Source organism: Oryzias latipes, chromosome 24 (genome assembly GCF_002234675.1).
Source record: "Oryzias latipes chromosome 24, ASM223467v1".
NCBI lineage: Eukaryota > Metazoa > Chordata > Actinopteri > Beloniformes > Adrianichthyidae > Oryzias > Oryzias latipes.
Window position 1 is genome coordinate 21879921 of NC_019882.2, and position 135756 is coordinate 22015676.

The 135756-nt window shown below is 44.3% G+C and overlaps 10 protein-coding genes and 1 long non-coding RNA gene across 20 annotated transcripts; 6 read left to right on the forward strand and 5 right to left on the reverse strand.

The window, feature by feature from the left end:
• The first annotated feature begins 5687 nt into the window (after positions 1–5687).
• Positions 5688–14821, forward strand: LOC101163294 (delta-like protein 4). The gene is made up of 11 exons (XM_004083989.4): positions 5688–6131; positions 6282–6542; positions 6841–6901; positions 7496–7759; positions 8272–8332; positions 8994–9124; positions 9319–9488; positions 9574–9793; positions 10240–10954; positions 11123–11231; positions 13897–14821. Exons 1-11 carry the CDS (start codon positions 6078–6080, stop codon positions 13900–13902), a joined length of 2052 nt encoding a protein of 683 aa, XP_004084037.2. The 5' UTR covers positions 5688–6077; the 3' UTR covers positions 13903–14821.
• Positions 14822–24770: 9949 nt separating this feature from the next.
• chac1 (ChaC glutathione specific gamma-glutamylcyclotransferase 1) lies at positions 24771–26094 on the forward strand. The gene is made up of 3 exons (XM_023953069.1): positions 24771–25377; positions 25459–25494; positions 25578–26094. The coding sequence occupies exons 1-3, from the start codon at positions 25210–25212 to the stop codon at positions 25971–25973; spliced, it is 600 nt and encodes a 199-aa protein (XP_023808837.1). The 5' UTR covers positions 24771–25209; the 3' UTR covers positions 25974–26094.
• A 64-nt stretch (positions 26095–26158) lies between these two features.
• ino80 (INO80 complex subunit) lies at positions 26159–57145 on the reverse strand. Of its 2 annotated transcripts, none has more exons than XM_023953068.1 (37): positions 57004–57145; positions 53846–53907; positions 53507–53697; positions 53165–53313; positions 53020–53087; positions 52798–52944; positions 52600–52720; positions 51082–51287; positions 50944–50997; positions 50660–50863; positions 50362–50566; positions 50220–50287; positions 49931–50146; positions 49571–49651; positions 49272–49367; positions 49100–49159; positions 48873–49015; positions 48440–48524; positions 48243–48360; positions 48090–48175; positions 46616–46783; positions 46324–46457; positions 46025–46092; positions 45837–45930; positions 45531–45732; positions 44264–44404; positions 43708–43933; positions 36470–36597; positions 35419–35513; positions 29456–29528; positions 29166–29324; positions 28941–29043; positions 28776–28864; positions 28353–28508; positions 27945–28110; positions 27128–27343; positions 26159–27051 (listed from the first exon to the last, which is right to left on the reverse strand). In XM_023953068.1, exons 3-37 carry the CDS (start codon positions 53656–53658, stop codon positions 26879–26881), a joined length of 4650 nt encoding a protein of 1549 aa, XP_023808836.1. In that variant the 5' UTR covers positions 53659–53697; positions 53846–53907; positions 57004–57145; the 3' UTR covers positions 26159–26878. The 2 variants fall into 2 exon arrangements, with proteins under 2 accessions (XP_023808836.1, XP_011490367.1); XM_011492065.3 differs by having other exon boundaries at positions 53171–53313; positions 57004–57144.
• LOC111947081 lies at positions 28976–29575 on the forward strand. The gene is made up of 3 exons (XR_002872881.1): positions 28976–29067; positions 29193–29362; positions 29467–29575. It is a non-coding gene; the product is annotated as an uncharacterized LOC111947081 (long non-coding RNA).
• A 1043-nt stretch (positions 57146–58188) lies between the features above and the next one.
• Positions 58189–66398, reverse strand: vps18 (VPS18, CORVET/HOPS core subunit). Its single transcript, XM_004083924.4, has 9 exons — positions 65996–66398; positions 65781–65922; positions 65093–65184; positions 64321–64571; positions 63313–63666; positions 61971–63233; positions 61689–61898; positions 58877–59113; positions 58189–58755 (listed from the first exon to the last, which is right to left on the reverse strand). The coding sequence occupies exons 1-9, from the start codon at positions 66096–66098 to the stop codon at positions 58459–58461; spliced, it is 2949 nt and encodes a 982-aa protein (XP_004083972.1). The 5' UTR covers positions 66099–66398; the 3' UTR covers positions 58189–58458.
• Positions 66399–67509: 1111 nt separating this feature from the next.
• rhov (ras homolog family member V) lies at positions 67510–70097 on the forward strand. Its single transcript, XM_004083925.4, has 3 exons — positions 67510–68195; positions 68713–68771; positions 68906–70097. Exons 1-3 carry the CDS (start codon positions 67991–67993, stop codon positions 69350–69352), a joined length of 711 nt encoding a protein of 236 aa, XP_004083973.1. The 5' UTR covers positions 67510–67990; the 3' UTR covers positions 69353–70097.
• An 8403-nt stretch (positions 70098–78500) lies between these two features.
• On the reverse strand, positions 78501–82729 carry pigh (phosphatidylinositol glycan anchor biosynthesis class H). The gene is made up of 5 exons (XM_004083926.3): positions 82297–82729; positions 80077–80286; positions 79912–79995; positions 79729–79843; positions 78501–78798 (listed from the first exon to the last, which is right to left on the reverse strand). The coding sequence occupies exons 1-4, from the start codon at positions 82471–82473 to the stop codon at positions 79769–79771; spliced, it is 546 nt and encodes a 181-aa protein (XP_004083974.1). The 5' UTR covers positions 82474–82729; the 3' UTR covers positions 78501–78798; positions 79729–79768.
• Positions 82730–82974: 245 nt separating this feature from the next.
• Positions 82975–91834, forward strand: LOC101168591 (zinc finger FYVE domain-containing protein 1). 4 transcript variants are annotated; one of them, XM_011492068.3, is made up of 14 exons: positions 83063–83300; positions 83633–83679; positions 83787–84264; positions 84349–84592; positions 84666–84920; positions 85008–85222; positions 85300–85406; positions 87806–87914; positions 87987–88084; positions 88720–88837; positions 90089–90259; positions 90341–90521; positions 90741–90854; positions 90929–91834. In XM_011492068.3, the coding sequence occupies exons 2-14, from the start codon at positions 83660–83662 to the stop codon at positions 91159–91161; spliced, it is 2343 nt and encodes a 780-aa protein (XP_011490370.1). In that variant the 5' UTR covers positions 83063–83300; positions 83633–83659; the 3' UTR covers positions 91162–91834. The 4 variants fall into 4 exon arrangements, with proteins under 4 accessions (XP_004083975.1, XP_020570230.1, XP_011490369.1 ...); XM_004083927.3 differs by lacking the exon at positions 83633–83679 and having other exon boundaries at positions 82975–83300; XM_011492067.3 differs by lacking the exon at positions 83633–83679 and having other exon boundaries at positions 83062–83286.
• Positions 91835–92892: 1058 nt separating this feature from the next.
• Positions 92893–102005, reverse strand: dcaf4 (DDB1 and CUL4 associated factor 4). Its single transcript, XM_020714572.1, has 15 exons — positions 100160–102005; positions 99936–100031; positions 99754–99850; positions 99550–99662; positions 98767–98924; positions 98594–98676; positions 98209–98314; positions 95401–95544; positions 95268–95317; positions 95101–95180; positions 94604–94696; positions 94063–94160; positions 93809–93985; positions 93615–93729; positions 92893–93541 (listed from the first exon to the last, which is right to left on the reverse strand). The coding sequence occupies exons 3-15, from the start codon at positions 99840–99842 to the stop codon at positions 93291–93293; spliced, it is 1557 nt and encodes a 518-aa protein (XP_020570231.1). The 5' UTR covers positions 99843–99850; positions 99936–100031; positions 100160–102005; the 3' UTR covers positions 92893–93290.
• Positions 102006–102068: 63 nt separating this feature from the next.
• On the reverse strand, positions 102069–104566 carry c24h6orf58 (chromosome 24 C6orf58 homolog). The gene is made up of 8 exons (XM_004083929.2): positions 104183–104566; positions 103943–104029; positions 103791–103864; positions 103614–103718; positions 103324–103439; positions 102627–102768; positions 102466–102562; positions 102069–102399 (listed from the first exon to the last, which is right to left on the reverse strand). The coding sequence occupies exons 1-8, from the start codon at positions 104478–104480 to the stop codon at positions 102248–102250; spliced, it is 1071 nt and encodes a 356-aa protein (XP_004083977.1). The 5' UTR covers positions 104481–104566; the 3' UTR covers positions 102069–102247.
• A 3505-nt stretch (positions 104567–108071) lies between these two features.
• stx7 (syntaxin 7) lies at positions 108072–113368 on the forward strand. Of its 6 annotated transcripts, none has more exons than XM_020714566.2 (10): positions 108072–108199; positions 109952–110044; positions 110147–110216; positions 110736–110826; positions 110914–111051; positions 111655–111695; positions 111778–111871; positions 111941–112013; positions 112380–112462; positions 112560–113133. In XM_020714566.2, the coding sequence occupies exons 2-10, from the start codon at positions 109960–109962 to the stop codon at positions 112653–112655; spliced, it is 771 nt and encodes a 256-aa protein (XP_020570225.1). In that variant the 5' UTR covers positions 108072–108199; positions 109952–109959; the 3' UTR covers positions 112656–113133. The 6 variants fall into 6 exon arrangements, with proteins under 6 accessions (XP_020570225.1, XP_004083978.1, XP_020570226.1 ...); XM_004083930.4 differs by having other exon boundaries at positions 111781–111871; XM_020714567.2 differs by lacking the exon at positions 108072–108199 and adding an exon at positions 108288–108647.
• Positions 113369–135756: the final 22388 nt, after the last annotated feature.

Below are 135756 nucleotides of genomic sequence, written 5' to 3' on the forward strand. Positions count from 1 at the left end.
AGTCAGCCTTTGGTCAAATGTACTCAGACCTAGAGCCATTCTGCTTATAGTACCGGCACTGTTGGCAGAAGGGATGTATATATATTTATAAGTATACCATTCCACCAGCATCATATGAAAATACCTGTGAAGCCTTGAACTGTTAGCATTTGTGTGCACAGCAATCAGAACGTGCATCCATCCATCCATCCATTTTCTGAACCCCTTTTGGGGTCACAGAGTCCCCGGAGCTGGTCTTAGCTACTGGTGGTACACCCTGGACAGGTCGCCAGTCTGTCGCAGGACACACAACCACTCCCACACACACTCACACGTGCACTAAAGAGACCATTTATTGAGCTCCGGTTCCCAAAGCAGAAACTGCAACGTCTCTGCAGAATGTGGATGTTTAGACTCATGAAGCTGTTTGTTCTCACAGAATCTGCTTCTTCAGCTCTGCCTGATCTTTGTGACAGCCACAGGTATTGTGGGACAGTCAGTGTCCCGGAACAACAGCACACATTCAAAAGGACTCATGTGGACCAAGCATCACCCGTGCTGCGCTTTAAGGGTTTCATGTTTCATACAAACTTAGAAATGCTATAAATGCACAGGGACCCGTGGTCCTTGATATTTTGCACTTCCAAATCAGGAAAAGGGATTACATTTTTACTCTTTCTGCAGTAAAACCTGGTTCAGTATTTCACTGTCAAAATATTTTTTAAATAAACTTAGAATGTTTAAGATTCTTAGATATAACTTTAATTTTTTAGGATTTTTCTTTTGTTGCCTTCAAATAGGAAAGACAAATGATTTTTTTGAAAACTATCTTAGGTTTTGTCATGTGTCAAGTCATTTCAGATGCATATGAGAAAAGTTTCAAATTCAGATTTCGTTATGATTGTGAACATATTCTTGACCCTTAAACATTTTCGCCAGTTAGATTGGAGTAATGAAGTAAGTCATGACATGCAGACCGTCAATAATACTTAGAATCAAATGTTCTGTCATTTTAGGTCCAAAGGAGTGCAGACAGGAAGACAGAACCCTACTGTTCTCTGATGTGTCATCAGCATATGCAAACACTTCTGTCCTTATCTCTGCCTGTCTTGCAGCTTTTTTGTCAACTGTTGTTTTTGTGAGCACGAAGGGTTCTTTTTATCAAATACATTTGTTTTGAAGTAGTAATAATTTTCACAGAAAGGATCCATAAGTAAAGATGAACCAGTGTGTCCAGGTAAAGGACTGATGCTGTAACTGCAGCCTCTGAACTGAAGAGAGTGACACAGTAAATGATGAACTTGGTAATAAAGTTGCAGAACCAGAATCAGGTCAGTGCTTAAACCAATAGCTAATGATAGCTGTTGTTGTTGTTTTATTTATTTTTCCACAATAACAAAACCACAGGATGAGTTTGATTTTTAATTCAACGTTTTTGCAAAGCATAAATGTGACTCAACAACTCACACCCAGACAGCAGCTTTGGCAGATGAAGAAAAACAGACAGTAGAGGGCAGCAGAGAGCAGAAACTGACCACTCATGACACGTGGAGTTGACCAATGCCACTTCACTGAATTGGAAAGAAGCCAGTGGATACAGGTTTGGAAAAGGTAGAAAGCATCTGCTGTTGAGGACAGGAACTAAAAACATCAGTGGAGATCAGGAACGACCTCCAGACTGGAGCAGTACAGGCATCACAGTTGTGCTAAATGACCCCCCCTTCCATTGACGCGTTCTCCCTACCATGACAAAGGTGGATAAAGGTGGAAAGATTTCATGTAATCCATGGACACCAGTGAAGATCACAAATCATTGAAGAAAAAGGTTCAGAGCACTGTCTAGTGGGTCTAGATGACCCAACTCCCAATGGTAAAGTGCCTAGGATAGCACAAGGGTTAATTCTTGTGAGATCAGGTTCTACATACAAAGATGAGCTTTGACCAAAGAAAGGCTGTGAAACACAGAGGAGGGAGTGTCATGATTTTCCTTACATGGCTTCTTCTGGGATGGGCTCATCTATATTTATGGATGATGTCACACATAAAATAAATCAAATAAGGACATTTCTATTTGTCTGCTAATAAAATCAAACTAATTGTGGATCTTTTATCATGCAGCAAAATAATCATCCAAAACACTCTGCCAAAGCAAAAAGAGCTTTTCCGGGCCAAAGAATATGTAGACAGGTCACGTCAATCTGTAGTTTGAAACCATGTAGAGCCAGTCTTTACCTGTTAAAGAGAAAATCTAAGGGGATAGCCCCCCCCCCCCAATGAACTGAAAACAAGACAATTTGCCCCAAAATATCAACCTTGATCCACTTAATCAATTATTTATATCTTTTTCAACAGTTTGTATCCATTAAAAATTGAGCGAGATCAAACAAACAGTGACATCTTTGAAGGGGTTTGTAAGATTTAGATGTAATAACCTGAGAATAGAAAGCAGACAAATACAAAAACTTGGCTTCACTGTTCCAACACTTTTGGAGGCGACTGGATTCCATCAAGTGAAAGTTGAACAGCCGGAAGAATCAGGACCACCTGCATCACAGAAACACTGACGGCTGCGTCATTCATCGTCATTCAGACGTGCTTCCCAAAACATCTGAGCAGTTTTGGTCTATTTTCAGAAACACATTCTATGATGTTGCTGAATCCAAACGTTAAAATTATTTATGCTACAATAATGCCATACTGCAGCAGCGTTTACCAACCTGACGGTTTAAGTCAAGAAAGCCGACCCAGCTGCAGAAACAAATGATGGGGGGGGGGGGTGGCATACATTCAGTGGGTCATTTTTAGCCCCTGTGTTTGCTGCTTCTCCTGGTGTTCCGTTACTGGTGTCTTCCAAGCTAGCATCATTGTTGGGGCTCCAAAAATCAATCTGCCAATCAGCGGGTGAGATGTGTGTGCAGTAAAAGCATCATCATGGGTGGAGGTTTATGAAAAGGAACATCCATCTGTGTCGCAGCCAGGAGAACTGTGTGTAATCAGCTGCAGAAACACACTTTAAACTGCAATGGATACAATTATAGAGCTGTTTCATGGCTGCTCCATAAGACACAAACAGCAATCAAAGCAAATAAGTGAGATGGTGTTCATCATTAGAAGCCATTATGAAGGCTGTTCCCACCTGGAACTGCACCTTAACCCTTGTGCTATCTTAGATGACACCCCCCCCCCCCCCTTTACATTGGGATACAACAGGATTTCAAAAATTTGAATACTCTGGAATATTCTAATTTTATAGAGAATAACAGAGAGGTAGCCATTTACTTCACGATTTTTTAACGAGAACTTTTTTTTATCAGAGCAGGTCTTTAAACAGTGGACCCTGCATCTATTTTATGTAAAAGTTTAATTCCTGTAACCCTTGTGCTATCCTATAGGCACTTTACCATTGGGAGTTGGGTCATCTAGACCCACTAGACAGTGCTCTGAACCTTTTTTCTTCAATGATTTGTGATCTTCACTGGTGTCCATGGATTACATGAAATTTTTCCACCTTTATCCACCTTTGTCATGGTAGGGAGAACACCTCAATGGAAGGGGGGGTCATCTAAGATAGCACAAGGGTTAATGGAATTATAAAAAATAAATACAATTTTCCATGACTTACATTTTTTGAAGGGGTCTGTATATTTACATGAAATAAACAATAAATATGTGTGGTTAAATATTAAAGCTGTTGTATACAGTTAAGTAGAATAGGATGCTGGTTCAGATTTTATGGACTGCCGGGTGAAAAAGTGCAGTCACAAAGGTTTATTATAGAGTCTGACAGGAAGCACAGACCTGCGAAGTCTCTCCTTCACACAGCCAGGGAGGATCAATCTGTGACTGAAGCTGCTCTCCAGGGAAGACACACATGCTCCAACATGGACGTTAGTTTAGCTGGGACCCTTCTGTCTCCTACTTCCTTGAATGATTCCAGGGGGCAGCCTTGGACAGAGCATGACTTCTTGAACCTTTTGTCCCGCTTTTTCCCCTTCTCTGTCTGTGATGCTGCTGCTCCAGCAGGTGGCACCGAACAGACTTGATGAAGCCACAGCGGAGTCATACAAAGTCCTCAGCAATGGCCTCTTACACTCCAAAAGACCACAGTCTCCTCTGCAGATTCAGCCTGCTTTGGGCCTTCCCGCACAGCAGGCATGTCCAAAGTCCAACCCCTGCGCCAAAGTTGGCCGTTAATTTGCTTTTAATGTTATCAAAATAGTTTCAAGAATGTCAGGCTGAGTGGTTGGCCCTCAAATATTTTCACCTCACCAAACCTGACCCTCTTTGCAAAAGGTTGGGACAACACCTGTTGTGCTGTCCGCTGGTGCTGATGGACCGGTCCAGTTTGCTGCTGATATTGTGCTTGTAAGGGTCCACTCATCCCTTCCCTGGATGTTCACCATTGAGGGGGTAGGAGGCTGTGGTAGAGTGTCTGCCCTGAGACTGAAGCCGTTGATTCAAATCCATGGTCAGGTCATACTAAAGACTCTAAAAATGGAAGACAGTGTCTCCCTGCTGGACTCTCAACATTGAGCGGATGGATATGAGAGACCCTGAGAGTAGACGGTGATGGGGTGGGGGTATAATTGCTTCATACACGATATGTAACATTTAAGAGACATTAAGCTCAGCCCAGTTTGACTGGATCTGAAAGCAGGATGGCAAGGCTGGTTCACACACAGCTGAGTATCTGTGTTTATGTTTCACACCCCCATGAGGGAGAGCGTGACACACGCAGCAACAAGAGGAGGCAGCTTCTTTTTAGTCATAACAAAGCATGAACTGAGGAAAAAAGCCAAGCGCCACCAACCAGACTAAACACGTAAGCAGAAAGTCAGCTGTAGGCTGAGCAGCAGCACAAGATGAGGCACGTTTGAAGGCTGGTTGTTACGTTGCCTGTATCTGATGCTGTTGGTGCTTTTAAAACTCACCACCCATGTGGTTTCATGTCCAGAGGTTTTCTTCCTGCTGGAGCCTCATTTTAGAAAAAGTGGGCGCATCGCTCTGCACTGAAAAACCATGAAAACAGTTGGACGTGCTCCTGACACGTTCGATGTCACTGTTTGTGCTCCGTCCGGTGGCGGTGCTGTGGTCTAGTGAGCCACTGTGATGTTACAGCTACTCAGAAATGCTATTATAGTTGTGCAAATACAAAGCAAAACAAAAGAAAACATCCGTTCATGTGCACATTTAGAAATATTTACTGATTAAATGGATCATAAAAACACAAAAGATCGCTTTTCCAAATTATGAAGTGTCACTCCAATCAGTAGATCACCGTTTCACTACAGTACTACAGTAATGCACAATAGTACAGTACTTTACAATACTTAGTACTTCATAGAATAGGCTATAACCATGCAAAATATGAATTGATTTATATTGACTTCAGATAGACTTTGACTCAAAGAAAACTTGTTCTGTCAATTCCTTTATAGTACTAGTTATAGTACCATTTATCATTTCACAAAGTACTTCCACGCAAAGTATTGACTCATATTTCTCTTTAGTTTCTGAGTAATCCATCAGGGAAACGTCATAGGAAGAAGAACACTGACACTTTCCTTCTTGGTGGTGGTCAGTTGTTGGCTGGTTAATCTGGATTCTTTTGGGGATGATGGGACATGTGAAGTGGGCGGGGTCAGCCGAATGATTGACAGTTCGTGTAATGAGCGCAGTGGTGTTGTATATATGTGGGAGGAGACACGCGTCTGTTCATTCAGTTGTAACCAGAAGAAAGATGAGCGTGCGCTGCGCTCTGACGCACCGAGTTTAGCGGCGACACGAGCCTTTAGCCGCGCGCGCTCGGCTGTGGAGTACTGTGCGATGAGAGAGGAGGACGCACGCGGACTGAAGGACGCACAGCTCTGGATCCTGGTCCCCCCGTCTGTAGGTAACTTTGGGGTTCCTCTGAAGTGGTCGCCTGTGACGCACCGCAGCGCAGGGCTGCTGGGGGACCTCAGAGCAGAGGATTTATAGGACCCCCTACCCACTCCCACCCCCCCGGCCAGAGACGTCTCCTGTTTGCTTCCTTCGGTGGAAATCCTCCAGAATCAGAGGGTTTGTGTCTCACTGGCTGCCCTGGAGAAACAAGAAGGATGGCAGCTTGGTTCACCTTCACCATCGCAGTCAGCACTGCGTTGATATCACAGGTATGAAGGAAGGTCTTCATCTCCACGGTGGTCTTCAGAGCTTTGGCTAAAACAAGTCGAAGAGCCAAGGTTCTTTTATTTCTTTTTATTTTCTTTACTCAAGTCCCTTTAAGATACAAGTCTATCTTAAATCCTATGTCCCTGTTTTAGGTCTCTGGATCTGGAATCTTTGAGCTTCATCTCCACGAATTTCAAAACCACCAAGGATTGCTGTCAGATGGACGCGCGTGCGCTCCCAGCTGCAGGACTTATTTTCGGGTTTGCTTGAAGAACTATCAGACTGTCATCTCACCAGGTGACTGCATCTTTGGAAGCACAGTCACGCCCGTGCTCGGGGCAAACTCTTTCCAAGCCAAAGACACCGGGACTTTACCGGGACCCATCCAGATCCCCTTCAAGTTCGGATGGCCGGTAAGGGCGTGGAGCTCCACACGACACGCGCGCTTCTCTGTGTGCTGGCAGCAGCCGCGCGCGGGTGGCTTGCTCTCGGCCAGCACAGCGGTTGTTGTTGTGGTTGAGCTCATCTAATCCCTGTCATTAGGTAATGCTCAGGTGACAAACAGATTTATCACTTCAGATTCCACGCGCCGTGGATGTCCCTGACACTCAAACTGAAGCAGCAATCGATCTAAGTCCATCAAAGGAAACCGTGTTTAGTGCATTGTGGGAAATGTCCCAACATTCATTGTGTGTGATCATCTGTCTGCAGGGATCGTTTTCATTAATCATTGAGGCCTGGCATTCATCCTATGGAAACAAGCGCCCTGCAGGTAAGAGCAACCCTTCCCGCCACAGGAGGGAGCTGTGTGTGTGTGGGGGGGAGGGGGGTGGACACCAGCTCCACTCTTTAACAAAACTCCATTCCATGTCAGCATGTAACCACTGTCTTCGCCTCCTGATAACTGCTCATCGTCTCAGAAACTCTTCCACCTTTCCGTGCCTTTAACACAAACTTGTAACCACATTCTCATTCTTACACTCAGTACAATTGAACTTCCTCTGATTTATTTTCGGCGTGGGAAAGGGCTGTGGGCTTTGGTGAGAATACACAGCGCTTGCCAAAAAAGCCCTCACTGCATCTTCCTGTATTTTACACCTCACTGTGTTCAGCTCACTGGACGGAGCCTGGGAATGTTTTGCTGGCGGAAACCGACAGGAAATTTCAACCTGGGTTTATCTTTCATCTGAGCTGTATGGGATTCAATAAGGGATGTGGTGTGGTTCTGGGCACAGTGATAAACCCAAAGTGGATGCATTCTGGAGCCCTAAACCAAAAGGATGCAGTTCTTCAGATAAAGTTGTTATTTGAAGACATGAACAGGTTTTATGCAATCATTCTAATGCAAAACTGTTTTTCCCCCAAGATTACAAGAGCCAAGACCTTCTGATTAGCTTCTTTGCTGTCCAGAGACATTTGAGCGCAGGAACTGACTGGTCTCAAGATACACAGACGGACAGGCTAACAGAACTGAAATACTCCTACCGCTTCGTCTGCAACCAGAGCTACTATGGAGAAAGCTGCTCCAAGAAATGCACCCCCAGAGACGATCGCTTTGGCCACTACAACTGCACCCAAGATGGGCAGTTAACCTGCTTACCTGGCTGGAAGGGAAAATACTGCGAAGAGCGTAAGTAACCCGTGGGAAAGGGTTGACCCTTGAAAGGCTGCAGGCTTCCTTTTTGTCAGTTTCGTCAAATGTTTGTGTTCTGATTGTGAGAAGGTGGTGGACGCTACAAACTTCACCCAAACACTTGGTTCTTGTTGCTGAAGTTCTCCCCTTCCAAACAGTTCGTGGTTCCTATAACTTATCAGTTTGATGTTTGGTTACAGAAAACGTTCAGATATTGGACATTTGTCATTGTTCAACAACAGAAAACCCTGGAAAACTAAATACCAGGTTTTTGTTTTTAAAAATTTAGCATTTAGTTTTCCAGCAGATTTCCTGCTTCTCGACTAATTGGTTAGCTAAATGTTAAGTTTCTGATTCTGAGTGATTTTGGCCTGCTGGTAGTGGGCGGGGAGATGCTCAGACAGGTGTTCAGCTAGCCAAAACCGAGGCGCATGTGCACGGTCGTCCTTCAGAATGAAGCACAACAGTCTAGCTTTAAGTTACCTTTGTTATTTATCACATGTTCCCAGCTGTCTGTCAGGAGGGCTGCAGTGAGAGGAATGGAAACTGCTCCAGGCCTGGGGAGTGTGTGTGAGTACTATCACCAGTTCTAAAAAGTGGGAATGTGTGCAGACTGTGTGCATGAAGAAAGTGTGGAGGTTTGTGGGAAACTTTGCTTTGTGTTTCTTCAAGCTTCACGTTAACTAGATAGTGTGTCTCCTGTAGAGCGTAGATGTGCAACTACTAGTTTTTATCAGCGACACAAAGTTCATCAAATCCTGCTGCATAGGAGTGCAGGTTTCTGTGATCACCCTCTGCTGTCACTCAACATCCATGCCCTCCCACACCCCCAACACACACACTCAAAGACATTTCTTCTCTGATCCAATTTGCCCATTTTTGTCATTTAAATCCATTATTTACAAAATCCAAATTTGGGACATCAAGCACTGTGCACTTTGTTCCTGCAGCATCATGCTTCCAACATCCTTCACGCATATATTCTGACAAATTTAGCCTGTTGATAGTGAATATCTTTGGAATAACAATCAAATATCTGCTAGTTATAAATACCAGCAACTGTTGATTTTAAGTTTTTGCAGCAGATTATCATCCAACATTATGGAGTTGTGGTTCAAAAATGTCACATTCTTTAATCCGTTTTTGAAGAGCTTCAGATAAATGAGAAAAAGAAGTCATTTTGTGTGCTTTCTTACCATAAAATAACAAGGTTTGTGTGGTCACGTTTCAGATGCAGAAAAGGTTGGACAGGAATGTTCTGTGATGAGTGTGAGACGTACCCTGCCTGTAACCACGGTACCTGCCAGCTGCCATGGCAGTGTAATTGCCAGGAGGGCTGGGGAGGCCTATTATGTGACCAAGGTATGTCTCCTGACTTGCAGCACTGGTGCTTTTCTTTCTCCAAAGACCTTCTCCTGTTACGTGTGCAGGGTTTTGAATTATACGAATGTCAAGGCATTAGTAAATTAAGTTTCCACTGAAGTGCATTCGTGGCTTTACACATCTGTGTCAGAAGGTTTTTGGACCTGACATCAAACTTCTATCTCTTTATCCAGATCTGAACTTCTGCACCCATCATCGTCCCTGTGTGAACGGCGCCACCTGCATGAACACAGGCCAGGGAAGCTATACCTGCACTTGCTTACCTGGATTTACTGGAGCTAACTGTGAGCTTGTGATGAAGGAGTGTGACAGTAACCCTTGCAGGAATTCAGGCAAATGCACAGTAAGAAAATGCTGCATGTGCACTTGTTCTCTCCTTTTTCCTTTAGACATGCTTGATCACATTTTCTTTCCATTTCTCTTGGAAGAGTCTTGAGGGCTCCTACAAGTGCATGTGTCCCCAGGGCTTTGAGGGCTTGCACTGCGAGCAAAGCACGCTGACCTGTGCCGACTCCCCCTGCTTCCATGGTGGCGAATGCAGGGAGAGACGCAACGGCCACGGCTACATGTGCAAGTGTCCCCGAGGATACACCGGGCTCAACTGTGAGAGAAGAGTGGACAAGTGCACACTGCTTCCCTGTGCTAATGGTACAACCTTCCTGCCATGCAGCCACCTCCCAATCCTTCCCAAGCTTCCCCGTCATCCCTCTTTAAATTCCTGCAGCTGGAAGTAGAGTGGAACAACAGGAATTGCTGGGAACCCCATGTCTATTGTCTTCCATGTAAACAGTCAGCAGCTCAATGTAAATGTCACCACAGCTTGTTGCAGTTGTTGAGAAAAGCATAGAAATTTCCAAGTGCAGTTCACATGATGTCTGCTTGTAAACATGGAGGAATCTGGGATTGTTCAGTGGCTGGAGAACAATACTTGGTGCTGCGCTCACACTGCTCTTCATGAAGATGCATGAACTCAAATGCCCTCCTGGGGGGCAGCAAGAGTCTGTGCACCTACTCGTTTAGAAAAAGTCTGTCGGCAAATTGTTCCTTACTTTCCATTTGTGTTCTTGCTGATTGTCCACTCCCTGTCTTTGCAGGTGGTCTGTGTCTGCTCCAGGGGGGCATGAGTGTGTGCAGCTGCCGTGCAGGATTCACCGGCCAGCGCTGCGAAATCAATATTAATGATTGTTCCGGCAGTCCTTGCCTTAACGGAGGTACCTGCAAAGACAGGATCAACGACTACACCTGCAGCTGCCCCACAGGCTTCACTGGGCGCAACTGCCAAAGAGTCCTGGATGAGTGCACCCTCCACCCTTGCCTCAATGGAGGCTTGTGCACTGAAAGTGGTGCATCTGGGGAGCCAGCAGTGGCCTGCATCTGCCCTTCCGGTTTCACTGGACCTCAATGTGAATCTTTTGTGTTATTATCATCTGGGGTGGCCAGCGGCGATGGCTTCCAGTGGGCAGCGGTCTTTCTGGCTGTAGGCCTGGTGGCGCTGCTCATGCTCCTGTGCATGGTGGCCTTGGCTTTGAGGCACATCCACTGGCAAGCGTGCAGGCGGGAAGCTGAAACTGAGACCATAAACAACCTCCCCAGCGTTCCAAAGGACAACCTGATCCCAACGTCGCAGCTGAAGAAAATTAACCAGAAAGTCAGCCTGGAGGTGGACTGTGACTCGGACAAATCAAACTTTTTCTATAAAAATTATCACATGGACTCTTACAAGTTCAAGGATGAAAAGTTACAAGAGGAAAGAAGCTTAATTTATGACAAAAGTTTAGTTGATAAAACACCCTTCAATAGAAAGTACAGGTAACATTTTCACTCTTCTTTCATCTTCATACTTGGAAACACTTCATTTCAATTCTTCCATTCCCAAAACATTGTGTACATTGGCATTTGTTTGTATCCTGTGTATCTTTGTACACTCATTGCATAATCTTGCGATGTGCCTTCAGTTGACTTTTTTTTTTTTTGCAGGGAAAAGCCTGAGCGTTTGCCGCCAGCACCATTGTCTTCACGAGACTCCAGGCATCGGTCGGTGTATGTCATAGGGGAGGAGCCAGAAGAGTGTATTATCGCAACAGAGGTATTCTGAAAAAAATGCAACAACACCTCCATTTCCTGTCAGTAGCTTGATAGCATTACCGTCTTGTGTGCAGTATTAAGGCTGGTTTATCCTGCTTAGCGATCGGCCATCGCATCCGTCATATTTCGTCCCCTACCTCAATCGTGTGGTCTTGGCCAGTTTCACTCCCAACTGTACGCGATAAAATAACGGCAACACACGTCTCAAAACTTTACTTTTCAAACATGATGACGCAATAGTCGACAGCGTTTCAGTGGTTTAGTACACTCTAAAAAGAGTATTTGGGCTGTAGTTGCAAATTTTTACTAATTTAATTATTTAGTTTGGTGAAAAGAAATCATTTTTTTGAGTTAATTCAACTTAAAAATACCACGTAGTTGTCTGACATAGTTATTTTATTTTCAATCGACTTAATTAAATTAAGTTGGTGTAACTTTGGTGTGAAGCTGTCAATGCGTCATAACGTCATAACCTAAGGCAGGGCAAGGAATTATGGGATACCTTTTTCTTTGCCTATCTGAGCAGATTGGGGTTTAAGTGTGAGTTTTTGTCCAGGGGTTTGTTGTCTAGCTGTTTTACTCAGTTTGAAGTAGTCATTTAAACTGTTATGTTTATTTATTTCTGCACCATGAGTTAGAGTTTGGTAGAGGAGGATGATTACCAACCCCCTTGTGCGGCAAAACACTGTATGTTCCAATTTTAAAGACTGAGTTCACGACAAGTGAGCTTCTACCTTGTAATGCAAGACATTGCCGGGTCATTCGTGTCTTTGATATGAAAATTACAAGGCCCATTGGTTAAAACCTTAGAAAAACGTGTCAATTTAAATTATACAAACAAAATTGATTTTTTTTAAGTTAGATTAACTTATCAAATTAAGTTGGATAAACCTAATTCAATTTGGTGATACCAACTGAAGTGATTCAATCCAGTTGGATCAACTTTTTTCTTTTTAGAGTGTTTTTTCATTTCTATTTTATTTATATAAAGTTTGTTTTGTTTGTATGCAAAGATTTTCTGAAGATGTTTCCATCTACATAAATAGATTTGTTGTTAACTAATGCTGCAGACAAGACAAGGTTTTTCTTTTCTTTTAAAAGCCTCAACAAACCAAATAACTATACTCAAAAAATGACATTGGAAATACAGTTGATATCACTGAAGTTATAGTTGCATTAGAAAGTATTTAAGCAGTGAAAATGTTGTGTTTTTTTATCTAGTCAGAATGAAATACTGTTTAACCCTTCTTGTATGTAGTAGATAGTAATACGTGAAAACTGCAATTTTCTGCATCGAGTTTGCTCCGGCATTGCGTCTTCAATCCACTTGGCATAAGTTCCGGTTAAACAGCAAAGTGTGCATGCCATTGTACTACAGGCATAACATTCCAATCATGGATGATGTCATCAGCTGTGTCACATTTCTCAACAATTGGGGCGGTTCCCTTCCAATGGCCTTGCAACCAATGTGACTCTCAAGAATACAAGATCGTGAAAAAGATCAATGTCTATTACATAAGTGAAACTCGTAAAATGTATAAAATCAGTCATGAATGGTTATGCCCTGTAGAAAATGAAAACTTTATCTGTCTCAGAATAGGAGAACTTCTGAAAATTGGTTGACCCTCATTCCTGCAGAAATGACTGCTTGGATTTACCGTTTCCATGTCGGCACGTGTGACTCTGCGCAGGTATCTTAGACAGCCCATAATCATTCTGTCAGTTTCAAGTCATGCCAGTTTGCAGGCCAATCAAGCACAGCAACACCATGGGCATTGTAGCAGCTTTAAGTACCTTTGACAGTTTGGGCAGATACCAAAGAAAATCAGCTCATCGGCAGACGGCTGCATGAAGTGCTCTAGAGTTTCCTGGTAGACGTTTGCTTTGACGGTGGACCAACAGCAGCAGATGGCATGAAACCAAACCATCAGTGACACTTCATGCTTCAAGCAATAGAGATCCAGTGTTTCTCCAATCATCCTGCAGACTCTGGGACCTTGACTTGCAAATGAAATACCAAATTTACCCTTGACTCAAAAGAGGACTTTGGACCAGTGAGCGAGATTACGTTTTTTCTCCTTAGCTCAGGTAAGATGCTTCTGACAGTCTGTGGTTCAGAAGAGGTTTGACATAAAAATGGAACATTTGTGGTCCATGTCTGGAGCTTCTTGATGCTCTGGCTCCAGACTCTGCCCACTACCGGTGATGCTTCTCCATATTCTTCAGTAGATTTCCCTTGTCGACCCTCTGAATGCTGCAGTACTCTCTGTTGCTGTTGCACGGGTTCCCAACACGTTTCCCTTTCACTCAATCTTCTGTGACATTGCAGCTTGTCTTGCAAAAGCTTGGCTCTCTCTTCCTTGTGAGGGTGTCCATGACTGTCCTCTGTTAGGTCTTCCTCGCGATTGGGCCGTCTGCTGAGGAAAAACCAAGAGAACGTTTAAAAGCTCAGGGAACCTCTGCAGGTTTTTTACAGGATTAGGATTCAACACCGCCACTCTCCAAAACTACTCTAATATTTTACAATATTCACATGTTTTGATACATAAATTTTACATGTTAATCACAATGATTCAATGAGAAATATGACTTTTCTGGATTGATTAATAGTCATAACAGGTGTTATTTATTACATTTTACTCCAAATATTCCTGTTTTTTCTTCAGGTTTAAACTGTAAGTGAGCGACAAAAGCAGACAGAGGAAGACAGAGACACAATCAAGGCGGATAATTTTGCTCTGGGATTTTTACAAATGCGCAGAGGCTGGAAACCGTTTTGAAAATCCACTGCTGCTCTGGGACACAGAAGAACTGGAGAACAGAAAGCTCTGCCAAAATGAAAATATCTTCTGAACAAAAGGACCAAGTTTTTGTATCCAAAACGTGTACAGTGAAGGAAAATCCTCAGTTTAGACCAAAGGAAAACAGACTGAGTCCATGAAGTTACAACTGTCAAAGGCTGATTCAGCTGAATCCTCCTCCCTTCATCATGGAACTGGCCTTTTTTTATTACTAATCAGCCAACAAATCCGTACAAAAAGTGCCTAAGATCGGACGACCCCATCACCTTTACTCCAGCACTGATTTTAGCCAGCTATGCAAGACGTATGGGAGAAGTTTCCTGCTGACACAATTCAAGCCCATCATCACAGAAAGCTAACAGCTCGTCTTCCACTGTTCTTCATGCAAAAAGCGAAGCGAATGGTTGTGTCTGTCAGCGCAGGCAGGGACTGTTTATAGAAGCATTATCTTATGTGAGATGGTTCTGTTCTGAGATCATTTGCACTACAGAGGGACAAAGAAAAGCAGCAGAAAACTCTTCTCCACTGAAGTGACGTTTAAAGAATCACAGGAATCAGAGTGAGGCCAGCACAACCCAACAGGAAGCTGCAGAGGAACGACAGCTTCAACACTGACAACAGCAGCTGCCTGTATATTTTACACTCATAGAATGTACTTTTTGAAACACCTTGCAGAGTTAAACCTAAATATAAACCATTGGTCTTTGTATTTTTTGTAATATTTTGTATATGTTGCATATTTATAAAGGACCAAACTTCTGAAGGAAAAAATAAATAAATCTCAAACATTTGACAGCAAATAAAAATAAATTATTTTTTGTTGTTTTATGGTCAATTGTGGTTTAAATCTTAAAGTTTTCTTTCCACACTTTGAATGGTGAGAACCTTCAGATCAAACTGCTTGATAAAGCGCATGGAGACAGATGCGTTCTCTGAATCATTCATTGAAAATAGTTTATTTTAAATGCCTCACTAACCCAGCTCTTATAAACCCTTTGGCCCTAAATTGGCTTGAAACGAATCCATTTCCATGGAAACCCCGCTCTAGCCGAATTTGGTGAAACAAAGCCAGCCCCCCACCCATTTTAATGCTCATACACGCATCCGTGCACACAGTTAGCCAAACAGATGCCTTGGGGGTGCAAACAGCGAGTTGGTGGTGCCATAAAAATAGCAGCATATGCCAGGCCACTCAACCCATGAGCATGACCCACAAAAGTAATCAGACCTCATGTGACATCTCACCCTCCTGCAGGCTCCCCAACTGCCTGCCTTCCCCTCAGGGTGAACAGTCATATTTCAGTTCCTGGTTGTGTTCCCCCACTCTGGCATACAAAGCTGGGGAGAGAAGCTGCCATATATTGATTACAAGAGATCCACTGGATCTGTGGACACCAGAGAATGTAGTTGGAACCAAGAAGGTTCTTTTTATTTGTTCTAGATTTGGTTTCATGAATTCTACATGACCATAATATCCTCCGACTTCATTAGGGAGAATTTCTGCAATCAGAAGCTAGCACAGTTCAGCAGAAAATCTGGATTTCTTTTCCTCAAACATAGCTTGTTACGGCAACAACAAGCAAACCTGCCACAGTGAAGGGGAGATGATCCCAAATGGGCGTAAAGACGAGGATCATAGTTTGGAGAAAGAAAAAGAAAACCGCTGAGTCCTGTAAAGCAAGAACACAAATTAAACTACTGTGCTGGTTCCAACAAAAGACAAAACAGAGGGATTGGAACCTTGGCCAAACATAAAATAAGTCAGGGAGACAGCTGACCCAGCCATGTTGACCATCGGAATCAGCTCCCTGTCTGCCTAACAATGTCTAACCGAAGAATGGAAACAAAAAAAAGCCTGAAAATAAAGACTGCCGAGGTCCAACCCCAAACTAAAATAAAAAAAAACCTAACAATACAAGACTGCTGAGGACCAAGAGGGGACAAAAGAGAACTAAACCAACCAGCACAGCTCCCACTTAAAACCCAAATACTCCTCAGACTCCTGCTTTGCATGCCTTCCTTGGTTGAGGCCCCCCCTGACCTAACCCTTGTGCTATCCAAGGCACTTTAACATTGGGAGTTGGGTCATCTAGACCCACTAGACAGTGCTCTGAACCTTTTTTCTTCAATGATTTGTGATCTTCACTGGTGTCCATGGATTACATGAAATCTTTCCACCTTTATCCACCTTTGTCACGGTAGGGAGAACACCTCAATGTAAGGGGGGGTCATAGGACAGCACAAGGGTTAAATACCTGGTGCTGATCAAGATCATTGGCCACACCTGCCAGGTGAGCAGAGGGACAGGCCGGACAGTAGCAAGACATAACACAACCGATTGACCTTTGGCATCTTCATTATACGGGTGTGATTGGGTGTGGAGCTGCATATCACATGTGTGCTCTCTTGTGATTTATTTTTAATCCTGTTAGGGCTGTTTCTTAGCCTTTTTAGGGACCAGCAGGTTTTGTTGGGACGTTTGACCTCTAATGATCCAGAAGTTCTCGGCTCCTGTGTAGGATTAAAACTTTGGTGGGACTTAAGGTTAGTGTTGAGATCAGAATGAAAGTCAAATCAGTGAGTTTCTGGCTTTTCAGAAACCTTATGGCTGTGATAATCCATCCAGCTCCAAATGATTGGCTCTGTCATCTGGACTGCAGATGAAACCAGGTGAGACATTTATTCAGAAAAACAAGGCTGAAAACAGAACTGAAAAACAGAGCCAACCAAAGCGCACGGTCCAACAAACTCAGCCAGTGCTCTTCAGCCTTTCTGTGTCCAGAACTCAGGCAAGAGTCCTCATGGTGTTACAATCACTGCATCCTGTTTGTGACCTTGTGGCACCACTTCCTGTTTCCTCTGATTAGAAAATGCAGAAGCTGCTGAAGCAAGAATTCTCAGGCATCAGACATTAATGACCATGTGAAATGAATATACAAAACAACCGGAACTCTCCTATAAGTTAAATGTAGAACTGCCTGGTTCTGTTCCTGCTGAGAAACGTCATCATTTTCTGTCAGAGATGATTTTCATGCAGCCTTTCCATCCAGTTTCACACATTTGTACCTTTATCTGGTTCTCTACTTGTGTTTTTGTTTGCTCAAACTTAGTTAAGATTCCTGAAGTGCTTTGAATGCTGAATGCTTTGTGTTCTTATTTCACGTCAGTGAGGTATGGTCTTTAAAAGAAAATAAATAAAAAGTAGCACATGTAAAATAATTAAAACCCTAAATAACATTTGAAATGAGCAGCAACATCCAAGAGAAAAGCATTTCAGAAAATCCCATGCATAATAAAACCCATGAAAAAAATGCAACAAGAAAAGAAAAGCCAAGTTCTGCACTGACAGTCGACTGATTGTCCACTCATGGAGCTTTTAAACTACAAATTGCATACAAGACTACATGACTGATGGCTCAGTTTGAGATTTTGCAAACAACATATAAAGAAATGTGCTGAAACTGACGAGGAGCTGGACGGTGAGCCAATCAGGAGCCAGCATGTGGTGCAGCTGTAAAAGACTCCAAACTGCAGACATTGGTCTCAGAGAAGCTTGTCCTCTGCTCTTTTAAGTCTGTTTGTTGTGGCATGTTGTTATTTCCTGCTTCATTGTTGGAATTTCTGGCATGAAAAAAACCTTTTAACGTTGTGTGTGTTCATGCATGCAAGTGTGTTAAACTACTACAGAGGTAGATAACATCAGCAGCAGCAGTAGACCGTCAGACATTTCACATGTAGTCCTCTCATTAATTAACACTAGGTGTCAGTAAGAAACCTCGAGACAGGAAGTGGGGGAGTTGGCGTCAACATCCATTGGATAAAAGGGGAAAAGTGTGGTCAGAAGGACAGCTGTAGACTGTTCTTACACTGCCAAGACCATGTGTTGAGGTACAAGCTTCATCTGCAGCCATCATCTATGAATGACCAAGATAGATTCAAGATTCAAGATTCAAAGGGTTTATTATCATGTGCACAGTAAAGGAACGGGTTTCCCTGCACAATGAAATTATTTCTTTGCTGTCTGCTCCAAATGCCAAAAGTATAGAGGAAACAAAACAATTTACTCACATCATACACACAAAAACACAAGATGTCGAGTGGCAGTTCTAAAAGTGCAAATGTGCAAAAGTGACAATGACAATAGCAAGAATTAGGACGAGCAAAGGTGCAGTTTGTTTTTCCAGACTCCAGTCAGCTGTTAAGGAGTCTGATGGCAGAGGGAAAGAAAGAGTTCCTAAATCTGGTGGTCCTGCACCAAGATAAGCTGTTACCACAAAGCTAAAAGGGGTTTATTAAGTAATTTGCAGATCTCTGTGGGTCATCCAGCATTGTCCAGTTCTGTCAGGGATACTGGAGCCTGTCCCGGGTACTGTTAGGCAAAGGCGAGGGACACCCAGTCAAGTCATTGGCAATGTCTAAGTCATTGTACAATATTAAAGTACCCACAACAAACTCGTAGCCAATTCATGTCATTCTTAAACAAACATTTATCCTATTGAATCAGAATCCTAAACCCAAATGGTAGGTAGAAAATGAAAGAATAATGAAAAGGAAGAAGGTTGGGCGTTCTGATAGTTATTAAACTTACTTATTCACACTGAGGCTTCATCTCACCATCACTAGATCAGGGTCAACAGTCTAGACTGCAGGGTTGTCAGACTCCAGGCCTTGAAGGAAGGTATCTCTCTGGTTTTCAAGAAACCCTTTCTCATTTGCTGCTGATTACCTGGATCAGGTGTGTTTGAGGAGCTTCAATGGCAGGTTAGTTGGAAAACATGTAGGACACCGGCCCTCGAGGCCTGGAGTTTGAGCCCTGTGGTCTAGAGCAACAGAGTCTGGGAAAGAAGTGAAGAGGCATGTGGTGAGTTTGGGACACACTAATGTGGGACATTCCTAATAATCACAACAGTAAAATAGTCAGTTGTACTGCAGTAGCACGTTTTTATGAGAGCCGGTGCTCCTAGAGGAGAGGTATGGAGCTCTGAAGAACAAGTGTGTCAACAGAATAAAGGAATTGGAGTTGTTGAAACACTTCTTGCTTCAGTACAAATGTTGAGTTGCTTACCAAAACTGCTAGGTCCAGCTATTTATAGATATCTATTGAGCACAGAGGAGCACACTTTACTGCACACACTAAGGACAACTTTAATTTTGGTTTGTTGTCTGTACACCACAGCTGGCCATGGTACAGGAGTAGAGCGGTCAGCATGTGAGTGGAAGATATGTTTCCACCCTTCTCAGCCATGTTTCAAAGACAAGACCCTGAAGCCCACATTGCTCCTGACGGTTAGAGGTTGGTGCCAGTCTACAGCAGTGGAGTGTGTGAGACCTGTAAAGGCCTTCTAAGAAGGCAGAAAAAAAAGTACAATATGTGGTTAAATATTTTTGCATTTCCTATTTCATTCATTTTTTCAAATCAAATTGTTAAAAACTGACACCGGTTTGGTCACAGCTATGTTGTTTGGAGTAAAAAGAAAAGTATAAAGCAGATTGCAGCAATAAAGAAAACGCTTGTATATTAGGAGTGTGTATTGGCAAGAGTCTGGCGATACACGTCGCACGATACAATACGTATCCCAATATTGTACCGGAAAACTTTTCTTTTTTTTAACCCTTGTGCTATCCTAGGCACTTTACCATTGGGAGTTGGGTCATCTAGACCCACTAGACAGTGCTCTGAACCTTTTTTCTTCAATGATTTGTGATCTTCACTGGTGTCCATGGATTACATGAAATCTTTCCACCTTATCCACCTTTGTCATGGTAGGGAGAACACGTCAATGGAAGGGGGGGTCATCTAAGATAGCACAAGGGTTATGAGTATGACTTAGAAAAAAACTCTACCTGAATATTAATACCCCTTTCATTGTAATAAAATGGTTTACTTAATAATCACAATGTTAAGCACTGCAACTGTATCTCATATACATTAGTTGCTTTTACCCAAGCAAAATCATAGTGCTTTTATTTTGGTAACTTAAAATATACAGTGGTGGAAAAAATTGTTGGTACCCCTCAGTTAAAGAAAGAAAGTCCACAATGCTCACTGAAATGACTTGAAACGTTCAAAAGTAACTATAAATTAAAATTTATTGAAAATTAAATATTCAAAATCAGCCATTACTTTTGAGTTGTTGTTTAACAGGATTATTTAAAAAAACAAACTAATGAAATAGGGCTGGACAATAATGATGGTACCTCCATAGAAGACTGAGAACTAATTGTCCAGGGGGTCATGATGAACTCAGGTATGTCCTTTTATTGACATCACAGCTGTTTTCAAACCCATAATCAGTCAGTCTGACTATTTAAAGGGAGACAAATAGTGAAAGGGTGTGAACCACACTGAACATGGACAACAGAAAGCCAAGGAGAGAATTGTCCCAGGACATTAGAAACAAAATTATAGACAAACATCATGGAGGTAAAGGCTATAAAACCATCTCTAAGCAGCTTGACGTTCCCATGACGACAGTGGCACATATTATTCAGAAGTTGAAGACCCACGGGACAGTAGCCAACCTCCCTGGACGAAGAGGAACATTGATGACAAATGGAGGAGAGGGATAGTTGGAACTGCATCCAAAGAGCCCAGAATAACCTCCAAAGACATTAAAGGTGAACTCCTAGATCAAGGTACATCAGTGTCAGATGGCACCATTCGTGGTTGTTTGAGCCAGAGTGGACTTCATGGGAGACGACCAAGGAGGACACCACTGTTGAAAGGAAATCATCAAAAAGCCAGACTGGAATTAGCAAAAATGCATGTTGACAAGCCACAAAGCTTCTGGGAAAATGTCCTTTGGACAGATGAGACCAAACTGGAGCTTTTTGGTAAGGCACATCAGCTCTATGTTGGTAGACTCAAAAATGAAGCATCCAACGAAAAGAACACTGTCCCTACTGTGAAACATGGAGGAGGCTCAGTTCTGTTTTGGGGCTGCTTTGCTGCATCTGGCACAGGGTGTCTGGAAGTTGTGAAGGTAAAATGAAATCTCCAGATTATCAAGGCATTCTGGGTAGAAATGTGCTGCATAGTGTCAGAAAGCTTGGTCTCAGTCGCAGGTCATGGGTCTTCCAACAGGACAACCATCCAAAACACACAGCCAGAAACCCCAAGAATGGCTCAGAGAAAAGCGTTGGACTATTCTGAAGTGGCCTATGAGCCCAGATCTGAATCCCATTGAACATCAGTGGAAGGAGCTGAAACATGCCATTTGGAGAAGACACCTGTCAAACCTGAGACAACTGGAGCAGTTTGCTCATGAGGAGGGGGCCAGAATACCTGTGGACAGGTGCAGAAGGCTCATTGACAAATACAGAAACCATTTCATTGCAGTGATTGCCTCAAAAGGTTGTGCAACAAAATATTAAGTTATGGGTACCATCATTTTTGTCCAGCCCTATTTCATTAGTTTGTTTTTTTAAATAATTCTGTTAATCAACAACTCAAAAGTAATGGCTGATTTTGAATATTTAATTTTCAACCAATTTTAATTTATTGTTACTTTTGAACGTTTCAAGTCATTTCAGTGAGCATTGTGGACTTTCTTTCTTTAACTGGGGGGTACCAACAATTTTGTCCACCACTGTATAAAGGGAACAGTCAACATTGTCAGATTTCCACAACAAAATATTTTTCAGTATAAGAAAAAAAAAATGGAATGAATGTGCCTTAACTAATAAGCTTCTAAAAGTATGATTGAGGAAATAAAGTTCTGTTTATTTTCCACATTGCTTAATTTAGCTTTTCCAGTACTTTTAACCCTTGTGCTATCTTAGATTACCCCCCCCCCCCTTGCATTGACGTGTTCTCCCTACCATGACAAAGGTGGATAAAGGTGGAAAGATTTCATGTAATCCATGGACACCAGTGAAGATCACAAATCATTGAAGAAAAAAGGTTCAGAGCACTGTCTAGTGGGTCTAGATGACCCAACTCCCAATGGCAAAGTGCCTAGGATAGCACAAGGGTTACAGGGTTCAGGGGCCTGTGCTTCCAAAATAAAAGAAAAAAAAATACTAATTCTTTCCAGAAACAATGAAGTGTGATGAGGAAGCAGCATCACAGGATGAAGGACACTTAATGTGGCAAAGATGCTTTATTTAGATGAGTCTGCAGCTGCAGCTCCACTCTCTCACACGTGGAAGTAATCACGGATTTCATCGTCACGACGTTGGCCTTTTTTCAGAGCGTTGTACTCATCACTCTGATCCATCAGGTCTCTGAACTAGAATCTATTGCTGGGAGGTTCTGCAGAATTTTGGCCCGCTTTGCAAACAGCATTTTGGTTGATGCTCCGTGCATTAGCTGCTGTGAAGCTGCAGTGCTTCACTTGTTCTTATCTGAGCTACAAAGCACCGCAATCTGTGTTTTTATACGTTACTGACTGCAACAGGGCACAGTTTCAGTTCAGTACCCATCCCAAGTAAAAACTAAGTACTTCATGTCTCATAACAACCAAAAGGACAGTTCCCAAGCTGCTTCTCGCTGAGATCTATGTTGTTTTTTGCATGTAGAGCTGCTCAAACAGACTCTGTGTTCTCTTCTGCTTACTAGCGGTCAGAGGTTTAAGTGGAAAACAAGAGTCAGACGCTGAAGGATGCCCATAAATAAATATCTTCCTGAGAGCATTTTGAATCGATACAAATATCGGCAAATGAAATATCGCCATATATCAGCAAAACGATTTTTTCCAACACCCCTATTGTATATCGTACTGAAGTGTCCTGCATATATCAGTGTGTTTGGGAGACTTTGGTCAGTGGTTATAACATAGTTCTACATGTAAAGATGATGTCTGTCTCTCTGTCCAGGAGGTCTGATCTAAACATAATGTCCTTTCTGTTGGAACCGTCTGGCTTTATAAAAGCACACAGTAGACTTTCTTCAGACCCTCTTTCCTCCAGCCTGTCCTGACTCGAGTGTGAAAGGCTCAGCCAGCAATGGCGGTTTTGATATGGGCGATGTGGGCGGTCGCCCAGGGCGGCATTTCATAGGGGGCGGCATTGGCCGTGTCCGATGAGTAATGTGCTACATACAATATTCAAAGAGGTAGCTTGAAGTTTTAATTTGAAATTACTTCAGCAGCCGACACTTAATACTTTTATTATGACACATCAGACTCTTAATAATGTCTTCCTCCTGTTTCCTCTTCACACTTATGGTGCAAAAAAAAAAAATAAAAAAAAAAAAAAAAAAAAAAAAGAATAATTTAGAGTGAAACAACGTAAAACAGGCACATGAAAAGGATTTAGGCAGAACAAACATCCGTGCTCAACCCAATTTCGCCAAAAGCAGGCAATGGGGATTATTTCCCACAATTCTTTGCTCCGACACAGCAGACCCGATGCGCACGTGACCACCGCCCTCTGCTGCAAGACGCTTGCGGCCACACCTCTTTGCGGTAGTCTTTGGAACATTAGTAAAAAAAACTCGAGAGGGGAGCGCAACTCGCCGGTGGCTGGCTGAATCACACTAACAGGTGATTGGGAGTCTTTTTCTATCTGAAAATCAACTCTGGGCCGCAGCTGCGCCTCCCGTCATAGAGACGGAGCCGCGTGTGAGAGGGAAGGGGAAGGGGGGGGAGGGGGGGGAGCGCAGACCATTTTATATGGATTGAGGTTTTTTGGAGGATTTCTACTGTTGGTGTTGCACAAATTTAGGGAAATGCCAAATATTTTTGGAGTAATCCCACTGATGAGTTCTATGATTTAGTCTTTAATGTTTTATTAGACCTAAACAGATTAATCACAATAAGTTTTATTTTTTAGATCTAATCCCTCTGATATGTTTCACAAAGACACACACAGGACGTCACACATTAAGAAATTATTGCTAAAAATGAAGCAGGAGTCCAGCTCTAAAAAAAAATGCTCTAAAAAATGATGAAAGAGCAAAAAAATGGAATTATTTGATATGTAATTTCTTATTAATATTTCCAGGCTTTCTTTGTTTTTTGTTCTGCAGCATGTTCATATTTGTATAATGTTGACAGAATATATTTAAATGGAGAACAAAATATTACAAGTTATTTAAGGTTTAACTTGAGTTATTCTGGATTAATGTTCCTGTTTTTATTCATATTGATGTTCAAAAAGTTCAGTGTAAAAGGTTTAAAAGTTTAGCTTTAGTGTGTAGTTCAGTAAATCTTTATCTTCTTCGGCTCAAAACCTTAAGCGTGTTTTTAACTTAAGCCCCTGTGTGACTGAGTTTGACCCCCCTGTAATACGAGTCTAGAAAATTCATGCATTTTTTGAGTAAAATGGCTAAATAGAAGATAGGGAACACAACAGGATGTTGTCAAATTTTGTATGTGTGCGCGGGGGGGCGCTGGGGGGGGGGGCGCTGGTGGGGTTACTCGCCCAGGGAGTAAGTTAGTGTAGAACCGCCACTGGGCTCAGCCAACAATGGCGGCTGACGCAAGTCCTCGGGTCGTTGCTGAAATGGTTGGAGCCTGAAACCCTCCTGTGAGTTGCATCAGCCAGCTTTCGTTCGGGGACTGGCAGCTCGAACAGCCAATCACCATTCAGAGGCTTTTGGACGGACAGTGACCAGACCAACCAGATTTAAGGCGGAGACTGTGTTGGCCAGTCGCGCGACAGCTGGGGTGTCTGGCCCCGCCCTGTTTAGCGCACGAAACTGCATTTGGATAAAATCTGAACCAGACCCGCTGTGATTGGTCAGGGGGTCGGACATGGCCCCGCCCCGCGCTTGGTATAAAGCTGGTTCTGGTCGTCACGTAGCGTACTCGACTGAAGACGGGGGGAGCGGCGTGTTACTGGGGGGAGCGTGAAGCGTTAGACCCATCTTTGGGCTTCGACCTCTCGGTTGCGGGTTTTTGGTCATCTCTCGGCCGGCGCGGGAGCTGGCCTCGGTGGTACCCGGTTTTTTCCGCTCCTTGACGTCATCGCGGCCGCAGCGCCCGCCATGGATTTTTAAGGCAGAATGCGTGGCCTCTAATGCGATGGCGATGCATAGTGCAAGGCGAACCCACGCGCGAGATTCCATCCGTGCCACTGCCAGGCAGTTGGGCTCCGGTACCGTCCGCGGTATCCCTGCGAGCCAGCCGGTACCGTTGCTCCTGTACCGGAGGAGGCAGCCGTTAGCCGCCGCGGCCTCGTAACGAAGAGCCGCAGTCTCATCATCGAGTCCAACCACCGCCAGTCACGGGGATCATGAAGCCGCAGGACGTGCTCGGGAAGGCCAGCCTCTGGATCTTCGGTTACGGGTCGCTGGTGTGGAAGCCTGACTTCAAATACAGGAAGAGCCGCGTGGGCTTCATCCGCGGCTACAAGAGGCGCTTCTGGCACGGAGACGACTTCCACCGGGGCAGCCAGGCGGCGGTGAGGCCTGCACACCTGGGCACACCTGCGGGAGGAGGGGGGACTGTCACCTGACTGACTGTCTGTCTGTGTTTGTTACAGCCCGGAAGAGTGGTGACGCTGATCGAAGACGACGATGTAAGCCATCCTGTTGTTGTTGTGACGTCATAGGTAACGTCACGCGCCTCGTTCTCATCGTGTGTGTCCCCCCCCCCCCACAGGCAGTCACCTGGGGCGTGGCGTTCGAGGTGTCGGGCCCGCAGGTGGAGGAGGCCCTCGCATACCTGAACGTCCGCGAGACCGTGTGCGGCGGCTACGTCACCAAGATGGTGGATTTTTTCCCCGGGGATGAAGGCCCCGCCCCCGTCCAGGCTCTGGTGTACATCGCCACCTCCGACAACCCGCTGTACCTCGGACCGGCCAGTCCGGAGGACATCGGGGCCCAGATCGCCTCCTCCAGCGGGAAGAGCGGCCACAACCTGGAGTACCTGCTGCGCCTGGCGGAGTTCATGCGGAGCAGCTGCCCGCAGGTGGAGGACCAGCACCTGTTCTCCGTGGAGACTGCGGCTCTCACCCTGTTCCTGGCCTGCTCATGCGCGGTCCAGCCTGTGCACTAGCGTCCACGGTTCTGTGGGTCCACGTTTGCATGTGTCCATCATCCCTGCAGCCGTTTCTGAATCCGCCCAGTTCCTCACTGCATCACATGTCTGAAACAATAAAACCACTTCCCAAAAGAGAGCCGTCTGCTGTCCTCACTCGGGTCCTTTTCCTGCTTCAAAGGGGGGGAGGGACTCCAAACCACTCAGATCCAGAGATTTTATTTGAATCGTCCCACATATGAATACATGAAAAACGGACATCCAAAGTGAGAAAACTGTCTATAAACAAACGTTTTGGCTTTACAGCAAAGACCTTCACATGCAAGTCACGCCGTTAACCCCGACTCTGTGAACCTCTGCTCTGACTAAAACATCAAAAACCAGCGGGAACAGAAACCACATTTACACGTTTTCTCTACTTTAACTTCAGTCTCAACTCAAATAAATTATTAGTGGACAAAAATGATCTGAATGGGGAAAACAATAGCAGCTCTACTGTGATGGCAACAACTCCACCTAGAAAATAATTCTGACAAAAATATGCCCAACCTTCATTTTCCATGGAAGCGGAATATATTTATGAACTATTTCTTCTTTTAAAACATTAACTGCCTTGTTTGTTTTTGTACCAAAATCTTCAGTTAGAAAAATAGGAGCTTTAGTAAAAAAGCTATTTCTTTGTTGGATGTTCACCTCCAAATACAGAATCATCTAAGAGGCCCTCAGAATATCTACAGAACATTTCTATGACAATACCAGAACGTGGAAGACGGCGCCCAGAGCAGCTGTGATGACCTCATACCTGTCCAGCTCGGGTTCAAGCCTGCCTGCTCTGCGGCAGACGCTTCCCTCGCTGCACAGGCGTGCTTTCTGACAATCACGTGGAAATACTGGTGGTAAGCTCGCAGACCGCCGTGATGACATCACCAAGTCCCCATGCTGCCGGGTCCTTTGCCTTTGTGGACCAGTTTGTGGGCGGTTGGATGGCTGGGACCCCCTTTAGCCTGAGGACAGCAGCTGCTGCTGGTGTGGAAGGCGGGACCGGCACTGGACCGGGCCGAGGCGGGCTGCATGGGACTGGACACAGAGTGGCCCGCTGGAGGGACGAGAAGCAGAGAGGAGTTGGAGAGCGGCAGGGACTGGGGCGACTCGTTGGCGACGCGTTCACTCACCCTTGGAAACGCTGTAGCCGTACGCAGCATAAGCTGCAGCCGATGCCGCTGCTGCCCCCGCTATTGCCCCGGCCATGGCTGCTGCACTTCCCACCGTTGACTTGCGTCCGCGTCCCTTCCCTCCAGACTTGACCCCCCCTCCAGATCCTTTAGGCCGTCCACGGCTCCGCCCAGACCTGCCTCTGCCAGGACTGATGGTATCCAAAGCTGCCGCACCTGAAGATCCACAAGGAGACCAGAAACCAAGACGAGAACATGCATGAAGGGAGCTGACAGAAACTAAGACCAACTTCCAGTCATGTGACGTGACTTCAAAGAAGGACACAAACACTGGAGCAGTGATAAATGTGGTTTGCAGAGTCTCAAAAACCCCAACAGACGGATCACAGGCCTGCTTCTGCACTGCCACTCCTAAATTACTCATAGATCAGAGTCCAGTAGAGGAAGAGCAAACAGGGAATTCCCGTCTGGTACAAGAAGTGACATCTAAACGTTTCAGTCTTCAGAAAAGTACAGAGTCATTGCCACATAAAACAATTCTTTTGTCATAAATGTCTAACTACAAAACAAGAAACTAACTATCTCCTGATCAGTTATGAAACATGCAGGTACACGGCAACAGAATTTAACAGAAATAAAGGTTGGAAATATTTTAAACCAACTACCAACAGAAAACAATGGAGCTTATGCATGATGTTAAAATATTATTGATCCTTTACTTTTTGGAATAAAATACTCCTGAAGTGAATGAGAGGGGTTTTCCAGAACTTCCAAGACCTCCTCCACGGCGGGGGGAGTGTCTGTTCAGGATTCTCACCGTTCATGCTGTCAGACACCGAGCCCGTCACAGAGGCGGGGGAGTTGGTGGCCCGGGACTGCGGCGCGGAGGACGCCGCGTCGTCCACGATGACCAGCATGTCGCTGCTGCTTTCATCTGCATCTGGAGGCAACGAACCAGGCTGAAGCTCACTGCTCAGAGAGATCTGTGCACAGAGAGGAGCGAGCGCGCACGCACACACACACACACACACACACAGTGGAGTACCACACCATCAGTAACACAGAAAGGATGATCGAACAGGTTCATAGGAAAAAAGGACAGCCAAAGAAAACAAGGTGGGAAAGGATTCCCTACAGTTCAGAGGGAGGATTGAAGAAGGGAAAACAATGTGAAAAACAACGACAGAGATTCAGAGAAATGCAAAGCGTTTGCTGAAGGCCTCACCTCACTGAACGGGCTGGGCATAGCTGAATCCATCTCCACGCTGAAGAACGAGTCATCGCCGTCCGCTGACAGGTTGGAGTTGTCGGCCGAAGGCGTGTGGGAGATGACGAGGTTCACCTCCTTTTTCCTCTTGTTGTCCGACTCCTCGTTCTTTTTCTGCGGGTCACAGAGGGGGGGTGTTGGAGTCAGGGGGCCTCAGGCGGAACCTGAGCCAGAATTTGAGGATGTTCTGCTGATAAATGAGTTGATGCCTGAGGAACGTTTAGCAGGCTTGATGGAAACTTTAAAGGGTGTTTCAGAAACTCTCATCCTCTGTCTGTCAGGACAAAGTGGTCCAAATGTCTCTCTCATCACTCCTTATCAGAGTCTAGTAGTCACACGTTGCTTCCTCTCTTCCTGCCAGCCAGGATGGGTCTGACTTACCTTCTCAGCGTACTTCTCCCTCTTTCTTTTGCGCTCCTTCACCTTGCTGCTCTCCTCTAGCTGCCTCTTCTCCTCTTGTCTTTGACGTACTGCAGGAGGAGACAAAGTGCTCGAGAAACTCTAGTCCTTCTTAGAAGGTCTTGGTGGAGGAGGTCCTGAACTCACGCTTCTTCTCCAGTTCATCATCGTCCAGCAGCAGACTGACCACCTCCTTGGGTTTGAGGGTGTCTGGTTTGAAGCTGCCCCCAGAGATCACCACCCTCTGGATCTGGTCACAAAGGAACAGAAGAAGGTTCTCATCTGGCCTTCATTGAGCTAAAACACGGTTCATTTGAACAATGCAGTCACGTCTTTGGCTGAGAAAAAAGATTGTTGGCTTGTGTTTCTCACCTCGCTCTTCTCCTTGGCCCGCTGCAGGATCCTCTCTTCGATGGTACCCTGGCAGATGAGGCGGTACACAGTGACCTGCTTGGTCTGACCCAGCCTGTGGGCCCGGTCCATGGCCTGCTGGTCTACCGTTGGGTTCCAGTCGCTGTCGTAGAAGATAACCTGCAAACAAAGAGAGGCGCTGGTTCTGCTTGCTTACGGTGCGATTTTAGAGTCAGATTTCTACTGTCTGAAAGAAACGTTGCTGCTAGAGGACTCTGATGGTCACTGATCTTTTTTCCTCCGTCACTCACGGTGTCAGCAGCAGTGAGGTTGATGCCAAGTCCTCCAGCTCTGGTGCTGAGCAGGAACACAAAGATGTCGGTTCTGTGGAGCACAGAGGGAAACAGCCTTTAACACGACTATGGAAACGCTGAAGTCCTCCACGCATGGAGGCATAAGATAAGATACCATCAGCACAAACTAACTCCTCTTCTCCTGGTGGACACCGCAGTAAAGTCACCGCCTGGTGACTTTACCTGAAGAGAGACTTCCACGGAACATTTGTGATTGGGACAAAGCTCATATTTATCCCTGTTGTAAAGACATGTTCATTAATACTTTGTCCTCCGTGAACTTACAATCACTATTTTTAATAGCTTAAAATGTAAGAGAGTTCATGTTAAAGAAAATTTTATTTATATTTATGAAAAAGACTGGAAAATGAAACTGCTTCAAAAAACAAAAATTACAAACTTATTTGCAAATTAAGAACAATTTCTCTACTGAGCCATATGTTCTGCACAACTTAAAACGAGGAAAAGACCCGTATGTGCTCCACTCAGAGCAGGAGTGCTCCCCCTACAGGTGGAGGTAGGGCGCTGTAAAGTATGGAAGCGATTATGTAGCATAAATAAAAAGCAAAGTCAAAACCAGAAATGCTTTTTAATTTTCAAAATGAAGCTGCATTTTTTGACTCAAAATTAAAAAGAAAAAGCAATATTTCAAAATGCTTTTTCATTTCCTTCCTCTATACAGCTTTTTCTGTCACTTAATTAAAATGATAAATAAAATGGTATTTGACATTTCATTTTCAAAAAGGTCCCTGGTAAATGTGTACCAAAATTCATTTAGAAATGTGTCATTTGACAATTAAAATGGATTAACAGAAATGCTTTTTAATTTTCTAAATGTAGCTGCATTTTTTGACTCAAAATTAAAAAGAAAAAGCAATACTTCAAAATGCTTTTTCATTTTATACTTAAAACCGCTTATTCTGTGTCATAATTCAAATGAAAATGCAAAGAGGGGATTGCATTTGCATTTTAACATCCACCCCGCGCAAGTTGTCACAATATTCAATTCGAAAAAGCATTAGCAGAGGGGAGGCGGGGCGATGACGTCACTGCTTTCTCCGTGTGTCCGGCTGCTGACTGACACACAAACACGCACCAAGAGCAGACTGTGTTAGCGGCAGAGACAAGGGTTTCGTGATGGTTGTGAACTTCTGATGAGTTTCCACAGCTTCTCAGGACTACATAGCTGCATGTCCGCCTTCTGGGGTCCTCCTCCTGACGCACCGCGGACAAGCTTTTTCTGCGGACCGCCAGCTGCCTTCGCACAGCGGAGCGCGAAGCTCCCGATGATCGCTGAAGGCGGAAATGCTGCTGCGATCTGAGAAACCATCATATGAATTTGTGTTTCCAGTGGTGTCCAGAACAAAATAAAGACTGATGTAATTCACAGATATTTACACCTTGATCTGCAGCTTCGCGGTGAATTTACTGTTTGATGACAGCTGGAGCTCCATCAACAGACAGCAGATTTCTCCATGCTAAACGTTGCTGGTTGGACCAAAAACACTCACTCAGCGCGAAGCTGCAGGAGACTATCCTCATAATGTGCTTTTATTATAGTTATGCTAATATTTTACGGCCTGCTCTGCTCGATTATATGTTTTTAAATCCGTGCGGTCAGACGACGCTGAAGTTTGGCTTACGATTCACAGCTTCTGATTCGCGAGGGCACTAAAGGAACATTCTGCTGCATTTTTCACATTAAGATCACCTAAAACCGGGTCCTGTTCACAAACCGCTGGACCTGGACTGCTCAAACCTGGATCTCCTGGATCTTAATAAATCAAACAGCAAATTCACCGCGAAGCTGCAAATAAATGTGTAAATATGTGGGAATCAGTCTTTATTTTGTTCTGGACACCACTGGAAACACAAATTCATTTGATGGTTTCTCAGATCGCAGCAGCATTTCCGCCTTCAGCGATCATCGGAGCTTCGCGCTCCGCAGTGCGAAGGCAGCTGGCGGTCCGCAGAAAAAGCTTGTCCGCGGTGGGTCAGGAGGAGGACCGCAGAAGGCGGACATGCAGCTATGTAGTCCTGAGAAGCTGTGGAAACTCATCAGAAGTTCACAACCATCACAAAACCCTCGTCTCTGCCGCTAACACAGTCTGCTCTTGGTGCGTGTGTGTGTGTGTCAGCGGCCGGACACACGGAGAAAGCAGTGACGTCATCGCCCCGCCTCCCCTCTGCTAATGCTTTTTCGAATTGAATATTGTGACAACTTGCGCGGGGTGGATGTTAAAATGCAAATGCAATCCCCTCTTTGCATTTTCATTTGAATTATGACACAGAATGAGCGGTTTTAAGTATAAAATGAAAAGCATTTTGAAATATTGCTTTTTCTTTTTAATTTTGAGTCAAAAAATGCAGCTTCATTTTGAAAATTAAAAAGCATTTCTGTTAATCCATTTTAATTGTCAAATGACACATTTCTAAATGAATTTTGGTACACATTTACCAGGGACCTTTTTGAAAATGAAATGTCAAATACCATTTTATTTATCATTTTAATTAAGTGACAGAAAAAGCTGTGTTGAAGTATAAAATGATAAAGCATTTTGAAATATTGCTTTTTTTTTTAATTTTGAGTAAAAAAATGCAGCTTCATTTTGAAAATTAAAAAGCATTTCTGTTAATCCATTTTAATGGTCAAATTAGACATTTCTAAATGAATTATGCTACACATTTACCAGAGAACGTCTTGAAAATGAAATGTCAAATACCATTTTAATTTTAATTTTAATTAAGTGACAGAATAAGCTGTGTTGAGGAAGGAAATGAAAAAGCATTTTGGTGGATTGCTTTTTCATTATATTTTTGAGTCAAAAAATGCTTTTTCATTTTGAAAATGAAAAAGCATTTCTGGTTTTGAATTTGCTTTTTATTTATGCTACATAATCGCTTCCATAGTAAAGGCCTTCCAGAGAGGAAAGACTTTGGAGGTGGAGGATGAATTTCATTTTCTGATCTATTGTCCTTTGTATGAAAAACACAAACTTTGTTTGTTTGAGGTCATAGAAAAGAAATGTCCTGATTTGTTTTGGTTATCTGAAGATAACATTTTACATCAGCATTTTGAAAATGACATTTTCTGTTTGGCTACTACTTAGGCAAAGGCATGGACAATAGAATGGACTCTGTATTCTGTTAGACTCTGATTGGGTGGATTATTGTTTTTTAGTTATGGCAATTTTCTGTGTTCTGTCTTTCAGTGTCAGATGGGCGCATGAGTGCATGACTCTTTAATCAAATCCAACTCCAACTCTTTAAACCCCAGAGAACCCAGGGCTCGACATAGCCATTTGTCCGCTGGCCCGGTCCTGTTTTTCGAGCAGTACGGACCACAAGACTTTATTTTTTACTTGTCCGCTCGGGCCACTAAAATATCTAACAATTAATACATTTTTCACCTTTTACAATAAAGTATATTTTGCGAAAACGTGTAGATTTACCTCGTCTTTATAATTCACTTTTTCTGCTAGTCCTGTGTTCAGACTTCAAGGGTTTCTATGGGAAACCTTTTATCACTCTTCTCCTCCTCTCCCGCCTGCGCGCGCGGCTGTCACTGCCGAGCACCACGCGGCACGTGCTCACTCAATTTTTTTTTCAAACTTTATTGAATGTAACAATTCAATACTAAACAATGTTAAACAGCAACAACGAAGGAACAAGCCAGTGGGTTATTATTACATTTTAGGCAGATATATTTAAACTGACACACATATCAGCGCGCGCCCCCTGGTGGTTTTTCACCGCGATGATCATAAATCCAACACCGTCACTGAAGAGAGACTGAAGCATGTCAGAGATGTGGAAGACATGACAGGAATAGATAGGAATATGTTAGTAGTTATTAATTAGTAGTATGGACAGCAAGATATTTAATGAATGCATTGAAGATGAAACTGTATCCACTAAGCTTTAAGCTGAATGTCAAAGAATCAAAGGCAACTCAAAATACCTGAATCTCAGACTCAAATGGAGTATAACAGGGGTCGGGAACCTTTTTGGCCAAGAGAGCCATAAATGCCACATATTTTGAAATGTAATTTCGAAAGAGCCATACAATAATGTAGTGTCCCTTCCCCACACTGAGGCACTGAGACTTAACCTCATTTAAAGTTCTTTATTCCGATTACTGCAGACCGCAACAAACGCCCTTCAATTAATTCAGCAACTCCTGAATCTCTCCCGCCGACACGAGAGCGCTTCTCCCAACTTTATATTCCCCTGCTCCCGCTGCAGCCCTCCCATTTCCCTTATTCGGCCCATAGCTGAACCCCATTGGTCCAAACTACCTAACAACAGGCTGAGCGACAGAACTGAGGGCCAATCAGATCTCTGCTTGACGCGTTCAATGAACTCCAGAACTTTTAACGCGACCCAACAGCCACCCAACTCAGTCCGCGACAATTTGTTTAAAACTAAATATACAAATGAATGTGTGCATTTGATTTAATTTCAACATTTTTAAAGTACAATAAGTCTGTGGATTCTTTTTTAATAACATCGTTATGCTGTTGCTAATAAATGATGAGTATTTCTCGTGGTAGTTTTGCTGATGGTCTAGTCTGGTTGATACGTGGTGAGTTTCTGCTTCATGCAGGCGTTGAGACTTTAAACGTCATCGTAGGTCTGAATGTTCTGTAGATGTGACAAAGACTGCTCACATGCAGACGGGGAGCCAAACACACACTCACACGCTGCAGTGAGTGACGGGAAGCGGGTTTTACGTTTTTACAATCCCTGCGCGATTCACCTGCTGCCTGTCCCCAGAACACCCCACCCCCACCCTCTGCTTTCTCCCTCTAACATCCCGTCCCCGCATCTGCGCGCTCTTTCTCAGAGACGGGAGCGCGCAGTTTTAGGCACGTCAATTCACAGGTTTCCAGCTGGTACAAACTCTGTGAAATAATAGATAATAGTAACTGATAGCGCTGGCGCAGATTTCTCTCTCTAAGCACTGCTACTACTGCGCGCGTCTGGCATCGCATCGCGCCCGAGAAGGACTGGTCTAATGAAAAAAAAAAAAACTATAATTAAAGATTTGTCTGCGAGCCACATGTGACCATCAAAAGAGCCATATATGGCTCGCGAGCCATAGGTTCCCGACCCCTGGAGTATAAGGTCAAACTACTTAATTTTGTTTTTCTTTACAACACTGTAAGCAGTAAGTATTTCTAGTTAGCTGAATGGTCTCAGTAATTTAATTGTATTTAATTTTTCAATTATTTAATTTAATTAGGTAACTAAAGTAACTAAAAAGTAAATGTAACTTTGCAACAGTAACAAAAAGCAGAACCTTAAGGCAGTCAGGGCAAAAAAGTCAATAAAACTTCTTAACTATTGATTAGGAACAAATGTGAAATAGCAGTGATTAGAAGCACCATGAAAACTTCTTAACTAGTGTTTCCTACTACACTGCAGCGCTCTCTTCAAAACATCTGAAACAGACTAGAGCAGATTTAAGTTTGATATGCTCTATTTTTAGTCATTGAAAAGTGTATAAATAAGTGCTAGATGTCACCAGAATGCACCAAATTGCACCATATTAAAATTTTCCGGGGGGGCATGCCCCCGGACCCCCCTAAAGTTGCAAGCACCTGCGGAGCGGCGGGTCTCGCTGTGCGCGGTGTCGGGCCAGTAACTTTCAAAAACTACTGGCCCTGTGGACCAGTGCAAATTTCTGGGCTATGTCAACCCCTGGAACCCAACACAAAGCTCATCAGAGCTGTCTGGTCTTTTCTTCTATCCTGCTTGATGGAGACTGCAACCAGATCTGCAGCTGCTCTGGCGCCTGACAGCTTAACCTACCCCACCACATGGGGTGTCTAAGCCCACCCTACACAACAGAATGGGACCCCCAACCTCACCCCACATGTGCAGGAGCAAACACAAACAGACAAACAGACACTACACACCGGCTCTGGAAGTCAGCCACCATGTCTCTGCGTTCCGAAATCTTGGAGGATCCATCCAGGCGAATGTAGGTGTGGTTACGATAAACCATGTATTCCTGTAGGGGGGAGGGGGGGGCAGATAAAATATAACCATGGATAATAATGAAAGACTGGACTATTCCTATTTTCACATGGAATCCCTCCTTTTATTAAACCATAGCCTTACACGTAGAAATGTCTTAGTACTTGTTACAACATTCACTTTAAATTTCCTTTGGAGAAATCCCCCCACCCTGATGAAACCTTTGTGTTTTGTTGAAATCTGCTCCCCAAATCCTAGAACATCAGCTGACAGAACAGCATTTACCAGGATCTTTCTGACACTCTGATGAACGGACGCTTTGGTTGGACAAACGTACGATCCTCTTGGAGCGGCTCTGATCAAACCTCTCAACATGTTTGAAATCTCTTCTAAAGGTGGAACTTTCCTCCCAGATGGTCGGTTATGTTGTCAGGGCTTAAAGTCCCGCTCCCATCGCCCTTTCATCCATTTTCAAAACATTCCCAGTGGTGAGCTGTGGCATGGAGCAACCCCGCCCCCCCTTCCCGTCACCAATAACTGAGAGCTCTCTGTTTACACTCTCTCCTGCTAGATGACAGCTCCTCACAACCCCAACCTAACATTAGGGATGCAACAAAAAAGGTGATTTTAGATCTATCCATCCATCCAGTTTAGATCCAGATCCCAGAAAACAGAGACGTTCATGGATCTGTTTGTCTGATTGGATGATCAGAATGGAGCAGAGCAGGAAGACTGTAGCACCTACGGCACAGCTACAACAGCATTTTTTCATCGAATAAAATACTTTTCCGTTTGTACTTTTGGAGTTATTCGTTGTGTGTTGTGATCATCCTGATCACCGGTTTTTAATGGCAGATATATTTCAATGTCCTTATAAAAGCCATTTAAAACATTAAAGTGGAGCTAAAGAATCTGCAGCTCCCTAAAAGTAAGAGGACGAAGCTGATGGACACTAACAAACATAGGAGGTGAATAGGAATGCTTCTGTACCTCCAGCAGGTCTATCATGCGAGTCATTTGGGAATAGATGAGGACTCTGTGACCCTGGGTCTTCAGTCGACTCAACAACAGGTCCAAGGTATGAAGCTTGCCACTCTCAGTGATGAGGCTTTCCTTATCTGAAAAGAGAAGACGCAGGCATCACTTTCCTTTCACTCCAGAGCTGAATCTGGAGTTTCCTAAACCTATACGGGAGCAAAAAGTATTTTGTTGCAGATTATGGTGGAAAAGAAGTATTTTCTCAATAATGTCAATACTTTGTTATGACAAAGGCCAAATGGTTTGTGAAACTCTTCATAAGGTTTTCACACACAGCTCTGTGGCCATAGGAGTTTGGAGTGTGACTGGGGTTGTGGACAGGTGTCTTTCTATAGATAACCAGTTCAAACATGAGCCATCAATACAGGTAACCAGTAAGAAGTTACAGGCCTGTGAGAACCAGACATCTTGCTTGTTTGTAGGTGACCAAATACTTATTTGACCCAGAAATCTACCAAAAACCTCATTAAAAATTCCCACATTTCTTGATTCTTTCCCTTCATAGTTGAGGTGTTTCTCTGATAAAAGTATCAGGCCTTGCTCATCTTTTTCAGTAGTAATACTTGGCTAATTGGTAGCTGACTGAATACTTTAGTCAGACAAAAGAACCAAAGGCATTAACTAAAGTCATCATGTTACACTTTTCAATTCAAGATTGAAACAAACAGTCTAGAGAAAAGAAACCAGACAGTCCAGAGGGCTTTTGTCCTGTAGCGTGTGTGCATGAGTGAGACTGTGAAGCTTTGGGCCTTAAAGCTAGCAAAGTGCTGTATATGTATTACTAATGCTGAACTCTTTCTCTGTAGACGCTTCGATCAAAGGAGAAGGGGACAGAAAGGCTGCAGGAAACGGGACATTTACCAACCTTTTCACACAAAAGAGGAAAAACCTTCCAAGGAGTTGGTTGTGTTGGTGTCACTGCTGACATCCCGTCAGGTTATGTGGACTCAGATTCCAGAACAACCGCCGTATTGGGGCGTTGCAACTCTGGATCTGAATCCGTCACAGCCAGGAGGAGGACAAAGCCTGGAGGCTATCAACCCAATGACGGGCCCACTGCAGTGTTTGACCTGGGGTCAGCCAGTTCCAGCACAACAAGGCTGCAGCTCGCACACATCTGACCGCAGAGAGGCGGGCAGATGGCGTGATGACTGGCAGGATTCTGCCGCTTTGGCTTAGCAGCAAAAAGGAACATCATGTTCCCTTCAGGCCTCATCTCCACCACACAAAGTCACAGACAGTGTAGCACCCCTCTATTGTTGCTATGGATACACATTTCAACCACCATTTCCTCCCAGTCCTCACTGCCTTCTGGCAGATTAGGCTGCTTCCCTGTCACCCCCCCCCCCCCCCCCCCCACCTCATTATTGCCATATTTCCCCTCCTCCCCCCTTCCTCTCCTCCTTCCTTCACGCAGACTGTCCCCTGACATCGTAATTCAATCCCTGTAGAGCCAGAACCAAGGGCCTGACATGGTCCTGACCCAATTAGAGGCGTGCTGCCAGCTAATTAAGCCGCGTCCAGCCCCCGTGCCTGGTCCCTGATGCTTCCAAACCAAGAGCCGTGCTAATGTCATTAATGCTCCACTCCAGTCCTCTGTGCTGCTTGTGCTGCCAAAAAGGAGGCGCCACGAGCCACGAAGAAGGGCCAGATGCGCCCAGAGGAGACGACACAAAGAGCAGCAGCACGGGGCAAAGTAGATGGATGGACAGTTATGTGAGAAAGAGAGACAGATGGGGGGGCGTTGGTTGGATCTGCAATCGAACCAGGCAGCAGCCTCTCACTGTATAATGATACATCGCACTGCACAATCAATAAGTCAATGGGCGACACTGCTGATGGAAATATTAGCCTGACCCTGGCACATGCTGAAAATCTGATCTAAACCTAATTTCCTCACAGCAACAGCAGGACGGTCAGGAACCAGATGCTAGCCTTTAGAAGAGACAGAAAAAGACCATTCAACTCCTCAGAACGGCGTGATCAGACACGGACACGTCAGGTAAAACAGCTCTCAACCTGGCAGAGAAACAAATGCAGAGATTGACCCCACGTCACTGCTTCTCCTGCTGGAAACCGGACCCATGAGGGTCTGCCGGATCCCTCCGTCTGCCCATGGAGACAGCTTAGATGTACGGTGAGACACAAACCATAAGGCCGGTGTTCACTGATATGAAGGAAGAAGAACGAGGCTAAAGTCACACCTTCAGTCTATGGGCTCAGACATGGCCGGCCCTCCCTATACGCGAATTTACGCAGCCGCGTTGGGCCCCCGTCACCACCAGGGCCCCGAAGTGGCTAAAAAAAATAAAATAAAAAAAGACCCAAATCTGATGATCCCCCCGTCAACACGCCTGAACCAATCTGGCAACCCAAATAATGATGTTATGCCACCCTTAGCAACGGTTGGTCAACATCATTGCATTTGTTTCAATAAAGTTGTGAAAAAGAAAAAAACGAACATTTTGTCACGCTGATCAAAGTGACAACAAGAGAACTTTATGCCAAAGAGACTTTATCCATCAGGAGCTGAAAAAAGATGAAGAACTTCAACATCAATCAGAAGGTAAGTTTGGAGGATGTTGGGGCCGTATTTTTTACATTATCTAGTATTTATGTGCAGCTGCGCAATTTACGTAAATACTAATCAATCCGAGGTGAAGATTGCACATAAACGACCCCGAGGTGTTCTCCCTCCCATGACAAAGGTGGATAAAGGTGGAAAGATTTCATGTAATCCATGGACACCAGTGAAGATCACAAATCATTGAAGAAAAAAGGTTCAGAGCACTGTCTAGTGGGTCTAGATGACCCAACTCCCAACGTTAAAGTGCCTAGGATAGAACAAGGGATAATTTCCTATGGAAAACTCGAAAATGATTCTGATACCCAAGTTTCTAAGATGAGGTCAGACATGACCTTCTAAAACGGAGAGCAAAGAAAAGTAAATAATGATAATGGTATGGTAGCTGATAAATGATTTAAATCACACTATCGTATTGGTTAATTGTTTTGCTAACATATTTAGTGCGTTCTGCATTTTCCGGTTTATGTCAGTATAGAAACTGCTGTTTGTTATAGCAGGTCAGGTATTCCGACTTTTTCAACATTGAATGTGTCTTAAAATCTTGCATTGGCATGAAATATGGAGAATCAAAACTGCCAAATACAAATAGGAAATAAATGTTCTCATTTATAAATGACAAACAAAATAAATGTACTAATTTTAAAATTATGAACATACAAAATTATTGATAAAGAAGTGTATAAATGCTTATATTTCCATTTATACTCAAATTAGTGTTCACATTTATGATTTATAAATGGGTACTTTTATTTCTTATTTGTATTTTGCAGGTTTTTTTGTACATAATGATGATGTTTTGCACAGTTCCTTCTCAGCCGACAGTTTCTTCTGCTCTCAAAAAGTATTGGAGGAGGTGCAGCGTCCACATCCCAAGATGTTCCTGACATCACTGAAGATGTCATCTCAGGTCATTTTAATAGCATGTCATTTTAAAAACAATGTCTGCATAACCCCCTTTTTTTCCATAAACAGCAGCTGAAGAGTATGGAGTCCCAAACTGTTCATAATTAAATAAACAAATAAGACCATGTGCAAATATACAATCAAACAATAAATCTCTCATAAATATATAAAAAGATCATGAAATTGTGAAAAACCTGCACACAGATTTTAAATGAGCCATTATATTACTAGTATTCTGCTATATTTATTTTATTAGCTATATCAGTGATTCTTGTTTTTTTAGCTGCAGAAGAAACTGCTGTCACCACATCTTCTGTTGAAAGGGAAAACGTTGATGCTGCTGCTGGTAAGTTCAAATCCCCCCAATATGGAACCTATATCAAACTTATTGTTTCATTATAACTTGAAAGAAAGTCATACATTTGCACACACACACAAAAGTTAAGGCACTTCTTTCCAACATTCTGCTTCCAGCGTCACTGCAACGGTTATGTAGATTTGATTTGACTGTTTGACTTTTCACTGTTCGCTTCTATTGAAGTTCTGTATCTCATGTTCCAGGGGCTCCAAGAGAGGCGTGTATGGAAGAGGAGCCTACTGGATCCAAAATACCACCTGCTTCAAATCCAATTGGTCCAGCTGAACGGCCAACCACACTCTTTGATCCAGTAAGAATGGATTTGGTGCAAAAAGGTCCTTTTCATACTGATTTCCAGAATCCCCCTCATTGAGCTGTTGTGTTCTTTATTTTGGATTGTTTTATTGATATTTGATTTGCTATTAAATTGCTGTTTTTAATAAGTTGGACTTTTGGGAATGTCATTTGTTGAGTCCCCAATGTTACATTAAAGATATATATATCTATATACATTTGTTATTCATATTGTTTTCTTTTCACTTTTAAAATTGGTTTGGAACCCCTTATTTGCGCATCCAACATGCAGGCAATATACTGTATTCAATTCTTCGGCAGCAACATTAATACATTCACAAAATGTAGTAATAGACAGATCTCATTTATATTACAACAACAGTTGTGTTTTTTTGGTGCTGCTGATCAGTTAGAGGGCCCACAAATTAAATTTCACTTAGGGCCCCCAGAAGACCAGGGCCGGCCCTGGGCTCAGATTTGGATCAACTTAAGGGGAATGAAAAAAAAAAATATGAATTTAAAACAAAAGTCAAAATGTGAAAACAGATTTCAACTTGAAAGGACACATTGTTAACCTGAGGAAATTATTGAAAATGTGAAAAATTGAATTGTAAATTTGAAGAGATAATATTGTAAACCTGAAAGAAATATAGAATTTTGAAAAAAACAATAACTGAATTAAAACTGAAAGCAGAGCTGAAACCAAAGAGGGAGAAACAAACAAAGTTGTTGAGAATACAAATAAATATTGTTGTTATTTGGTAGCAGTCTTAGGTTTACATTTTTCTGATTATAATTAGTTCTTTTTCAAATGTTTAATATTTCTCTCAGGTTTAGTGTGTACTTTTGAGTTTGAAACTGTTTTCAAATTTTCTATTTTGTTTTCCAAATTTACAATCTTGTTTTTTTATTCATTTAAAGCTGATCCTAATTTGACCCCATATCAGTCAGCTTTAAACCTTTTATGTTCAGTAAAAATATTACTCTCCATTTGCAGACCTTACATGATCCGAGGACACCTCACTTAGGTTAAGTAAAGGAGCTGAATTTGTGTTGACACACGTGCCACACAACAAACTCAACACCTTTATCCATCTGTCCCAACCTGCCTTCAGAAACCTCTTCCTTTTTTTCCTACTGTCTGTTGTTTTGGACTGTTGACTAAGAACTTAGTCCTCCACCTCTGCTTCCTGTAACATCACTGTTCCTCTTCAGTTCCTCTCATTCACACACAGATTCTCCGTCTTACTGCAGCTGACCTTCATTCCTCTCTCTTTCATAGCAAACCTCCACCTCTCTAGATGATCCTCCACCTGCTTCCTGCTCTCACTACAGATCACTATGTCATCTGCAAACATCATGATCTACAGAGATTCCTGTCTAACCTCATCTGTCAGTCTGTCCATCAGCACAGCCCCTATGAGAAGCCTACAACTAGATGTGATTACATCCCCCAGATTAACGTAATGGGGGCCCAATCTGGAGCCAACCCTAGGGTTTGGGTTTGCAGGTAAACCTGGTGGCTGGAGCTCTTCTCATAAGCCCCAGTCGGGCCCAGTTTGAAAGGAAGACATGGGATCACTCCTCTGTGGGTCCACCACCCACAGAGTGCCTTTGAAGCCCAATCCCTGGATATGTTTTTGGAACATAGAACACCACCTCTGTGAGAGGAAAGGGGCCTGAGCTTGTGCTCCTGATTAAGAGGTATGGGCTAGATCAGAGGCAGGCACTTCCAGGCCTCCAGGGCCGGTAAATCTGCATGATTTCCACATATCCTTGCCCTACTCATGACTGAATACCTGGATCAGGAGAGTCCAGCCAAGTAGGACATAGCTGAGCATTTTGGATTAGCAGTACTGCAGCCAACAGGGCCAATCCCTGGGCTCACCTCCTGGAGGCCTGGAATCTGAAACTCCATCCTTCAAAATGGGTTGGACTATTCCATTCTGTGATTACTCATGATGAGAGGCGGCAGGCTGGTGTGGCCTTACTCTGGCCTTGTGGTAGAGTGTATGGAAAGTCGTGAGTTCAAATCCAGGCTGAGTCATACCAGAGACTCAATGCCTCCCTGCGTGACCCTCAGTATTAGTAGGTTGGATTGGGGGAATAAGTCACAAAATGGCTCCTGAGCGAGGCTGTGACTGCAGCCCACTGCTCTCCAGGGGATGGGTCGAATGCCGAGAACAAATTTCAAACACCTAGGTGTGTGACAGCTAATAAGACTTTAACTTCACTCATGAGCCCTGAGCTTATCTGCCAAGTGTTGGAGTTCTTGTCAGTGGACGAGAGGGTTGTGTGTAGGCCTTTGAATGTAGTTTTGGCCTACACCCCAGCCTAAGGTGGGGTGTACCTGGGTATCTTTGGTTCTCACAGAGGGCTAATGGACAGCACGCCAGTGTCCTCCTGGGGGACTGTAATGCTTACATGGGAAACAACAGTGGAACCTGGAAAGCTGTAATTGCCAACACAAGGGTCTCCATCAGTGCCAGTGGCACCAGGACAACCTAGGCAGGTGGCTGATGCTCAACTCTGTTGTTGTTTTTAGGTAACCAGTATTTGCTTGATGTGTCCTGGGCGCCATGGAAACCTGGGTGATTGTGCATTTTCTATTGCCAGCCCCCAGTTCATATTCCGAAAGAACTGAAGCAGAAATTCTTACAGATCAGGTTTCTGACACAGTTCTATTCTAGAAAGCCAAAAATGTCTTCATCGTGAATCTGTGATCCGGTGGGCTAAAGTGGTGCATGTCAATGAATGAACCCTGCAGAATGCTGTCTTCAATCAGCTCTTCCCCTTTGTGTGTGTGTGTGTGTGTGTGGGGGGGGGGGGGGTATTGCTGAAGGCACAGAGGCCAGGATGAGCCTGTTTATCTGGCTCTATACCCTTCAGCATCACTTGAAGTGGGGTTGGACCAAAGCGAAACTAACTACAGCTAATTAACGCGCGTAAGAAAAGAACAGGTTTGTTTTCATTTGTCTAATGATCCATTACTTTTCAAATTGACCAATGGCAGCTTAACAGTCCGGGGAGGACGGTGGCGGCTCTTACCAGGAATGCGTATGAAGGACCATCCATGGTGGGGCCGCAGGCCCATCACACCCCCGGGGCTTTCTGAGTGGAAGACGTTGGCTCTGTCGCGCCACTCCATGGCGAGTTCAGGGGAGCCATGGAGGAAACACTGTTTGAAGATGGACCCCCCCCCACTGCGGGTCATCTGCCACTCATACTCAGCACTGCGGTCGGTACAGTATTGCTCCGAGGGAACGGCCATCACCTGCAGAGGAACCAACAAATCCAAAAGCTCTTCAGCTGACATTCCATCAAAGTATTCCAACACAAGCGTAGTAACTGATCATAATAATCAGCTTTTTAGCATCTTAGTCCTTCGACGCTGCAGAAAGGTCTAATGCATCTCTCAAAAACATTTTCAACTGAAAGCTTCTGAAAACTGAAGCTTCCTGCTCTTTTACTGTGTGATAGAAGACAAAGGTGCCCCCCCCACCCGACCACATTGGACTGTTCAAACAAACAGCATCGGTGCACCTCTCCTTCCACGCTAACACAGGACAGCCTTTCTGCCCCGCTGACCGCCTCAGGCTCTCACCTTGGGGGCAGCAGCCAGCAGAAACTTGGGTGTCAGTATGGGCTGGAGGGGCCTGAGGGTGGGGGTGGGGGAGCTCCTGCTGTGGATCTTCACGTCTCGGTGTCCCAGTATGGGGGGTGTGGAGGCCGTGAACACCAACCCCTGGACACATGCAGGTAAACCCCGACAGGTTACATCCCTCCACACAGAAACCTCACAGCTGTCACAATGCCAAGCCCCCACCTCCACCCCCACCCCCTGATCTAAAGGGACAAACGGCAACTTCAGAGTAAAAAGGTGATTGGCTGATGGGAGATTTTAGTAGAGAAAAACAAAAAGGATGCTGGGGGGGTTTCTATTCATGCATGCTGAGTGTCTTTATTGGTGCACAGCGCCACCTAGAGGGAGACTGTTAGAAGAATAACAACAAGTCAATTCATAGACATTTTTTACACCAGCAGCATTGATGGGGGGGGGGGGGGGGGGGCTCAGTGCAAAGACAAAGACGACTGCAAGGCTCATTAGTTAACTTGATGATGAAAGATGGAATTCTATTTAATCATGTTCCTACACACTTCATCTAAAGAGGTTTGCCAGAACAGAGTCTGTGGTTCTGTCTGTCTCTACCCATCATCCTTTCTAGAACGGTTTCTTTGTCCCAGAGTCACCCCAACCATCAGATAGAATTGGATTCTTGGTGCCGCCCATGTTCAGAGGTAAAGCTCAGTTCTTCTGCTATCTGCAGAGCAGACATGAGGCACTGCACTGTGGTCCAATCTCCTCTATGAGCTTTTGGCCTGAAGACGGGTTTGTTTGGGAACTCCCTACAGCCTACAATCAAACAAAACTGAATTAGCCAACCCAGTGGTCGTCCTCTCATCAGATCTGGGTTAACACCCAAGGGAAGAACTTTGGTTCTCCAAGCCAGATGTGATCCTTCTTCACCTAGTTCTGCTGCTTTCTGGCTTCCTGCCTTGTTGAAAACATTTAGGAGGGGGGGGTGGGGGGGCATCCTAATTTTATCTCCCAAAAGAGGCGCAGAGATGGCCTGCTTCACTGGAGGGGAGTCATTACTGGGTCACCCAGCTGCAAACAGATCAGGTTCCCCCCTGCATCCCCAGAGGCGTGGTGTGTGGTCAAAGAATGATGGCGGCTCTGGGGGACATGAGTAGCATATGCCCCCTCCTGGTGTTTCACATTTGCTCCCACGTTAATGCCTCCTGCAGATGGCTCCTGGAGCCTTTCTGGCCCACAGATTGCAGCTCCTCCATGTGCACGTCTTTCTTACCTTGAGAGCGGGACTGCTTTGAGCATTGGGAAAGGCTAGGGGTCTGTTAATCCACAGAATTAGGTCCTTATGAGACAGACACTTAATCCCGGGCTGCAACCTTGACCCGTGCTCATCCTCCTGATCCTTTGCATCATGTTGAAAGAGGCGCTGATAATAGAGCCGGTGTGCAGCTTTCAAAGACAGATAAAAGGCTAACCACCTGCAGAAAAGACCAAAACTTTATTTAACACGACAAATCCTCTCCCTTCAAAGCGGGTTTTCAACCATGTCAACTTTCTTTTCTAGTAGAACTGAAAGCATTACCTCACTAAGGTGCCTTGCAGCATCATGTTGGACATCTCAGCGGGCGAAACATTGATAAAGCGCAAGAAGGAGAAGCAGCTTCCTCTGTCACCATCTGAAATGGTTAAAAGAACCGAATTTAAGAAAACCAAAAAACCCTGAAGAAATAAAAAAGACGGCAAAATGAAAAGAGGGTCAGAAACGCTCACCTGTCCTGTGAAACAGAGACTGCTGGATATGGTTTGGAGAGAAAGGAGACAGCAGTACCTGCAGTAATCTGAGGAGAGAACGGCCAGATTATACTTCAAAAGTAACAACATAGACGTGGCCTGATTATTTAATCCCATTTCAATCCACTAGAGCCCAATGATGAAGGTTTACAGCCTTTTTTGAGCCCTAAAACACGCATGGTCCATAGGGTCCAACCTTTACTGGTGACTAAAAACAACAACGTAAGTAAGCCTGCTCTGAACGCAGCTGGACTTCATGGGCTTGTGGGAGAACATACTTGTTCCTGGCCCGGTTCTGAGACTGCAGGAGGCCGTGACGATACAGGAACTTGGGTAAGACGAAGGGCCTCATGGACATGTGGAAAGGAGAGCGCGTCTCCTGGCGCTCAAACAAGTCGGGGTGGTTGCACACCTGCAAAATAACATTCATTTTCAATAACACATGACAAAGTTTAAATTGGAGAAAAAAAACTACAACTAATAATGTATATCAAGATAAAGAAGGAACAGAAACAAATAGGTCCAGATGCTTCAATCCCACATGGATGTAGCTTCTTGATGAGCTCCTACCTTCCTGAACTGCATGACGAGGTTCATGAGGGAGGAGGTGGTGCTGTGGGCCTGCTGGGCCGTGCCCATGGAGGACTGCAGCAGGTCCTCAATGGAGATCTTGTTCCTCAGCGCCTGGTAGAGCAGCCTCTGTCGGGACGTCAGCTGGCAGTAAGTCAGGATCTCAATCTGCACAGAGGAAGAGGAGGCTAGCTTCTTTCTCAGCCACGTCACACCCACCGACAAAACCAAAGCAACTGGGAGCAAGAGTCGCCCCACATGTCACTTTTGCCATGCTACCACTCGCTGGGTACGCTGGGTCATGGGGAGACAAAGGATCAGGAAGCTTCCTAAAGAGATGTTTTGGACAAAAGCTTTGAACCCTTCCAGGGTCCAGCAGCGTGGTCTACAACCAGCATGGATCTATCACGAGTCATGCCGGGCCTTTGGACGGAGGACGATTGGCGTAACCGTCTGCTGGGTTGTACAGACATGGTCTGTACACGCATACAAAACACACACAACATTAGGAGCATGGTCCTGACTGATCTCGTGTCCTTTCTGGGAGGAACCAGCGGCTAGCAGAGGAGATATTACTGTCATTGGTTATTTGACTCGAAGGGTTCGTGGCCCCCTGTCCATGTCCATCTCCATTATATCCAAGCCGAGGAATTGACCAATTACTTCATAAAAATCCTACAATGTCATTTCTTGGATTCTTTGTCCCGTTCTGTCTCTTCTAGTTGAAGTGGATGAAATCTACAGGCCTTTCTCGTTGTTTTAGTGGGAGGCTGACTGAATACTTCTTGCCCCACTGCATGTGTACTTGTCAGTTGGCGGGATTGTGTTATGTCTGCAGTTATATGCATACATCTGTAAAAAAGTGTGTGTTTGCAGGTTCGTGTTCCCATAGATGATGTGTGTGTGCTGTTTGGATGTGTTTGCTTTCCTTGTTGACATGTGGTTTGTGCAGTAAAAATGCAAGCAGTTGTGTAGACCTGTGAGTTGTGTAGACATTAATAGTTGTAAAGATGTAGGTATGTGCTTGTGCACACGTGGTTTGGTACATGTGACTGTGTGTAGATGTGAGTAATTATATATGCACAGGACGTTGTGTAGACATGTGTTTCCATGAACTTGTGCTTTGTGTAGAAGTGTCTAGTTGCATAAATGTGGGTGATTGTTGAGTAGGGATGACTGTTGTGTAGACCTGTGTTGCTGTGCAAACATGAATGGTTGCTTGAAAGTGCGTGATTGTGCAGTTGAATGTGGTTGTGCAAGTGTGTGTGGATTTGTAAACGTGCGTCATGTAGCCGTGTGAGTTCTATGACGTTGAGTTGTGTAGATGTGTGTTGTTTGTGCATCAATGAGTGTGGGTACACAGGAAGACTTATGACGAACGACATGTTGAATGTCGACAACAGAGTTTGAAAGGGGAAATCAATGCCGTCCTGCTGAACAACGTCCAGAGACTTTCAGGAACTCTGAGTTCTACCTTATCTGAAAGCTCGTTTTCAACGTCCTTCTTGATTCTGCGCAGCATGAAGGGCTTCAGGATCATGTGCAGTCTGGAGAGCTGGTCTGAGAAGAGATCAACAATGTTACACCAGCAAACGCGGAGACCCCTGAAGTCAACCGCTGCACTCACTCTCGTCAATGGCAGACTTGTTTTCCGCGTGGCTCTCGATGTCCTTGGAGAACCACTCGCTAAACTCCTCGTGGGAGTCGAACAGCGTGGGCATGATGAAGTGTAGCAGAGCCCACAGCTGGGAGACAATAAGACACAGTTGTTGACATTTCTGACCGACAGAGCGAGGAAGGCCGGCGTGCGCACACACAGCTAACCTCTGCCATGGTGTTCTGAATGGGCGTTCCGGTCAGCAGCAGCCGGTTCCGACACTGAAACTGCAGCAGGATTTTCCAGCGAACGCTTCAAAAAGCCAGAAACAGACACGGATGTGAGATCCAAACGTATATGAGGAATGCAAAAAGGTTTTCACAGGAGTGTCTGTTGTGCAAACGCTTTCTTAAACCCTCAAAGTCCATTTCCACGCTGACTCAGAGCCTTCCAGATCTCTTTCTTTCATATTTTCTATCATCATTTCTACGTTGGTGTGTCTGTGGACACCAGTCCACGGTCAGAAGTCGTTTTTACCTCAGAGGTCCAGAAAAGCCGTTTGAATTGCCCCACTTGCATGAATGCAACACTCGGCTTTCAGGGCTTTCTGGCAGTGCAGGGCTGCAGATGAAGAGGAGGCTCCGTCTAAAACTGCATTACCTGCTGCTGCTCTTCAGTGCCTGGGCCTCGTCCAGCACCATGTACTGCCACTTGACCCGCTGGAAGTACTTGACATCTTGGACCACCAGCTGGTAGCTTGTGATGACGACATGGAAAGGTGCATTCTGGGTATACAGGGTTTTCTGCTCAGAGAAAGTGCCATCAGATTAGTTATAAGATCCACACAGTCTTCCTGTATTGTTTTTTAAAAAAACCTGTTCATTCACCTGACTCCAAAACTTTCGAATCACTTTGCGATCATGTGGATTCCCCCAGTACGGCAAGACCTGAAGGACATTTCAGAAATCAAAAGTGTTGGACCAACAGAACCCTCAAACGGAGGAGCGGGTTAGATTTCCCATAAGCTCAGAATGAATCCCATCCATCACACATCCTCACCTTGAACTTGGGCACAAAGCGGGTGAACTCCTGATGCCAGTTGTTGAGTGTGGATGCTGGAGAGATGATCAGGAATGGACCCCAGATGTTGTCTCTCTGTGCAGAGCAGCATAAAAAGAAGACAGAAAGCAATCACAGTGTGAGGAAGACGTCCTTCAGCCAACCACAGCTCTGCCACAATGTTTGAAACCAGCTGTTTTTGTCAAACATTTGTCGCATGCAATGCCAGCTGCTGCAAGGGCTGTGGCCTCAGCACAGGACGCTTGTGTGAGTGGTTCTGATCCAGTCCTCATTCTCACCTCTGCAAGGTGGGCCAACAGGGCGATGCTCTGGACCGTCTTTCCCAGGCCCATTTCATCAGCCAAGATCCCATTGATTCCCTGCAGAAAAGCAAACAAAAGAAGAAAATATAAAGCAATGATTCCATATGCACTTCAAACAACTCAGTTGCTTGGAGTCTTGGGAAGATTTTTCAACTGTCCAAGTGGACATGAATCATAGTTTGTTGGAGACACATGGCTTTGATCCAGATTATTTTGTTGGTTAACTTAGTCTCTTAGTTCAAAAACAACTTTCCTTCATGTGTGTCGGATTCTCCAGAACAAATGTACCTTCGTGTTTTCAGGTGAACATGCAAACTTTCAGCCTTCAGACAGTACCTGCTCATAGAGGTTGGCCAGCCAGTTCATGCCCTTGAGTTGATAACCTTTGAGCTTTCCATTGAAGATGGTGGGTTGAGGGATGTCCTCTCCGGCTTGGATGGATGGGTTTGAAAGGCTGTAGCTTTCCCCAAACCCAGAGCCCAAAGAGAGGCCCCCCGCTGCATGAATGGAGGCGCTGCGGCTGTCTTTAGCCTCTTCGTCAAACATTCGTGTCTGAAGATGAAAACGGGGGCGTTAGATGAAGCGCACACACAGAAAGACGACTGGTTTGGGTGCAACGGCTTACTCTATCTTGATGAATCTGGAAGGCCTCTTTGGCATTCCTCAAGGCCTGGGATTTATAGTATTCACTATCTGTAACCACACACAGACAGTCAGTGCCTGGAACCATGTAGATCAAGTCCTCTAGTCCCAACAGACTTGCATACCATAGTCCTCCCGCACCACGTTGACCATCACCCCTCCACCAATCTCTATCTGTCTCTGAGCTGCATTTTCTTCCAGCTTCCGCAGGATTTCCTCCTGCGCCGTGTCACCCCCTGCCCCCCCCATGCTGGCTTTGCCGCTCATGAAGTGAGCGTAGAGCTCGGTCTGAGTGATGAGGAAATTCAGCTTACGCTGCTGACGCTTGGCCTGTGAGAGACGAAGAGAGAACCACGAAGAGGACTGGAGGTCAGATTCTTCATGACAACATCATCTGCATACGATGGCATCTTCATCACACACCTCTCTCATCTCTTCATCAAGTTTACGTTGTTCCAGAGCTTCCTTTTCCGCCCTTTTGCGGTGCTCTTTCTCCACTTTGTCGTACTTCTTCCAGTACAGCATCATTTCCTTGGTGAGGCGTCGAGCTCGTGGAAGTGTCTCCTTGCAGTTCTTCTGAGCCTGAATGGCGGCACGCCGGACCTCTCGCATGCACTGGTGCGCCAGCTGAAAGAGACAAAACCAGAGCTCCACTCATGGCACAGAGCTCTGAAACGGTCTTCTACATGCACAGGAACTCCTCTCACCTTCTTGGCATTGGTCAAAACCAGGTTCTTAGCGGAAGTCTTCTGCTTGACAGACTTGAAGAACCAAGAAAGAATGAATCCTCTGCACAAAGCTCAACTCAAACCACCAATGTCAAGACAGAAAAGCGTTTGGCCAACCTTGGGGATTTCCTTTTTCGCCACAGTGAGCCACAGCTTGCGTCGTCGTGCATTCAGCTGTTCCGTAGTGAGATGCTTTTTCTTCACCGTGGGCAGCGGAGCATCATGGGAAAACTTGGCAAAGATTTTATTGATGAAAGGACTGTCCTCATCCAAGAATTCTCCTTCTCCGCGTTTCTTCTTTTTCTTCATTTTTTTTAGTTTAGCTGAAAAAAGCAAAGATTAGAAAAACCTTGAGGAAACTTCTCTAAAAAAACCTGTTACCTGTTCTTACAGGTAATAATTATTAGGTTTATACATTTGAACAAAGCACCCAAGGAAACTGTATAAGGAAGATGAAACCAATTTAGGAATACATTTGTCAAACAAAAGAAAAAGAAACAAGAAAGAAGGCAACACAGGCTGCTGTCCAACAGACGTCTTCTGTCAACAGGTTTCTGTTGAAAACGACTTCCATGAGGAGGATGAAGGACCAGGATCTGAGGCGGCAGGTGGATGTGGAGGATTAGAGCAGCCTGAGCTCAGCCGTTCTTCCTTATGAACGGTCCATCAAAAACAGACCCGACCGTTTTTAAAGTCTATTATTTGGAAACTGCTTTAGAAGACGGGGCACATCTTCTAATGTCTCTTCTGCCTAGCTTTAGACGCATCAGCGAACTGTAAAACTGTAAAACCACTTTATTTTCCCCCTTCTGTTCTTCTTATATATTTGCCTTTCTCTCCACATCTAAAAAAAGTGTTGTACTTCTACTTGTTGCAGAAACAGAAATTCATTCATTTATTCTGATGTGAAAACCGTTTTGGTCTCTAGTTCGGTTTTCTTTTGTCTTTATGACAACCATGGGGGGGGCAGCTGCTTTGATTTGAAGTAGTTTGTACATAGTTAGGGGCTTGATTTTTAGCAGCATGATAGATTCACTAAACTCTCAGGTCAGTCTGTTTAGAATGAATCTAGTCAATAGCGTCCTGCTGCACGCTCCACATCCTCCTTCAGATCCCCACTGGTGACCTCACCAATGAAGGCTTCTATCAGAGGTGTAGAACGGCACTGCAGTCTTTGAAGGACGTACAGGGACATTTCCTCTGTGTTGGGGCTGTTGCTCTGTTTGCCCTTTAAGATTTGCTCACCCATCTGAGCGTCAGCACTCCTACATCTGGACCAGGAACACAGATCAACTCGGAGGTTTGCCAACTCCACAGCTTTGGGACAATCTGTCTTTTCTCTGTCTGAATTGGAAGTCTTTTCTTCCTACCAAGTGCTGTGAACCGTCCAGGTTTCTCAATCACTTTATACTTTATGATAACATCGTCTTTTAACAGTCATTTTATGCTGTCTGTTCAACAGATTTTACTCTATGATTATTTTATTGCTCTTATAAATTCTCTTCATCCAATAGTTGATTTTAGTTTGACTGATTCACCAATAACCAGCTTCTGTGACTCTTAAGTGTTTATGAATGAAGTTGGATTGATATTAAAATATGATTCCAACATGTTGAGGTGATTTTAGCTTCTTACCCTTAAATTTCTTCTCATCTTTGATTTTCTTTTTCTTTGGGCCCACAGGGAGACGCTGCTGTTCATAGAAAGGGTCGTGGGTGGCCAGCAGCCCTGTGCTGTAGTACTGATACTGGTAAAGCTGCAGGGGGAGATAACGGACCCATAAGCACATGACATCATCACGGGCATGTACGGGGGGCAGGGGGGTGCTCGTACCTCTCGCTCAGAGTAGAACTTGCTCTGATGCTGCCTCATGAACCGGTGCAGCCTCAGCATGTCGTGCAGCTCCTCCCGGGACAGGATGAACCCGGCATCGTCGGAGTCTGTGTCCGAGTCTGTGGTGTCGTCCGTCAGCAGGATGCTCTGCAGCACAAGGACACCGTGGTTACAGGAGGGAGCGGCCGTTTCTCTGTTCAGGGTTCAAAACGCTGAGAGTACCTTCAGCCATTTCCTGTTCTTCTTCATTTTGGAAAAGTTGTAAAGGTTTGTCCTTTCTGCCCTTTGGCCTGTTGAATAAAGAAGGTCAGATGATGCTGAAGGGAGCAGGCTCCAGTCAAGCGGCAGTGGGATGGGGGAGCATCACCTTTACCTGGCAGTACTCCATTGAGGAGCTTACAGTCCGTCTGTCTGTCCTCACACGCCTCGCTCTTGCCCGACACCACTGCACACTGAAACGTGGAATCGGGGGGCATCGCTGTCCCCAGCCCCCCGTCACTGTCATCACTCTCATCACTGAAACAACACAAGAATGAGCTGGAAGAATGAAGGACTGTGAAGAGCCTTCCTGTACTAATAAACAACCCGCTAATATGTGAACAGTTTCTAAATTAGTCGATAAAACATTTCACTGGTTTGCAATCCAAACAAGGAGGAGGAATTCTTATAGAAGAATGTATACATCTCTCCACCTTCAGCTCTTCTGTACCTGGTGATGTCTGTCTTGAAGATAGCAGAGGTTTGATTCAGAAAACTATCCAACTTCAGGGATCTCTCTAAGCGCTGCAGGTAAAGAGGTTTGGCCAGACCAGAGGCTGCTGATGCTGCTGCATCCAGCTGGCTGCCCTGCCTGGAAGCCATGCAGCACCACCTCCTCCACCCGAAAGGCAGGAAAGGTCACTGAGGAAGAGACGGAGCTGGATGAGCAACCATGGCACTCATTCCAAGGATGAAGTTTCTGAATCTGGATCTGTGTCCTGGTACCAAACCCCCCCAGAACCCCCTTCCTTTAGCAGCACTGATCGTGTTTTCATGCTAGATTACTCACCTGGTCAATACCAGATGGCATGGCTGTTTCCACGGTTACGGACTGGCCCGATGGGAAAGAGCCTACAATGGAGCACATTAGGCCACCTCAAGATAAAGTTCAAATACTAAAATACAAACACTTGAAGGAATATTTTGATTTATTTCCTCAGAATGTTAGTGAAATTCTGACGTACTATTAAACACACACTCTGTTCGAAATACATCGTACTTTTTTTTTTTATTTGTACACTAAACAATAACAAAAAGCAATTATTTATTATTACCAAACAAATGCAAAACAAAGAAATGAAATATTTGTATTTCTTGACACTCATCTTCTCCACAGAGAATTTGAGGCTTCAGAATTTAAAGCTAATTTTACCCTTTAATGTCAAAGTATTGTCTTTTACATACATTTTTAGGGTTAAATAGACATTTTTTACACATATCCTCAATGACTTAGGCTGTAAAAATGGACAGCAGGTAACTGATTCTGGCATTAAGCTGCTGTTGAAACATTTTCTTTACCGTCTCCGTGTCTTTCTGCAGCACTTTAAAGGATCTTCATGTCTTGACAGTTCCAATAACAAATGACACAACCTGGTCTGGTTTTTTTCTATTTTTATTAGACTCCGGTTCCGGGTTATAACACGGAACTGTTATAACTCTCTGCAGCCCTCACAACGATCTTCAAGTGACTTAAAAGTCGATTTTCTCTGAAAACAGAGAGCTGACCATGGCCCCGAAGAAAAACCAAGCTACAGGCGACTATGATGACCTTAAAAAAATACTTGATGACATTCAAGCTACGTGATCAATATATGCTATGAAGAGTTTTCAAACAGTGTTGTCTATTTTTTCTGATATTGTGTTATTTTTAATCAGTCATGGTTTTTCCAATGAATATAATCTGCTATGTTGATTTCTAAAAGTTATTTTTTTACATAATAATTTAAGTAATTCATATTTGTCATGTGCTTTATTGATACCTAATGATTCTTAATTCTGCCTGAAAAAAGTTATGAACTGGATAATGATAAATCGTGTAATAAAATGTTTACGGTAGAACAGGGGTGGGATTATTTAAGTTCGCTTCCTTCCACTCCCTTTCTAGTAATTTTTAATTTTATGTTTAATTATCCTAAGTTTGATTCATCAATGAATGAATGTATAACTGATGATTGTATTGTCTTGTGCATTCTTTTTATTTGATTGCTTGAAGTAAACCATTTCAAATCAAATCAAAAAGTTCTGAAGAAAATCTCAAAGCAGGGAGGCAGTACATTTGTTACTGAGACAGACTGGAGAACTGTAACCCAGTGTTTTTCAACCAGTGTGCCGCGGCACGGAGATGGTCAGGTGTGCCGTGGGAAACTGCCCTCATAACTGATCTAAAAACATTTAGCATCTCCAGGATATCAGCTCTGTGTTCATCCAAAAAGGCCCTGATAAAACACTGAGTAGTTAAGAATATGAACGATCGTAAAATACTTTTTTCTTTGTGTTTATTTGATTAAATTAAAGACATTTTGCTAAGAATGACGGTACCGCGATTTAGCCACAACTAAGCCACTGAAAAGGCCCGCCCCTTTTACTGTCTCCACCAATCATTCTTGGAGTCTTAATCACACGTCATCACTCTGACCAATCAGAAGTGGGTAAAGTCTTCACTTCCTTGTTCTGATTCTGCTCATAAAGTCGCTCAGTTCCAAAAAAATACCAGCTAAAGCTCGTCTTTAGCGGTGTAGCTTTCCACAGAATCCGGTGTCAGACCGTGGAACAAGTGAACAAAACCATGAAGCTAAGAGAAAAGAGTCTGTCTGCGTTCGGCGGCTATTCGCACTACATCTCCCATGATGCATTGGGTTGAAGTGACAGCGTCTCAGCGCACAATGAGTCGACCTTGTTAAACGTCTTGAAACCACAACAAACACACATCAACGTTTTTTTAATTTTCTATCGTAACTTTTAATACATCTTTTAGACAAACTTCCAACCTTTTCTGCTAAATTTATCACAAACATGCATGTGAGTTTGCGGAGGGGCTGTAGATCAATACAGACTACGAGTTTCTCCTTTTTTTTATGGGGATGCTGGTGTGCCGCGGGATTTTTGTCAAGGTTAAAGTATGCCGTGGCTCAAAAAAAGGTTGAAAAACACTGCTGTAACCCACCTTCACCCATTAGCAGCTCAGATAGGCTCCAGCAACCGGGTGACCCTGAACAGGGATGGTGGGTGTAGAAAAATGCCACCCATCCACCCACTGTCTGAACCTGCTGACTCCCTGATGCTGGAGCCTGTCCTGTCCTGTCAGGCACAGACAGGTCACTAGTCTATCGCAGGGTCAGACCATTTTTCTGTGTAAACATTTACAGATGGCAGTTGTGTTGTTGGTGTGCGTTAGCCCTCCACACTCTGAAAATGTGACCCAAACTTTGCCAATCACAGGACTTTTTTCATGAGTGAAGCTTGAATCCATGAGACAAAACATGACATGTTTGTGACCCCATGGTGGAAAAACACCAGTGGCATGGGTGAGCTTGTTACTTTAATGTTTTAACAGCAGAATATTGCATTCCTACACATTGAGTGTATTTAATAAGAGATTTTGTAGTTAACATGGGGGGTGGGGGCTAGCCTTCATTAGCCTCCTAGCTAGCAGTGTTGGCTAACGGCTAACAGTTAGCCGTGTCGATTCGGGGTCACGGAGCTTCTTTCACAGCTAGCGCGGCCTCTGCTCCACCGTAACCACCCCAAACACCACAGTCGTGTTGCCGTTAACCTTTATAGTCTCTGCGAGTCACAACGACCCGCAGGTCGATCACTTTTCAGGAGCGCTGTCCTCGTGACTGTATGTATGCTAGCGGGGTCGCTGACTGATCGGCGCCTCACTTCGCTGCTTAATGTAAGGATTCAAATAGGCTCTGTCTCTTTAAGGCCACCACCTCCCGCTAAATGCAATCTTTTAACCTTCATCGCTTTAACAACTATTTATTAGCGGCTCTGCAGCGGGGTCGCGGCAGCGGGGCCTACAGCCCGGGCCTCCCGTACCCCGCGCAGTAGCAGCGGTTGGGCTGGATGCCTGGTGAACGCAATGCTTCCAGTCTTTAAATTATTTCTCCTCTCGGCCATGTTCCCGCCGCCCCTTCGCCATTACAACTACAACGAAGGTCTCACCTCGGCCCCGTGACTCCTTCGGCTCTCTGTCGTCGCTGCAGCCGACTCTCGGTTCTCTCACTCCAAAATGGCGGTTTGAGGCGCCGAGTGAGTCTGTGAGCTTTGAGCCGGCAGCAGCGGCGAAGAGGCGGCCACTTTCTGTCACGGAGAGAGTGGAGACACGACGCCATGGCGAAGTTACAGCAACGACCAGGCGTCTTAATCAATCCTGAGGATCAGGAAACCAACTCGTCGAGATCTCCAAAAGCACTTTAGCATCGAGACACCATACAACCATATGTTTTTCAATGGCACATGAGTATTGTGAGTAATTAAACTGCATTAATATGTGCAACAAAACTAAATAAAACAAATTCAGCGTTCGATTGGTAGCGTCTGCACTCCTCGAAGATTGTCGATTTACGTCGTACGTCAGCAAACCGGAACTCCTAATATGGTCGGGCGTTGTAGCCAAAGCTCAAAAATATATTTGATGTTTAAACAACAAAAGAAAACATTAAATTTTGTTCAAGTCAGTAAAAATGCATATGAAGGGAAGTTGGAACATATTTTCGTTTATTACACCTAATTTATTTTGGCAAAGTCTCACGTTGAGTTTCTTTTCAAATCATAACCAACTAAGAAATTGATATTGGCAGAGGTCGTCTTGAAGTCGAGTCATGGTATCTGGACTGGAGCTTCATCAGCCTGTCAAGAAACACTAAAGTCCAGAAGTCCTCATCATCTCCGAGGTTCTTCCACCTGGATGTAGGATCATCTTCATCAAAACTATAAGACCCCTTCATAGTTTCTACATTTGAACTGTTTGTAATCGTTTGATCTCACTTTTAAAAACAAAACTGTGAATAACTAACATTTTGGATAAAAAGATAACTTCCATTTATGTATAGAGCTACTTTCAGCCATGCAAAAATCTCTTTAATTGAATCTGATAAAATATTTAAACCATTTATTCAAGTCATACTCAACCAATCCTGTAATAACTGTTAGATTTTAATGGCTGCTTGTATTTTTAGGGGGGGCACAGTCAAACTAACTCAGTGCCTTTCTCTCACTCTGTGTTAAAGTGAATCCTTCACTCACAGGAATCCACACAGTACAGTTTATAATCCTTAGAGTAACTTATCGCAATTTATTTTAAAAAGCACCGTCTAGCTAACAGCAACATTCCAAATGTGGAAGAAGTCAGAGTTCTGAGATAGAAATGTATTTTTCCAGTGTGTAGGATGCATGTCATTTACTCAAAGACACTTCAACCACACTGTTTTAGACAATAACAATGATTATATTTGTCTCATTTACAAACACGTTCATTTTCAACCTAATGGGACTAAACACAGATGTATGCAGGCTGCTCTACAAATCCTGTATCTAATCCTTCTTCACGTAGTGCATTTCAGTTCTTGGGTCACTTAAGGTTCTCATAAAAGTGTCTTTGGACAGAAATGTTAGTATTCAGAGCCAGCTGGACTTTTCCTCCTCAAATCTGTGGGAATCAATGAAAGGCTTGTCGATGGTTCGGATCATCAGCTCTCCACAGTATGCACACTCAGAGGCAACAATGTCGTCGATGTCTGAAATGATTTGCTCGCGGGTCGTGGCCGCACCGCCCTTCCCCAGGCTGACGGTGTCTCCTTCCTCTTTGGGCGCGGTTCGGTGGCGAGATCTGCTGGACAGTGTCGTTGCAGAAAGCTTCTTCTGCAGCTCCTCCAGACAGCTGTGTTTGTATGCAGACAGGTGAGGCGTCACCTCCTAGAAAGCAGACAAAACATGTTGGTAGACAGAAGTTAGTTTGAATTGTTTTTACAGTGAAGTTTAAAAAAATATGGCTATTCCTCTTCCTTCAGTATTTACCCTTAAAAGGCCCCTTTACCTGCAACAGGCAGTCATAATGGAACATGTGTCCACACAGGAACAGGTAGAAGGATCTGTTGAGGAGCGGGAAGTCACAGGCAGCACACTTTTCCTGGGAATCCACCACTCCATATTTGTTCCTCATTTCCTGAATATCTCCTCTGATTCGTTTGGCGCTCTCCGTGGCCTCCTCCATCTCCTGCTTCAGCTCTTCGATGTGGTGGTTGTACTCCTCCAGGGAGCTGCAGATGGCCTCCTGAGAAACCACAAGAAACACCTTGGAGAGTACGCTTTTAAACTGTTTGTGCTACTATCTTGGCTCCATGGGTAAGCAGTGCCCGAGCCTGCAGCTGGGACATGTGAACGGAATAGTTCTTCTTTCTTAATCCTGTCTGCATCAGAGACATGGCTGCTCTCACCGCAAACTTCTACACATTTCCTTTCATTCTTTATCACACCTCAAACCTTCCCCCACCCGCTCCAACCTGTTAAATCAAATCAAATCAAACTTTATTTATAAAGCACTTTTCATATAAAAATATAACACAAAGTGCTTTACATTAATACAACAAAATATAAAAACAAGCAAGCATTAATAAATAAATAATAGGGCCCCCCTCCCCGTACCTAGCCCCCCACGCCTTTCACACTTCCCACTCTGTAATTGATGGGAAATGACATTGAAAAATAGGCTGTAAAACATATGCTGAGCACAAAAACGTGATGCGGGAAACACTCGTAATTGGAACCTCCCCCCCTGTGAACAGCCGCAAAGACGGCCAAATGCAACATCACAGGCACGTATCCGTTCACCCCTTTCCACACACTCTGTTGTTCTGAACTGCTGACCCTAAGAACTTAAAGTCCTCCACCTTCTCCACCTCTCATCATTCACATAGAGATGCTGTCTAGCTGCAGCTGACCTTCATTCCTCCCCTTTCCATAGCAAACCTCCACATCTCCAGACGATCCTCCACCTGCTTCCTGCTCTCATCACAGATCACTATGTCATCTGCAAACATCGTGATCTACACAGATTACTGTCTAACCCCATCTGTCAGTCCGTCTACAAATGTCCTCTTCTGGCTTCAGTCTGGCTTCTTTTACTCTTTCCAATGACTTATTGGTGACTCATCAGCTGTTATTCCTCTATAGTTTCTCTGATCGTCTTCTTATTCTGCTTGAAAATGGAACCAGAGAGTTTCTCCTCCGTTCCTCTCCAAGATCTTCTTAAACAGTCAGAAACTTACAAACATCTTCTAGACTCTTCCAGACCTCCACAGGAATGTTCTCAGGACCAACTGTCTTTCTACTCTTCCTCCTCTTATTCTTCCTGATCTTTGGTATTTCCTGCTCTTCTTCTCCTCTTTGCTCTCTGACAAGTTCTTCATTCATTGGGTCTTCAAAGTTCTCCTTCCATCTTTCCATCACACTTGTAGAACCTGTCAACACATTTCCATCTCTGTCCTTGATCATCCTAACTTGATGAACATCCTTCCATCTGTTTCTCTGTCTCACCTGTACAGATCCTCCTCTCCTTCCTTTCTGTCCACCCTGTTCAAGTCCTCATTCGACCTTTATTTAACCTTTACCATCTCCCTGTACACCTGCCTTCTTTCAGAGTTCCACTTCTTCTTAGCAAACGTTTTCTCCTTACCAAACTCCTGAACTTCTTCATTCCACCACCAAGTCTCCTCATTTTCTTTCTTGATTCCAGAGGAAACACCAAGAACCTTCCTCCCAGTCTCTCTGATCACTTTAGCTGTAGTTCTCCAGTCATCTGGAAGAACCTCCTGATCTCCTAAAGTCTGTTTCACCTCCTCTCTCAAAACCATTTTAAAACTTCCACCACTTTGTCCTCTGCTCTGTCCTTGTGCTCTTCATCTTCCAAACCACCAGTCATCCTCATCACCGCCCCCTTAAGCTGTTTGGCTACTCTCCAAAGCCTGAACTTGCGCCTCTCTTTGTTTTTTCAACCTTTTTGGAGTCAAGGTACACTTTTCCCTTGACAGAAATCCAGCGGCACACCAGCAACCAAAAATGTAAGAATAAAAGAGACTCTATATTCTGTATTGATCTACAGTCCCTCCACTATCTCACCGGCATTTTTGTAATAATTGAGGCACAAAAAGTTTGAAGTTACAACTGTTTTCTTTTGTTTAAATCAAAAATGTCACTTTAACAAAAAAAAAAAAATTCTTTTTGGAAGTTTAAATACTTTCATTTGAGTTTAATGTGTCTGTTGGACAATTCACCTCAATGCTGGTTCTTTGATTTTATTTAAACTTAAATTTAAGTATTTTAAAAGTGAATAAAGTCTGAAATAGAATTTGTCCTTTAATCCAGACATTATTATAAAAAACAACTGTTTTTTATAAAGATAATTTGGACCAAACACTGGAATCTCTGACTTTCAATCCTTTGTTCTCAACACAAACCGCGAAGGAGAAATAAACAGCGTGTGGGCGGAGCTACCGCCAGGTTTTTCTCTTCCTCCCTATGAAAGACACTGAAGATGCTGAGAGATCCGGTGTGTTTCTATTGAGGAACTCCTCAAAGCTGTTGACTAACGACTCCGTGTGAAACCTGAGCCTGTTTTGATGAACACAGCCTGGATTTTCTGATAATGATGAATGTTTTTGAATTGAATTTGGATGCTCTTCCTGACCCAAACCTCTGCATTTTGCTGACAAAGCAGCAAAGTGTCCCGTGGTTGCCTTCGAACCTTTTTAATTACCTGAAATTAAATACTGTGTCTGATTTTCTGTCCCATCTGTAAAATGTTTTAGTTTTCTATTTCAGTCAAACCTGAACGGAGTTAGGTTTCCTACCTTGAAGTGGTCGATAGTGACAAAGTCTGGAAAGAAAGGCAGGATGTCTTCAATCTTCAGCAAGTTGCAGCTGGAGAGACAGTTCATGGCTTTCTTCACATCCTTCTCCTCCTGCACCACATGCCGGGCTATCTTCAACCACAGCTTCTTCCTCATCTCCTCATCATCCTCAGGAAGGTCAGCGCACGATTTGGCCAAGTCGACATCCACCTGCGTACAACTACATCTGTTAAGACTTCTGCTGCATGGACTCGAGTGGAACAAACGATGCATTACTCGTACTTGTAGAGCGAGATCCACGGCTTCCTCGTGCAGCTCCATGATCCTGTAAATGAGCACACAGGCCCGGTGGAAGCCGTGCTCTGCACACAGGCGGAGGGCGTACTTCAGGTCATAGTGAATCTCTGAAGTGTGCGTCCCTGCCTGTTCCAGGTACCACAGAAGAGAGTCCGGCTTGTACTTTGCATAGAGTGAGAGTAGATAGTTATGGATGGCCTCTTCCGTCACATTCAGCTCGTACACGCAGAACTCCATGTAGCGGATGGTTTCACCGATCTGCTGTGTGCTGCCCATCTGGCTGTAGTTCATCAGCGCCGGGATGAGCTTCTTTGGGTCCAGCTTCTTGCCCATCTGGATCCACGCGTTCACCACTTTCTTTGGAATGTGCTGCATGAGGACTGGGGAGAACTTGTAGAACAGCTTTTCATCACAGTGCTTGGCGAGCACGTCCAGGGCAGCGCTGTAGTTGTCATGCTGGCAGTGGTGCGATATCACTCTCTCGTAGTCTTGCATGACCACCGAGAAGTAAACCATATCATCCACGTTGCCGTGGCTGGCCAGCAGGTCGTAGATGGTACTGCGGTTGTTAAACAGAGTCTCCTTGTGCTTGGAGTTGTTCAAAAACTGGCGAAATTCTTCACGGGTTTCCTGGAAGACACCACTATTGCCATCACTCTCCAGCTGCCCGAGGCGGTTCAGGTAGAGTTCTGCCAGCCAGGTGACTAGCAGAGTGATCTGTGTCCTCTCACTCAGTTTTAAACTGCTCAGTTTCTTTAGTAAGAACTCCTTCAAGGCCTCCTCCTGTTTGGCTTCGATGAATTTCAATGCTATCTCTTCAAAGTAGTTCTGTGTCATTGCATAGCACTTGGCACTCTCCAAGTATCTCTTGTTCTGGAAGCAGTGCTCGGCCTCCTTGGCCAGCACCATGTCCAAACACTCAGGCCGGTCGCGGCAGTACTCCTTGGCCAAGTCAAACTTGTTCATGTTCATGTACATTTGCCAGACATCTCTGGCCTCCCGCTGGATGTGATAGCGGAAAACTGCCCGCTCGGTGTAGATCCACACCAGTCCTCCTACCGGGTCTTTGATCATCCGTTTGAGAGGGCCAAATTTATCTGGGAACACGTCTTCATGCACCACCTGTCCATTCAGAATGCAGATGGCCTTAACCCGGTCATAAAAAAGAAGCAGGAAATGGAATTGTGTCAGGACGATGGAGATGGGTTTGTTTAGGCTCAGGTCAACATCTGGAGTGTACTCCCAAACCTTCAGAGGAAACACAGGGGCAGTTTGAGAGGCAGGGACAAGAAGAAAGCCAAACGGATGCCCCCAAAGAGGTACTTACCTTTACATCACTCAGAAGGGAATCTGGTCTGACATAATCCAGCTGACCATACAGAACGCCATTCCCCATCATCCATGCAAATGCTTTGGGGGAGGTCCGAAGCTTGGAGGTGTAGAAGGTGATTTCACTGTATCCCATGTTGGCAGGGAACTCCTGAAAACTGGGCAGCAAGTCCTGGTTCTGACTGAAGATGGAGCTGAAGCCGTGCTGCTCAGAACCTTCTGCCACCCTTCCCACAAACTGGAACAGACGTTTGCGTGTGGTGGCTATGATGAAGTACTTATTCTCTAGACCTCGTTCTATCTCCAAGCAGCAGACCGGCACAGGTCTGCCGTCTTCTTCCAGTGCGTGGACCTACATCAGATCACATAAACATGTAACTAGCGAGTTCCTTGAGAGGAATACCAGTCTGCTCAGGTCAGAGCATTTCACTCTGAAGCAGCGTTTCACAGTCCTGGTCCTTAAAGAGCCACCCCAATGAATACAGTGTTCTTGTGTTTTATCGTGTTCTTGTAGCATTTTTCTAACGATTAACAACATATATGAAGAAAATTAAGATTAAAATTGCATTTCTGAGTATTTCTTTATGCAAATGTAACTGAGGAACAAACAAAAATGCAGTTGTAAAAATCTATTATTTGTTATGTCAAAGACACTCTAGGAGGGCCACAAGCTCCCCGCTCTGCTCCACTAATGTCAGGTTGGGGTTGTAAGGGGCTGTAAGCTAGGCTAAGGGGAGAGGGTGTAAACAATGGGATGATGGGAAATCAGCGAAGGCTTACTTCCACGCCAACTCAGGGGAAAACGTCTAATGTACTCCTGCTGCTCTGCAGCAACTATGTCCTCGAATACGACAAAGGGTTTTCAGATTTTGGCCAAAAACGGCCTCATCATAAGTAGAATTGAGGAAATATAGTTGGGAATGAGACTTTAAGGAACATCGTCTGACATTTGTCACACGTCACACTGAGGGAAACACTGCTCTGAAGTGAACAACACATTTCCTACCTGTCTAAAGTACTGATCAGGATTGGTGTTGAACAGGCTGCCCTCGTTCGCAGAAATCTCCCCCTCAAAGATGACACCTTGATTGGTGCCCACTAAAATGGGTCCAGTGCTGGTGTCGTTGCCCAGCAGTTTGTTCCAGCCTACGCTTTCAATGAGGTGGCCCCTCCAGCGGGACAGACTGCGCACCTTCTGGGTGTTTCTGTTGAGGTACAGGCACTCGCTGTTGCTCAGACTGATCAGCAGGTGGGAGCCTCAAGAAAGAACACAACAAGTTGTTTTGAGTGTCATCCACTACACCGATCCAGTATGTGGAAGTGTTGGTGGTCTGGGGCTTGTGGCTCTTTATTTTTTTTTTCATTCAATCATCTCATGGAGCCTATCCCGGCCACTCGTGGGTGAAGGCTAGGGACATCCTGGACAGGTCCCCAGTCTGTCCCAGGGCCACATTCACAGGGACAATTTAGAGTAACCAATGAACCTTTGGATGGTGGGAGGATGCCGGAGAAAACCCACGCATGTACATGCAAACTCCACACAGGTTTGTTTTTCATTGGTTCAGGTCCTGCAGCCAGGACTTGAACCTGGGCTTTCTTGCTGTGAGGCAAGACCACTAACCAGTGCGCCACCGTGTGGCTCTATCAAAAACAAATCTGTAATGGTAGAAACTCCAACAAAATAGAAAGAATAGAGCAGAAATGACATTTCAGATATTACCTACAGCACTTATAGTTTTAAAGGATGTAAAAACCCAGACTTTTCAGGGCTGCTGTACCTGTTGGATCCAAGAACAACCTGTGCACTCTGCTGTCATCTTTCCTTCCCAATTCTGTCTGGTTAGGCTGGTCTGGTTTGGCCAAGTCAATTCTACATGGAGAAGGAAAACATTTCCATCACCAGCTTCAATTAGAATCATGACCAACAGCATATTTCAAAAACATACCAATAAACAGAACCTGCATGTTAACCAGTTAGGATTCAGAAATGTACCATCCGTTCTGAAACAAATTTACCAGCGACTGTTCTGCTGCTCTAATGAGTCTCTACATGCCAACCAGACAACTCTCCCCCAGCAATAAAAACAAAGAAACAATAACAAATAAAGATATATCCAATTCATTGAAGAAATGAATTCATAAATTGATCCTCTCTTCTTGACATTCCTGCTAACCATTAATGGACATGTTCACCCTTCTACATCCAGTTCCCACTCGTGACAATAGAACGTAATAATTGCTTGAAAGGAGTGGGAAGAAGTAAAGTTATATAATTCACGATCAAGCACGTGTTTCCATACAAACCCATGTTATGCACTACCTGGGGTACACCTCCAACTGTTGGATTGAGAGGCCCCTCCCCTTAATCAAACACAGAATGACGTCACCCCCAAACGCCTTCAGAGCTGGTAGATCGAACTGGGATTTTGAAAAGCCTCACAGTCTGGTCATCAGCTGTCCGTTTACCTGAGCAGGGTGTCCTTCCCCAGACTCATGCACAGTTGGTTGTTGCACACGGCCAGGTGGTTGATCTTCTCCGGGGGAGTGAAGTCGATCCTCTGTTTGTTGAAGATCGGCTTCTCCTCCTCGAGTCTTGCATTCACAAAGCCTTCAACACGAAGTTGGATCAGTAAAACGTAGTATCTCTACGACACAACTTGAACCGAACCCCCGGAACCGACCTGAGTGCGTGATCCCGATGTTGATGTTCGGCAGGCGGCCGAGTTGCTGCGAGCTCTGCACGACGTTTTGAGAGTCTTCGTACTCATCCAGGATGGAAGCCATGACGGTGGGATGAAGCTCTGTTCAGCCACTCAGTCTAACAGACCGATGGAGGAAGTCACACAGCAGCTAGCCAGCTAGCTAGCTCTGTTCACCTGCTCTGCTCAATGGCTCGTGGACGCCGTGCGTGCCTGCGTCCACGTGCGCGGAAACAATAACGAATACGGTGAACGGCCGTGTTTCTCATCCAAAACGTTGATGTTTCAGCTCATTCCGGCTAAAAGCTCATCGAACTTAGCCTGCAGCCCCGCGGCGTTGGGTGGGCCTTCGAGTCAGGTGACCGTGGAGTCACGTGATCTGTATTGAACATGCGCACGGGGGCGCACTTCAGTCTGTGAGACGTGACTCAGCGCAAAATCAAAACAGGTCACAAAAAAATAGTGACAAACTAACAAATCCGATATTTTACTTTAACATGGAAAAACATCTTATTTAGTTTCATTACTTATGATAATAAACTTTTGTCTTAATTTTATTTAATAAATCTCCTGATTTTACTAACTGTTATATTCACAAACTAGATTTAGCAATAAAGCTCCCAATTCTGTTGAATTGTGTTGATTTATCAGCACGAATTAAATTTACTTACATTCCATTTCCCCAATACGAACAAAAAAGCAATTAAAACATTTAATTTTGCTCAGCTTTATAATTTAATAAAAGTTTATTTGTGTGTATGCGTGTACTTTGAACAATTGATGTACATGTTAATGTTCTGTGTTCTGAAAAAATAAGTTAGCCCTGCAAGGAGGCAGTTCTACTCCAATGCTATTTTAAGAACCTCAAAAAAAAGTAGAACGTGGAGAAATTTAAGAAAACAATGACATTTTCCGACCACATTGACTGAAGTCGAGTCGTCTTCAGGTTAATTTGTTTGTTCTAAGCATAAACGACTATAACACTACCATTTTAGTTTATAAATAGTCATATTTCATAACAAAATACCAAAATAAACTCAGCGTGTACTTGAATACATCCATGAATCTGACTCGGTGTCTCTGTCTGACGTTTAACATGTTTGGACATATCTGTCCCACATTAATGGAGTCCTGTGGCCTTAGAAACAGTAATGCACGCAGTCTTATTCACATAGTCATTTAATTAGAGATATGTGAAGCTTTTAAAAAGAAATAACATCAAGGAACAATAAAAAACCTAGATAGCATATAGCTTAAACAAATGATAATAAAAATGATAGAAAACAAAGAAACACACACAAAGTTGATGTCATCAACCTGTAGAAATGGGCTTCAGGTAAATGTAGAGCAGGGGTCTCCTGAGACCCATGCAGCTCATTTCTCTTTTCAATGTGGATCTTCGGCTTTGAAAAAAAAAATACACCAACAATTTAAATAAAAATATAGGTTTATCGTTTTGGTTAATTTGTTTTAGTTAATTTGTCATTTTTGTTTTCTGTTTTAACTTGTCAGATTATTGAGTAACATGATGGTAAATTACTTTCACAGTGGTTTGTTGTTTCTTTACATTCTTTAATACATTTTTCAAAGTTGGATTTTGCATCAGTGTTGTCATGTTTATAATCGATAGTAAAAGGGCGTCCTGATAACAGGAAATGCTATGTGTGGCTTGACTTTCTCACATTTTTAGTTCACCAGGAGGATCTTATTTTGACAGGGGGTATTTTACTTTGAAAGGAACACGTCTGTGCAGCTGTCAAAAGTGAAGGGAGTGAAGCTGTCATTTCTGCCACCGGGAGGTAGAACCCTCTGCTCCTCCAGGTGTCTCCTCCTGGTGTCAGGGGGAGTGTCTATGCAAATCCTCACCTGTCTGAGTGACCGTCAGCCTCTGCGCTCACTCCAGCAGTGAGGCGCGCGCCTGGATCCTCGAGCGACATCAGCGGCGGGCAGAACGCGGGAGTAAGAGCTGAGCCCGACATGCCCCCCCACATGGATTACTTTTCCCACGAGTCCCGAGTCCCTTCAGACTGTGTGCTGACCCGGGAGGACGAGCTGGACCCCGGACTCATCAGCTGCATGCTGGTCGGGGACGGAGCCGTGGGGAAGACCAGCATGATCATCAGCTACATCTCCAACGGATACCCGGTGGAGTACCAGCAGACCGGCTTCGACGTCTTCTCTGGTCAGTTTCACGGAGATTTGTAGTAAAAAAAAAACAACAATCATTTGAAGGTAAAGCTGACAGTAAAACTCTCTGGTTACTTTACTGTCTTTTTGTTTTTACCTGATGAATTCAACGGAAAACGTTTTGCTCAACAGTTAAGATGAATTACAATCGACATACAAAGAAAACACATTAAAATAGTCTATATCAAAGGTTAAACTCAAAAACATAGAATAAATCTTTAATTGATCCCATGAGGAAAGAGGCCTAGATACTTCATTGTTTTTCCTTTAACATGTTTGGTCAGAGCCATCTGAACATTATCAGACAGGATTTTGAGTTTGCTTTGACCGTCACTCCAGAGAGGTTCTTGAACCTTTCAGTTCTCCCTGAAGCCAGTGTGAAAGCATGGACACATGGCCATGCAGGCAGCGTCTGGAAGCACACACCTGTGATGACCTCCTGGGTGTATCACTGGAGTGAACCATTTATCTCCAACATCTGACTTCACAATTTTGATCCTTTGTGTCTTCAGGTCAGGTCCAGGTGGATGGTTCTGCGGTTAAAGTTCAGCTTCTGGACACTGCTGGACAGGTACGACCACCGGACCTTTCCTTTTTAATCTTTTCTACTCTTGTGTTTTAGGCTTATTTTTCTTACCAGGTGAACGAGAGTTTGTACGAATGAAAAAATGCAAAAGTGTGATAATTTTCCTGTCTTTCCCTCAGGAAGAGTTTGATGAATTCCGAGCTCTCTCCTACGCCCACACAGACGTCTTCCTCCTGTGCTTCAGCATGGTCAACCCTACCTCATTTCACAACATCACCAAGAAGTGGGTGCCGGAGATCCGAGCCCACAACCCATCCTCTCCCATCATTCTCGTTGGGACTCAGATGGACATGATGCTTGACGTGAACGTCCTCATCAACTTGGACCAATGCCACGTGAAGCCAGTCCCGAGCACTCGGGCGCGGAGCATGGCTGATAAAATACGGGCCACAGACTATATAGAGTGCTCATCCCTCACACAAAAGAATTTGAAGGAGGCGTTTGATGCGGCAATCTTTGCTGCAATTAAGAATAAAGCTCGCAAGAATAAGAAGAGGAGGCTCTCTGACAGGAAAACCAAAGCCTTTTCCAGATGCAGCTGGAAGAAGGTCTTCTGCTTTGTCTGAATTCTCTCTGCCTGGGTTGTAAACTCATCTTTAATTTATTGAAGTGTGTCACGTTTACTGTCACCCCCTTATCTGTAGCATTCGGTTCTTCTTGTGATGCTTGAAGGGGATGCTCGGATGGGATGTGTGCGACTCTTCTCCGAGGCAAAGCCATCACTGTCACTGGGATGAACAGCCACCGTCTTGTTGAGAGGCAGACAGGAGTCCAGGTTCACGGCAGTTTGTCCCTGCACCTAAAACAGCAACTGGGACCCTAAAAAGCTGGATGTGGAGCAGGAGGCGGCTGCACGCTGGTTTCCCTCACAGCAGTTGCTGGTGGTTAAAGAGCAGAAAGATATGTGAGGACTGTGCCCCATGAAGGTGCAGCAGCTGGAAGTGCAGGTTGCTGTGAAAGGTTGCACTTCTACATGCTTGTCTGAGCTTCCTGGTCTGGTTTGGTTCGGGGATTTCTCTTGCAGTCACCTGCCTGTCGCATTGGGACTATTAATACTTTTGAAGACGGATGCTGTGACTCACAACATTACAACATAACTCTAAGGTTTCACGAACATAAAATTATATTCATGATAAAACAAACTTTCTGGCTTTTCTGCTTCAATTTGAGACGTGAACTTTTTGTCATCTTCTTAAGTTGGAAAGTCACAGCAAACTTGGTGAATGTGTTGCTTCTTGTAGAAGTCGTGATTACGGTTCTGTTTGTTCAAACAGGTTTTTTATGAAATAAAAGACATGAGTTTCCAAATCAGTGTTTTACCTCCAGAAACTGTTGTGTGATGTTATGACTTCACTGTCAGAGAGCTTAAAACCGTATTGTGATCGGACTGCTTTATCTGACAAGATCGATTAAAATGCAAATACAGAGGAAGAACCCACAGCCTGTCAGGCCTGGGTCTTCAGCAGAACAACCTGTCATTGGGAAACAATCCTCTGTCTGAGGATCTTCAACACCACCTTCACATAGTTTACCTCAGTCTTTTCTGATTCCCAGACAGGAAATGGCAGAGTCAGATAAAAATCATTCTAAAAAGACCTGTCTGGCAGTAGAAAAAAATTCAGTCCATTTTCTGAACCTGCTAGGTCTCATTTGGGGTCATGGGGTTGCTGGAGCCTATCCCAGCTAGTGTGAGGAGAGAGGCGAGGTTCATCCTGAACAGGCTGCTGGTCTATCAGAGGGTCTAACATAAAAATGTAGTGCTGAGCATGAACTGCAGACAGATTAAAGAGCTATCACGGACTATCACAGAACAGAACTGCTGTTCTGTCCGCTGACTCCAGTCACAGGTTTACCAACCTTAAACCTGGTCGCGTTACTTGGAGTCAGTACGTTTGGCAGCTGTGTATATAAGAAAATCTTGTGTGAATGAAAACGTGTCTGAGGACGTTCATGCATTATGAACATTTCTGTAGAAAGTTGATGTAGTGATCCTGTCCCCTTCCAACCCCGCCCTGCAGTTTAACCTCTTCAGATGGAAAATGGAAATCATTTTAACCCCAACCATACTGGGAGCACTTTCCCCCAAATTCCAAGACAAGCACACTGAGGACCAGTCCAGACCCTCACAGGACATTTGATCCAAAAGTCTATGGTTTGTCTTCTGGGGTCCATGTGTTCCACGTTCAGTCAGGATTAAGTGAACTGTACCTGGCCGGTTTGCAGAGGTGGTTCAGAGAACAGTGGACTCTCACGCATTCGTAGAGTTCAACATATGTAGAATATATTAAGACAGAACACTGGTCACATGGTTTTGTGATGCTGTTGACAGTTGCTGTCATCATCAAAACGGGACTCCACCATCTTCACAGCTCAAATGTAGGTCTTCAGCTTCCTCATACACATCATGACATGACAACGAGTCTCATGTTTGTTAAAACCGCACCAAGAAAGAGTCTGGAAAACGTTTCCTTAACTTTTCTTCTGGCTCAGTCTTTACAGAAGTTTGTCTTGATTACCAAATGTGCGATATTGTTGTGAGTCAAAGTAATGATTGTAAACGGCTGATAAAACGACCCGAAATAGCAAAATGCAGCACAGTAGCCCGCATTTGACCAATGTGTTTCACTCAAACCAAACTTAAACTTGGATTGTTTCTGGTTTTTAATGACAGCTGCAATCTCTTCCAGCCATAGTCACACATTGATTTCTTTCCTCTCCTAACTTGGTCCTTCATTGCACCACTCTTATTGATGTACAAAAACCACGATAAAGCTGTTTTTGGGTCTGAGTGACCCCTTAGATTGGATCCTCCTTCTCTCTTGTTCAGCTGTACTTAAACTCCATCCGGTAACAATTTCCTTTTTAACCTTATGCACAAAGAGTCAGTTTGTAATCCACTAAATCAAAGTATTTGAACAAGTTAGACTGGATGAATGATGAGTTAGTTTGATCCCTGTATCAAAGCTTAAACTCTTATGGCTCCTTTTTGAAGTATTGCATGTACACAAGTTGTAGTTTACTTTTGTGGGTATTTCCCCAACTCTCCAGACATGACTTCCTGGAGTCAGGTACACGTCTCTCTGCCTGTCTCTCCCATGGCTTCTGTCCTGTCTTCCCTCTGTATCGCCTGTATCCCCTACTCTAGTACCCCCTTCTGCATTTATCTATCTGACTTGAAGTACTGAATATTATATTTGTAGTTTTACCCATTTAGAGATAATTTGTTTACATCACACCAGGTTTTTTCCCTCTCTGTTCATTCATTCATTCATTCATTCATTCATTCATCTTCTAAACCCGTTTTGTCCCTTTTGTGGTCACGGGGCTGCTGGAGCCTATCCCGGCCACTTGCAGGCGAGGGTAAGGGACATCCTGGACAGGTTGCCAGTCTGTCTCAGGGCCATTCACTCACATCTAGGGACAATTTAGAGTTGCCAATTAACATATGAAGCAGGTTTTTGGATGGTGGGAGGAAGCTGGAGACCCTGGAGAAAACCCACACATGCACGGGGAGAACATGCAAACTCCCCACAGGTCCCCCAGCCATGACTTGAACCGGGGCCTTCTTGCTATGAGGCAAGAGTGCTAACCGCTGCGCAGCCCCTCTCAGTTTAAAGTCAGGTTAAAGTCTCATGTGTGAAATTTGTTCTCCCCATTTGGCCTGTCCCCTGGCAGAGCGGTGAGAAGCAGACACAACTGTGCTTGGGAACTATTTGGGAGTTTAACCCCCCAATCCAACCCCTCAATGCTGAGCGTCAAACAGGAAGACATTGAAGTCTTTGGTAGGACTTCATGCTTTCTGTTGGATCGAGTTTAAATTCTCAGTTGTTGTGGTTTGCATGATAACAGATGTGAGTGTTTTTTCATTCAAAGTATTTTCAGAAACAGGTAGCACAGCTTTAGCCTCTCCAAAAAACGTACAGAGAAAATTTCCCAAATTTCAACCAAGTCCTTGTGACTAAACTTTCTCACACTGTGCTAAACACACACTGTGCAGTCAGTCATATTCTCATTGAGCAACAGCAAACAGGTTTTTGCTTCCCAGGGTCAATAAACTGCTCTTCCTCCTATTATTTTTCTTTCTCCCCTCTTCAAATGGTTAGTCACTCTCATCTTCCCACCAAAGGCTGGTCCTCCTCTTTGGATCTCCACCCTCCAGCAAAGGAGACAGAAGCAGTCAGCCAGGTCCTCCTCTGGCTCATGGCCAGTATCAGTCTTGGTTTCGCTGTAGTCTTCTGCTGTTGACGAAGCCTGGGAATCAGCAGGTGCCCTGACAGGTCTGCCTGGCTCAGCTCAAAGCTGATTGGCTCACGCTCCTGCTGCTCCTTAACCCTCCAAAGTGGCAGTTTAACTGTTGTGCTTTGAGGAACACTTGGCCCTACTTCCAGTGTCTCTTTCACAGGTCAAGAAGCAGTTGTCATATTGTGTTTGTGCACATGTAGTTGTTTATGTTCAGTTAAAGACTCAGACCCTAGAATTAACTTTATGAAATGAAATGAAATGAAAATACATTATAAGGGAAGGAAAACTCACCAAACGTCATAGGTTAGAAAGACAATAGTCAGGTTAATCAGAGTATCAATGTGTGTACTTCCTGTCCTCTCAAGCTACAGTTACTGAGTTCTCTCTTTAGGATATTAGAACCTGTTTTAATAATCCCTGGATTTCCAGGGAAATCTATTATGTCTATTATGGAAAAAAAGACACAAGTTAGGGACTATGAAGGAAATGAACGTAAAGTCACCAACAATTTGTTAATAGACAAAAAAGTTATGTTAACAGCAAAGGGGACTCAACAAAATGAAGACAAACTCAAAATCTGTGGATCAAGTATTTTGGAACAGAGAAGAGAAGTCACTCATAGAAATGACAGCAGACGATCGGAAGACTAATAGAGATTAGACAAAATAGATATTTGCAAGAATGAGAGAGCAGGTTAGAGACACAAATCTTAAGACATCTGTTAAAAGATATTCATGTCCAGAGTTCTTCAATCTCTCACAGGCAGAACCATCTCCTTGTTTCTGCAGTGACCTGTCTAGTCCTCTGGATCCATTTGTTCATCTGTGAAATGTCCTTTTAAACCAAAATGGCTCCTGCACGTTACAGGACCTGGGTTCTTTCAGAGTAGAGTGTACTCGTGCCCGTCTAGTGCTTGGCATCTCTCTGGTCACCCGGTACTTTTAGAAGTTGTTCTGCAGGTACTTTTAGCACTTGACAGTTTCCACTTCCTGACAACGCATAGAGATGCAGGTCTCCTAAAATCCATGACCAGTTCCTCTGTCCCACCCACATTTCTGTTAAAACCACTAACCAGCTCAGCTCCTGTTTAGGTTTAGTTTGATCTGGAAATGGAAGGTTATTAGGTTAGTGATCATTGCTGGTAATGGATTATGCAATTCTTTGAAATAGCATAATAAGAAAAGCTGTACAAACTAGCAATACAGGCAACAACGTATGGCGGTTTTAAACTTCAAATCTAGCATCTTCCTTCTCAGATTCGCATAAAACTTGTGAGACAATAAAAAAATCAATCTGTTACAACTGAGCCTGTGTGAAATAAAACAAACAGAAAGCTCAGGTTATTTCTGTCACAACAGAAACTGTCAGTTTTGATGTCAAACATAACAAGGACGAAGCCATGTCCCAACTGGCAGTGCCTGGAGGCACCAACAACTGCAGGGGGGGTATTCAGACTGTTATTTCATGGGATCTTGCAATGTTAGCTGGAAAACTGGAGCTGAATTGAGATGGATCCAATGATGAACTCTCTGTTTTCATTTGAGTAATGCAATTGTTTTTAATTTTAAATCAATTTTTGTTATTTATCTAACTTTATCAGCAAATAGTACAACACTTTGAACTGTGTCACTTAAAACATCAGCCAATTTATTGCTGACATGTTCACTGCAGAGGTGAGCGTTTAGGTGTGAAGTCTTCATCATTCATTTCTGTAATCCACTGATTACAGACAGATAGGACCTGAAGGCCTCTTGTGTCAAAAATTGATTTAAAATTAAAAATAAATTGCATTACTACGGAGAGCCATGGAGAGTAAAATCTTTCCAAGCATTTATTTTAGAGAAATAATTTAAGTTATTCTGATTGGATGATGGCTCTTCATGTGTAGAGAGTGGTGCTTTTCTATTCATCCTCTCAAAAACAGAGTTTGTCATTATCTTGGTTAACTACTGTAAAATCAGTTCTTTCTGGTTTAACGGCATCTATTCAGTTCAGATTCATCATTCTCATTATTGAACAGGGCAGTCATCTGGCTGAATGGTTCTACAGAGACACTGGATGGGTTGGTGCAGTCTTGGAGAAGTCCTCTATGTCCTCAAAAATGTCATCTGCACTGAATTCTAGAAGACACCCAAAGGTGTTTCAGTCCTCGTGACGGTCCGTGGTTTTCAGATGTACGGCCGTGTGCTTCTACACAAACGTTTCTGATTGTGTGTTGATGAGCAGAGCAGTGAGGTCTGCGTGTTCGGTGAAAAGCTTTAAGGTGATCATGCTTGGGAGAAACACTGAGCATCAGCAGCACGTGACGGGGTTGGAGTGCGATCGATGGATGGAGGGCGGTTTGCTGGGAGTGTCCTCATCTGGGAATCGAGGCAGTGATGTGTTCTCACAGTGTCTAGCAGACATGGGAGGAGGGGGGGTTGTGACGTTCACACGTAGTGGCGCTGAAGCAAGTGAAAGCATCAACACAACAGTCAGTAGTGTCGCAGTTCAACTTCTGGAAGTGGACACACAAAGATCGTCTGCGTGGCCTTGGGGGGCCTGGACAGAGTTTAGTGGATTCAGTTCACACACTTCCTGTCTCAGGGTTGGACAGACGACCAAACGTGACTGCAGCTCAACGTCCCCACAGCCCATCAGTCTGCCTGTTCATGAAAAATAAAAACCTCAATGTGAGCCAGACAGACGGCTGTGCGTCAGCGTGAGCCGGCAGCAGGTCGTGTCTGGACCCGTCCAGCACAGAATGACCGCTTGCTTCCAGCAGAGAAATGTCTCCATGTGAGTCACTCTTTTTCAGGGGTGGGGGCAGCATGAAAGGTGAGCTACTGAGGAAAATGATGCTGACATCACTGCTGCATTATTTCTCTTCTAATAAATTATAAAACATAAAAATAATTGGCTCTGGAGCCAATCCCGCTTGTCTTCTAGTAACACTTGGAAAATATACTTTGGCCTTTGGATATTTTGGATAATAAGTTATGGCTATACGCTCAGCTTCTTGAAATACTTCAAAAATACTTTGATGCAGGGGTCAGAGAGGAAAGCAGCTCACATCTGCGGGACCATCTGGACGGGACATGAAGTTTGGGCCTTTACAGGCAAAAAGCTGCTGCTGCACAACCAAAGTGTTGTTCTTCTGTCCGATACTTTACGGGTTCTTGATCACAAACCTCAACAGGAAAAATCCTTTTACACTAAACTGCCATTCCCTGATTTAGGAAGAATTATTTTCCTCTTTTACAGGAACAATCAAACGTGACTTGTTGGTAAAACTGACTCAGACGTTCATTTCTAATGACTTCTTTTTCAATCAATAAAGCCTGAAATGAGGACTGCATATCCAGATGTCTGACCAGTGCTGAGGTTTGGAGGATCGTCCAGAAAAAACCCATCTAACACAAAGCCGTCATCAAACCGTGAACCATCAGCAAACGTGAGGCCGTTTTTCATTCCGGTTTCGGCCTGATCGTAGATAAAAGCTCAATCTGTTCTGGTTCTGTGAGGACAAACAGAAGGAAGAGGATATGTATTTGCAGGCTCTCTGATGTCAGCCGCCCCGCAGAACCAGCAGAGCCGGCTTCTGTCTCATCAGGCAGCAGCCAGTCCAACAGGAGGTTTGTCTCACTTCCTTTGTGCAGGGTGTGGCGGCAGCACGGCCTCTCGGCGTGCTTTTGGATTTGCATTTTAACAAAGCGGCTCAGTACAGTGGAGGGCGGGCAGCTCCGCTCTATGCACTGATGTTACAGCAAAAGAAGAGTTTGGAAGTGTGACTGAGGCTTTCATGAAGGTGTTAGATTTGATGAAGACGTCTGTGCTGGGAAGGAACAAGAACAGACTCAGAGGAAAGGCTTGAGTTTCATATTTGATTGAGTCAGAAAATGAAGGTTTGTGCAAAAAAAATATATCAAATGGAATGTGATGACTACTAAAGCTTTGTTTCTCACTGGAAGACACCTTGATGGGATCACAGAGTTTATTGAGAGTTCAGATTTATTTCTGATCAGTTTGAGCAGCATTAAATGCACCAGTGCCTTTGTGCCTATGAGCACTGCAGCATGAAGACACCACCAAGGTTGGACGGATGCTCTAAAACCAAACGGATGTCCTGTTGCTGACAGCTGTTTCTGCAGACCACATGCAGTCGTCCCCAACACTAAAACCCACATCAAACCCACACAGGGAGACAAGACGCCACTCCCAGCAGCCCTTCATCATTATCCTGGGTCGGAGATTGTTTGACCCTGTGAAAATAAAACCCCACATAGGGTTTGGCACGGAACAAAACTGACTACAAACACATGTTCACTTGTACATTTTATTTATGTAAGGGTTAATGGCCGACGAAGTGTGCGATACTTTTTAACGCACGCCGTGGAAGCCTGAAGGTTGCTTCCGCAAAGTGTGTTAAAAAGTATCCCATCATGCGGTGGGGGTCTTGGTGTGGGGATGGCTGGGCACTCTCCTTCCTTCTTTTCACATTCCACCACCCATTTTGGAAGAACATAAACACTCACCTGAGCACAGGTGTTAGCTCACCTTTGCACTAATAGTTTGCATGATTGAATGAAATATTTCACACTAGTTGGCTAGTAGGTATAAGCATGCATTTGTGAACACTATCTGTTTTGTGTACATGTTGACATGTGGACATTTTTGCAGCTAACAGGTGTGTTTATAACATTTGAGTGTGTGTGTGGACAGGCCCCGCCCCTTTGAGATTTGTACTACATCTGAACCTTACTGTAATGATAAACATCCAGTAGCTTTTTGCTTTATGCTGCTTCATGGTTCCCCCCCCCCCCCCCCCCCCCCCTTCTAATCCCTCTCTCTTCTTCCCCTCTTGCCTTTTCCGTCCGGTCCAACACCAAAGATTTTCAGACATGATTGAAATTAATAAAGTTTGGCCTCAATTCCAAAAGGGGTTTATTCAGACATACCTCTGGTTTGTCTGAAGATTAATAACCCCTCTTGTTAAAGTAAAATATGTCCAACACAAGAGGCCCTCAGCTCTCATCTGTCTGCCCAGCTGTTGGACAGGACAAGTTTAAAAAAAATAAATAAAGAAAAGTATCTCATTGTCCGGTTGAATACTCGATTCTGATTGGCTGCTGGCTATGCATTAAAACCTGATAACCGCACGGTGAAAAAAGAAGTTCCGGTCAGCTAGCTTAAATGTTTTGTATCACTTCTTTAAAACAACCTTTTGCTCCATCATTTGGACAAAAACAAGCGGTAAGAGGTGAACTTTCTCTCTGAACTGATGCTATCTATCTAGGTTGAGCGTCTTTACCTCCAAACCAAACTCTTCTGCTCTCAGACATGATATCGCTCCACTGCTGACCTCTACTGGAAAACCATGACAGAGCTCAAATGACTTTAATTAAATCAAATCTCCTCATTAAGGGGGAATATTTCCATTATTTCAATGAAGTCAAACTCTCACCGATTCATTACACACAGACATTTCTCAAGTGTTTTTTTTCCCTTCTTTTTATTGTAATAATTACAACTCTAAAAGTGAGATTCCTACAGAAGAAAGCAGCGCTTCGGTAGAAATGTTGGGATTCTGAAACATTTCCATCCCTCAGTGGTTGGTTCAGTGCAGCCGATGGGCTGTGGTCCTGCAGAGGTGCTACCTTCAGGGTCAACGGGGTCAGAGAGTTCACTGGCAGGGAGCGGAGGCCACGTCCCGCTGGAAACTGACACCAGCACCAGAATCCAACCTGCTCGGCAGAGCAGGGATGAAGAGCTCTAAGAAGCCTCCCTGGACCTGATGAAACAGAGAAGACTGACATCAAACAGACGGAAATAGGGAAAAACCCGACATGGGACCTAAACAAAACCGGGATTCTGCAGCTCTCTTCTGACTGAAGGCGCGTTCACACCGGGACGAATTTCGCCGGCGATTTTCGCCGACGTTTAACGCCTCGTGACTAAACAAAGGGCACCAATGAGAGTGTGCACACCGACGCGAAAAAAACGCCACGCGTCAAAGCGTCAAAAAAAACAAAACACCTCGGGTTCGTTTTTTGTTTGACGCGTCGCGTCGAAATCTACTCGACCAATGAGAATGGCGCTTTTGCACACGTGTCTGGAGCTTCTGAAGTTACAGTAAAACACAACTTGGGGGCGCTCAAACACAAAACTGCCTTGCTGAGCACACATACCAGCGAAGAAGATAGACGCCAAGTAGCGTCTACACTGCCGCGAAGCAATAATGATGGACATTCTAAAATATCCCCGAACCAAGCACCAGTTGGAGCTACTGGTGCTTGAAATATTCATGTTTTCTTTGTTTGATTCTGACAAGCGCGTAAATACTTGCTCTCTTCTTCTGAGTTAAAAGCGACTTTCAGAAGCGTAAAGTTGCGCAGCGCCACCTTGTGTACAGGAGTATTTCTGTTTTACATTAAGCGCCATCTAATGTCAGTGAATGAAATTGCATGTTCACTCCACTCATCGTCAGCGAAAATCGCCTGGGTGTGAACACAAAAAACGTGGCGAAAAACGCTGGCGAATAACGCCTGGCGAATATTCGTCCCGGTGTGTACGGGCCTTGACTCTGAAAGCTGCATTTGATTAGTGAAAGAGGCCTGTGATGCTTTAGAATGACTTTTGAAATATTAGGACAAAACATATTTGGCAGAAACCATTAACAAGTTCCTGTACTCTTGTCCAATTTAAAAGGATTCAAACATACCAGAAGCAAAGTGTGGTCAGACAGACGTCCCCTCCAAGCTTCATGGAACCTTGGACAGGATCTCCTGACAGCTGCGGTAAACCTTTACCAAACAACCGAGTCTAGGCTTTGAGCTCTGAAAGACAAAGTCCTGGTGAAGATCAACCTCTGGCACTGTTCCTCACACCATGAGCCTGCACTGACCTGGAACAAGGGCACCACACCCGCCACGGCGTCTGGCTCTGCCGGCTCCCTCAGCAGCACACACAGGTGGTAGATGATCTGATGCTGGAATGAAGGACACACGGCTTTTACACCTGCGTCCCAGAGGTGACCCATGATTACAATGACATTGGTCCACAGAAGCACCATGTAAACAGCCTCGTTGATGACGATGTCTTTAATCCGGCCCATCTCTATGAAGGACGTGATCTCGCGGCCTGAGGCGTAGCTAGAAGACACCTGGATGCCCAAAGACCCGATGACTAGAAGGGACTCGTGGTCGACCTTCACAAAGTGGATGTGAAGAACCATGCCGACCAAGGTGACGAGGATGGCACTGGACAGAACCGCCGTGTTCTACGGGACAGGAAACATGAGCTTTTATGGTTGGCGGTGGTGGGAGGAGTTTATGTCTCAGAGTTCCTACCTTTGCTTTTTCAAACTTCAGCCTGAACTAGAATAGATACAAATATTTATTCATTTGTTTTGTTTTTCTCCTTCTAGAGCAGGGGTCGGGAACCTTTTTGGCCGAGAGAGCCATGAACACCACATATTTTTCAATGTAATTTAATGATAGTATACAATATTGTAGCGTACCTTTCCCACACTGAGGCATGGAGACTTAACCTCTTTTAAGGTTCTTTATTCTAGTTACTCCAGGCCGTAACCAACGCCACACAACTTGTTCAGCAATACAATATGTTTAAAACTAAAAATACAAGTGAATGTGTGTATTTTGCGTAATTTCAACACGTTTCAAGTACAATAAGTACATGCACGTTCATGTTTGGTGTTACCAAGTGAAGGAGAACAGTAATAAAATCAGGTTTCCCCCAGAAGAACAGTGATTGATTCCTTATTATTTTACGTTATCACTTCATTATTATTATGAACCCGCTGTGGAGTAGAGCTGTGACGGTGTGGGATTTTTGATCACCGTGGTGATGCGGTTATCGTCACACCCTTAGTCTTAATGTTCTATAGATGTGAGAAATGCGAACACTGTCAGTACAGCAGTGCTCACACGCTGCAGTGTGTGGTATGTGACGGACAGCGTGTTCTAAGCTCTGACACTCAGTGTGCGTGTCACCTTGCTACCCCCCCCTCTCAGAGACGGGGGCGTGCAGCTGCAGGGACGGATGGTTCACAGTTTGAGGCTGCTACAAACTCTGTGATGTAACACATAATAGGAAACCAATAGTGGCGCAGATTTTTTTTTGTCCAAGCACCGCTACTACTACTGCGCCCCCCCCCCCCCCCCCCCCGGCATCACATCGCGCCTGAGAAGGACTGGTTTAATGAAAACATTGTTTTTATAATTAAAGATTTGTCTGCGAGCCAGATGTGACCATCAAAAGAGCCAGATATGGTTCGTGATTTAGAGGTTATTTCTGTTTTGCATTTGTGTCACCCGAGCAAATGCACCAAAACAGAACAGTGAATCAAATGAAAAGGTTTGTAAAGTCTCAAAGCAGCCTGTGTGTCAGATTAAGAACTAAATTAAATCATTTCTCTCTGCAGATTACTCCAAAATATACTTGGCTTTCTGAAAATGTAGTGCAACATCAACAACGACAATCCGCCAAAAGCCATTGACATACAGTTGATGCATTGATAAAACAATCCATCTATTGATTCTGTGTTCATATCACAGAAAGCTCAGCTGTTTTGCTGAAAACCAAAGCATAAACCCAACAGCTCTTCGCGTTTGGGTAAACATCACTCATAATTTTGAAATGAATTTCTTGCATTTTGGAGCAATAGTACATTTGAGGAATTTAGATCTTAACTCCATTTCACTTCCTCTTCTGTGTAGTTTTGTAACTTTGCATTATTTATGGGGAATGTTGGACAATTGGGGATCAGTGATGGTTTTACCATCATCATCAACATCATCAGACTGCAGGACATTGGGGACAAAGAAAGGAAAGGAATTGCTTTTATTCTACCATTAAATGGTTTTCTATATTTTAACTTAAACCTAATAAAAGCCTAAACGTTCCTACTTTGATCAATCATTTGTAGCGATGACAAGACACCCTGATCTAACATTTCCCCATGGGAAAGTAAGTTTTGGAGGCTAAAGTTATGCCTGAACAATTATGTAAAGTCAGAGAAGCAAACAGAACCAGCCGGGATGAAGAGCCCATGTGAACGTTATTAAACCAGAGCAGACACAAAACCAGATCCAGAACCAGAAGCGGTTCTGACAATCTACAAGGCAATGTTCCCACAACAATCAAGTCATTTTTCTTTTCCTCCCACCATGACAGACAGACAGACAGACAGACAGACAGACAGACAGACAGACAGACAGACAGACAGACAGACAGACAGACAGACAGACAGACAGACAGAAGGTCTCACCTGTGTGAAGAAGAACAGCAGGTAAGCCAGCAGCCACACCGAGCAGGTGGACGCCAGGACCTTCCCGATGGACACCTTGGGGGAGCTGACAGTGAACTCCGTGCAGAAGCTGGAGTGCCTCTGACATCCCAGAGTAATGGGCTGACCTCTAATGTCAGAGAATGTTTCTTCTTCCATCAGATCAGGAGTGAGGGAAAAAACTCAGAGAGTCCGTTTGGGCTAGCTAGCTAGCTTAAGTTAGCTTGTTGCTTAGCACCTCAACAGCAGACTAATGCCGTTAATTCCACCTGAATACGGGGACTAAAAGATCACACTCAACCCTGTTCATCTGAAAAACAACGTCAACAGTAAAATTTGCAAAGTAAAAACATTTGTGCATAACTACTTCTCATGTAAAAGAAAAAAACTTCTCACGTGACGCAACTTCCGGGTGCTTTTGTTTTTGACACCGGGGCGCTTAAACAAGCACAGGAATCAAAACAGCCGCAGCAAAGATGAATTTAAGTCTATTTGACATTAATTTAATGATCAAAGCCTATTTTATGATATCATATTTCAATTCATCAGAACCCTAAAATAAGCGCAAGTCTCAGTAAGCCACTTTCCGGCAGCCCTCTGTGTACAAAACGAACTTACCCCCAGTAATGACGGCTGTAGCAAAGCATTATGGGTGAGAGTTTTAGGTACAGGGCTTTATGGAGGAACTTCAATGTGGAGATAAAAGCTTTAGATTTATAAATATAAGCAAAAGTAACTTTTACATGTTTGTTTCATGATTCACTTTAAACAAAGAGCTCGACCCTCACTGGAAATGCATTTCCCAAAATGCATTGCGCCGCTGTGACCCTTGACATGGACAACAAAACAAGGCAACCAGCTGATTTTCTCGCGGGGCTGTTGTTTCTTTTTGTAAACATGCATGTTTGACAGCGTGACGCCGCTATCGCTTCCTGCTGAACCTTCGGGGCTAGACTCACTTCCGTGGGACAGGTGAGTCTGTTCAGGTAAGAGCCGATTATGTATTTATTTGGAAAATCAGAGCAAATGTTCTAAACTAAAGCTCCTTACAAATGGGCTGTGTATGTATCTGCTTTCATTCTGGCCCAATTCTTTTTACTGTGCCTCAGCTGTTGGTATTCTTTTAATGCTTTTTTTCTGAATTTTCAGAATGTGTAGTGTGTTATAATGTGTGGTTGGTAACAATTAATCACTGAATGCATTTCTATTCCTACAATCCAACCAGACTGATCTGTCTGAGGCAGAATCTAATGGAATCAACCTTAAAAATTCCCCATTAACCTTTAATTTTTCATACTTTTTTCCATTTCCCCTCCAGGTGTCTGTGTTGTTGGTGGATCTATGAATGGTTGGACCTTCTTTAATGTAAACATTCGTCTACAGGACATCTCATGCACAAACACCTGAGCGACCTGCATGCTCTGGAGTCTTTAACACATCTTTCTTAAAAGTCACTGTTGTTCAAATTTCAGGTCCACAATGAGCGAGCCAGGTTCAGAAATGGAGCAAGGGAGGCCCACGGTCTTGGTCTGTCAAGAGAGCTTTGCCTGTGGGGGCTCAGACGAAGCCACATATGAGTGTGATGAGTGCGGCAGCCTGCAGTGCATCCGCTGTGAACTGGAGCTCCACCGGCAGAAGCGCATGAGAAACCATGACCGGGTTCAGATCAAGGCCGGCCACGTTCCCTTCTGTGACCTCTGTAAGGGGGGCAGGGCCGACGCCACCCGGGTCCGGGCGGCGGTGCGCTGTCAGGGCTGTAAGATCAATCTGTGTTTAGACTGCCAGAAACGCACTCATGCTGGCGTCAACAAGAGGAAGCACCCGCTGACGCTTTATCCTCCGGCCAAGGAAAGCTGCGTGGTGGATGGGGAGATGGAGGTGGAGGCCCTCAGATCCAAGCTGGAGGAGGCGAGCAGCTTCCTGTTAGTCAATGAGAAGGAGGAGGTGCAGGTGGGTGCCAAACAAACCTACTTTGTCCCAAATCCTTCTTCCAGAACATTCCTGATGAGTAAAATCATCTCAATGGGTTTTTAGGTGAAAGATGAAGAGGATTTTGTTAGCAGACTAGGCTGCACACCAGATGAGCTCCTCAAAGTGGTTTCCATCTTTGGAAACACTGGAGAGGGCAAGTCCCACACATTAAACCACACCTTCTTTCTTGGAAGAGAAGTGTTCAAGACCCTGCCCACCCAGGAGTCCTGCACCGTGGGGGTGTGGGCTGCTCTGGATCCTCTGCACAGAGTGGTGGTCATCGATACGGAGGGGCTGCTGGGGGCTGGTATGGAACAAATACCTGAAACTCTTTGTCACTAAGCAAGCAAGCATTCTCAGCTCCCTTCTGTTTTAATTAGGAGCTAATCAGGGTCAACGCCTCCTCCTCAAAGTCTTGGCCATCTCGGATGTGATTATTTACCGAACGCACTCCGACCGTCTCCATGACGACCTCTTCCGGTTCCTCGGCGACGCCTCAGATGCCTACTTGAAACATTTCACCAAGGAGCTGAAGGCGACCTCGAGCCGCTGCGGTCTGGACGTCCCGTTGTCCACACTGGGCCCTGCAGTAATCGTCTTCCACGAAACCGTCCACACCAAGCTGCTGGGATCAGGTTTTCCACCCGTCCTGCAGCCAATCTCCATGTCTGCTGACTTGAATGTTCTTACATGTCTCTCTGTCTTGGTCTGTCAAAATGCAGACAGGCAGTTGGAATCAGCGGAGTGTCTGCTGCAGGAGCGCTTCCAGAAGCTGGGCCTGTTCCCCAAAGCTTTCAGCTCCCTGCAGTACTGCGGGACCCGAACCTACAACCCTCCCACAGACTTCAGCGGGCTGCTGCGCCGCCTGGAGCGCCAGCTGGACAACAACAGCACCCGCTCCCCTCGCAGCGCAGGCGTCATCTACCGCGCTCTGCAGGTGCGTCGCTCAGTCAGTCAGACGGCGTTTGGTGTAAACCAGGTTGCTGCCCTAAGACTGTTCCCCCGTTGGTTCAGGCCCTGAGCGAGCGCTTCAGTGGAGAGATGCCTGATGAACTCAGCAGCACCACCTCCTTCTTTCCAGAAGAGTACTTCACCTGCTGCAGCGTGTGCCTCAGCTGTGGGTATGATCAGCGCCGAACCAGAAAAACTATCAAACTTCCATCAAAAAGGCTTAAAAACGTACATGTTTGTGAAACGGCAAACATTACACCTCAAAGCTTCATTCCATGGACAATGTAGAAACGTGGTTTGGGTAAACATCAACTCCCCCACAGCCGTCCCTCAGTTTGGGCGGGGGATGCTCTCCTCCTCTGCTTTAGTCCTCTTCTTCCTGTTGGAGGTTTCCGGTGGTTTCTGCGTTTGTCCAGCCTCTGTGAGGAAGCTCACCTGCTAATTCAGCCACAGGTGCTCCCTCATGTCAGGATGCTGGACAACAAGCTACCAAAACATTTTTTTTAAAAGTTTGTCCTTTAAGTCTTTTGATGGGAGAAGGAGTGCAGATGGAAAGAAAGAAATCATTAAGATTAAAAATCATCTTCCTGGTTGTCTTTGGGCTGCTTTCTTAAGGGGTAGATACACTGCCTTCTGAAAGTATTCAGCCCTTCTCAACCTTTTACCACATTTCAGGCTGCAAACATAAAAATATAAAACTGTAATTTTTGGTGAAGAATCAACAACAAGTGGAACACAAACATGAAGTGAAACCAAATTTATTGGATATTTCAAACTTTTTTAACAAATAAAAAACTGAAAAATTGTGCGTGCAAAATGATCCACCCCTGACCTAACCCTTGTGTTATCCTAGGCACTTTACCATTGGGAGTGGGGTCATCTAGACCCACTAGACAGTGCGCTGAACCTTTTTTCTTCAATGATTTGTGATCTTCACTGGTGTCCATGGATTAAATGAAATCTTTCCACCTTTATCCACCTTTGTCACGGTAGGGAGAACACGTCAATGGAAGGGGGGGGGTCATCTAGGATAGCACAAGGGTTTAGTTAAGACTCTGTAGCTCCACCTTTTTCTGTGATTCCAGCCGTTAGCCTCTTGGGGATCTTCCCATCAGTTTTAAACATTCCTCCTTGAAAACAGCTGGAGCTCAGCGAGGTTGGATGGATGTTTGTGAACAGTTTTCAGTTCTTTCCACAGATTCTCCATTGGATTCAGGTCTGGACTCTGGCCATTCTAACAATAGATATGTTCATTTGTGAACCATTCATTGTAGGTTTTCTTTATGATTTGGATCATTTTCTTGTTGAAAGACAAATCTCCGTCCCAGTCTCAGGTCTTCTGCAGACTCCATCAGGTTTTCTTCCAGAATGCTCCTGTATTTATCTCCATCCATCTTCCCTGTCTCTGCTGAAGAAGAGCAGGCCCAAACCATGATGCTGCCACCACCATGTGTGACAGTGGGGATGGTGTGTTCAGGAAGAGAAGCTGTGTTGCTTTTACAACAAGCAGAACGTTTTGCCCAAAATGTTGGATTTTGGTTTCATCTGACCAGAGCTCCTTCTTCCACATGTTTGGTGCGTCTCCCAGGGGGCTTGTGGGTAACTTTAAACAACACTTTTTATGGATATCTTTAAGAAATGCCTTTCTTCTTGCTGCTCTTCCACACAGGCCAGATTAGTGCAGTAAAAGACTGATTGTGGTCCTGTGGACAGACTCCCCACCTCAGCTGTAGATCTCTGCAGATCATCCAGAGTCATCATGGGCCTCTTGGCTGCATCTCTGTGCATCTTCTCCTAATTTGAGCTGAAAGTTTAGACAGACGGTCGGGTCTTTGTAGATTTGCAGTGGTCTGATTCTCCTTCCATTTCAATATAATCTCTTGCACAGTGCTCCTCGGGATGTTTTTTCTATCCAAATCCTGCTTTAAACTTCTCCACAACAACATTTCAGACCTGCCTGGTGTTCCTTGTTCTTCATGATGCTCTCTGCACTTTAAACTGACCTCTGAGACAGAGCAGATCACAGAGCAGGATCATTTATACGGAGACGTGATGACATCCAGGTGGATTCTGTTTATCATCTTTGGTCATTTAGGTCAACCTTGGATCATTCAGAGATCCTCACTGAACATCTGGAGAGTTTGCTGCACTGAAAGTAAAGGGACTGAATCATTTTGCACGCCCAATTTTACAGTTTTTTTATTTGTTTAACAAGTTTAAAATATCCAATAAATTTGGTTTCACTTCATGATTGTGTTCCACTTGTTGTTGATTCTTCACCAAAAATTACAGTTTTATATTTTTATGTTTGCAGCCTGAAATGTGGCAAAAGGTTGAGAAGTTCAAGAAGGCTGAATACTTTCACAAGGCAGTGTCCATTCATCCACCTAAGCTCTCCTCTGCATCCTCTCTCCATCAGCCCCCCCAATGCCCTCCTTCACCACATCATGAACCCTCTTTGAAGCCAGCATCATATGCTGATGTTGAAATGGCTTTGCCGTTCTTTCAGCTGAAAATGCAAAGTTCTTTCGGTCATTCTGATAGTTCAATCCTCCATCTATCATTCCAGCTCGGGCTGCAAACAAAGCATGAACCACTTAAACGAAGGACTGGATCATGAAGCCAAGCATCGCTGCTGCTATTCTGCTCAGTTGGACAACCGCATCTACACTTGCAAGGCAAGTAACTAGACCATGCATGTCTGTGAGGAAGCATGTTCAGGTTCTGAGCTCCTGTGCTGAAACCAGCAGACCTGCTACGAGGGGGGCAAGGAGGTGATTGTGGTTCCCAAAACGACAGCCTCGTCGGACTCTCCCTGGTTTGGCTTGGCAGTCTATGCTTGGTCTGGGTGAGTCTAACTGCCACAAAACTGGACTAGAAATTGACTGGATTCATTGAACCTCCACTCAGATCTCACACATTCCTCCAAATGCCGTTTAAAGACCCAAAATGGGTTTTTTAGTCCATTTAACATGTTCTTGTACCATTTTTCTCATGATGGAGGTTATATATATATGAAGAAAATTGAGAACATGCATCAACCTGCATCAGGAACAGACCAATATGTGCTTTTTGAAAAAGACCCTTTTTGTGATGTAAAATAATATACTGGACGGGGTCAAAGTCTCCCTGCTCTGCTCCATTCTGATCATCCACTGTCACACAGACAGATTCATGAACGTCTGTGTTTTCCTGCTCTGAGCTGGAATCTGGATCAGAACCGCTGGATAGATACGATGTATGCTCACTATTTTTTGTAGCACTGCTAACGTTAGCTTAGTGTTGTGAGGGGCTGTAAATATATCAAAAGATGATCAGAGTGGGACTATTGAAAATTCAAATCAACTACTTCCTCGTCATCCTCCACGTTTCTATGTATGGACTTCTGGAAAAAAAACAATGTAAATTAGCTTTGTAAATGGTTCAAAAGCTGATCGGAGTAAGATTTCAAAATAAAAAGGAGTGGTTTCTTTCTCTGTGCAGATACGTCCTGGAGTGCCCCAACTGTGGAGTGATCTACAGGAGCAGGCAGTACTGGTATGGAAACCAGGACCCAGTGGAGACCGTTGTGCGCACGGAGATCCAACACGTTTGGCCCGGAGTAAGTTTGGAGGGGAAGAACCGGGTTCTACAGAGACACAGCTGTGGTGTTCAGACCAGTAGCGCTTTTAGGCAATACGGGGTTTTTTTACGCTTTGGGCAATACAGGCAAATGCCCGGGGCGCAAATTTCAATGGGGAGGGGGCGGCATCCCTGTGCTTGAAAGAAAAGAAAAATTGCGCCACTATCGGGTTTTCTAAGATCTATTGTTTCACAGACTTTGGAACGGCCTAAAATCAGGGAGCGCAGCGCGATTACGCAACGCCTGGATCATGGCGTGCTGTTGGATCACTCAGCAGCTCACGTTAATAATGTTATTTACCAACTATTGTAGATATTTTTATGACGTGTCTTTTCTGTGGTTTAGTTGGTGTCAGTATTTGACGTAAAGACAGCAGGTAATGCAGGAAAAAAGCTGCACTTCATGACATCAGCTTTTTTGAATGTATTGAGGTTTTTTGGAGGACTTTTACTGTTGGTGTTGCACAAACTTAGGGAAATACCAAAAATTTTTGGAGTAATCAGTGATGAGTTCTATGATTTAGTTTTTAAGGTTTTATAAGACTTAAAAATGGTATTCACAATAACAGTTTTTTAGAAAACTCAAATCCCTGTGATACGTTTCACACACCAAGCAGAAATGAACTTACTGATAAAAATGATGCCAGGAGTCCAGCGCTAAAAAAATGACAAAAGGGCAAAGAAAACGGAAAGACATGATTTGTTATTTCTAATTATTAATATTTCCAGGCTATGTTTGTTTTTTTCTGCAGCGTGTTCATAATTGTATAATTTTGACAGAATATAATTTTATGATTAGAAAAACAAAATACATTATTTAAGGTTTAACTTGATTTATTCTGGATTAATATTCCTATTTTTATTTATATTTATGCTCGAAAAGTTACATTTTAAAGCTTTAAAAGGTGTAAAAGTTTAGCTTTAGTGTGTTCAGTAAATGTTTATCTTGTTCTGCCCAGAACCTAAAGTGTGTTTTTAATTTAGGCTCCTGTGTGACTGAGTTTGACCCCCCTGTCATACGAGTTCATTAAATTCATGCATTTATTGTGTAAAATGGCCAAATAAAGATAGGAAACACAAAGGGTAGTCGTCAAATTTTGGGGGGGGTTACTTGCCCAGGGAGTTAGTTAGTGTAGAACCGCCACTGGTTCAGACCAACCTTCTGAAAAATCACAACCAGCTTCTGAGTGTTTTGGTGATAGTTTCTCACTCAGTCTTCTTTTTTTTGCAGTCTGACAGTTTTTTGAAGGACAACAACAATGCTGCTCAGAGGTTGTTGGATGGAGTCAAATTCATCTCGCAGTCCGTCTCTGAACTTAGTGTCACACCCGCCAAAGCTGTCACCTCCTGGCTCACGGACCAGATTGCTCCACCCTACTGGAAACCAAACTCCCTCATCCTGGTACGAAGCTGCAGTGTTCAACAACCCTGCAGCCTGTGGGCAAAGCGACTGAATGCTCTTTCTTTTTCCATTTTGTGGCAGAAGTGTCATAAATGCAGCCAAGAGTTTCAGCCTAACACCACCAAGCACCACTGCCGAGCCTGTGGGGAGGGATTCTGCGATGCATGCTCCTCCAAGTCCAGACCGGTCCCAGAGAGGGGCTGGGGACCGGCACCGGTTAGAGTCTGTGACGCCTGCTTCCACAACCCAGAAATCCCACCTGGTACACAAGAAACACTCAAGAACGTTCAATCCCAGTCTTGGGGAGGCGGGGTCCTGCTTGTGTTCCATCTGCACCCCTCCTGCTGCTCCTGGCTGGATCACACCTGATTCATGTAGTTCACAGTAGGAGGGGGCTGGTTTATCTGAAAAGCCAGCAGGACATAGCCCCTCAAGGACCGGACCCCCTGACCACATCAGCTTTCCTTTGTTTTTGTTGCAGAGGTGCAGGATGCTGTCTCTGAAGAGGAGAGGAGCTCTCTGATAGCCAGGAAGGTCGGGGAAGCTGTGCAGAACACGCTTGGCGCTGTGATCGGAGTCATTGACATTCCTCTGGGTGAGGATGGAGTTCCCCGTGATGAGGACTCTGGGAAAGGCGGGACATTCCAGCTGACTGTCTTGTGTGTCCAGGCCTGGTGAAGGATGCTGCTCGGCCTGCATACTGGGTCCCAGATCAGGACATCCGCTGCTGCTGCGAGTGCCAAAGAGAGTTCCTCCCACGCCTGACCATCCATCACTGCCGCGCCTGCGGCCAAGGCGTGTGTGATGACTGCTCCCAACAGCGCCAGCTAGTGCCATCCAGGGGCTGGGACCACCCAGTCCGGGTCTGCAACAGCTGCAGCCAGAAACCCGGCGACCTTTAGCAGGCAGTCGGCGGTGCAGAGCTGAGTTAGAGAACGTGTGGCAGAGACCGGAGGGAGAACTGATTTCCTCTGTGAACAACAGGCAGATTCCAAGAAAGAAATGCAACAACCGCCATCCACCAACCAGAAACCCAGGGCTGGCCAACGGTGGTCCTCAACCGTGCCCGTTTTCCAGTCCTCCCCGACCAGCTTGCTGCTGATTGGCCGACTCAAGTGATTCCACAGCCTAGTTGACAGAACACACCAGATTGAGGTTTTCAGCATCAAGCAGTCCAGGGAGAGCTGGAAAACAGACAAAGTTAGGGTTCTGCAGCAACCCCTCCAACTGATCTCAGATCCCTCTCCCAGTCCATTGGATGGTTGGAGACCTACTGGAGGTTCAAAGTGTAAACTGGCTTTAACCCTTTACCACCAGAGCTTTAGCTCTAGTGTTGATGTTCTTTGACTTCTCGTTACTCTTCAGCGTATCTTCAGCAGATTCTGAAGTAGGAAGGTTAACGGTTCAAAGGTTATGGGATGCCGAAAAGTGTGCATCGCCAGTGCCATCTCTGGTGTTAAAGGGTTGAAGACAATCACTCATTCAAGAAAGGCTCTGCTGTAACTGTGTTTAGCTCTCAGAAGTAATGGAGGGTAATTCTGCAGAAAGAATGACTAAAGACCAGTCTGTCATTTATTCTGGTGGCCTTGAGTCTGTCATTGAAGCTTTCCGCTGCTCATTCCTCCGCTCACTGGACGAGAGGTGAAACTTCAAGACTTCCTCGTCTGGTTTTTATGTCAGGTCTGGTGGGAAGACTCCTGCCAAATTGACCTGTGTAGAGAATGATGGGAAGCTTCAATTCAATCAAGTTTATCTGTAAATCACTACAACAAACATCAAAATGTAAAAGGAGAATTCGTTTTTCCACTAGGAGTGGCCAACTGATGAGCAGAGATGTGTGTGGAGTTCTGGTGGAGCTGCTCCCCCTCAAAAAGCAGCAGGTATCCGTCAGCTCAGAGCGTCAAGCTGCAGCATCACTGCAGCCAGACTCTCTCCCCCCATCATGCTGGCTCACAGCCTGGCAGTCAGGAACTGATCTACTAGCTGCAGATATGAAACATCTGCTTTAACCTCCAAAAACCTTAAAGCCCCACTCATCTGTTGATCTATTCAGAGTCTTCCCACTGATCTTTTCATTATGATGAAGCTGTTTTTAGCCAAATTCAAAAACCTGTGTCGTTTTCTAGGACATAGTTTCTGCAGAGCGGCAGGAGATCATCAGAAATATACCTCTGAGTTGCAGGCGGGGCTGTAAGTGCTGGGTAAGTCAGCCCCCCCCCCCTTTCCCCATCGTGCCTTCCCGCTAGCTTACAGCCCCTCACAGCCTTAAGCTAACATTATCGGTAAAACAAAAAATGGTGATGAATATCAGATCCATCCAGCCGTCCAGTTTAGATCCAGATTCCAGCTCAGACCAGGAGAACAAAGACGTTGATGGATCTATGTGTCTGTCAGTGGATGATCAGAATGGAGCAGAGCAGGAAGCTGTGGTCTGCTGTTGTAGCTTCTACATCACAGCTACAAGCTTTTTATACTGCAAATGTCTTTTTTGATTTACGACAATATGAATAAAGAAATACTCAGAAATGCAGTTGAAGCCTAACTTTCTATCCACACGTCCATCATGGGAAGAATTCTCAAACTTTCATCAGAAGGGGTTCAAGGTTTTTCACTTCAAACAACAAAATCCCAGCTGTGGTTTCTGAAAGATTTATTGATCCAACAGATTATTATTTACACAAATTTTCTAAAATCAAGTACCAATGTTCTTTGTGAAGAGCACTTCCAGTTACAGAAATCGTTCCCCAGTAACGCTCCCTGAGGTTGAAACTTTGGGAAGTCAGGCATATTCAAGGCTGCAACTCAAACACAGCCTCACTTCCGTCTTTCCTGTCAGACAGTTGATCTTCTGTGGCAGTGAAGGGAACGCTGTCCCCCCGCGAAGGGACCGCTGTCCCCCCGTGAAGGGACCGCTGTCCCCCCGCGAAGGGACCGCTGTCCCCCCGCGAAGGGACCGCTGTCCCCCCGTGAAGGGACCGCTGTCCCACAGCATCAGAAAAATGACCCCACTGCTGCCTCTGGCAGAAACCTGTCACACTGTGGCTCCGCCCTCCTGCCGCGCGTCGGCTGGCCTTCCGGTCGGGTAGTCAGTGTTGTATGGATAGTAGTACAGATCGTGTTTGACGGCCAGGAGGAGCCCAGGAAGGCCTCTAGCCCCCCCTAGATTTGGTGAAAAGACGATGCTGGGGATCATGTCGTTTGCAGCCGGATGTGGTGACGGGATGGTCCTCAGCAGGTGACCGTCCCTCAGACTCCACACTCTGGTGTAGCAGTCCTGTCCCACTGCAGGAGCCAACACGGCAGTTAAAGACGTGAACGTGAGGACCTTTCCCCAGACCCGGACCTCCTGGCCTACCTGCCAGCAGAAGTCCTTCTCGCTCACAGATGTGGATGGGGAGGTAGGCGTGCTCATTGTAATGCCCTTTGTACTCCTGCACAGCTTTTGTCCCTCGCACGTCCCACAGCTTGATCTGCACAGGAACAGCTGCCATGTGAGTGGGAGCCTGCTTCCCCTCAGGACACGATTCATTTTAGGATGAGCATGCTGACCTGTCCCAGCATGTCTGCAGCCAGCAGGTAGTTCTCATCCTGCAGGACTCGCACGGACGTGATGGCCGACTCCTGATGGAAGCGGCTGGCCTTCCAGCCCGGATCTCTGCGGCTGCGCTGCCGAAGGTCGATGCTGAAAATCTCCCCTGACCTGCAGCCGTTGAACAGAATGGGAGCCTGCAGACACAGAGCAGCGGCTTGGATCTTCATCTGAGGGCTGAGGAGGAAACCCGAGCGTGAACAAAACGTCCCACCTGAAGGGCGAACTGTTGAGCCAAGACGTCGCTGCTGACGTTGTACGTCTGCGTTCGTCCCGTCTCTGCATCCTTCAGGATGACCCGGCGAGACAGTCCTGCAAACAGCCGCGTAGACACGCCCACATTCATTTACTCCGCCCACCTCGGCAGCGTGCCATTTATGTAGTCGCTCGGGACAAATAAAAATTTGAAGAGCCGTTGGGTCAATCAAAATCCCATTCTTCTCAAAAGATTCAGTCAAGACGATCTAAAGGACCAGACGTCTCTGAGTTCATGTACGGGATAACAGCCCACAAAGTGTGCATCATCAGAAATGAAGGCACGCCGTGGAAGCCTGAACCGCCCCAGGTTGCTTCCACGTTACATAAACGTTCACAAACAAAGGATTATTTTACATGAAAGTCAACAGACATCTGCTCCCAGTAGAGCCTGTTATCTTTAGGGAAATCATTTAAAAAGTTGCAGTCCTTCAGTAAGTAAGGCCTCCTGTCTGCTTGACCAACTTCTTCAACAGCTTATCAGGACCTCCAGGACTGACCGGTGCTGAAGGTCTTGTCAAACTGCGGGTTGAGGCACCAAGCACAGGACCAGGCTGCAGAGATCTTAAAGCTGCACAGCATCCCGGGCTGATCTGAAGACAGAGAAGAGTCCAAGCTAGCGCCCTGACTGGAAACTACAGGCAGAATACGCAGAGGAACTTCTGCACAATCAACTTTCAGCAGAAAGTTCTCCTGGAAACTCGGCAGGAAACTTAATTTGACCTTCTCTGAATGTGGGCGTGGACACATTTAGAGAAGGCCAAGCAGGGTTACCCATGAGCGAAGCGGGTCATGTTCAGTGTAGAACAGGAAGTGAATGCTGATCCTCACGCTTCTATTTCACTGCTGCACAAACTTTATGGATTTTTTTCCTGTTTTTCCGCCAAATGTCCCAAACTTTCCTGAGGAACTTAAATAATGAATCTAAAATTCTGCATAAGCCTTAAATCTAGTCTTTCTAAAATATGAATTGAAAACACTCACAGCTGTGACAAACCTGGGTCAGAGTTGCTAAAAAGGGAGGCAGGAAGTAAGCTGACGCAGCCGGGGGTGTCCGCGGCCCCCACCAGACACAGCCTGACAGAGGAGTAAAGGACAAACGGCAGACGGGGATGACAAAATCCCTCAGGAACAACGGACATGCATCTGCGCTGAGAAGGATACAGGACATGGGAGTCGGGGTAGTTGACGGAGGCCCAGCTGATGGAATTGACCTGGAACACATTCAGACAGCAGAGGTCAGATGAAGACCATGTGACGAAGGCTCCCCATCGGCGCTCGGGTCAGAAGCCCCCACCTTGCGGTTGGTGAAGTAGAGGTTATCACACATCTCCACCGACAGCGAGCCGCGGCTGTTGCTGCTGAAGTTCATGATGCCGTACTTGCAGCCGCCATGAGAGACGTCATTGACCGTGAAGACCCGCTCACACGCCGAGTCACCCTGCAGACCAGGAAGAGGCATTTGCTGCTTAAACTTTTACCCCAATTGCATTGTTCTCTGTTGTAAAAAGGTTTCCAGTTACTAGACTAGACTTCAGTCACCGTTTGGTTACTCGCTCCGGAAACTGAAAAAAACAACAACAATGTACGACATTTGACTGCGCTCCTAATATTAAAGATATTTTGATTTTTTTAATGTTTTGTGTTGAATTTATGGGATAAAATATTCTTACTAAAGCAGTTTTAACTATAATGATGCCGTTTTTAGGCTAAATAAAACAACTGAGGTTTTTTAAGACCCTTTTTTTCTGCAGAGCGGCAGGAGTTCATCAGAAATTCACCTCGGAGTTGTGGACGGGTCTGTTGGCGCAAATGTAAGCCTTCTCCAATATTCCTTCATCCCTTCGTTTACACGCTCTCCCACTGGCTTACAGCCCCTCACAACCCCAACCTAACGTTAGCAGTACAACAAAAATAGAGAGTAATATTGGAGTTATCCAGTCCAGTTCTGATCCAGATTCCAGCACAGACCAGGAAAACAGAGACGTTCATGGATCTATTTGTCTGCAGGTGGATGATCAGAATGGAGCAGAGCAGGGAGACTTTAGCCCCGCCCATTTCAGTTTTCACGTCACAACTAAGAGCTTTTTCAAACAGCATTTTTTTGTCTGCGCCCCGATTCACAAAAACACCATTTTCATTGGAGTGGGTCTTGAACAGGATCATGACCCAAAACGTTCGTCCAAGACGACCAAGGAACGGCTGGAGAAGAATCATATCAAGGTCATGGAGAGGCCCAGCCCGTCTGTGGACCTCAATCCTATAGAAACGTATTGAGAGAGCTCAAGCTCAGTGTTGCTAAGCAACAGCCACCAAATCTGAATGATTTAGAAGTCATTTGGAAAGAAGAGTGGAGCAGAATTCCTCCCAATGTGTGCAGAAATCAGCTCAACCTCCGACCTCTGTTCTGAGAATGAGGGTCCTTCAGGCAAAAGGGGTCAAATCCCATCAATGAAATCCAAATAATTTGATATAAATTCAATAAAGTCAGGTTCTTGATTATCTCTGACGGTTTCAATGACTCTACCATCAGCATGACAGACTGACGATTTCTCCTTCAGTGGACAAACATGCTAAATGTGAGGGGGATCAAATCCTTGATTCCTCTGCTACCTTACAGTTAGCACCCCGAGGGACAGACGGTGTCTGTGCACGGAACATGAGCGCATGCGTGAGGGGGGAAAAGCGTGCACGCTCATGCACACGTCTGGAACTGCACAGCTGCCTTTTGGTCATGTTCATTTTGTCGAATAAAAACCAATCAGGGTCAGATTCTACCCAGACTTTCTGTCTGTTCTGACAAAATGAAACCAGATTTAAAATGATTACTCCAGCTGATCACCACTCCATTCACTGAGGGTGACAAAAATGAATGAAGTTGCTGAGCAGTCGAGAAAAATGTAAATAATGTATACGACATGACAAAATCTCACCATTTGCCATATTAGTGATCAATGTTGCCATGACGATGGAACTTGTGACAAATGAACAAACAGCAAAACAACCAAAAACATGATTTCCATTTGGTTGCAACAGTTTAATTTCAAACAGAGTTCACTTTTATTCTACTCTACATGACTCTCGTCTACATAAAAGGCTCCATCTGATTGGTCAACAACATGAATGTGTCCTTCCAATTGGTCAAATGCATCAAGAGATTTATTGGATTCTTTAAAGACTTCAAGTTGCCATAAGATTGTTTTAATACATTTAAGGTAACATTTGTTGCAGTTTTCTCCATCATTTGCGATACGTATTACACAGCTGGATAGCGTGATAGTGATATATTTGGGGTTTATCGTGCAGACCCAATTAGCACACTAATGAAAAAGTTAAAAACATTTAATTTTACGTGCAATAAAACCATTATGGCAGAATTAACATACAGTGGGGCAAAAGAGTATTTAGTCAGCCACCAATTGTGCAAGTTCTCCCACTTATGGTGGAAAATAAGTATTTGGTCACCTACTAATACGTCTGGCTCTCACAAAAAAAAAAAAGCGTGTCGACATGATGTAAAATCCACAATGGCAGGTCCCAGTCTCCCTGCTCTGCTCCATTCTGATCATCCGCTGTCAGACCAACAGAACCATGAACGTCTTAGTTTTCTGGAATCTGGATCTAAACTGTACGCCTGGATAGCTCTAATATTGATCACCGTTTCTGTTTAGCTAATGTTTTATTGGGGTTGTGAGGGGCTGTAAGCTAGCAGGAGAGAGTGTAAACAACTAAACATAATTAAAAAACCGACTGGGAAGGATTTTACAACAGATCAGAAGATGGTCAGAGTGGGACTTGAAGGTGTTTCCAGGGCAACATAGAGATGCATGTCATCCAGCACGTCCTGGCATCTTCTGTGGTGTCTCCTCTCAGTTGGACTAATGGAGGGAACGACTTGTTTGAAAGGTAATTGAGGTGGCATCAATGCCAGAAGTCTAACCCCTGTACCTGCCTCATCCTGACGTGGAAGAGTCTCCTTTGAGATCCTTCTCATCCCTCCATCTGGAAGCCCAGCCAACCTATGAAGGAAACTCCTCACCACAGCCTGTTTCTGTCATGCTAACTGCTGCATAGATTCCTTCTGTGTGTGTCTGACTGTTCTCACCACGATCAGTCGGAAGTTGTCAGTGTCCGGGCAGCTGCTGTTGTCTGTGCTCTCAATCTCCAGTTTGTGGCGCTTCATTCCGCTGACCTTGACCTCGTGGACGAGCCTGCAGACAAATGAAGACAACCAGGACAATCATCCAGGCTGATTCTGTCGCAGTCACTGCATAAAGAGGATGCTGGTGTCACGGATGAGGAATATCTAAGTGCATTTCTGCAAACGTCCTTCCCTTTCCCTGCTAAAACTCGGCTGATGGCTGCAAAGCTCTAGATACTTCGGGACTTGAAGAGCTTTAACAACCTGCAATCAAGATGAGCTGTCAAAAGCCTCAAAGCTCTGCAGATGAAAACAAGCTGTGCACATGCACCCAGCAAGGAGTCCGTACCTGCAGTAGGAGTTTTCAGGCAAAAGCCCAAGATGTCTTTTCTGCAGCAGCAGAGAAGAGTTCAATCCTGGCCTTGGTGCTTTCTGCAGAGAATGGTCGTCTTGTTACATAGAGGTTTCCTCTCATCACATTCACATCTTCCAGCTACACACGTCACAAAATAAGTAACTAACTTTTCTGGGGTTTTGATCCTCTTCCAGCATCTTTTGTCGTTCTTTTTCTCGTTCTTTGCGCTGCAGCTGCTCTCTGGTCAGAGGGTTGCAGTTGTTGTGTCCTGGCAGCAGGCGGAAGTAGCGGTTTTTTTCTGGATCAAAGTAGAAGCCTGGTAACTCTGCTCCACCAAAACAAAAATAAAAATTCAACAAGGACCTCATTGCCTGATTCACGTACAAAGGTCTGCAAAGACACTGAAACTCTACAGCTGTTCTCGGATGAATGGACAGTTCCTCTGAAGCTACGTCACAGCATGACGTCAGACTGCTGCTCTGACTGTGACGCCACAAAACCTCAGGCTCTCCAGTCTAAAGTGGAGCAGCTTTTATCTGTGGAGCAGGTCTTTATCCACACAGAAGGATTCAAACTCTGTTTGTTCTTCCAGAACTCCTTCGTCTAAATAATGTCACATGTTCTATTCTTACATTGTTTTTAGAAAACAGTCTTCCTAACCATCAGTCTTTCAACAGTGTTCATGCTTCAAAGGCTTCAAAAACTCCAGAGGCTTCAGAAGCTCCAGAGGCTTCAAAAGCTTCAGAAGCTACAGTGACTGCTGAGGTTACAGAAGCTTCAGAGACTTTAAAAACTCCAGAGGGTTCAGAACCTCCAGAGGCTTCAGAACCTCCAGAGGCTTCAGAACCTCCAGAGGCTTCAGAAGCCCCAGAGGGTTCAGAAGCCCCAGAGGGTTCAGAAGCCCCAGAGGGTTCAGAAGCCCCAGAGGGTTCAGAGGCTGGGGTGCGCACCTGGAGCTGCGCTGCTGCGGGTGGAGGAGGAGGAGGGTTGCGCATGTGCGGTGGCCGTGGCAGACGGGCTGTGGGTTCTCCTGTAGGGTGGTTCTGCGTCGTCATCTGAGCGCCTGTGAGCAGCAGACACACACATACCTTCATTCCTGGGATAAGCTCATCCTTCACCTGGTGGTGTTCGCCGTGTTGCGTTCAAGCGCCCACCTCCGCTCGTCTCGCCGTCCTCCATGCCGTGGACCGGAACCATGTCGCCGGTGTGGACCGTGACTTCCTCGCCAGGTCCACCGCTTCATGTTGTGGTCTGGAGAACAGGTTGGGGCTGTTGGCCGCGCGCTCTTTCATCAACTCCCTCGTATGGCGGGTAATAAACTAGAAATCATGGTTACGTTCACGGACGACTCGAGTCGCTGCTGGATCTTCAACGAGAGCGGCGTTTGAACCAGTCAGCAAACACTCGGAGATCGACGTTAAATGACCAAGTCCTACAGGAAGGGACAAGCAGGAGAGAGGAAAAGTCTAACTGCGAGGGTCACTATATTGAAGTGTTCACTTTCCTCGGAAAAGTGGAACTTTACTCAAACGACATCGATGTAGAAAGTAACCTGTTTACCTCCAGGATCCCTGTCTCATAGAGACTGGCTTTAGTTCGTGTTAATGCATTTAACGAAGGCGTCAGAATAAAAGACCAGCTACTTTGAATGTTGGTTAGTCGTTAAAGTGTTCATATTTTCACACTTCTCCACCGCATGTGAAGGCAACACCATACGCCTTCCCCGCACGCCTTTCTGTTGGCCACTTCCGGTGTGACGTATCAGTCATTCATTGGTTGCAGTCAGTCTTCCGTTTTGTTCCTCAGCAGAATCAAAACAAAACTTTTATTTAGGTTACTATGCTAGACTTCAGTCACCGTTTGGTTACTCGCTCCGGAAACTGAAAAAAACAACAATGTACGACATTTGACTGCGCCCGCAATATTAAAGATATTTTGATTTTTTTAATGTTTTGTGTTGAATTTATGGGATAAAATATTCTTACTAAAGCAGTTTTGAGATGTGCCAGATTCAGGTAAATGGGACAACTGATGAGCTAAAATGAGCCCCTCAAACTGCAAAGTGACACAGTCAAGTTTCATAGTAAAATCTTCTTCTTTTCCTTTGGTATTTTCACTTCAGCCAATCATCTTCCTCCATGTAACCCTGTCTTCTTCATCCTCTCCTCTAACACCAGCTACCTTCACGTCCTCCTTAATGAGCGAATATTACAATAAATTCATTTTATGTAAAGAGATCCGACAAATATAGAGATCAATATAGAAACACCGTAATACAGCCTGCTCTCCTGTATTTTGGGTTCTACACCACTGGACAATAATGAAAAAAATGAAATAAAAAACACAGGAACAACTTTTTTATATAATTGGGAATAAAGGCAGATATGAAGGGGTTACATTGACTGTTAAGCTAATTGATCCTAATTGGTTCTTTGTTGATCTCACATTTCCTCAAAGGTAAAAAAAAAAAAAAATACCCATCGACCTGGAAATGATGAAACTGTCACAAGACGGCTGGATCCAAATGCAGCAGGTTTATGAGTTCAGCCAAAAGTCCAAAAAGCTAAATCAGGGTGGTTGATAACGAATAACGTGTTCCCGCCGGTGACCAGAGGGGAGACGGAGCTCTGACGTCTGACAGAAGCCACCAACAGTGTTATGCTGTTTAGAACAGCTGGGTTATCGTTCAGCCCTGACATTTTCATTCATTGTAAAATACGGAGACACAAAAATGACATAAAAATACTGTCCATAACATAAACATAACATAGCATAAAGTTTTTATCTGTTCCCCCTAAAATGTTGGTGTTTTGGGCACTTCTGTTGTAGTAACTGTGCTACAAATGTCTTCTGGATGACAAACACAAACAACTGAGGGCTGCTTGCTGAACTTTCATGGATCTTATAGCAATGAAATGATTTTTACATTCAGGTTAACATTAGTAAGTAGGAAAAAGGAAGGCTGCCCACTATAGTAGACATAAAACAATAGGAAAAAAATGCCTTTATTAATTTATGTTGTATTACATTTTTGATTCAAGTAAATTTGCTGCAGCAGCTGTAATTCAAAGTGTCCTATTTTTAAAAGTGTGTTGCTTTCTCCAGAGTAAAAACCAAAGTCATGGGTAGAATAAAATGCAAACTTCTCTTTGTTTTTCCATTTTTTATTTATGTCTAATAAGCTAAAATTCGGTTATATAAATCATGAAAGAAAGTAACATAAATACAAAGAAATCTTGATTATTTTCTAGAGGTTTGAAAGAAGACCTTGTGCTCCTAGTTCCAGCCTGTATGGCTCTTTTAGTGTTGTTAGCTTGCAGACGTCTGGTTTAGATAAAGGAGGCAGAGCAAACCTTTAGTCTGACAGTAGCTTTTGTTCCATTTCAGAACATTTATGTTTGATTTCCTGGTTCTTCTGTTGGACCAGGCCTGTGATCTTTTCTAAGAACCCAAAGAAACAAGTAAGAAAAACGGTGGAATGGCTTTTTAATGTTTTACATATTCATAAGAGAACAAAGGTGCTTTTGAGGCAGTCTGGTACTCAGAGTCATGGACCTAGATACAAACACTTCTGACAGATACTGATGTCAAACGTCTCTCGATCTGAGTAGAAACTAGAACAGCAGAGTCCCGGTTTTCCCGTCTGTCTCAGCAGCTTGAAGCTATCTCTGGAATGATGGACAGTAGAGTGCTGGTGGCGAAGCTGGGATTGAGTATTAGCTGCTCCAGCAGCGCCCTGCCTTTCTCTCTCGTGGCCACGGAGCACATGGCGCCTTTCCACATGCGCACTAAGGAGCCACCTGAAGGAAAACATCACAGAAACTAACTCAAAACCAACAAAGTTCGTTTTTTTCTGGGTGTCTTACCAAGAATACTGTTGATGCTTTTCATCCAGGAGAAAGTGGACAGCGTGTGGTTCTCCTCCTGACTGAGATCTGCAATATTAGGAGCCGCATCTCCCTCCTGAGGAAACCAAGACGATGTAAGTGAAGTTCAGAGAAAAATGAGGGAAGTCATGGTGACGTACCCGCAAAACTCGACTTGGCAGAGGATTCAGGAACAACACGGTCTTCTCCAGGGTGGAGTGGAAGTGTACCGCAGATACGTACTCAGCTGAGTTCAGCCAGCTGTTGGCAAATGACACCTCCTCAGAGGAGTAGTGGCTCTGCCTGAAAGGAGAAGAGAGCCCAGCTGCATGGAGATTTCCTCTTTCTACAGAACACCATTCCAGGAAAAAAGAGAGCTACTTCCAAACTGTAACACATGACAGAGTACTGGTGTCATTTAGAAGTGAAGCAGGAGGCCCAGCTCCTCTCTGGAGGAGGAGACTTGTGGTTTAAGGCAGCATTTAAGTAACGCCATGACTCACCACGAGAAACAACGTCCTCTGCTCTCTCCACATATAGGGACGGCTCCTCTGATATCTCCAGTTATATTTATTAATTTAAAACGTTCTTGCAGTTTTACAAAAGTTGTAATTGACTCATGGTCTTTTTGTTTTAGCTGTCATGTGCTTCTTATGAATGTCACGTGTCAAAGGAAGGAGACCTGGAGCATTTCTTTCAGTTTGTTTACTTTTTTTTTTTTTTTTTGATGAAACGTGTTGTAATGCCAGCATGAGTGAAAATGAACTGAATAAAATATCACAGAGAAGTACTAATACTGGTGATTTGTGTTTTTCTGCCACTTTGATTGTGGAAAGCAGCTGTATTGACAGTAATTACCTGGGATTACAAACCGCAGAAGCAGAGAGGGAAGCCATTTGAGCTTGCCAGTACACACCAAGGATGTTGTCTGTGTGTTCGGCGACTGGAAGGGGAGAGTCGGTGACCTTGATAGCCTTAAAGAATCAATAAAAATATCACTGCACAAAAACAGATGCAGCAAAACATTCATTCTCTACATTTTTACTTTTGAAGTCTCATGTGTCGATGCCCATGACAAATTCACAGACATTTCAGCAGGAACAACTCTATAAGGGCCTTTGTTAAGGCGGGCATTTAATTTATTGTACCTGAAAGAAGGCATCCCACTTTGCCATGGCATCAGGATACTGAGCTAAACAGTCAGTGTAGGTGGTGCAAAAGCCATCGGCACCGTCAGGGGCCTGCAGCTGAACCTGACAGAGTTACAATCGTGAGTCCTGTGTGTGGGCTGTATGTTTTATTGCTTAAAAAAAACGTAAAAATACTTCAACATCTTGTCCTAATAGGCCATTATGGGCTGCAGACAGGAAAGGAAGTGCAGAGGTGAAGTAGTTCATACCTGCAAACAAATGACCAGGGTGTCATGCATGTTTACAAATGCTTGTGTGGTGTTTTTTTGCCACTTTGCTGAACTTACAGCCCCACCAGCTCTGTGCTGAGATGCACATGGGATCTCCTGTCTGCAAGCCGCAGGTCGAGGCTCCGGTTGGATCAACAAGGCGACCTGGAGGAACAATAGACTGTTTTCAAGTTCAAAAGATCAACACATCCCAGTGGGATCTACAATAGGAGACAAGAGTTTATTTCCATCATGGAGGGATTTCCTTACAACAGAACTTCCTGTTAGAGTTAATGGTTTAAAAATGTTTTGTCTTACCTGAAGTCAGCATCCAACCCAGCTGCAGCGGCAGCCCCCACATTGGACCATCTGTAGGGTTTGTTCTCATGTACTCCGTGAAGGGGTCAGTCGCAGCTACCAGCAGCCGGTAAAGACTCATACGCTGCAGGTAATTCCAGGGATTTGGCGTTACAATCCCATTTAGCGTAGGGAGTTCGGTGACTTGACTTGCGGTTTGTGTCCAAAGTATAGGCATGCCATTGTCTAAGATGACAGCAGAGGAACTCAAAGAGAACATAAAGCCCAGGAGGAGGCCATGCACCACTAGAAGAGACATGCTGGGAGGTCTATGGAGCAGATGGAGTCAGGAGAGTCAGCCCTAGACTGAGAAAAGTCCAGGACTCAGGGTTTATGTACTCCTTCTGTCCACACGGAAACACTCTGTCCCACATTCACACACACACATTCTCATCATAGCCCATGTGATGTGGTTCTATGAAGCGCAGAGATAAGAGAATCTGTGTAAATACAGCTAAAAATGGCCCCAGATTCCTGGAGCACAGAGCAAAGTGCAGCTGACTATTTGGGAACAAAGTATGCAGATGTCTAATTACCCCCTTAGTTAAAGACACATATGTGAAATGTACCACCATGGTATATGAGAAAACACTGAAAAGGATTTTTTTCAGCCATTATTTCTTAAACTCCAGTGATAGAATTTTCTTCACTGCTGTGAGTGGTAGTAAAAGAAAAGAAGTTGTGAAGATTGAAGCCTCTTTTGGTTTGGTTTTTGTTTTTTGGTCATGTTTTGGGTTCAGTTTCCCTGGTTGCCTCCTCTTTCTCCTGACGTCTCCTGGTTTCAGTCTTCAATAATCACAGATGTTTCTTTCCCTTTTCTGTATTTAAGACAATTGTCAGTGTCCTCTTTAATCACTTGACCTATTTTTAGATTGTCACACTTGGGTTCCCTCAAAGTCAGTCAAAGTTTCAAAGTTGGCTCCTCTGCACCACCATTCCATCATTAGTGACCACCGATGTGGTCTGAAACCCCAAACTATGAGAGACGCTCTATAAGATTTAAAGGTTTTGATGACTGAGGTACAAAACATCTAGGTGAGACAGGAGCACAGGAGGAGGCTCCTACAGTACACAGAGGGCAGTCTCAGCAGTGGAGATGAGGGATTTTAGCAGAGAATCAGCAGAGGAAAGGGGGGGGGGGGGGCTGCTGCAGAGGACCTGAGAACCAACAGCAGGTCAGGGACCAGCCATCCACAGGGAACCCAATAAGATACGGTATGGGCACAATAAACCAGGTCCAAGAACAGGGTAACTCCACAACAGTAGCAAGGATGCCAACATGGACCATGGCTCCATGCACTCTGGCACCAGAGACTAGTCCTAGGAGTGTCTAGGTGTTACCACAGCTGCTGTGAATCAGCAGGGGGAGGCTGCAGCCCAGCCAGCACAGGGAGCTCAGGAGCATCCTCCATTTTGTTTCAGAGTGCAGAGACAAAAACACTGAAATAGAGCTCAAACTAAAGAAACTACAGTCACTCCCTCCATGGAGGGACAAAGGAGAGAGGAGGAGAAGCCACAGCCAGCCAGCACAGCAACACAAGAAGAAGGTAAAGCAAAACAAAACGGACAGACTGACATTCTGGGTCAACGCTTGTACCGCTCAGCAGTTAGTGCTGTAATCTATGGCTAAGTTATTACAAAAAGCGAGCCCAGCTAGTAATAAAGACATCAAAAAAAGCACCTAAAGACTTGGCAGAGGACATGACATTCAGTAAAAATCAGCAGAAGAAGCACGACCCATTTCTGTTAATCATCATGTAGCTACATTTACTGTCCAGTGACTTCTGTCTGTGATCAACATGTCTGTAATAATGAATTAATAATCTATAAACTGTTTTGCTAGTGTATAGAATGAATATCAGAATAAGTTAACGTTGATTTCAAACACGCATCCATCCGTCCATGTTCTGAAGCCACTGAATCCCTCTCAGGGTGGCCGAGTTGCTGGAGCCTATCCCCAAACCGGCTGGATGAAGGTGGGGTTCACCCTGGATGGGCTGCCAGTCTGTCACAAGGCCACACACACTCAACAAATTGGAATCTGCAATTATGAAGATTGTTTTTAGACTGTTGACGGCAGCAACTCCTCTGAGTGAGAGACACCTTCACGGCCCACTTTTCTACAGAGGGCCGTGGCAGCTGGCATGTCAACCAAGGACTGACCCACTGACCCCTTTTTTGAGAGCCACCCACACAACCTTTAAGAGCTTGATTCTCTCTTTTTTTTATATAGTTTTTGTCATAACTTTTAAAGCATGATATTAGTGCAGCAGTTGATAAAATAAATGACAAATGTCCTGTGATGAATCAAGTATTATCTTGTCTTCAAATAGTCCAGCCCGTATGGCACTGGCCTGTCAAAAATGTAACGCTTGTTTTCTTGCTGGACTTGTGTTTTAGTTGTGTGACGTTTCACAAATGAAGCCAAAACTGATCAAAATACGCAATAAATAAAAATGACTTTCCATAGAATGAAACTGTTCCTTACAATATTTTACTTCTGGGTCAAAAAGTCTTTGCAAAGCTTTTGAACATTAATTATTTATTGAATATAAAACAAGAAATGACCAGTTTATAAGTTAAATGATCAAATAAAGACTGAACATGTGAGGCGGGAATAAAACAGAAGAAGTCTGTTTGATATAGTTAAAAACAATTATTCTGTGTTCTCTGAACAGAGCCGCATTCAGAAAGTTATTTGTACATTTGACAAATTCTTTCATCCGAGGTGGACCCCCCCCCCCCCCAGGTCCTCTCCTCCTCCCCTTTGCTGGTGGTGCTAAAACAAGAGAAAGCTGTAAGCTATAACCTGGTTTTCATTGAAATACTTTGATTGACATCTCAGCTCAAACGAGCAGTGACTTTACACTCTATGAGCAGAAGTGTTGTGTTGGGATCATCTCACACCCCTGAAGGTTCAGCAGCAGAAGATGAGCAGCCAAAGCAGGAGGTTGCAGGGGTCAGGGGTCACTTACGCAGCCAAATGTGTCTGTCAATAGCAGGGCGAGGCTGGAGCCCAGCCAGGACAGGGAGCTCATGAGCGCCCTTCCACATATTCCAGCTACAGAGCAAGAATGAGTCTGTAATACAACACAGTTGCATGTTGCTGTTGACGAATACAAATATGTCATTGATCTGCCAGTTTGGAAAAAGATAGTGCAAAGATATATATTCTATATGTGGATAAACACCTGCTGCCTCCTACAGACCTGCTGCTGCTTCCACGACGCTTCAGGTTCATGTCCTGCTTCCTCCTATGTCTGTGATCCAGATTTCCACTCCTCTACTGAGTGGAGACGAAGGGTCCAAAGGGGAGAGAACTGCAGGGGACCTCCACCTGAGGAAGACCTCCACCTGAAGAAGACCTCCACCTGAGGAAGGCCTCCACCTGAAGAAGACCTCCACCTGAGGAAGACCTCCTCCTGAAGAAGACCTCAACATGAGGAAGACCTCCACCTGAGGGATACCTCCTCCTGAAGAAGACCTCCACCTGAGGAAGACCTCCACCTGAGGAAAACCTCAACATGAGGAAGACCTCCACCTGAGGAAGACCTCCACCTGAGGAAAACCTCAACATGAGGAAGACCTCCACCTGAAGAAGACCTCAACATGAGGAAAACCTTAACATGAGGAAGACCTCCACCTCTGTCTCCTTTCCCCCCTCCTTCTCAAATATGTGGCCTTCAGACTCTGTCATATTTTTTGAATAAACATCATTTTGCTCCAGCGCGCTGAAACTATGTTTTAGTCCTTTATTGTTAATGTTATGACTTGTTTTTGTGGAGTTGACTCGTTTCCATCCTAAAGGACCGGGGCGCAGCAGAACCCTGAAGCCTTGTCTCCAGTCTTTGGTGGGAGTGTCCCCTGGCCCCTGCGGCTCCTGCGGCTCTTGGCTCCAGCGGGGCCGGGCCGTGCGCGTCATGTGACCGGGGAGTGGCTGCGAGTCAGGAAACGGCGCAGCTCCAAGTCTCAGCGCAGGTAAAGTCCAAACGATCCCAGAAACGAACCGAACCGTTCTAGAGCAGGTTTTGGTCTCGATCCAAAATCCTACCGCGGGTTTCGGAGCGCTTCACTTTCTGAGGACAAACGGCGAGATGTCCCGAACCGGGCTGGGGGCGGGTGGGGGGGCAGTTGTGTAGAGACCGGTAGTTTCATGAGCTAAACGTCACGTTGACGCTTAAAGTTCGGGGTTTTATAAACAGAAACTCCGGGAGAGAGCAGCCGTCACGGAAGGACACAGACCGTGGTGTTCCGAGAAAGTCCTCTGATTTCCGCATTTGCGGCTGCTGGAAAGACTGCAGCCCCACCGACCGACCGCTGCAGGCGGCAGGCTGCCCCGTAACGCACGGCGGAGGGGGTCTTGACGGGGTCCTAAAAACGCGTCATCATAGCAGACGCTGGAGCGCCGCTGGTCCCGGAAACGCGCGTGAGCAACTGCCTGACCCGCGTCAACGCCCCCCCCCCCCCCCCCCAACTGGCCCCCGATCAGAGCAGACTGGGCATGAGCCCACGTTGGTCCAGCATGGATGGGGGTCAGGGGTCAGCTGGGCTGGTGTTTGCTGCAGCAGCTCTTTGGTTCTGACCTTCAGCGTTTCAGAGTTTCAGGATTTGTTCTGAGAGGAAAAGCAACTTTCCTTCTTTGTGTTTTCACTGCCTCCATCACTCAAAGCTGTGAGGAAGTTTCCATCATCTCCATTTGTTATCAAAACGTTGGTTTGACCTCAGACTGTTGATGCTTATGTCAGACAAACGCTGATGATGGTGTAGTTTTCCCTCCTGATCCTGTTGGTACAGAGTAAGCCCACCTTCACTTCCCGTCATCCATAGCTTTAGCGGCACCACAAGAATGCTGCTCAATATTGGAGCTGTCCATGGATCTATTTGTCTGCAGGTGGGGGCATCAGAATGGAGCAGGGCAGGGACACTTTGGCCTGGCCAGAGTATTTTCTACATCACTAGTCTTCATCACAGTCTTTTTTTGTCTGCTCCTGATTGACAACAGTTTTGGGTTTGGGTTTTGCCAGCACCCGTCCTGCTAGTTAAAAACCTACTCCAATGAAAATGGTGTTTGTGGTGTTTTTACATGTTCTTGTAGCATTTTCTAATGATGGAGGACATACATATATATAGAAAATCAAGCTTAAAACTGCATTTCTGAGTATTTCTTTCTTCAAATCGTTGTGAATCAGGAGCAGAAGAAAAAATGCTGTTTGAAAAACCTCTTAGTTGTTACGTAAACTACAATCAGCAGGTCACCAGCTCCCTGCTCTGCTCTATTCTGATCTGTCAGACAAACAGATCCGTGAACGTCTTTGTCTTCCTGGTCTGACCTGGAATCTGGATCAGAACTGGACGGATGATAGATCTGATGTTGATCACCATTTTTGTTGCATCACTAATATTAGCTTGAGGTTGTGAGGGGCTGTAAGCTAGCAGGGGAGAGTTGTAAAAAGATGGATGACGGGAAGGGGGGGTGTTGTGCTTTTCGCCAACAGTCCCGCCCACACCTTAGAGGGGAATTTCTAATGAATTACTCCCAGTCCGCAGAAACTATGTCCTAGAAAACGACAACGTTTTCTGATTTAGTCTAAAAACAGCAGAATCGTAGTGAAAAGACCGCTGGGAACACTTTGACAATAGATCATAAGATGATGGTTGGGGGACTTTAAAGGTTAAACATGCAGTTTGTATGAAAGCAAGACATAAATGTGTCTTTCTGTGTGAACTCAGCTCTCATCATGGCCTACCAGGCTGGGATTCAACGGGAGCCCGCCGCTTTGGTTCAGAACATCAGCTCCAACATCCAGAGGATCACACTACTGAGTAATGCACACACACACACACACACACACACCCACACAGACCTGTGCACATGCTGAACCCCACTGGACCCCCAGCATCCTCACTCATGGATCTGTGTTCCAGCCTCAGAGCTGCAGAGGGCCGTGACCCTGCTGGGGACGGAGCAGGACAGCAGCCAGCTCAGACAGACGCTGTGAGTTCTGACCGCCTGCTTGATCACACATGCAGCCAAATGAGTTCAAACCGACAGCCGGCCTGTCTGTGGACGGTCACCATGCACACACACACATACGTTTCCCTTGTTCCTTCAGTCAGTTCATTTGTAAAGACTCCTGAATGGCAGGAAGCAGACTGTCTTTATTATTTTAGCATCTAATTCATTCATCAAAACAGAAAGATAACTTTAAAAAGATGTTCTAAACACATACATGTTCATATACACACATTGGAGATGCAGGTTGTTACTAAAGTAAGTTCTATTCTTATAACAGTGTTTTACTTGAATGGGATCATTTGTCCCTGTTTTAAAACAGTTCCATTCAGTGGGTTTAAGGTTCAAAAAGTAGTTTTCAACCTTTAGAATAGTTTTTTTTTACTCTGTACTCAGCTAGCTCCTGAAACCCGAGCATTTTCCACGTCAGGAGTAATGGATTTGTAAGATTTCTGTTTCCTCGAGTGAAACGTTTCACAGATGCTTCCCTCTGGTTCTCAGTCAGCAGAAACAGCAGCAGGGGAACCAGCTGGCCAAGGAGACCGACCAGCTGATCAAGGCCTTCACCGCCCTCCCCGTCGGTCCCGATCAGGTACGAGGCCCCTTCGTCCCACGCACCGATCACATCGAACCCGGTCAGGAGTTTGTGGGAATTGATCAGCTGTGTTTGTGTTTTCAGAGGCAGAGGAAGCTGCAGAAGGAGCGTTTGCTCAATGACTTCTCTGCTGCGTTGAACAGTTTCCAGAAGACCCAACGGCAGGCCGCCGACAAGGAGCGGGAGTTCGTGGCCCGAGTCCGAGCTGGCTCCAGGCTGTCGGTTCGTATTCGCCTTCGTCATTTCTGGGAGTGCTGTGAGCGAGAGCTTTCCGTGCACGCTCACCTCATACTCACACGTTCCACAACCAGGACCATCCGGGTTCTTTCTGAACAACACTGCCATGGTTTCCCGGTTTCAGCTGTTCTGGGCCATAATGTACCATCTGCTCAGAGTTTGGCTGAACGTTCAGACGTAGACAGGTTATTCAGATGAAACCCTCCAGCTGAGGAAATGAGAAAAGCTTCTTCCAGTGACAGTGTGTCTGGGTTTATAGGCGTGTTCAGGATGGAGTGGGTGAGTGTGAGCGCTGTGAGGAAATGTTTCAGATGGTCAGGTGAGCAGATGCACCTGTCCCAGCCTGTTCCAGACCCAGCATGAGCCTTCCGCTGGTTGGGGGGCAGATCTCTTTATGTTGATTCATTGATGGTTGTGGTTCTTGCTGGCATTCAAACATCTCCATAAAGTAAGAACAGGCATTGTCCTTGTTGTGGATACGGTCCTCACAGAAACAGGAACTTCTCAGTAGTTTCGCGGCTGGACTTAGAGGTTCAGGTCCTCCACAGCTGAAGATGTTTTAAGTTGCCTGTAAATTGTCTCGAGCAGGGAGGTCAGCCTGATGACGGCTTCGGACATCTTCCTCCAAGGTGAGCTGGCTGTCTATGAAGGTTCTTCTCCTCGCCTCTGTCGTGGCTGCACTATTGAAGCCATGTGGTGTGCTTGTATCTGCAGTTACTCCCAGGTCCAGACGGAGGCTGAAGCCATCACAGAAGAAGACCTGAGGCTGATCCAGGAGCGAGAGTCATCCATCAGGCAGCTGGAGGTCAGCAGCCCCCTGTGTTTGTGGTGAGGGTCATTCTAAAGCTCCTGCTCATCTCTCTGTGCTCTCTAGGCGGACATCACAGACATCAATGACATCTTTAAGGACCTTGGCATGATGGTGCACGAGCAGGGGGACATGATAGGTGAGCGCCAGCTACCTTCAGTTCCACATGCAGCTGCATCGAGGCACATCTCCCCCTCCGTCCAGAGGAGCGCGCTGGGCTTTGCTCATTGCAGTTTTGTTAATTGCAGCCATGTTTCCACCTCGTTGTCAGGGAGAAAGACTTTCTCCTGATCCTCCAAATGTTATAAATGCACAGCTCACAGCGGCCACACAGGTCAGATCAGCTGCTGGTGGGAAAGCATGGAGATGATAAAGTCTACCCATTTTAAAGAATCACACACACATCGATTGAGACAACAGAAAAGCTGGTTTGTTGTCCAGTCCAACTTCTGCTGAAGTCTTGCTTTACAGAAGAAAATGAACCTCTGCTTTGTTTGTTTTACAGACAGTATAGAAGCCAATGTGGAGAGTGCAGACGTGCACGTCCAGAATGCCACGCAGCAGCTGGCCCGGGCCGCAGACTACCAGGTAAAGGCGGAGCTTCTGTGCAGCGGACCGCACAGAAAAGGAAAGGAGACTCCTCACGTTCAGCGTTTTTCATGACGCTTTCTTCCTCTGTCTACAGCGGAGCTCCAGGAAGAAGATCTGCATCCTGCTGGTGGTTCTGGCCATCGCCGCTGTTGTGATAGGACTCATCATCTGGGGAGCAACCAAACAGTGACAGCCTCTTCTGCTGACTCATTGTTCTGCACTGAGCAGAAGTTCTCTTCTCTGACCTGTCCTGAGTCTTTGATTAAATTGTGTTTTTGAGAAATAATGCTCCGTGCTGACAGGACCGGACACACTGTGCTGCCAAACTCGTGCAGAAATAATGCTGACTCATGGTTTGTCTTAAGTGTAAAGGCTTTGTCAGGATGGCAGAGTTGAACTGTGAAGCAGCGGGGAAACTCTGAATCTGAAGGAGCTTCCAGCTGCAGCCGCCTGCTGTTATCAGCACAGAAATGCTGACTCAGCGGCAGCCAGTCTGCAAATAAACAGGAGTGAGGGTCATAGTTCAGTGTCACTGTAAATCCAGCACGTTTGAGCAACTTTGAATTACACTCTGAAACATGATAACAATGAATTTATACTTTGATTGAAGGATCAGAGCCTGCAGATTTAAGAAGAAAATATTCTGAATAAATATTTTGTCACATAAGTATAGAAACCTAAAAAAGATCAGTTTCATGTTGGAGCCTCTGTGTTTGTTTTAAACTGCTGAGAGAACAAGCTGTCCTTCCTTCCTATCAATCAGACCTGTTACAAGGTTTCAACCTTTAGCAAAGAAGCTGTTGAAAAGTCAGGTTTCGTTTATCAGAGATTGTTTTTCTTAGAAAATTGACGTATCATGTATATATCCGAGGAATAAAAAGATTAAACCAAAGGCACAAAAGATAGGTTCTTTGTCTTCCCTGCGTAAATGTTAGCTGTTTTTTGTTTTGAAATCATCAGACATATGTGATTCAAAGCACATTTGTGTATCCCTTGTGCTATCCTAGGCACTTTAACGTTGGGAGTTGGGTCATCTAGACCCACTAGACAGTGCTCTGAACCTTTTTTCTTCAATGATTTGTGATCTTCACTGATTTCCATGGATTACATGAAATCTTTCCTCCTTTATCCACCTTTGTCATGGTAGGGAGAACACATCAATGCAAGGGGGGGGGGGGTCATCTGGACCCCATAGGATAGCACAAGGGCTGAAAGCACAGCAGAAAAGAGAGGCGGGAGCTCTAGAGGAACTGCAACACCTGAGGATGTCCTCAACACCGTCACCATCACAACCAGCGGGTGGGAGGAGTGTGAGAGGAATGCTAACTACTCCAGCGTAAGGTTAAGTGGCCTGTGGGAGGGGCTTAGCCTTTAGTCCTGTTGCAGTGGTAGCCACACAGCCGTTCCAGAGGTCAGTCCAGTCCTCGGCCCAGTCTTCAGACAGTGACAACGGAAAACAGAAGATTTCGCTCTGAGCCCAAAGTTCCCCCTTTTCAATCAGGCTAGGACATTGAGAACTGTTTAAAGTGTGCAAAGAGGCGGCCAGAGGTTGAGTGGGCCTTTGGACTCATCCTGTTCCACTAAGGAAAGGCATTAGAGGCCCACACAGCTATGGAGGGGGACAAAACACACTTCTTCTGAGCCTTCAATGATTTATTTTTAGTGACTTGTGCTCTTGTGTTCTTAACTTTGTGGTCCTTCATTCCTTTAGAAAACTGAGATTCTCTGTTTAGATTAAACATAAAATAGGGATGTAACTATTCATCACCTTAATCGATTTGTAGATCCAGATCAATCTGTCTGACTGTTCATCGATTTGACCCAAACCTTTAAAAATGGTTTTAAAATAAAATCAGTCAATGATATCGATCATGGAAAATACCATTTGGATTGAGGTCAAGTAGGTTCATTTTCCTCTAACTTAAAAACAACCAAGTGCATCACAGCAGACAACACACGTGTGATGCAGCAAAAACAGATCAGTCCATCATTCCAGTCCAGTGTGTGGAAACACAGAACTTTATGAAGAGTGTCCTGACATACCTCATCATTGATAAGTAAATTAAAAAACAATTGTGTGTGTCCTGTGAACATACATAATGATGTAAAACACTTGAAAGTTTGATGCATGAAGCTGTTTGGACTTTTCAGGACACAAATTTCAGGCTGATCAATACTGCAGATGTTCCCTGATGGATTTGTGTCAAAGGTAAAGGACAAAAATGTCAAATGACTGTACAATCAGCTGGTTGCTAAGCCTGAAGGCTCCTCACTAAAGGGGGTACGCCAGCTTCTTTAGAAAGTCTCCCCACCTGCAGCACCTGATGAGACGGATTTGGCCTTTGGGTGCCCGTCTCCTTCCAACAATGAACATCAGAGTTGGGTGGCACTGATTCTGAGGTCTCATCCTGGTCTGAAGCTCTCCTTCCTCCAGGTTCTCCAAGGAACAAAGCCCACTTCTTGGCTTTGCAGGGCATTGACACTTTCTCTTAATTGTGTTTTCATTTCTTGAATTTTGTTTGTATTTCTAAAATGTAAATTTGTGTTTGGTTTTTTGTTTTGCTTTTTCAAATGTTGTTCTGATCTTAAATAGTATTTGGGTTGAGTGCCTTGCTGGTGTAATTTACACTTAAGGGCCACCGTACTTTTGCCCTCACATTCTACTTTCACATTCTAGTCCAGGCACTCACAGCGTTCAGGAACCAAAACGCGTATCTAGCAAATCTCGCCTATGTTCTGACACAACAGGCTAGCAGAAGGAGAAACATCCTGTTACGCTTAGATAGGTCAAAACTTTGTGCTCATCTGAAGCGTGAAGGGCCCTGTTCCTCTTCTACAGAATCTGAGTGAATGAGAGGAACTGAAGCGGTGATGTTACAGGGAGCAGAGGTGGAGAAGGTGGAGGAACCTTAGTCAACAGTCCAGACCATCAAAGACTGTAGGTAAGAGGAGAAGAAGTGTAGAGTAAGTAAAATATGTCCAACACAAGAGGCATTCAGCTGTCATCTGTCTGCCCAGCTGTTGGACAGGACAAGTTAAAAAAAAAAAGAGAAGAAGTGTAGACATGCTGATTGTTTTTGGTGTTTTCTTTTACTCGTATTTTTATACGTTTTTTTTGTCTTTTAGTCGATGGAATTGTTAGATATTATAGTCTTTGTTTTTATGAGATGACACCCAGATGCACAGACACTTGTCTACACTCACTGGCAGCAGCTTCAAAACAAACTTGACCTCTGACCTCCCCTCCCTGGGAGCCCAAGGCCGCAGACATGCAGCTGTGAGGAGAAGCTGAACTCTTGTATGTTGTCCAAACAGATTACTGATTGTGATTATCCAATGCACCTTCAGTGTGTTCAGATTGAATGTAACCATGTCTGTTCACTCTTTCCTTTAAGTAAAACCCCAAAAATCCGTCTTTGACTCTTTGGTCTTATTGAAACCTTTTCTGTGTCTAGAGAACTGGATTCAAAGTTACATTCGTTACAATTTTTCTGCCACACTTTTTAGGACAAGCTGTGTGGTACAAGGACCATGAAAGCCTCACCACACCCACAGTCCCTGACCCAAGGTCAAATCAGAATGTCTTAATGTGGCAGTAGGAGTGGTCCCGGTGTCAGCTGACTGGTTTGTCACTTTTTGGGGGGGGTGGGATTGACGCCTGTGTAACAAAGAAACAGTTCAGCTTTCTCCATTGATCAGCTCTCTTAAAGATCATTACATTGTTCCCTCGTTCATTGAGATGACTACTTTACACGTTGCAAAGTAGTCATCTTTATTTTTAGCAGTAATTCTAGATGTAAAACTCCTGACTACACAGATTATAAACTTTTATCAGACATTACTTTCATATATAAATATATAAATCATTTCAGATAAACACTTGAGAAGAGGTATGAGCATTTCTTTCAGTTGTGCTCTAAGATTCAAACTTTCTGAGTATTTTAACAAGCTTCATCAGAATCCGCCAGAATTGGATGATGAACTCTATTAGACAGAAAATGAGCTTTCCCACTTAACCCTTGTGCTATCTTAGATGACCCCCCCTTCCATTGACGTGTTCTCCCTACCATGACAAAGGTGGATAAAGGTGGAAAGATTTCATGTAATCCATGGACACCAGTGAAGATCACAAATCATTGAAGAAAAAAGGTTCAGAGCACTGTCTAGTGGGTCTAGATGACCCAACTCCCAATGGTAATAATGGATTGGATTTATTTGTGCTTTTCAAGTCACTCAAAGCGCTTACATAATGTCCATTATTCATTCACTCCTCATTCATTCTTGGTGATGGTAGCTACTGTTGTAGCCACAGCTGCCCTGGGGCAGACTGACAGAGGCGTGGCTGCCAGTTCATACCTACGGCCCCTCTGACCATCACTGGGACATCCATGCACAGCCACACACCAGTGGAGCCACGCTGGAGCCAAGGAGGGTGAAGTGTCTTGCCCAAGGACACAATGACGGTTGGCTGGAGGGAGCAGGGATCGAACCGCCGACCCTTTGATCATTGGATAACCTGCTCAACCACCTGAGCCACTGCCGCCCCTTTAAAGTGCCTGGGATGGCACAAGGGTTACTCCAGCTAAGAACATGCAGGAACCTGTTCAGGACAAGATTAAACAATTTGCAAACCTATTTGTATTTTCTGTATAGTCACATTTCTGGATGACAGAAAGTTCAACAACATGGGCTCACAGGACACTAAGACAAGTGTGGTGCTACAGCCCAGGACAGGGGGTGGTGACCTAAAGGATTAATGCCGCAAACAAGTTTAGCTGGATTACAAATGGGAATTTTAGAAAATCATGAATTTGTCTCAACCTATCATGGTTTGGCAGGGCCCTGTCTCCCTCTCCTGGTTATGTCGGTTAGTGCCGTCCCTCTGGCCTTCTCTGCTGTTTTTCTGTTCGTCTCCACAGATGTGCTGCAGTACTGGTGGGGTCTCCTGACGAGGGCGGTGGATCACTACAGGCTGTTAGACTATGATCCCACTTCACAAATCCAGATCAATGACTGCCAGATCAAACCACGCTTCCTTTTCATTTTTTACTATACTACGTATGAATAGTTACTCTATGTATGTGTCTATGTTGCATGTATGAAAACCAAAATAATATTTATTCGAACACCATCATTTATTTAGAACAGGAGATCGGATGTCAATTAAACATGGGAGGTAAAAACAAAGATTGTGAGAGAAACGTTTTTTAATCACTTTAAGCAATGTCCCAGTCAGGGTCTTCTGTCAACTTCCTGGTTAACTTCAGGCTGAAATAAAAATAAATATCACTGTTGTTTTGGATCCTTTAATAATAAATCATGAAAATGTTCTCTACAGTTTTTCTATACTCAAATTGTAGCTCACTACAATTACAGTAGATAGATGACAAGAAGATAGTAAATGAAGCCACAGCAACACCTCAATTGAAATGCAACAACCAGAAAACACAATCAATTCCTCTAAACTGACAACAGCGTTTCCAACAGATTTACAGACGCGTTCTGGTACGACGTCTCCACCATCTGCCATAGTCCTGACACAATCCATCTCAGCTGGCTCCATTTAAGACTTTTCTCTTAGCCCTTCCCTGTTAGTGCATCAGCTAATGTCTTGTGGCAGTGAGCCGTTAAAAGATTACTTTGGCCTTTTTCTGGTTAACGGTTCTTGTCTTGTTCTTCTTCCAGCCAGATTTACCCCTTGGATAACCTTCACCTCCCTCCAACATGTTTTACCCCCTAACAGTTGCTTCCTTCTGAAAAAATAAAATAAAAGCCAACATTATGAGAAGAACACCAGGGGGGTATTCCAGAAAGCATGTTTAAACTCCCCTGACTTTAACCCTGAACTCTGCCTGAAATCCGCCTGAACCTGCTTACTCGGGGTATGTCGGTTCCAAAAGACCGGATTTGAGTTGGCGTAATAACCCTCGACTTGGTAACCCTGGGTTAATGCAAGTGCACAGCAGGTACATAAAGACATTCTCAATGGATCGCAGATTTCCAGAGTCACCATGGAAACGCGTGGTGAAAAAAAGAGAGCGCTGTACTTCAGTTAGACAGAGTCGGAGATTAATGACGGCGTATGAAGATTATAAAACCATCAAAAAAGTAATACGGCTGCAACATCAAGAGAAAGAGTTTCTGCTTGTAGTAGAAGAACAGACAAAGTAAACGCACGAGTTTATGATCTTATTTCCATTTTCCTTGTGACGCATATATAAATATATAAAACTTATCCTATTTTGCCAACTTAAATGAATTACTTCTATTGGTAACCAGTAATTGAGTTAAATTTATTCAACCTAATTTCTTACGTCTATAAAACACAATAATTGTTTATACAACTCAAATTTACATATTTATCTAACTAAATGTCATATTACTCCAATTCAATTACTATTTTTTCCATTTTAATGAATTATAATTCTTGAACTCTCATATGTCTAAGTTTGAGCCTGCAGATATGCTCATTTTTATAACAATTAAAAGGTCAAGGTAGTATGCACTCAGAGCATGCACTCATTTAGGAAATTTCCAAACATATCATATTGTTTATCAGTAGGGGTGCTATATAAACTCATCTCACTCCTGGAGACTTATGCAAAGTAGGACAAAATAACTCAGCAAAACACAGTAAAACAGCTAAACAACTACACGCATTTGGTCAAAAAGCCACACTTAAACCAAAATCCGTCCAGACAGGCAAAAGGAACGGTATCCCAGAATCCCTTGCGGTGCCGATCTAACAGCAGCACCAAAGTTACACCTACTTAATTGAATTAATTTGAATGAAAGTAAGTTAAATGTCTTAAAACTACGTGTTATTTTTAAGGTGACCTAACAAAAAAATGATTTATCTTAACTGAAGCAAATAATTAAGTTAGATCAAAGTATAAAGTTTATTTTTCCAACATCCATATGTGGTCTTATCACCCTCTCATGGTGGAAAAAGTATTATCTGAGCTTCTTCATCCACTAAATCATCTTCAAATGGACACGCCATGCTGTTTCACCTCTCTGAAAACAAACTAAGCTTCAACTAAACCTGCTCCAGACCAGCTTATGTTCAGAGCATGAGTTGCTATGGCAACTTGACATACCCTGAAACATACCTCCATTTCTGGAACCGAAAGCTGAGGTTATCAACTTCCTTAGCCTCAAACTTACCGTGAGAGCTAGCATAACCTGCTTTCTGGAATACCCCCCAGACAGTCTTAAATTAGAACAAACAAAGAAGCAAAAACTTAGTTTGATGACTTTTTCTGTCCTTCTGTCAGATGTCATCCACTCAGTACCAGCTGTGCCTCATCAGTATTTATTAGTCTTCTAATACTAACGCAGGACAGAAAATATTTGAATCCTAAATCAAAGTTTCTGTGGTGCAGCGACTCATGTTGTCCTCACAACTCCAGACATCCCTGAAGATTGCATGCTCAGTGAGTGGCAAGTTTAGATGTCAGCAAAACCATCTTTAGCAGTATTTCATTGAGAAAACATGTATAATGATCTAATGTCCAACTGTATTATCTCTTTCATATTTTATGCAGCATGTAATGTCTCTACCCATGTACTCATTGCCATTCTTTCATCACAGTCCACCACCATTGTTCTCCTATCCTCTCCACCACTTCCTCATCTCCTCTGTGTCCTTCACCCACATGTCCATCAAAGTCTGCTCCAATCCCATCTCTCCCCTCTAGAGATCCCCTGGATCTCCTCACCTATCTCCTGCCAGAATTTCTCCTCCTCCTCCTCTACCTCCCATCCTAACTGGGGGGCTTAGACAACATGTAGAGGAATTCGGCTGTGTTGGGTTTTTCCAGTCATTTCTTGTGTGGATAAAATTCTCTCCTCCATGAAATACGGATGAAAATCGCTCCCCAGCCTGTGCACAAATTGTACCTGCAGCCTGAATTAATCATTGGATTATTCCTGAAGACATGAACACAACAACATGGCAGAGTCAAAAAGATACCCAGTCTGTGGAATCACTCGTGCACAATCAAACAACACGTGGATGTCAATATTTCTCACCCATTTTTAATGACAGCCTAAAGACTCTGATCAGAGGTTGACCACTCTACCTCTGAACCATGACCACCACAGAGTTAAAGACCCACTCCCATGAAAATTGTTGTTTTTTTGGTGTTTTTCTCATAACAGAGAACATACATGGAGAAAACTTAGATTAAAACTGTGTTTCTGAGTACTTCTTTATTTAAATGAAGGTGAATCAGGAGCAGATGAAATCTTGTAGTTCTTCTGTACAAACTGGATGGCAGGATTGCTGCAAATTTGCTTGCCAGTTTTGTGACACGGGCAACGTTAGCTTGGGGTTGTGAGGGGCTGTAAGCTAGCAGGGGAGCGTGTAAACAAAGGGATGATGGGAAATGAACACAGGCTTACTCCATGTCAACAATCCCGCCCCCAACTCCTGCTACGCTGCACAAACTATGAAAACGAAACAGTTTAAAAAAAAAAAATACATCATAGGAATAAATAATTAGGAAAGACTTTAAAAATTGATCAAAAGATGATTGGAGTGGGACTTTATAGAGATGGTTTGGTTGCAGCTTTTATTTAAAAACAAGAAGATTTCTAATTAAACTTTTTATTAATTTATTTTTAAAAATATAATTATGTTACCATGAAATGTTATTATTCACTTAAAAAACAAAGACTTCTGTCTCCTAAAGTAATTTTGACCTCAACCAGGAGTTAAGCTGCTCTGAGTCTAATGTATCATGTTGTGTGGTGACCTGGGACCAGTTTTCTGTTTCAGAGCAGCTGATCGGAGTTAGGTCAATCAACTCTGAGTGGACTGATTCAAAGTTAAGCGTCCGCACCGCGACTATAAGAAGCCATTATCAATGGAGCGCAGATATTACGAGTCACCATGGCAACCGTGGAAAAAAAGAGGTCTGCGTATTTTTCGCCAGCTGAACTTGACGAGCTGCTGCAGAGTTACAGTGAATATGAGCACATATTCCAGAAGAAAAGCAACACCGCTGCATCTGCAAAACAGAGACAGTGAGCGTGGGAAAACATAGCTGCTCAAGTTTATGCCTAAGTTTGCATTTAAATAATTGTTATAAAATATTGGCTGCAATAACTTTTTAAATAGCGTAAGGACTGAAATAAAAAATGGTGATATTTAGGTGTACTTTTGAAGTGTTATTCCTGGTGTAATTGCATGAAATGCTGCATAGTGTACAGAACCAATCTGGGGGAAAATGCATTTAACGTCTGTAATGTTTAGAGGACTTTTTTGTTAACCTTCCCCTCTTGCAAACGTTGGTCAGTTTAATATTAATACATGCAATTGTGTTTTTAAAAGTGAACTTTTGTCTACCCTTGTATTGACCAAGTGGTTTATATGGGATTAAGAAAGTAAGCAGTGCTAGCAAATTGTGTTTCCAAAAAGTAATTGTTACATTAATCTAATTCAATGTCCCTGATTTCATTTTCATGTAGATGCAATCCTGCAGGAATTAAAAGAACATGGCAGCAGCTAAAAATGAAGTATAAAAACATAATTCAATCAGGTCAAATTTGAGCATGTCATGGATGTAGGCTTTGTTGACAATATTTGACATATGAAACATCTACATAGCAATACATACCTAATGTTGTTTTCATTGTATATATGTAATTGACTGCAACGAAAAACGGTAACGCTCAAACAAAAACGTATGGGGAAATGACAAAAAATCGAGTCTATGTCTCAAAATCCTCGTACGACGTAAATGTAATTCTCTATTAATGCAGCCTCCTCGTCTATTGGGTCCTCCAAAAAAGGACAAGCCATTCTTGTCACTTGTCTCTGTGTGACGGAAATGTGGGCAATAAAGGTTAAAGCGAAAAATACTGCTTCGTCTTTAAAAAGGGGAGGGGACCGGCAGAAACTTTGAGTTTGGAGAATAAAACCTGCTCCCGACCAGGTTAGGTTCACAGCGTAAGTAACCATGGACACTGACTCCGAGTATAAGTTACCTCTCTTTCAGAAACGGGTTTGACTTACTCTGCTTTCTCTGGTTTAACAAACCTCCCATTCTGAAACGGAAAACCCAGGGTTTCCCTGATTTCAGGGTTAACGCACTCAGAGTTTACACTTAACCTCCTTTCTGAAACAGGCCCCTGGTCTGGTTTCTGTAGCTATGGGAGGGAGATTAAATAAAAAAAATGACCAAGACAGTTTAACAGGATCTTTATTAGGACCATCCCACCTTTCTGTCTTTTTGCTACTCTCAAATTCCAAAAATGGTTTCACCACATCAAGCTTTTTCTTTTTACATCCCAGTATAGACCCCTGCTTCTGACTTTTATTTATCTGGGGCATATTTGGCAAGAACATTTGCTCTCTTTTCCCGACAGCTCACTTCACACGCCTGAGCGCACACACAAGGTAACACATCAGGCCTGGCAGCTTCCCAGTGCTGCCACAGTCTGCTACTGTTGCCCCAGTGGGCAGCTCCACCGGGCCTTCAGTGAAGCTGTTGAAGAAATAGTTTTAGGGCGTCTGCATGGTCTCAGCAGAGGAGAAGGACTGGGTCACATCCACAGGTCTGCATTTTTCTTGGCAAATGTGGATTTTCATCTGATCTGTGGGCTTGTCTAAACATGAGTCCAGAACATGGCAGATTACGGCCCTTTGTGTGATGACAGACACTAGAAAAACTGCATCAAAATGAAAAGTTTCTGAAAGAATGATTTATTTGACCAAACCAGATCTACTTTAGGTTTTATTTAAGATTTACAAAGCACTGCATCATTTAAACCTGCACTAAAAACAGCCACACTGCCCTCATTTAATAAAGCAAATGAATCAAAATGTCTACATCATTATATATGTTTGTACTGTTGACTTATATTTGTTGATGATTTGATTTGAGATAGGAAGTCCTATCAAATCTGCCTTCCAGAGTACTACCTAAGCTACATGAAACAAATGTTTATGGGCACCCCAAACTGCCCTCTGTTGTTTTGCCGGGCCATCACTGTATACAAGGGTTTTCTGTCCCATACCTACACCACAACATGGTTTCACCGTGGACCTGCTGACGAATATCCGAGCAGCAGCATCTCTCTGCAGAGAAGAGGTGAAACTGATGGGAATGAGCATTCAATGAAGACCAGAGCTTTACCACTTCCAGCAGGTAAGTAAAGCAGCCAAAAGTCAAATGTGCCATACTTTAGAATAACTGCTAGCTGGATGTTGTTCTTTAGTTTTGCTCTTGTGGCTTGGTGCTGCAGGTAAACAGCCAGGTGAGTTCCTTTTCATCAGAGCCCTCTCTTCATCCAGGAGCATGCTGTTCTGCTCAATCCAGTCTGAACTGGGACTCAGCATCAAACAATATTTTTAATCAAGTGGTCAAAAGCTATGGCACAAACATTCTAAAGTAGCTTATGTCAACAAAGGTGCAGAGTCTGCTCTGTGAGCTGGAATGCTTCTGCACGCTGCAGACAGGCCTCTCTTTGTGTTTCAGTCCAGCGGCCTCACGCCACACCACACCGCTCTGGAATCCTGTTTGTTTTCTTTTACATTTCCCAACCTACTTCATGCCAAAGTAGAATCACAGCGTACAGTGTGTGTGTGCTTGCTTTAAGAAGGATGTAAATTGATGTGAGTGATGGGTATAGGTCAAAGGAAGAACTTTATTTTTGATGCTAATCAGTATCAATCATTGACATGTTTAACCAGACAAAAAGAACAGACACAACAAAAGACACAGGTTTCTTAGAAACTTTATATTTAAAATTACTTAATAAACAAATACACATAAAATAAGAAGCAACTCAAATCACTACAAACCAAAAGGTAAACAAACAAATCCAAACCCTTCCCTGTGCCCAACCCTCATAAAGAGGAAGTGAAGGCTTTGGCCACCATTTTATCATCCAGGCACCAAGAGGGAGAGGTGGGACACAAAGAAATCAGTAAACAAATTCAGTCCTGCAGTGTATGTCCCTTTATATGCACGACACACTCAGCCTTTAACTGTTAGTCTGATGCTACATTCACATCAGCCTCAGCTCAAGCGACCACTTCCCATAAATAATCTATGTAAACGCACGTATATGCGTGAATTGGGATTTAATTGTAGCAGGAGTTTGGTTTCAGATGGTTTAATTCCACCCAAATCAGAGTGAATAGTTGGTTTTGTAAACATTCCTGCCTGGACATTAGTCTGTCTGCACGCCACGGCGCTGATGAGGATGCCCGCCTAGACAACTGTGGCTGAAGTAAGACATGCTCTCCCCCCGGTTCCGTCCTATGTCATTGTGTTATTCAATAAATTGGTTGTTAGTTTGTTGCAAATAGAACTAATGAAAACAGAAATTGTTCAATGCCAGTTTTCCATAGTTTGTGTTGTGTTTTTGCCGCTCTAAATGTGCCACTGTGCGCTGTTTCTTGGGAACTGGTTAAGGTTCGCGCCATTTTTCATGGATGTTAATGTTAACTTTTACTCCTTTTTGTGCATTTTCAATTCTTAGGGGTAGACATGGAAGGAAAACCAGGACAGCAGATCATGAAAGAGAAATTATTGTTAAATGTCTTCTGCTTTTATGACGTTTAATTACCTTCTTAGAAGGCCCAAAGCGCAGTCACAGTCACACATTCACACACTGATGGCGGCTCTGCTGCCAAACACTGGCGCCAACTCTACCTCTGCACCACAACTGCCCCACATAATAATTGAGGTTTGTGCTGAGCTGTAGGTAGATGACACCAAGCCTTTCATATCATTGAAATAGAGCTGTGAAAGAAGAGCCTGGAGCAAGTTTTGCACTGCTTCAACAATTCTCACCAAGCCTCCTCTAACTGTGACTACAGAGACATCATGACCCTAACTTGTGTGGCATTTATCTCAGTGTTCAGCTGTGGGCTCCATGAAAAAGTATTGCACAGCTACACTATTACCATCTACATTAGATGCCTCTGGTCTGTGCCTCATGAGGTACATGTCATGTGTCAGAGGTTTGGTTGTTTATAAAGGGTTCTAATGCTAAGTCTCTGGTCTAACCTGACCCAACTGATCTCAAGCATCCCTTTTATGTCTTGAGCTTAAAACCATCTGATACAATGCAGCACAGGACTTTACCCAGACAGGTGGAGTATTACGAACACCCAAATGTCTATCATAAGAATTCCTCCACCCTCCAACCCTTCCAGAGTTTTCTGTGTTTTAAGTTGGGGTATGTCCAGTACACTTCTTATGTCAAAATAAATGCAATCTCTTCAAGACCCAATCCGTGAAAAGAATGTTTTTGGTGTTTTAACATGTACTTTTAGACATTTGTAAAAAAAATTGAGAGTAAAACTGCATTGCTGAGTATTTCTTTATTTAATTTAATGTGAATCAGGACCAGATAAAAAACTGCAGTTGGAAAAAGCTTGTGGCTTGATGCAGCTGCCACAGTTGTTGAGCCACAGTCTTCCTGCTCTGCTCCATTCTGATCATCCACTTTCAAACAAATAGATCCAAGAATGTCTTTGTTTTTCTTGTCTGAGCTGGAATCTGGATCTAAACTGTACAACTGGATAGATACGGTTTTGCTCACCATTTTTGTTGCACCGCTAATGTTAGCTTGGGGTTGTGAGAAGCTGAAAACTAGCGGGGCAAAGCGTAAACTGATGGAAGGGGGGTGGGTTCATTCTGCGTTAACAGTCCCGCCCACAACTCAGAGGTGACTTTCTAATATACTACTGCTGCTCTGCAGAAACTATGTCCTAAACAACACAGGCTTTTAGATTTTTGCCAAAAACACTATTATCATAATTAATAGACCACTGGGAACGCTTTGAAAATAGATCAGAAGATGATCAGAGTGGGACTTTATAACAATATCTCCTGAAGTAACCCCCAGTCATTCTCTCCATTCATTTGTAAACTACACTCCCCGGCCATTGCTCATTAACGCAGATTTTGCAATCAGCCAATCACATGGCAGCAAGTCAATCCATTTAGGCATGTAGTTGGTCGAAACGAACTGCTGCAGTTCAAACCGAGCATCAGAACTGGAAAGAAAGGGGATTGAGGTGACTTTGAACGTGATATGGTCGTTGGTGTTCTTCCACCCATTTTTTCACCCACAACCAACTACAGGATTTATAGAGAATGGTCCAAAAAAGAGACAATATCCAGTGAACAGCAGTTCTGTGGATGGAAATGCTTTGTTGATGCCAGAGGTCAGGGGAGAATGGCCAGACTGGTTGCAGCTGATAGAAAGACAACAGGAACTCAAATGATATTCTTGGCACACATTGGGCCCTTCTCACAGGCCCCTGTTGGGGACAGCTTTAAGTAATGATGTGGGCTCATCCTCCCCTTGGTCTACTCCCCATAGACCCACATCGTGCAGGAGAAGTAGCAGTTGAAGACCCAAGCTGCAGTCATGGAACTTGGCTTCTGGAAATGTCACCTCTCTGCCTTCCACAGGAGCCTGAGCTTGTGCAGGAGGTTGAGAAATACCGTCCAGCAAGATCTAGTGGGGCTAACCTCCACACACAGCCTGGGCTCTGAAACTCAATCCCTTGAGAGGGGTTGGATTTTATCATTCTGAAGTTGCTCATAGTGAGAGGCAGCGAGTTGGTGTGGGCTTACTTATGAGTCCCCAGCTCTGCTGCCAAGTGCACGGGTTGTGTCCCTTCAGGTGATCAGCATTTCAGAGTACCAGCTTTCTTGGTTTCGGAGGGAATGGAAAGCGTGCCAACAAGGAACTCCACAGTCCTGCTGAGGGACATCAACAACAACCAAAAAGGTGTGATTGGAGGGAATAGCCTTCCCGATCTGAATCTGAGCAGTGTTTTGTCGTTGGACTTGTGTGCTCATCATTGTTTGTCAAAAAGAAACACCATTCTTGAGTGCAAGGCTGTCCATCAGTGCACGTGGCACCCACAACAGCCTAAGTAGCAGGTTGATGATTGGCTTTGCAGTCTTTTCAGATGACCTTCGGTCATGTGTCTTGGACACTCAGGTAAAAGAAGGGGCAGAGCTGTCCACTGGTCTGTAAACCGATACTGAGTTAGATTTGCTGGTGGGGTAAGATGATGGAAAGATTTGGCAGACCCAAACATAAGGTTCTCAATCACCACATCTGGGAGAACTTGAAACCGTTACAGAGGAAGGCTGGGGACATTAGGTCCAAATGGACCGTGTTCTCCATCTGTACTGTCTGTGCAGCTGTTTGTCGCTGTGACCGCAAAAACTTTGGTCTCGGCCTTGGTGAAATTCCCAAAACCCGGGAGTGGACACCAGACACAAGGGATGATACTGTCAAGCTGAAGAAGGATTTCAACCTAGCCTGACTGACATGTGGGACACCTGAGGCAGCTGACAGGTACCAGCTGTCTAAGTGAGCTGTGGTCTCCGGGCTGTTGTGGATGCATTAACTTGGTCTTGGTAGAGGTTTGATGAGCCGATGGAGAAGAACTACTGGTTGGTCTCAAAGAAATTCTGGTAAGCCATCCAGCAGTTTTCCACATGCACTATTTTCAGTGCCGGTTGGGGAGATGTTAACTTTGACTGTGAATATTGTTGGGGGACGGAAGGAATACTTTGAGGATCTTCTCAGCCCTGCTGACTCGCCTTCTGTTGAGAAAGCAGATGCTGGGGTCTCTGGGATGGGTCTGTCCATCATCCTGGTGGCTAAAATCATCAAGGTAGTCAAAGAGCTCCTAGGTAGCAAGATGGGGAGGATGAAGTCTACCCCGAGTATCTGAGGTCTGGATGCTGTGGAATTGTCTTGGCTGGTACATCCTTGCAGCATCATTTGGCAGTCAGGGACAGTACCACTAAACTGGGGTGGTGGTTCCCCTTTTCAATTCAATTCAGTTTTATTTATATAACCCAAATTCACAACAACAGTCGTCTCAATGGACTTTGTACCGGTAATTGTAAAGTAAACATACAATCAAAAAGGATCATAAATGCATAGATTTCAATAGGATAGTACTAAAACTTTAACTAAATAGACTAACTAAACTGGGCATTCCTGCCCTTAGACCCCCCTTTCGCGGTAAGGAAATGTTGGAATTCAACTTGCAACATCATAACAATTTAACAATTTAAAAAGGAAAGAAAGTCCAACAGAGGTACCTTTACGAGGAGAGCAGACAGAGATCTACCCAGTAAACAATCTCTCTCCACTCATGGTGCATATTCTGCTGCTCTTCCTTTTTTATTAAGTTGTTTTGGGGTTTCCCTAATTTACATATGCGCTGAGCTCTAAGGAGGGGAAACAGAACGCAGCTGCAGCGCTATCAGAAAACATGCATTACGACATGTTTATCTTTTCTCAGCCCTCCCACATCATCTCTGGACCTGCAAAGCCTTTTCTCACAGATAATTAACACAGAGCGTCCTTCGATTCATTCTAGACATAGCTAACACGCAAGTTGCAGGAAGATGCTGGAAAGACGTAAAGATAAAGGTTTTCTCCCAAGGGTTTCACCTCCACCTTCCTGTGAAACAGAGTTGGACACAGACACTTCTGCAAACATGATTATATCACCTATATGTAGCTAGGTGATGCATAAAAGAGCAAATATGAGATAACTTATATACATTATTCCAACAGGAAAAACCCCTAAAAACTTTTCTAGAAGAACCCTATATATGGGAAGATGAGGATGGGATGATCAGCCAGGAGTCCTGATCCTAATCTTGGATGTCCTGTTGATGCCAGGGATACTTGTGAAGACTGATGGTAGAAGAATATGGAGTTTTATTTGTGATAAATCTTTTTCATTTAAAAGTAAGGAGTTTAAGGAGAAAAATCTACAGTACTATAGATAATAAATCTTTCTGTAATAAACTATTCTTCTCTTGTTTCTTTCCATCATCCATGCTTTGTTTTCATCTTAACTTGTTTTAATTTTTATTCACTCAAACTTGTTGAAGTTGCAGTTGCTCTCTCTTTTGCAAATCCTGTTTTTTGTGGTTACAAATCTGACACATTTTTGACTGGTGGGAGGGATTTCTGCTGTGTGTTGCCGACTATTCAATGACAGGTTAGCAAATGCCGAGCTTTGGCCCTGTTTGTGCTTTTTTTCCAATTTTGAGTTGGGGGTAGAAATCTGAGCAAAGTGGATACTACAGATCTGAAAGTCTGGATTTTGGCAAAAACTAAATGGTAAGTATTGTATTTTGGGTTTGAACTGAAAAGGCCTTTTGTAATAATAAAATCTGGCATGCAAAGACTTATCCATTTGAATATCTACAAATATATCAAGTAATCACCATAAGGCACTTGGCCTTCCAAAGCACAATTCCACCAAGACAAGAGATGGCTACAGGCTAACTTTATTTCTGTCAAGACTTTTGAAAAAATTATAAAGGTTGAAAAATAAGAAAACAGATCTTTATTCCACAGCAGTTTGACCAGTAAAAAAAAAAAAAACTAGGGGGGGGGGGGGGGTGAGGAGGAGGAGCCAGGCCACTGTGTCAATGTGTGGTACTTCTAGAAACTGCTGAGGCTCCTCTTTGCTTCATGAAGGAACTGTGAAATTCCAAAATATCCTATTTCTGCACACTTCAATATTCAAACCACAAACACCAAACTAAAGTCAATCACAGAATCAGTTGCAGAGTTTTGGAAAAGATTTAATGAGTGTAACGTTCACCGTTGCTCAAGTGGGTTCCTCTGGCACTATTTAAAAAGGTAAAAGATCAGCTTTTCAATTGTAGGACTCATTGCCAAGGCACATTGTTACATAAAATAAAGAAATCACAGACTGTATTCATTGCATTGCAAAAAATGATCTGATGAATTTCACCAATCGGAATATCTGGAAACATCATCACTGACCAATGAGCTTTATTCCCCCACCAGACAGACAGGACGTCAAAGAACTGTGGATGTTTCACAGTGAGACACATCGCTCTGCCCTGACTTGTGTCAGATGTTTCAAATTCAAACAAATGCATGTAGTCATGGCTAACAAGGCACTAACTTTGTAAAGTACAACGTAACTAACTAGTTAAGGAGGTATTTTTAAATTACTTGTGTATTCTTAATTTTAAACAAGCTGTTATCTGTCATTGTGATGTCTTTCTAGTCCAGCTTGAATGTTTGCTGTTATGATGCGTTTGACTCGGCTTTAAACCCTAAACTGCTCCGTTTAACAGTAACGCCTAAAAGGAAATGCCTTTTCTGGGCTGCCCCTCTGACTGCCACATATGTGCAGCCCCTGCAAAAACTGCAGGATAAGCATCTGTAAAAAGCACCTCTAAAATACTCTGAAGGGCGGTGTGCCTTGAATGTTCTACACCTGCACAAACAGGGAGTCAGTAGAGTGGCCCCCGTCCTCCGAGGCCCATTAAACCACAGGCCGACAGTCGGGAGAATAACGGATGTGAGAGCGGTTACCGTGAGAAGCAAAGGTAACACAGAAACAGTTCACCACAAAAGTCACACTCAGAAAGCAGACAGGAAGAGCTGTAGGGTGTAGCTCATAAATGCTTAATAAAGCTCACCTAATCAATTTAAGTTCTTCAGACAAAACATTCCCATTCCAGAACATTTGACGAGATGTGGTCAAAAGTCGTCTCAGGTCTTCATACTTCTTTGTAAAGAGAAAAAAAGGCATGTGGGTGATGAAAATACAGAGGGGAAATTCTTAAGGCTCAAACCAGACAGACTGAAAACAACATCATGAATAATTACATGAATGAAGATAAAAGAAATAGGGAAGAATGAAACCTTCAACAGTGAGAAAAGAGTTTCAGTTCTTTTACACACAAACTGCCCTGAACACCTTCAATTCTGTCCTGTAAAGACTTGTCTCACAAGGACAACAGCTAAATTCCCTCCCTGTTACACAACAGCTCGTGCTTACATAACTCCTGCACCCCCTCAGTCTTGTTCTGCAACTGAAACCTCACAAGGGACCGCAGAGAAACAGCCCTTTATAACAAAGAGCTCCATTCCCCACATTTAATATGAACAGACTCTTTAGATGATAAAGCACTCAGAGAAACAGTTTGCTTCAGTGTTTCATCTTTAGCGTGGATAAAACTGACCATGGCAGGACTCAGAGGCCCAGATTCTTTGAGGTTCCATGCTTTTTATTCTCATGGATTTGTTGCTGGAATGAGCTGCAGAAATACCCATTAATGCATGCCAACACACATCTGCTTGAGTAAGACTGCCATTTATCAGAGAATCACAACTACTAGAGAGAGAATCGTAAGACAAAGAAGGAGACTGAGCAACACGAAAAACAAATCTGAGTGATTGTCTTGGGTTTATACAACCATCTATCAAGTTTCCGAAACGGCTGAATCCCTTTTGGGTTCAATAAAATGGTTGGAGTCAATCTTAGCTACAGTTGGGTGATGGCGGGAAACACCCTGGACAGAACCAGTAAAACAAAACTATGAGATAATGAGCAAATTTTGTTCTTTCAACTACAATTTGTTGGTGAAGGTTCAATTCAATTCAATTTTATTTATATAGCCCAACATTACAACAATACTCGTCTCAATGGGCTTCATACCGGTAATTGTATAATAAACATGAAATCATAAAGAACATGAAGTCATAGAATTCAATATGTACTGGCCAAACTAAACTAAACTGACTAAACTAAACTGGCATCTCTGTCCTTAGACCCTCCTTCGCATTAAGAAAAAACTCCTAAAAAAAACTCTGTCCCACTCCTGGGGAAGTGAGTAGAGTAGAGTAGAGTAGAGGACAGAACCCCAGTGCACCATACTTTCTCCAGCTTCTGTTAGGGTTAAGTTTAGGGTTCAGGGGCCTCATTTATAAACGTTGCGTACGCACAAAAGAAGGCGTACGCCACTCTCTACGCAGTAGTTGAGATTTATAAAAATCAAACTTGACGGGAAAATGTGCGGTCCTTCACGCAAGCTCTGACCCAGGCGTACGCACAAAAACGGGTGAAATGAGAAACGGCGACACCGTCGGCAGATGGAAGAAACACGTGAAAGTGAAAATGACAATCCTGCCTCTCAGAAATAACATGAAAACTTCACAAAGCAAGTCTGACAATTAACAGCTACACCAACACCCGTTTGATCAATCAGCAGTGAAACAAATAAAAAAATCAAACGAAAATTACAACAGAAATTCAAATGAACAATTATTTGCAAAAAGAAAAGTGAAATATGTTCTGCAATATTGGCATGTTGTGCAATTCATCCTCATAAATAATATAGTTAACAGAACGAAATAATGTACAAAACCGACATTCTCGTCAGTGTGTCCGTCTGGTGGAGCAGATATAGGTGCGGGCGTGCGGACGGACGGACAGACGTATTAATTGTCCACTGGGGAAAGTTGTTTTCATATTAAAACATTTCTTCATAAGCTATGGAATTATGGTATTCATACATATGCCTTAAGTTTGTTTTTATTTTTGATGAAACAATGTATGGCGTATGTCTCAACCATTCAGAAAGCAACAAGAAATTACATTTGCGCTGAACAATTTCCCATTTCCACGTAGATTATTACCGACATCTGTAGCTTGTCAGATGTAATTAAATGGAGGGGAAATAAAATGCCCCATCACAATGCGTAATGACGCACAATGGCTGATCTTGCGCCCTTAGAAGATGTGGCAAATGGAAGAATTCGGAGAGTGAACGCATCTTTAGACAGCAAGAAGACTTGCTGGAAAATGAGGACGAGTGGCTAATGAGCCGGTTCCCACTTCCTAATCTCCTCTTGGACCTCTGCGGGCTTTTGGGCCCGGCGTTACAGAAGAGCACTCGGAGGAACCACGCGTGTCACCCGGTACATCTGGCGCTCCGTTGCCCCCCCCCCCCCCCCCCCCCCCCCCCCGTGGCAAGGAGACACTATGGCGATGGAGCGCTAGACGTTTTTTGGCTCGACTTTGATTGATGTCCGACCATTTCTTTTCACGGTCCGAGGTTGTGAGGCTACAGCATTTACGGCGTCTGCCGCCGTCTGCCACTCACGTGCCTTTTCGGCATTAGTAATGCCCACACTGTGCCCTCCAAACAACACTTTTCTCCTCTTTTCCACCTCGCCAACGATAACTTCTACTTCACATTGAGTGAAGTCACGTTTTTTTTGATTTCCTCTCTGTGAGTGCCATGATTTCCGAATCAATGAATATTCATTTGTGGGCGTTTCGCGGACTATTTATGGGCAACTATGGGCGTGTCATGAAGCCCCAAAAGCTGCCCTGCATTTAGAATCGGTTGTGATTTATAAAGGGAAAGATGCGTAGGATGTGCGTGCGCACGGTTTTATAAATCCGAATATTTTTGTGCGCACGCACGTCCTATGTTTCATCCGTACGCCACTTCTGACGCAAATCCTACGCAAAGTTTTATAAATGAGGCCCCTGGTCAGGACCAGGGTTAAAAAAAGAAGGCTGGGTAGGGGGAAGTTTTGTCAGTAGTTTGTGGGTACGGTCGAGGACATATTGTAGTGCAGGTGGGATCTGGAAGTCCCTCCAAAATATGGTTTTCATTTATCCAGATGCTGTCTTGAAGTTGAGTCAGTGTATCTGGACTTAAAACCATCTTTCTTTAAATGTTTTACCACTCATCCAAATAGCTTCATCAGTCTGATTTGATCTCCACTTTTCCAGATGATGTTGCCCATTTGGCTTTATCAGGCCATGACCTTCAGCATGTGTTGGGGCAGTTCACAGCCAACTTTGATGCAGCTGAATATGTTTTTAACCACAAAAGCCTCTCCTTAATTAGAACAGATCCACCAGGGGATGGGGAGAAAGCTTTGAGAATGCTGAGGAAAGGCAGGGATAAGCTCCCTATTATCAATGGACACAACACTTAGATCTCTACAGAAAATGAGCGTTCAGACAATAGCAGACTATGTGATTTGGAAAGAAACAGTTCTATCAAAAGACAGGCCTCTAAATATGTACAAAATTTAGCTCTAAAACGAAAAATGGCCCATTCCCCCGCCCCGTGTACCTGTAGGTACATATAGATACATGTACATATCTACATGAATGCATGAACGTTTACTGGTTTGTTTGTTGTGAAATTTGAGTTGTTAACACAGGAGTCGGTTAAGAATTGGTCTTTTCTGCAAGTGGTTTTTGGAGCTGCAATGTTTGTTTTTTACTCCTTAGTTTGTGTCTAATTCAGGAACAGGAAGTTCAGAGGCTGAATGTGACTTGGAATTAAAAGAGGGAAAATGAACATCCCTGTGTTTCTGATCATTACAAGTGGGGAAGTTTACTGTTTGTGTTACATTAGATATGGCTCTGACTCTTTTCCCCACTGAATACATCAGCAATTTATTTATTAACTGAACCAACATATCTAAGTAGCCTAATGAAGATGAGAAGGGGTATTAGTTCCTTAACATAAATCTACCCAAGTAAAGAGACATTTCTTTGAAAGTTACTAAAAAGGAAAATACCGGTAAAAACCAGCACTACTTTGCACCTCTGGTCAAAGGTAACGCCAAAAAGGCTCTTGGGTAAGAAAAAGCTTCCTGCTTGCCGACCAGCAAGTTCAGAGAATATCTACTTCGAAGATCCATTTGTTTAGTTTGATATACAGTACCGTGTTTTTCTACCTTCATTGGGGCCCAAAGGGCTTTACAGCCACAATGTACATACACGTTCACACAAAATGGTTATTCACTGGAAAACTTCACCTAACATTGTTTTCAGCTGCATGCTAAATTCACGGAGTTAACCTTTTCTGTCTGTCTGGAAGTGGGAGACGCCTGTGAAAGCTGCTGGTGACAGGTGGCTGAGTGATGGCCCCCTCCTGCGTCATCACTTCCTCCTCACTTTTCTGTGGAATTCACATTTCACCCTTGCAGTCATGGAAATCCAGAGGATGATGGGAAAGTCGTCATTTCCAATGTCTGTTTGCAGTCAGGTGATTGGCACACCGCACAGACGGTGAAGTTCCAGCTGAGAGTTTTCCTCGGTTATCTGGACAGCCACACTGCCCTCTTTGTATGTTCTCTAAAACAGAATACTTTCAGACTAACGTTGCAGGAATGAAACAGCGATCAGACAGTCTGAAGGTTGTTGGTTCAATTCATGACCTTTCTATTTGTATTTCAGTTTTTCATGTCAACGTGCATCTTAGCTAAACTCACACTGATCCAGAGGCTTTACAGGAGACTGATGGTTCTGCTGTCATGTCATGTGAAATGCCTTGAGGGTCAACAGGTCATTAACGCTGTCTGCTAGCCAACAGATTCCAAACATCAGCAGATTGTCAGGTAAAAAGGCAGATGTGGGCTTCAGTGTGAGCCAAAGCCTGACCTTGCAACCCACTGACGGGGAGGGAGGGGCCTTT

Excerpts from the sequence above, each read along its gene's own strand:
- pigh (XM_004083926.3), bottom strand. The coding sequence starts at position 82,473 with ATGGAAGAAGAAACATTCTCTGACATTAGAGGTCAGCCCATTACTCTG. Across the intron at positions 80,287-82,296 it reads TGCTGTTCTTCTTCACACAG|AACACGGCGGTTCTGTCCAG; the intron begins GTGAGACCTTCT and ends CCTGTCCCGTAG. Across the intron at positions 79,996-80,076 it reads TCAACGAGGCTGTTTACATG|CATCAGATCATCTACCACCT; the intron begins GTGCTTCTGTGG and ends CCTTCATTCCAG.
- LOC101168591 (XM_011492067.3), top strand. The coding sequence starts at position 83,216 with ATGTTTGACAGCGTGACGCCGCTATCGCTTCCTGCTGAACCTTCGGGG. Across the intron at positions 84,593-84,665 it reads GGAGGGGCTGCTGGGGGCTG|GAGCTAATCAGGGTCAACGC; the intron begins GTATGGAACAAA and ends TGTTTTAATTAG. Across the intron at positions 88,838-90,088 it reads TCCAACACGTTTGGCCCGGA|TCTGACAGTTTTTTGAAGGA; the intron begins GTAAGTTTGGAG and ends TTTTTTTTGCAG.
- c24h6orf58 (XM_004083929.2), bottom strand. The coding sequence starts at position 104,480 with ATGTCTCTTCTAGTGGTGCATGGCCTCCTCCTGGGCTTTATGTTCTCT. Across the intron at positions 104,030-104,182 it reads GGGTTGGATGCTGACTTCAG|GTCGCCTTGTTGATCCAACC; the intron begins GTAAGACAAAAC and ends TTGTTCCTCCAG. Across the intron at positions 103,865-103,942 it reads AGCACAGAGCTGGTGGGGCT|GTATGAACTACTTCACCTCT; the intron begins GTAAGTTCAGCA and ends ATTTGTTTGCAG.
- chac1 (XM_023953069.1), top strand. The coding sequence starts at position 25,210 with ATGAAGCCGCAGGACGTGCTCGGGAAGGCCAGCCTCTGGATCTTCGGT. Across the intron at positions 25,378-25,458 it reads ACCGGGGCAGCCAGGCGGCG|CCCGGAAGAGTGGTGACGCT; the intron begins GTGAGGCCTGCA and ends TGTTTGTTACAG. Across the intron at positions 25,495-25,577 it reads CGCTGATCGAAGACGACGAT|GCAGTCACCTGGGGCGTGGC; the intron begins GTAAGCCATCCT and ends CCCCCCCCACAG.
- vps18 (XM_004083924.4), bottom strand. The coding sequence starts at position 66,098 with ATGGCTTCCATCCTGGATGAGTACGAAGACTCTCAAAACGTCGTGCAG. Across the intron at positions 65,185-65,780 it reads GGGAAGGACACCCTGCTCAG|AATTGACTTGGCCAAACCAG; the intron begins GTAAACGGACAG and ends TTCTCCATGTAG. Across the intron at positions 59,114-61,688 it reads TCACTATCGACCACTTCAAG|GAGGCCATCTGCAGCTCCCT; the intron begins GTAGGAAACCTA and ends GTGGTTTCTCAG.
- LOC101163294 (XM_004083989.4), top strand. The coding sequence starts at position 6,078 with ATGGCAGCTTGGTTCACCTTCACCATCGCAGTCAGCACTGCGTTGATA. Across the intron at positions 6,902-7,495 it reads TGGAAACAAGCGCCCTGCAG|ATTACAAGAGCCAAGACCTT; the intron begins GTAAGAGCAACC and ends TTTTCCCCCAAG. Across the intron at positions 9,489-9,573 it reads GGAATTCAGGCAAATGCACA|AGTCTTGAGGGCTCCTACAA; the intron begins GTAAGAAAATGC and ends TTCTCTTGGAAG.
- stx7 (XM_020714565.1), top strand. The coding sequence starts at position 108,748 with ATGGGGGTCAGGGGTCAGCTGGGCTGGTGTTTGCTGCAGCAGCTCTTT. Across the intron at positions 110,217-110,735 it reads AGCCAGCTCAGACAGACGCT|TCAGCAGAAACAGCAGCAGG; the intron begins GTGAGTTCTGAC and ends TCTGGTTCTCAG. Across the intron at positions 111,872-111,940 it reads CATCCATCAGGCAGCTGGAG|GCGGACATCACAGACATCAA; the intron begins GTCAGCAGCCCC and ends TGTGCTCTCTAG.
- dcaf4 (XM_020714572.1), bottom strand. The coding sequence starts at position 99,842 with ATGAAGCGGTGGACCTGGCGAGGAAGTCACGGTCCACACCGGCGACAT. Across the intron at positions 94,697-95,100 it reads TTTTAGCAACTCTGACCCAG|ATCAGCCCGGGATGCTGTGC; the intron begins GTTTGTCACAGC and ends CTCTGTCTTCAG. Across the intron at positions 94,161-94,603 it reads TGACAAGACCTTCAGCACCG|GACTGTCTCGCCGGGTCATC; the intron begins GTCAGTCCTGGA and ends GGCTGTTTGCAG.
- rhov (XM_004083925.4), top strand. The coding sequence starts at position 67,991 with ATGCCCCCCCACATGGATTACTTTTCCCACGAGTCCCGAGTCCCTTCA. Across the intron at positions 68,196-68,712 it reads CGGCTTCGACGTCTTCTCTG|GTCAGGTCCAGGTGGATGGT; the intron begins GTCAGTTTCACG and ends TTGTGTCTTCAG. Across the intron at positions 68,772-68,905 it reads TTCTGGACACTGCTGGACAG|GAAGAGTTTGATGAATTCCG; the intron begins GTACGACCACCG and ends TCTTTCCCTCAG.
- ino80 (XM_023953068.1), bottom strand. The coding sequence starts at position 53,658 with ATGGCTTCCAGGCAGGGCAGCCAGCTGGATGCAGCAGCATCAGCAGCC. Across the intron at positions 48,525-48,872 it reads GCACTGAAGAGCAGCAGCAG|CGTTCGCTGGAAAATCCTGC; the intron begins GTAATGCAGTTT and ends GGCTTTTTGAAG. Across the intron at positions 46,784-48,089 it reads AAAACGAGCTTTCAGATAAG|ATTGAGATCCTGACTTACTG; the intron begins GTAGAACTCAGA and ends TCCTCTGTGCAG.